Genomic DNA, 144,179 nt, shown 5'->3' on the forward strand with positions numbered 1-144,179 from the left:
ACCTCTGTGTCGGCACTCGGCAGCCCGTCCATAATTGTATATACCACCTAACCGTGGTTTTTTTTTCTTTCTTTATACATACATACTAGTTACGAGTATACTATCTCTTTATCAACCAGTCTATATATTAGCAGCAGACACAGTACAGTGCGGTAGTTCACGGCTGTGGCTACCTCTGTGTCGGCACTCGGCAGCCCGTCCATAATTGTATATACCACCTAACCGTGGTTTTTTTTTCTTTCTTTATACATACATACTAGTTACGAGTATACTATCTCTTTATCAACCAGTCTATATATTAGCAGCAGACACAGTACAGTGCGGTAGTTCACGGCTGTGGCTACCTCTGTGTCGGCACTCGGCAGCCCGTCCATAATTGTATATACCACCTAACCGTGGTTTTTTTTTCTTTCTTTATACATACATACTAGTTACGAGTATACTATCTCTTTATCAACCAGTCTATATATTAGCAGCAGACACAGTACAGTGCGGTAGTTCACGGCTGTGGCTACCTCTGTGTCGGCACTCGGCAGCCCGTCCATAATTGTATATACCACCTAACCGTGTTTTTTTTTTCTTTCTTTATACATACATACTAGTTACGAGTATACTATCTCTTTATCAACCAGTCTATATATTAGCAGCAGACACAGTACAGTGCGGTAGTTCACGGCTGTGGCTACCTCTGTGTCGGCACTCGGCAGCCCGTCCATAATTGTATATACCACCTAACCGTGTTTTTTTTTTCTTTCTTTATACATACATACTAGTTACGAGTATACTATCTCTTTATCAACCAGTCTATATTAGCAGCAGACACAGTACAGTGCGGTAGTTCACGGCTGTGGCTACCTCTGTGTCGGCACTCGGCAGCCCGTCCATAATTGTATATACCACCTAACTGTGGTTTTTTTTTCTTTCTTTATACATACATACTAGTTACGAGTATACTATCTCTTTATCAACCAGTCTATATTAGCAGCAGACACAGTACAGTGCGGTAGTTCACGGCTGTGGCTACCTCTGTGTCGGCACTCGGCAGCCCGTCCATAATTGTATATACCACCTAACCGTGGTTTTTTTTTCTTTCTTTATACATACATACTAGTTACGAGTATACTATCTCTTTATCAACCAGTCTATATTAGCAGCAGACACAGTACAGTGCGGTAGTTCACGGCTGTGGCTACCTCTGTGTCGGCACTCGGCAGCCCGTCCATAATTGTATATACCACCTAACCGTGGTTTTTTTTTCTTTCTTTATACATACATACTAGTTACGAGTATACTATCTCTTTATCAACCAGTCTATATATTAGCAGCAGACACAGTACAGTGCGGTAGTTCACGGCTGTGGCTACCTCTGTGTCGGCACTCGGCAGCCCGTCCATAATTGTATATACCACCTAACCGTGGTTTTTTTTTCTTTCTTTATACATACATACTAGTTACGAGTATACTATCTCTTTATCAACCAGTCTATATATTAGCAGCAGACACAGTACAGTGCGGTAGTTCACGGCTGTGGCTACCTCTGTGTCGGCACTCGGCAGCCCGTCCATAATTGTATATACCACCTAACCGTGTTTTTTTTTTCTTTCTTTATACATACATACTAGTTACGAGTATACTATCTCTTTATCAACCAGTCTATATATTAGCAGCAGACACAGTACAGTGCGGTAGTTCACGGCTGTGGCTACCTCTGTGTCGGCACTCGGCAGCCCGTCCATAATTGTATATACCACCTAACCGTGTTTTTTTCTTTCTTTATACATACATACTAGTTACGAGTATACTATCTCTTTATCAACCAGTCTATATTAGCAGCAGACACAGTACAGTGCGGTAGTTCACGGCTGTGGCTACCTCTGTGTCGGCACTCGGCAGCCCGTCCATAATTGTATATACCACCTAACTGTGGTTTTTTTTTCTTTCTTTATACATGCATACTAGTTACGAGTATACTATCTCTTTATCAACCAGTCTATATTAGCAGCAGACACAGTACAGTGCGGTAGTTCACGGCTGTGGCTACCTCTGTGTCGGCACTCGGCAGCCCGTCCATAATTGTATATACCACCTAACCGTGGTTTTTTTTTCTTTCTTTATACATACATACTAGTTACGAGTATACTATCTCTTTATCAACCAGTCTATATATTAGCAGCAGACACAGTACAGTGCGGTAGTTCACGGCTGTGGCTACCTCTGTGTCGGCACTCGGCAGCCCGTCCATAATTGTATATACCACCTAACCATGGTTTTTTTTTCTTTCTTTATACATACATACTAGTTACGAGTATACTATCTCTTTATCAACCAGTCTATATATTAGCAGCAGACACAGTACAGTGCGGTAGTTCACGGCTGTGGCTACCTCTGTGTCGGCACTCGGCAGCCCGTCCATAATTGTATATACCACCTAACCGTGGTTTTTTTTTCTTTCTTTATACATACATACTAGTTACGAGTATACTATCTCTTTATCAACCAGTCTATATATTAGCAGCAGACACAGTACAGTGCGGTAGTTCACGGCTGTGGCTACCTCTGTGTCGGCACTCGGCAGCCCGTCCATAATTGTATATACCACCTAACCGTGGTTTTTTTTTCTTTCTTTATACATACATACTAGTTACGAGTATACTATCTCTTTATCAACCAGTCTATATATTAGCAGCAGACACAGTACAGTGCGGTAGTTCACGGCTGTGGCTACCTCTGTGTCGGCACTCGGCAGCCCGTCCATAATTGTATATACCACCTAACCGTGTTTTTTTTTTCTTTCTTTATACATACATACTAGTTACGAGTATACTATCTCTTTATCAACCAGTCTATATATTAGCAGCAGACACAGTACAGTGCGGTAGTTCACGGCTGTGGCTACCTCTGTGTCGGCACTCGGCAGCCCGTCCATAATTGTATATACCACCTAACCGTGGTTTTTTTTTCTTTCTTTATACATACATACTAGTTACGAGTATACTATCTCTTTATCAACCAGTCTATATATTAGCAGCAGACACAGTACAGTGCGGTAGTTCACGGCTGTGGCTACCTCTGTGTCGGCACTCGGCAGCCCGTCCATAATTGTATATACCACCTAACCGTGGTTTTTTTTTCTTTCTTTATACATACATACTAGTTACGAGTATACTATCTCTTTATCAACCAGTCTATATATTAGCAGCAGACACAGTACAGTGCGGTAGTTCACGGCTGTGGCTACCTCTGTGTCGGCACTCGGCAGCCCGTCCATAATTGTATATACCACCTAACCGTGGTTTTTTTTTCTTTCTTTATACATACATACTAGTTACGAGTATACTATCTCTTTATCAACCAGTCTATATATTAGCAGCAGACACAGTACAGTGCGGTAGTTCACGGCTGTGGCTACCTCTGTGTCGGCACTCGGCAGCCCTTCCATAATTGTATACTAGTATCCAATCCATCCATCTCCATTGTTTACCTGAGGTGCCTTTTAGTTGTGCCTATTAAAATATGGAGAACAAAAATGTTGAGGTTCCAAAATTAGGGAAAGATCAAGATCCACTTCCACCTCGTGCTGAAGCTGCTGCCACTAGTCATGGCCGAGACGATGAAATGCCAGCAACGTCGTCTGCCAAGGCCGATGCCCAATGGCATAGTACAGAGCATGTCAAAACCAAAACACCAAATATCAGTAAAAAAAGGACTCCAAAACCTAAAATAAAATTGTCGGAGGAGAAGCGTAAACTTGCCAATATGCCATTTACCACACGGAGTGGCAAGGAACGGCTGAGGCCCTGGCCTATGTTCATGGCTAGTGGTTCAGCTTCACATGAGGATGGAAGCACTCAGCCTCTCGCTAGAAAACTGAAAAGACTCAAGCTGGCAAAAGCACCGCAAAGAACTGTGCGTTCTTTGAAATCCCAAATCCACAAGGAGAGTCCAATTGTGTCGGTTGCGATGCCTGACCTTCCCAACACTGGACGTGAAGAGCATGCGCCTTCCACCATTTGCACGCCCCCTGCAAGTGCTGGAAGGAGCACCCGCAGTCCAGTTCCTGATAGTCAGATTGAAGATGTCAGTGTTGAAGTACACCAGGATGAGGAGGATATGGGTGTTGCTGGCGCTGGGGAGGAAATTGACCAGGAGGATTCTGATGGTGAGGTGGTTTGTTTAAGTCAGGCACCCGGGGAGACACCTGTTGTCCGTGGGAGGAATATGGCCGTTGACATGCCTGGTGAAAATACCAAAAAAATCAGCTCTTCGGTGTGGAGGTATTTCACCAGAAATGCGGACAACAGGTGTCAAGCCGTGTGTTCCCTTTGTCAAGCTGTAATAAGTAGGGGTAAGGACGTTAACCACCTCGGAACATCCTCCCTTATACGTCACCTGCAGCGCATTCATAATAAGTCAGTGACAAGTTCAAAAACTTTGGGTGACAGCGGAAGCAGTCCACTGACCAGTAAATCCCTTCCTCTTGTAACCAAGCTCACGCAAACCACCCCACCAACTCCCTCAGTGTCAATTTCCTCCTTCCCCAGGAATGCCAATAGTCCTGCAGGCCATGTCACTGGCAATTCTGACGAGTCCTCTCCTGCCTGGGATTCCTCCGATGCATCCTTGCGTGTAACGCCTACTGCTGCTGGCGCTGCTGTTGTTGCCGCTGGGAGTCGATGGTCATCCCAGAGGGGAAGTCGTAAGCCCACTTGTACTACTTCCAGTAAGCAATTGACTGTTCAACAGTCCTTTGCGAGGAAGATGAAATATCACAGCAGTCATCCTACTGCAAAGCGGATAACTGAGTCCTTGACAACTATGTTGGTGTTAGACGTGCGTCCGGTATCCACCGTTAGTTCACAGGGAACTAGACAATTTATTGAGGCAGTGTGCCCCCGTTACCAAATACCATCTAGGTTCCACTTCTCTAGGCAGGCGATACCGAGAATGTACACGGACGTCAGAAAAAGACTCACCAGTGTCCTAAAAAATGCAGTTGTACCCAATGTCCACTTAACCACGGACATGTGGACAAGTGGAGCAGGGCAGGGTCAGGACTATATGACTGTGACAGCCCACTGGGTAGATGTATGGACTCCCGCCGCAAGAACAGCAGCGGCGGCACCAGTAGCAGCATCTCGCAAACGCCAACTCTTTCCTAGGCAGGCTACGCTTTGTATCACTGCTTTCCAGAATACGCACACAGCTGAAAACCTCTTACGGCAACTGAGGAAGATCATCGCGGAATGGCTTACCCCAATTGGACTCTCCTGTGGATTTGTGGCATCGGACAACGCCAGCAATATTGTGTGTGCATTAAATATGGGCAAATTCCAGCACGTCCCATGTTTTGCACATACCTTGAATTTGGTGGTGCAGAATTTTTTAAAAAACGACAGGGGCGTGCAAGAGATGCTGTCGGTGGCCAGAAGAATTGCGGGACACTTTCGGCGTACAGGCACCACGTACAGAAGACTGGAGCACCACCAAAAACTACTGAACCTGCCCTGCCATCATCTGAAGCAAGAAGTGGTAACGAGGTGGAATTCAACCCTCTATATGCTTCAGAGGTTGGAGGAGCAGCAAAAGGCCATTCAAGCCTATACAATTGAGCACGATATAGTAGGTGGAATGCACCTGTCTCAAGTGCAGTGGAGAATGATTTCAACGTTGTGCAAGGTTCTGATGCCCTTTGAACTTGCCACACGTGAAGTCAGTTCAGACACTGCCAGCCTGAGTCAGGTCATTCCCCTCATCAGGCTTTTGCAGAAGAAGCTGGAGGCATTGAAGAAGGAGCTAAAAGGGAGCGATTCCGCTAGGCATGTGGGACTTGTGGATGCAGCCCTTAATTCGCTTAACAAGGATTCACGGGTGGTCAATCTGTTGAAATCAGAGCACTACATTTTGGCCACCGTGCTCGATCCTAGATTTAAAGCCTACCTTGGATCTCTCTTTCCGGCAGACACAGGTCTGCTGGGGTTGAAAGACCTGCTGGTGACAAAATTGTCAAGTCAAGCGGAACGCGACCTGTCAACATCTCCTCCTTCACATTCTCCCGCAACTGGGGGTGCGAGGAAAAGGCTCAGAATTCCGAGACCACCCGCTGGCGGTGATGCAGGGCAGTCTGGAGCGACTGCTGATGCTGACATCTGGTCCGGACTGAAGGACCTGACAACGATTACGGACATGTCGTCTACTGTCACTGCATATGATTCTCTCAACATTGATAGAATGGTGGAGGATTATATGAGTGACCGCATCCAAGTAGGCACGTCACACAGTCCGTACTTATACTGGCAGGAAAAAGAGGCAATTTGGAGGCCCTTGCACAAACTGGCTTTATTCTACCTAAGTTGCCCTCCCACAAGTGTGTACTCCGAAAGAGTGTTTAGTGCCGCCGCTCACCTTGTCAGCAATCGGCGTACGAGGTTACATCCAGAAAATGTGGAGAAGATGATGTTCATTAAAATGAATTATAATCAATTCCTCCGCGGAGACATTGACCAGCAGCAATTGCCTCCACAAAGTACACAGGGAGCTGAGATGGTGGATTCCAGTGGGGACGAATTGATAATCTGTGAGGAGGGGGATGTACACGGTGATATATCGGAGGGTGAAGATGAGGTGGACATCTTGCCTCTGTAGAGCCAGTTTGTGCAAGGAGAGATTAATTGCTTCTTTTTTGGGGGGGGTCCAAACCAACCCGTCATATCAGTCACAGTCGTGTGGCAGACCCTGTCACTGAAATGATGGGTTGGTTAAAGTGTGCATGTCCTGTTTTGTTTATACAACATAAGGGTGGGTGGGAGGGCCCAAGGACAATTCCATCTTGCACCTCTTTTTTCTTTTCTTTTTCTTTGCATCATGTGCTGATTGGGGAGGGTTTTTTGGAAGGGACATCCTGCGTGACACTGCAGTGCCACTCCTAGATGGGCCCGGTGTTTGTGTCGGCCACTAGGGTCGCTAATCTTACTCACACAGTCAGCTACCTCATTGCGCCTCTTTTTTTCTTTGCGTCATGTGCTGTTTGGGGAGGGTTTTTTGGAAGGGACATCCTGCGTGACACTGCAGTGCCACTCCTAGATGGGCCCGGTGTTTGTGTCGGCCACTAGGGTCGCTAATCTTACTCACACAGCTACCTCATTGCGCCTCTTTTTTTCTTTGCGTCATGTGCTGTTTGGGGAGGGTTTTTTGGAAGGGACATCCTGCGTGACACTGCAGTGCCACTCCTAGATGGGCCCGGTGTTTGTGTCGGTCACTAGGGTCGCTTAGCTTACTCACACAGCGACCTCGGTGCAAATTTTAGGACTAAAAATAATATTGTGAGGTGTGAGGTATTCAGAATAGACTGAAAATGAGTGTAAATTATGGTTTTTGAGGTTAATAATACTTTGGGATCAAAATGACCCCCAAATTCTATGATTTAAGCTGTTTTTTAGTGTTTTTTGAAAAAAACACCCGAATCCAAAACACACCCGAATCCGACAAAAAAAATTCGGTGAGGTTTTGCCAAAACGCGTTCGAACCCAAAACACGGCCGCGGAACCGAACCCAAAACCAAAACACAAAACCCGAAAAATTTCAGGCGCTCATCTCTAGTGTGTGTGTGTGTGTGTGTGTGTGTGTGTGTGTGGCAATTGGGAGGCTCCTGTCACTCGCTGATCTGCATGCACACAGCATCTATTCAAAGGAGACAGAGGGACTGGGTACATGCCATCAGCTCACAGAGTGCTGTACATACTCCCTCAGTGACGAAAAACCTGTGTGAGGCCCAGGATCGCAGCACTGCCGCAAGGCCACACCTCCTTTTATATAGACCACCCACCCCTTTTCGGGTTGCCCAGCTCCATGATTTTGCAATGTTGGGAAGTATGCAAATGTATCAGAGCAATAGTAATAAACGGAAATGTCAGTAAAAGCTATAGCTACACTTAGGGACCCATTTATCATGGATTGCATATTGAATGCAATCTGTCCGGGATCACATTGCAATATGCGACCCTATTGGGATAATGTATCACTCGGCAGCCGCAGGGACAGGGTCTCTGAAAGCAGCCCGTCCCTGCGATGTGTTCTGCGGGCTACACTGGGCTACCACAATCAAAAGAGTGCGGTAGCTGCGGGGAACAATGGCCCTCATTCCAAGTTGATCACTCGCTGCCGAGTTTCACATCACAGCGATCAGGTCAAAAAACGACATTTATGCACATGCGCATGGTACGCAGCACGCATGCGCGTAAGTACTTTCACACAGAACTTTGCAGTTTTACACAAGCTCCAGCGACGCTTTTCAGTCGCTCGAGTGTTCGTTGTTTGATTGACAGGAAGTGGGTGTTTCTGGGCGGCAAGTCAGTGTTTTTAGGGAGTGTACTAAAATCTCAGGCGTGCCTGACAAAAACGCAGGAGTGGCTGGAGAAACGCAGGAGTGGCTGGCCGAACGCAGGGTGTGTTTGTGACGTCAAACCAGGAACTAAACAGACTAAGGTGATCGCAATCTAGGAGTAGGTCTGGGGCTACTCAGAAACTGCAGGAAAAGATTTTCGAGCAATTCTGCTAATCTTTCGTTCGCACTTCTGCTAAGCTAAGATACACTCCCAGAGGGCGGCGGCCTAGCGTGTGCAAAGCTGCTAAAAGCATTGCAACTCGGAATGAGGGCCTATATCGGGAATGCTTCACATTACTTTGCATTACCAATATTGATACATCAGGCAGCATCGTATCCCCTATAGAAATCTATGGGGATGAAGCTGCAGGCAGAAATGGAGGGATCGCAGCAGGTATCAGAGATACAGTACCTGCTGCAATCCCTCCTTTATACATTCCAGGGATACTTAATATTTGAGGCTAACCCCCTAAATGCAGATATGGTGAAAATTTTTCACTTACATTTACGAGGCAAAAATCACTGTTTGTGCTGGAATTTAGCATCATACACTTGCTGGGACTCGAGCTTGTCCCTGTGAAGAACTGGAGGATGGGTGATAGCTTATGCTATGACTCTACTTCTAGCTTTGTCGTTGGTGCTTGTGCTGTTCATGCGCGGTCGTCGTGCTGTACATTCATCAGTGGGGTCCAATGGAGAGGGATCTTAGGGATCCTTCTACAGCAAACTCCATGATATAGTAACATCATCAGAAACCTATGGGGTCTGCTTTGCAATCAGAACTCGAGGGACTGCGTTGAAAATTGGAAATATCTGCTTTGTTCGTCCTGTTTAAATCCTGGACCTCTTTAATACTGGTATTTGCAGGTATCCCCTGACAAATTGATAATTTTAGGGGCTATCCAGCAAATTTTAAGATTTTAAACCTACCGGTAAATCTTTTTCTCCTAGTCCGTAGAGGATGCTGGGGACTCCGTAAGGACCATGGGGTGTAGACGGGCTCCGCAGGAGACATGGGCACTCTAAAAGACTTTAGATGGGTCTGCACTGGCTCCTCCCTCTATGCCCCTCCTCCAGACCTCAGTTAGAGAACTGTGCCCAGAGGAGACTGACAGTACGAGGAAAGGATTTTTGTTAATCTAAGGGCAAGCTTCATACCAGCCCACACCATCCATACCGTATAACCTGGAATATAGTTAACAGTATGAACAAAACAGCATCAGCCAAAGACTGATCTCAACTGAAACATAACCCTTATGTAAGCAATAACTATGTACAAGTCTTGCAGAAATATGTCCGCACTGGGACGGGCGCCCAGCATCCTCTACGGACTAGGAGAAAAAGATTTACCGGTAGGTTTAAAATCTTATTTACTCTTACGTCCTAGAGGATGCTGGGGACTCCGTAAGGACCATGGTGATTATACCAAAGCTCCAGACCGGGCGGGAGAGTGCGGATGACTCTGCAGCACCGATTGAGCAAACATGAGGTCCTCCTCAGCCAGGGTATCAAACTTGTAGAATTTTGCAAAAGTGTTTGAACCCGACCCAAGTAGCTGCTCGGCAAAGCTGTAAAGCCGAGACGCCTCGGGCAGCCGCCCAAGAAGAGCCCACCTTCCTAGTGGAATGGGCCTTTACAGAATTTGGTAACGGCAATCCTGCCGTAGAATGAGCCTGCTGAATCGTGTTACAGATCCAGCGAGCAATAGCCTGCTTCGAAGCAGGAGCGCCAACTTTGTTGGCTGCATACAGGACAAACAGGGCTTCTGTTTTCCTAACCCGAGCCGTCCTGGCTACATAAATTTTTAAGGCCCTGACTACATCCAGGGACTTGGAGTCCTCCAAGTCACCCGTAGCCACAGGCACCACAATAGGTTGGTTCATATGAAATTAAGAAACCACCTTAGGCAAAAATTGAGGACGAGTCCTCAACTCTGCTCTATCCACATGGAAAATCAAATAGGGGCTCTTGTGAGACAAGGCCGCCAATTCAGACACCCGCCTTGCAGATGCCAAGGCCAATAACATGACCACCTTCCAAGTGAGAAATTTTAATTCAACCGTTTGAAGAGGTTCAAACCAGTGAGATTTTAGGAACCGTAACACCACGTTAAGGTCCCATGGTGCCACTGGGGGCACAAAAGGAGGCTGGATGTGCAGCACTCCCTTTACAAAAGTCTGGACTTCTGGGAGAGAAGCCAATTCCTTCTAAAAGAAAATAGATAGGGCCGAAATCTGTACCTTAATGGAGCCTAACTTCAGGCCCATATCCACTCCTGTCTGTAGAAAGTGGAGAAAATGGCCCAGATGGAAATCTTCCGTAGGAGCATTCTTGGCTTCACACCAAGATACATACTTCCTCCAGATACCGTGATTATGTTTCGCCGTCACCTCCTTCCTAGTCTTTATCAGAGTAGGGATGACTTCCTCCGGAATACCTTTCCCAGCTAGGATTCGGCGTTCAACCGCCATGCCGTCAAACGTAACCGCGGTAAGTCTTGGAACACGCAGGGCCCCTGCTGCAACAGGTCCTCCCTGAGAGGAAGAGGCCACGGATCTTCTGTGAGCATTTCCTGAAGATCTGAATACCAGGCCCTTTGAGGTCAATCTGGAACAATGAGTATTGTCTGCACTCTATTTCGTCTTATGATTCTCAATATTTTTGAGATGAGAGAAAGAGGAGGGAACTCATAAACCGACTGAAACACCCATGGTGTCACCAGGGCGTCTACCGCTACTGCCTGAGTGTCCCTTGACCTGGCACAATACCTCCGAAGCTTCTTGTTGAGGCGTGACGCCATCATGTCTATTTGAGGAAGTCCCCAATGACTTGTTATCTCTGCAAAAACTTCTTGATGAAGTCCCCACTCTCCTGGATGGAGATCGTGTCTGCTGAGGAAGTCTGCTTCCCAGTTGTCCACTCCCGGAATGAAGACTGCTGACAGAACGCTTACGTGATTTTCCGCCCAGCGAAGAATCCTGGTGGCTTCCGCCATTGCCACTCTGCTCCTTGTCCCGCCTTGGCGGTTTACATGAGCCACGGCTGTGACGTTGTCTGATTGAATCAGAACCGGTAGGTCGCGAAGAAGATTCTCCGCTTGTCATAGGCCGTTGTATATAGCACTCAATTCTAGTACGTTGATGTGTAGACAAGCCTCCTGGCTTGACCATAGTCCCTGAAAATTTCTTCCTTGTGTGACTGCTACCCATCCTGGGAGGCTCGCGTCCGTGGTCACCAGAACCCAGTCTTGAATGCCGAACCTGCGACCCTCTAGAAGGTGAGCACTCTGCAGCCACCACAGGAGAGACACCCTGGCCCTGGGGGACAGGCTTTTCTTCTGATAAATTTGTAGATGGAACCCGGACCATTAGTCCAGAAGGTCCCACTGAAATGTCCTCGCATGGAACCTGCCGAAGGGGATGGCCTCGTAGGTTGCCACCATTTTCCCCAGAACTCGAGTGCATTGATGAACTGACACTCTTTTTGGTTTTAGCAGGTCTCTGACCATGTTCTGGAGTTCCTGGGCTTTTTCCATTGGGAGAAAAACCCTCTTCTGTTCCGTGTCCAGAATCATGCCTAAGAATGATAGCCGAGTCGTTGGAATCAATTGTGACTTTGGTAGATTTAGAATCCAACCGTGCTGCTGCAGCACTATCAGGGAGAGCGACACGCTTTTCAGCAATTGATCTCTCGATCTCGCTTTTATCAGGAGATCGTCCAAGTACGGGATAATTGTGACTCCCTGCCTGCGCAGGAGCACCATCATTTCCGCCATCAACTTGGTGAAAATCCTCGGGGCCGTGGAAAGCCCAAACGGCAACGTCTGAAACTGGTAATGACAGTCCTGTACAGCGAATCTCAGGTACGCCTGATGAGGAGGAAATATGGGGACATGAAGGTATGCATCCTTTATGTCTAGTGACACCATAAAATCCCCCCCTTCAAGGCTGGAGATCACTGCCCGGAGTGATTCCATCTCGGTTTCGGGACCACAAACAGGGTTGAATAGTACCCTTTCCCCTGTTGGACTAGGGAACCTTGGTAATCACTTGCTGTTGATACAGCTTTTGAATTGCAGCTAAAACTATTTCCCTCTCTGGGGGAGAAGCTGGCAAAGCCGACTTGAAAAATCGTCAAGGAGGCACTTCTTCGAATTCCAGTTTGTAGCCTTGGGATACAATTTCCATCGCCCAAGGATCCACATCTGACAGAACCCAGACCTGGCTGAAGAGTCGAAGACGTGCCCCCACCGGTGCGGACTCCCTCAAGGAGCCCCAGCGTCATGCGGTGGATTTAGTAGAAGCCGGGGAGGACTTCTGCTCCTGGGAACTAGCCGTAGCAGGCATTCTTTTCCATCTACCCTTACCTCTGACAAGGAAGGAAGAGCCCCGACCTCTTCTGGACTTATGCGACCGAAAGGACTGCATCTGATATTGTGGAGTTTTCTTTTGCTGTGGGGGAACATAAGGCAAAAAAGTAGATTTACCAGCGGTAGCTGTGGAAACCAGGTCCGCGAGACCTTCCCCAAATAAAACCTCACCCTTGTAAGGCAAAACCTCCATATGCCTCTTTGAGTCGGCATCACCCGTCCATTGGCGGGTCCACAGGGCTCGCCTAGCAGAAATCGCCATGGCGTTGGCTCTCGAACCCAGCAGCCCAACGTCTCTCTGAGCGTCTCTCATATATAAGACTGCGTCTCTAATGTGAGCTAAGGTCAATAAAATGGTATCCCTAGCTAGGGTATCAATGTCAGCTGACAAGGTATCTGTCCAAGCCGCAACATCGCTACAAACCCAAGCTGATGCTATTGTCGGTCTGAGTAAAGCACCCGTATGTGTATAATTAGATTTTAAGGTAGTTTCCTGTCAGCGATCAGCAGGATCCTTGAGGGCTGCTGTGTCCGGAGACAGTAGCGCCACCTTCTTGGACAAGCGCGTTAAAGCCTTGTCCACCCTGGGTGAGGATTCCCACCGTACCCTGTCCTGCGCAGGGAAAGGATACGCCATAAGAATCCTCTTGGGAATCTGCAGTTTCTTGTCTGGAGTTTCCCAAGCTTTTTCAAATAACTCGTTCAGCTCATGAGATGGGGGAAAAGTTACCTCAGGTTTCTTTTCCTTAAACATGTGCACCCTCGTGTCAGGGACAGAGGGGTCATCTGTGATATGCAAAACATCTTTTATTGCAATAATCATATAATGAATACTTTTGGCCACCCTTGGGTGCAACCTCGCATCATCGTAGTCGACACTGGAGTCAGAATCCGTGTCGGTATCAGTGTCTGCTATTTGGGATAGGGGACGTTTTTGAGACCCTGAAGGGCCCTGTGACGCAGTCAAAGCCATGGATTGACTCCCTGCTTTTTCCCTGGACTCTGCTTTGTCCATTCTTTTATGTAATAAAGTCACATTTGCATTTAAAACATTCCACATGTCCAACCAATCAGGTGTCGGCGTTGCCGACGGAGACACCACAATCATCTGCTCCACCTCCTCCTTAGATGAGCCTTCCGCTTCAGACATGCCGACACACGCGTACCGACACCCCCACACACACAGGGATATATTTATATGGAGACAGTCCCCCAATAAGGCCTTTTGGAGAGACAGAGAGAGAGAGTTTGCCAGCACACACCCAGCGCCAACTGACACTGGAAACAAAATTCCCAGATAAACAGCGCTTTTATATAATTATATGTATATATACACTCACTGCGCCTTACAAGTGCCCCCCCCCACCTCTTTTTTGCCCTGTGTCACCGTGTTCAGCAGGGGAGAGTCCGGGGAGCCAGCTTCTCTGCAGTGTGCTGTGGAGAAAATGGCGCTGGTTAGTGCTGTGGGATCAAGCTCCGACCCCTCAGCGGCGGGCTTCGGTCCCGCTCAATTTTTCAATACTGGCGGGGGATTATAATATATACTGCCTCCGCAGCCTATATATGCCTGTTAGCCAGTCCTAGAGGTTTATTATTGCTGCCCAGGGCGCCCCCCCTGCGCCCTGCACCCACCAGTGCCTGCAGTGTGTGTTGTGTGTGGGAGCAATGGCGCACAGCGTTAACGCTGCGCGCTACCTCAGAGAAGATCTGAAGTCTTCTGCCGCCTTTGAAGTCTTCTTTCTTCTTATACTCACCCGGCTTCTATCTTCCGGCTCTGTGAGGAGGACGGCGGCGCGGCTCCGGGACGAACTGCGAGGGTGAGACCTGCGTTCTGACTCCCTCTGGAGCTTATGGTGTCCAGTAGCCTAAGAAGCAGAGCCTATCATTTAAGTAGGTCTGCTTCTCTCCCCTCAGTCCCACGATGCAGGGAGCCTGTTGCCAGCAGTGCTCCCTGAAAATAAAAAAACCTAACAAAAGTCTTTTTCAGAGAAGTTCAGGAGAGCTCCCCTGCAGTGCATCCAGTCGCCTCTGTGCACAGGATCTAACTGAGGTCTGGAGGAGGGGCATAGAGGGAGGAGCAAGTGCACACCCATCTAAAGTCTTTTAGAGTGCCCATGACTCCTGCGAAGCCCGTCTATACCCCATGGTCCTTACGGAGTCCCCAGCATCCTCTAGGACGTAAGAGAAATTTGTAATAAATATGTCTCTACAGAAAGGTTTATATTTTATCTAGTGTTACTGTACATCACCCAATACAGAAATTTTCATTTTGCTTTACAATTGCATCAGCAGTTTGAAAGACATTATACTCACAGTTGTAACTTTCTGCCAGGGCTAGAGAAATATTAGTTGTAGCTGTGGACGCTGAAGTTGTAGCAGAAGTTACAGTAGCAGTTGCAGAAGCTGCAACAATAGCCACAGTTGCAGTAGTATTTGGGGTAACTGTTGTTGTAGGAGCTGTGGCAACAGCAGATGACGGCGTGGTACTTCCTGTTACCTTAGCAGTAGCTGATGGTGCCATGGTTATAGTGGGAGCTGCAGTAGTCATTGATACAGCCGTGGTATTGACACCAGTAGGGTTAGCTGGTGCAATAGCAGTAGTACTGGGAGTTGTGGTGGTACTGGGAGTTGTGGTAGAGGGTACAGTAGTAGTAGGTTGCGCTGTAGTAGATGATCCTTCAGTAGTAGTTGCTGCAGTAGTTTTAGTAACTATAGTAGTGGTATTTACCATTGAAGTTGATCCGGTAATAGTGGGAGCTGCAGAGGTAGTGGATCCATTAGAAATGAGAACTGCAGTAGTAGTAGGTGCTGCCGTAGTGGTGAGAGACACAGTAGTAATTGGTGCCTTATTAGTGGAAGCTGCAGTACCAGTAGATGCTGTAAAAGTAGTGAGAGCTGAAGTAGGAGCTAACACATTAGTAGTGGAAGCTGCCATACTAGTGATTGCAGCCGTAGCCGATGCAGCTGGAGAAGAAGCTGTAAATGATGGAGCCATAGATGTGGTTCCTGAAGCAGTAGTGACAGCTACAGAGGGAATTGTCACTGTAAGAGCTGCATTAGCAGTTGGTTGAGAAGTGTCCATTCCTATGGAAGTAGAGGATCCTGCACTAGTGGCTGCTGCACTAGTAGTGGGAACTGAAGTAACAGTGGGGGATGTTGATGAGGAGGATGTAGTAGTAGTAGTGGATGCTGTAGATGTGGAGGATGTAGTAGTAGTGGATGCTGTAGATGTGGAGGATGTAGTAGTAGTGGGTGCTGTAGATGTGGAGGATGTAGTAGTAGTAGGTGCTGTAGATGTGGAGGATGCAGTAGTAGTGGGTGCTGTAGATGTGAAGGATGCAGTAGTAGTGGATGCTGTAGATGTGGAGGATGCAGTAGTAGTGAGTGCTGTAGATGTGGAGGATGAAGTAGTAGTAGGTGCTGTAGATGTGGAGGATGCAGTAGTAGTGGGTGCTGTAGATGTGAAGGATGCAGTAGTAGTGGGTGCTGTATATGTGGAGGATGCAGTAGTAGTGGGTGCTGTAGATGTGGAGGATGCAGTAGTAGTGGGTTCTGTAGATGTGGAGGATGCAGTAGTAGTGGGTGCTGTAGATGTGGAGTATGCAGTAGGAGTGGGTGCTGTAGATGTGGAGGACGCAGTATTAGTGGATGCTGTAGATGTGGAGGATGCAGTAGTAGTGGGTGCTGTAGATGTGGAGAATGCAGTAGTAGTGGGTGCTGTAGATGTGGAGGATGCAGTAGTAGTGGATGCTGTAGATGTGGAGGATGTATTAGTAGTGGGTGCTGTAGATGTGGAGGATGTAGTAGTAGTGGGTACTGTAGATGTGGAGTATGCAGTAGTAGTAGGTGCTGTAGATGTGGAGGATGCAGTAGTAGTGGGTGCTGTAGATGTGGAGGATGCAGTAGTAGTGGGTACTGTAGATGTGGAGGATGCAGTAGCAGTAGGTGCTGTAGATGTGGAGGATGTATTAGTAGTGGGTGCTGTAGATGTGGAGGATGTAGCAGTAGTGGGTACTGTAGATGTGGAGTATGCAGTAGTAGTGGGTGTTGTAGATGTAGAGGATGCAGTAGTAGTGGGTGCTGTAGATGTGGAGGATGCAGTAGTAGTGGGTGCTGTAGATGTGGAGGATGCAGTAGTAGTGGATGCTGTAGATGTGGAGGATGCAGTAGTAGTGGGTGCTGTAGATGTGGAGGAAGTATTAGTAGTGGGTGCTGTAGATGTGGAGGATGTAGCAGTAGTGGGTACTGTAGATGTGGAGTATGCAGTAGTAGTAGGTGCTGTAGATGTGGAGGATGCAGTAGTAGTGGGTGCTGTAGATGTGGAGGATGCAGTAGTAGTGGGTACTGTAGATGTGGAGGATGCAGTAGCAGTAGGTGCTGTAGATGTAGAGGATGCAGTAGTGGTGGGTGCTGTAGAATTGGAGGATGTAGTAGTAGTGGGTTCTGTAGATGTGGAAGATGCAGTAGTAGTGGGTGCTGTAGATGTGGATGATGCAGTAGTAGTTGGTGCTGTAGATGTGGAGAATGTTGTAGTAGTTGGTGTGGTTGTAGTGACAGTTGTAGTAGTAGTGGGTGCTGTAGATGTGGAGGATGCAGTAGTAGTGGGTGCTGTAGATGTGGATGATGCAGTAGTAGTTGGTGCTGTAGATGTGGAGGATGTATTAGTAGTGGGTGCTGTAGATGTGGAGGATGCAGTAGTAGTGAGTGCTGTAGATGTGGAGGATGCAGTAGTAGTGGGTACTGTAGATGTGGAGGTTGCAGTAGCAGTAGGTGCTGTAGATGTAGAGGATGCAGTAGTAGTGGGTGTTGTAGATGTGGAGGATGTACTAGTAGTGGGTGCTGTAGAATTGGAGGATGTAGTAGTAGGGGGTTCTGTAGATGTGGAAGACGCAGTAGTAGTGGGTGCTGTAGATGTGGAGAATGTTGTAGTAGTTGGTGTGGTTGTAGTGACAGTTGTAGTAGTAGTGGGTGCTGTAGATGTGGAGGATGCAGTAGTAGTGGGTGTTGTAGATGTGGAGGATGCAGTAGCAGTAGGAGCTATAGATGTGGAGGATGTACTAGTAGTGGGTGCTGTAGAATTGGAGGATGTAGTAGTAGTGGGTTCTGTAGATGTGGAAGATGTAATAGTAGTGGTTGCTGTAGATGTGATGGATGCAGTAGGTGCTATAGATGTGGAGGATGTACTAGTAGTGGGTGCTGTAGAATTGGAGGATGTAGTAGTAGTAGTGGGTTCTGTAGATGTGGAAGATGCAGTAGTAGTGGGTGCTGTAGATGTGGAGAATGCAGTAGTAGTGGGTGCTGTAGATGTGGAGAATGCAGTAGTAGTGGGTGCTGTAGATGTGGAGGATGCAGTAGCAGTAGGTGCTATAGATGTGGAGGATGTACTAGTAGTGGGTGCTGTAGAATTGGAGGATGTAGTAGTAGTGGGTTCTGTAGATGTGGAAGATGCAGTAGTAGTGGGTGCTGTAGATGTGGAGAATGCAGTAGTAGTGGGTGCTGTAGATGTGGAGAATGCAGTAGTAGTGGGTGCTGTAGATGTGGAGGATGAAGTAGTAATTGGTAGAGTAGTAGTGACAGTTGCACTAGCTGTAGGTGCTGTAGATGTGGAGGATGTAGTAGTAGTGGGTGCTGTAGATGTGGAGGATGCAGTAGTAGTGGGTGCTGTAGATGTGGAGGATGCAGTAGTAGTGGGTGCTGTAGATGTGGAGGATGCAGTAGTAGTGGGTGCTGTAGATGTGGAGGATGTAGTAGTAGTGGGTGCTGTAGATGTGGAGGATGTAGTAGTAGTGGGTGCTGTAGATGTGGAGGATGAAGTAGTAATTGGAAGAGTAGTAGTGACAGTTGCACTAGCTGTAGGTGCTGTAGATGTGGAGGATGCAGTAGTAGTGGGTGCTGTAGATGTGGAGGATGTAGTAGTAGTGGGTGCTGTGGATGTGGAGGATGCAGTAGTAGTGGGTGCTGTAGATGTGGAGGATGTAGTAGTAGTGGGTGCTGTAGATGTAGAGGATGCAGTAGTAGTGGGTGCTGTAGATGTGGAGGATGTAGTAGTAGTGGGTGCTGTAGATGTGGAGGAGTAAGTAGTAATTGGTAGAGTAGTAGTGACAGTTGCACTAGCTGTAGGTGCTGTAGATGTGGAGGATGCAGTAGTAGTGGGTGCTGTATATGTGGAGAATGCAGTAATAGTGGGTGCTGTAGATGTGGAGGATGCAGTAGCAGTAGGTGCTATAGATGTGGAGGATGTACTAGTAGTGGGTGCTGTAGAATTAGAGGATGTAGTAGTAGTGGGTTCTGTAGATGTGGAAGATGCAGTAGTAGTGGGTGCTGTAGATGTGGAGAATGCAGTAGTAGTGGGTGCTGTAGATGTGGAGAATGCAGTAGTAGTGGGTGCTGTAGATGTGGAGGATGAAGTAGTAATTGGTAGAGTAGTAGTGACAGTTGCACTAGCTGTAGGTGCTGTAGATGAGGAGGATGTAGTAGTAGTAGTGGGTGTTGTAGATGTGGAGGATGCAGTAGTAGTGGGTGCTGTAGATGTGGAGAATGCAGTAGTAGTGGGTGCTGTAGATGTGGAGGATGAAGTAGTAATTGGTAGAGTAGTAGTGACAGTTGCACTAGCTGTAGGTGCTGTAGATGTGGAGGATGCAGTAGTAGTGGGTGCTGTAGATGTGGAGGATGTAGTAGTAGTTGGTGCTGTAGATGTGGAGGATGCAGTAGTAGTGGATGCTGTAGATGTGGAGGATGCAGTAGTAGTGGGTGCTGTAGATGTGGAGGATGCAGTAGTAGTGGGTGCTGTAGATGTGGAGGATGTAGTAGTAGTGGGTGCTGTAGATGTGGAGGATGTAGTAGTAGTGGGTGCTGTAGATGTGGAGGATGAAGTAGTAATTGGTAGAGTAGTAGTGACAGTTGCACTAGCTGTAGGTGCTGTAGATGTGGAGGATGCAGTAGTAGTGGGTGCTGTAGATGTGGAGGATGTAGTAGTAGTGGGTGCTGTAGATGTGGAGGATGCAGTAGTAGTGGGTGCTGTAGATGTGGAGGATGTAGTAGTAGTGGGTGCTGTAGATGTAGAGGATGCAGTAGTAGTGGGTGCTGTAGATGTGGAGGATGTAGTAGTAGTGGGTGCTGTAGATGTGGAGGAGTAAGTAGTAATTGGTAGAGTAGTAGTGACAGTTGCACTAGCTGTAGGTGCTGTAGATGTGGAGGATGCAGTAGTAGTGGGTGCTGTAGATGTGGATGCTGCAGTAGTGGTGAGAGATACAGTAGTAATTGGTGTCATAGTAGCGTTAGCTGCAGTACCAGTAGATGCTGTAAAAATAGTGAGAGCTGAAGTAGGAGCTAACACATTAGTAGTGGAAGCTGCCATACTAGTGATTGCAGCCGTAGCTGATGCAGCTGGAGTGGAAGCTGTAAATGATGGAGCCATAGATGTGGTACCTGAAGCAGTAGTGACAGCTACAGAGGGAATTGTCACTGTAAGAGCTGCATTAGCAGTTGGTTGAGAAGTGTCCGTTCCTATGGAAGTAGGGGATACACCAGTAGTGGCTGTTGCACTAGTAGTAGGAGCTGAAGTAAAAGTGGAGGCTGTTGATGTGGAGGATGTAGTAGTAGTGGGAGCTGTAGATGTAGAGGATGTAGAAGCAGTGGGTGCTGTAGATGTGGAGGATGCAGTAGTAGTGGGTGCTGTAGATGTGAAGGATGCAGTAGTAGTGGGTGCTGTAGATGGGGAGGATGCAGTAGTAGTGGGTGCTGTAGATGTGGAGGATGTAGTAGTAGTGGTTGCTGTAGATGTGGAGGATACAGTAGTAGTGGGTTCTGTAGATGTGGTGGATGCAGAAGTAATTTGTAGAGTACTAGTGATAGTTGCACTGGCTGTAGGTGCTGTAGATGTAGAGGATGAAGTAGCAGTGGGTGCTGTAGATGTGGAGGATGTAGTAGTAGTTGGTGCTGTAGATATAGAGAATGCAATAGTAGTGGGTGCTGTAGATGTGGAGGATGCAGTAGTAGTTGGTGCTGTAGATATAGAGAATGCAATAGTAGTGGGTGCTGTAGATGTGGAGGATGCAGTAGTAGTGGGTGCTGTAGATGTGGAGGATGCAGTATTAGTGGGTGCTGTAGATGTGGAGGATGCAGAAGTAGTGGATGCTGTAGATGTGGAGGATGCAGTAGTAGTGGGTGCTGTAGATGTAGAGGATGGAATAGTAGTGGGTGCTGTAGATGTGGAGGATGTAGTAGTAGTTGCTGTAGATGTGGAGGATGCAGTGGTTGCTGAAGATGTGGAGGATGCAGTATTAGTGGGTGTTGTAGATGAGGAGGATGCAGTAGTAGTAGGTGCTGTAGATGTGGAGGATGCAGTAGTAGTGGGTGCTGTAGATGTAGAGGATGTAGTGGTAGTAGTGGGTGCTGTAGATGTGGAGGATGCAGAAGTAGTGGATGCTGTAGATGTAGAAGATGCAATAATAGTGGATGCTGTAGATGTGAATGATGTAGTAGTAGGTACTGTAGATGTGAAGGATTCAGTAGTAGTGAGTGCTGTTGATGTGGAGAATGTAGTAGCAGTGGGTGCTCTTGATGTGGAGGATGTAGTAGTAGTTATTGCTGAAGATGTGAAGGATGCAGTAATAGTGGGTGTTGTAGATGTGGAGGATGTAGTAGTAGGAGTAGGTGCTGTAAATGTGGAGGATGTAGAAGTACTGGGTTCTGTAGGTGTGGAGGATTTAGGAGTAGTGGGTGCTGTAGATGTGGAGAATGCAGTAGTAGTGGGTGCTGTAGAGGTGGAGGATGCAGTAGTAGTGGGTGCTGTAGATGTGGAGGATGCAGTAGTAGTGGGTACTGTAGATGTTAAAGAAGCAGTAGTAGTGGGTGATGTAGGTGTGGAGGCTTCAGTAGTAGTGGGTGCTGTAGATGTGGAGGATGCATAAGTAGTTGGTGCTGTAGATGTGAAAGATGCAGCAGTATTGGTTGCTGTAGATGTGGAGGATGCAGCAGTAGTGGGTGCTGTAGATGTGGAGGATGTAGTAGTAGTAGGTGCTGTAGATGTGGAGGATGCAGTAGTTGTGGGTGCTGTAGATGTAGAGGATGCAGTATTAGTGGGTGCTGTAGATGTGGAGGATGCAGAAGTAGTGGATGCTGTAGACGTAGAAGATGCAATAATAGTGGGTGCTGTAGATGTGAATGATGTAGTAGTAGGTACTGTAGATGTGAAGGATTCAGTAGTAGTGAGTGCTGTTGATGTGGAGAATGTAGTAGCAGTGGGTGCTCTTGATGTGGAGGATGTAGTAGTAGTTATTGCTGAAGATGTGAAGGATGCAGTAATAGTGGGTGTTGTAGATGTGGAGGATGTAGTAGTAGGAGTAGGTGCTGTAAATGTGGAGGATGTAGAAGTACTGGGTTCTGTAGATGTGGAGGATTTAGGAGTAGTGGGTGCTGTAGATGTGGAGAATGCAGTAGTAGTGGGTGCTGTAGAGGTGGAGGATGCAGTAGTAGTGGGTGCTGTAGATGTGGAGGATGCAGTAGTAGTGGGTACTGTAGATGTTAAAGAAGCAGTAGTAGTGGGTGATGTAGGTGTGGAGGCTTCAGTAGTAGTGGGTGCTGTAGATGTGGAGGATGCATAAGTAGTTGGTGCTGTAGATGTGAAAGATGCAGCAGTATTGGTTGCTGTAGATGTGGAGGATGCAGTAGTAGTGGGTGCTGTAGATGTGGAGGATGTAGTAGTAGTAGGTGCTGTAGATGTGGAGGATGCAGTAGTTGTGGGTGCTGTAGATGTAGAGGATGCAGTATTAGTGGGTGCTGTAGATGTGGAGGATGCAGAAGTAGTGGATGCTGTAGATGTGGAGGATGCAGTAGTAGTGGGTGCTGTAGATGTGGAGGATGCAGTAGTAGTGGGTGCTGTAGATGTGGAGGATGTAGTAGTAGTGGGTGCTGTAGATGTGGAGGACGTAGTAGTAGTTATTGCTGTAGATGTGAAGGATGCAGTAGTAGTGGGTGTTGTAGATGTGGAGTATGCAGTAGTAGTAGTAGTAGGTGCTGTAAATGTGGAGGATGTTGAAGTACTGGGTTCTGTAGATGTGGAGGATTTAGGAGTAGTGGGTGCTGTAGATGTGGAGAATGCAGTAGTAGTGGGTGCTGTAGAGGTGGAGGATGCAGTAGTAGTGGGTGCTGTAGATGTGGAGGATGCAATAGTAGTGGATGCTGTAGATGTGGAGGATGCAGTAGTAGTGGGTGCTGTAGATGTGGAGGATGTAGTAGTAGTGGGTGCTGTAGATGTGGAGGACGTAGTAGTAGTTATTGCTGTAGATGTGAAGGATGCAGTAGTAGTGGGTGTTGTAGATGTGGAGTATGCAGTAGTAGTAGTAGTAGGTGCTGTAAATGTGGAGGATGTTGAAGTACTGGGTTCTGTAGATGTGGAGGATTTAGGAGTAGTGGGTGCTGTAGATGTGGAGAATGCAGTAGTAGTGGGTGCTGTAGAGGTGGAGGATGCAGTAGTAGTGGGTGCTGTAGATGTGGAGGATGCAGTAGTAGTGGGTACTGTAGATGTAAAAGAAGCAGTAGTAGTGGGTGATGTAGGTGTGGAGGCTTTAGTAGTTGTGGGTGCAGTAGATGCAGAAGTAGTCGATGCTGTAGATGTGGAGGATGCAGTAGTAGTGGGTGCTGTAGATGTGGAGGATGCAGTAGTAGTGGATGCTGTAGATGTGGAGGATGTAGTAGTAGTGGGTGCTGTAGATGTAGAGGATGCAGTATTAGTGGGTGCTGTAGATGTGGAGGATGCAGTAGTAGTGGATGCTGTAGATGTGGAGGATACAGTAGTAGTGGGTGCTGTAGATGTGGAGGATCCAATAGTAGTGGGTGCTGTAGATGTGGAGGATGCAGTAGTAGTGGTTGCTGTAGGTGTGGAGGATACAGTAGTAGTGAATACTGTAGATGTGGAGGATCCAATAGTAGTGGGTGCTGTAGATGTGGAGGATGCAGTAGTAGTAGGTGCTGTAGATGTTGAGTATGCAGTAGTAGTAGGTGCTGTAGATGTGGAGGATGCAGTAGTAGTGGGTGCTGTAGATGTGGAGGATGCAGTATTAGTCAGTACTGTAGATGTGGAGGATGCAGAAGTAGTGGATGCTGTAGATGTGGAGGATGCAGTAGTAGTGGGTGCTATAGATGTGGATGATGCAGTGGTAGTGGGTGCTGTAGATGTGGAGGATGCAGTAGTAGTGGGTGCTGTAGATGTGGAGGATGCAGTAGTAATTGGTAGCGTACTAATGAAAATTGCAACAGCTGTAGGTGCTGTAGATGTGGAGGATGCAGTATTAGTGGGTGCTGTAGATGTGGAGGATGTAGTAGTAGTAGGTGCTGTAGATGTGGAGGATGCAGTAGTAGTGGGTGCTGTAGATGTGGTGGATGTAGTAGTAGTGGATGCTGTAGATGTAGAGGATGCAGTAGTAGCGGGCGCTGTAGTTGTGGAGGATACAGTAGTAGTGGGTGCTGTAGATGTGGTGGATGTAGTAGTAGTGGGTGCTGTAGATGTGGAGGATGCAGTAGTAGTGGGTGTTGTAGATGTAGAGAATGCAGTAGTAGTGGGTGCTGTAGATGTGGAGGATACAGCAGTAGTGGTTGCTGAAGATGTGAAGGATGCAGTAGTAGTGGGTGTTGTAGATGTGGAGGATGTAGTAGTAGTAGGTGCTGTAGATGTGGAGGATGTAGAAGTACTGGTTTCTGTAGATGTGGAGAATGTAGTAGTAGTGGGTGCTGTAGATGTGGAGGATGTAGTAGTAGTGGGTGCTGTAGATGTGGAGGATGTAGTAGTAGTGGGTGCTGTAGATGTGGAGGATGCAGTAGTAGTGGGTACTGTAGATGTAAAAGAAGCAGTAGTAGTGGGTGATGTAGGTGTGGAGGCTTTAGTAGTTGTGGGTGCAGTAGATGCAGAAGTAGTCGATGCTGTAGATGTGGAGGATGCAGTAGTAGTGGGTGCTGTAGATGTGGAGGATGCAGTAGTAGTGGATGCTGTAGATGTGGAGGATGTAGTAGTAGTGGGTGCTGTAGATGTAGAGGATGCAGTATTAGTGGGTGCTGTAGATGTGGAGGATGCAGTAGTAGTGGATGCTGTAGATGTGGAGGATACAGTAGTAGTGGGTGCTGTAGATGTGGAGGATCCAATAGTAGTGGGTGCTGTAGATGTGGAGGATGCAGTAGTAGTGGTTGCTGTAGGTGTGGAGGATACAGTAGTAGTGAATACTGTAGATGTGGAGGATCCAATAGTAGTGGGTGCTGTAGATGTGGAGGATGCAGTAGTAGTAGGTGCTGTAGATGTGGAGTATGCAGTAGTAGTAGGTGCTGTAGATGTGGAGGATGCAGTAGTAGTGGGTGCTGTAGATGTGGAGGATGCAGTATTAGACAGTACTGTAGATGTGGAGGATGCAGAAGTAGTGGATGCTGTAGATGTGGAGGATGCAGTAGTAGTGGGTGCTATAGATGTGGATGATGCAGTGGTAGTGGGTGCTGTAGATGTGGAGGATGCAGTAGTAGTGGGTGCTGTAGATGTGGAGGATGCAGTAGTAATTGGTAGCGTACTAATGAAAATTGCAACAGCTGTAGGTGCTGTAGATGTGGAGGATGCAGTAGTAGTGGGTGCTGTAGATGTGGAGGATGCAGTAGTAGTGGGTGCTGTAGATGTGGAGGATGTAGTAGTAGTAGGTGCTGTAGATGTGGAGGATGCAGTAGTAGTGGGTGCTGTAGATGTGGTGGATGTAGTAGTAGTGGATGCTGTAGATGTAGAGGATGCAGTAGTAGTGGGTGCTGTAGATGTGGAGGATGCAGTAGTAGTGGGTGCTGTAGATGTGGTGGATGTAGTAGTAGTGGATGCTGTAGATGTGGAGGATGCAGTAGTAGTGGGTGCTGTAGATGTGGAGGATGTAGTAGTAGTGGGTGCTGTAGATGTGGAGGATGCAGTAGTAGTGGGTGCTGTAGATGTGGAGGATGTAGTAGTAGTGGGTGCTGTAGATGTGGAGGATGCAGTAGTAGTGGGCGCTGTAGTTGTGGAGGATACAGTAGTAGTGGGTGCTGTAGATGTGGTGGATGTAGTAGTAGTGGGTGCTGTAGATGTGGAGGATGCAGTAGTAGTGGGTGCTGTAGATGTGGTGGATGTAGTAGTAGTGGGTGCTGTAGATGTGGAGGATGCAGTAGTAGTGGGTGCTGTAGATGTGGAGGATGTAGTAGTAGTGGGTGCTGTAGTTGTGGAGGATACAGTAGTAGTGGATGCTGTAGATGTGGAGGATGTAGTAGTAGTGGGTGCTGTAGATGTGGAGGATACAGTAGTAGTGGGTGCTGTAGATGTGGTGGATGTAGTAGTAGTGGGTGCTGTAGATGTGGAGGATGCAGTAGTAGTGGGTGCTGTAGATGTGGAGGATGTAGTAGTAGTGGGTGTTGTAGATGTAGAGAATGCAGTAGTAGTGGGTGCTGTAGATGTGGAGGATACAGCAGTAGTGGTTGCTGAAGATGTGAAGGATGCAGTAGTAGTGGGTGCTGTAGATGTGGAGAATGTAGTAGTAGTGGGTGCTGTAGATGTGGAGGATGTAGTAGTAGTGGGTTCTGTAGATGTGGAGAATGCAGTAGTAGTGGGTGCTGTAGATGTGGAGGATGCAGTAGTAATTGGTAGAGTAGTAGTGACAGTTGCACTAGCTGTAGGTGTTGTAGATGTGGAGGATGCAGTAGTAGTGGGTTCTGTAGATGTGAAGGATGTAGTAGTAGTGGGTACTGTAGATGTGGAGGATGCAGTAGTAGTGGGTGCTGTAGATGTGGAGGATGCAGTAGTAGTAGGTGCTGTTGATGTGGAGGATGCAGTATTAGTAGGTGCTGTAGATGTGGAGGATGCAGTATTAGTGGATGCTGTAGATGTGGAGGATGCAGTAGTAGTGGGTGCTGTAGATGTGGAGGATGCAGTAGTAGTGGGAGCTTCAGTAGAACTCAGAGCTGCTGTAGTTGTAGTGGGAGCTGTGGTAGTAGTGGGAGCTGTAGTAGTTGTCTGAATAGCAGTAGTAGTGGGGGCTATAGTTGTTGTGATTACTGCAGTAGTAGTGGGAGCTGCAGTAGTTCTCTGAGCTGCTGTAGTAGTAGGTGTTGTGGTAGTAGTGAGAGCCGTAATTATGGATGCTGCAGTAGTAATGGGAGCTGCAGTAGTACTCTGAGCTGCTGTAGTAGTAGGTGCTACAGTACTAGTGGGAGAGGTGGTAGTAGTTGTGGTAGCTGCAGCAGTTGTGGGAGGTGCAGAAGTAGTTGGTGCAATAGTTGTGGTTGCTGTGGTAGTAGTGGAAGCTATAGTTGTGATTGCTGCTGCTGCTGCAGTAGTAGTAGTAGTTGTAGCTACAGTATTAATCACAGCTGCTGTAGTAGTAGGTTCTGCAGTAGTAGTGGAAGCTGTGGTGGTGGTAGTAGTGGGAGCTATAGTTGTGGTTGCTGCAGTAGTTGTGGGAGCTGCAGTAGTACTCTGAGCTGCTGTAGTAGTAGTAGGTGCTGCAGAAGTAGTGGGAGCTGTGGTAGTAAGTGGTGGTGTAGTAGTCTGAGCTGAAGAAGTAGTGGAAGCTATAGTTGTGGTTGCTGCAGTAGTTGTGGGAGCTGTAGTAGTTGTCGGAACTGCAGTAGTAGTGGGAGCTATAGTTGTTGTGATTGCTGCAGAAGTAGTGGGAGCTATAGTTGTGGTTGCTGCAGGAGTTGTGGTAGCTGCAGTAGTTGTGGGAGGTGCAGTAGTAGTTGGTGCAATAGTTGTAGATGCTGCAGTAGTAGTGGGAGCTATAGTTGTTGTAATTGCTGCAGTAGTATTAGTAGTAGCTACAGTAGTACTCAGAGCTGCAGTAGTAGTGGAAGCTGTGGTAGTAGTGGGAGCTATAGATGTTGTGATTGCTGCAGTAGTAGTGGGAGCTGCAGTAGTACTCTGAGCTGCAGTAGTAGGAGTAGTAGTTGCTTCAGCAGTAGAGGGAGAGGTGGTAGTAGTGGGAGCTGTAGTAGTTGTCTGAGCTGCAGAAGTAGTGGGAGCTTTAGTTGTGGTTGCTGCAGTAGTAGTGGGAGCTATAGTTGTGATTACTGCAGTACTAGTGGGAGCTGCAGCAGTACTCTGAGCTGCTATAGTAATGGGAGCTGTGGTAGTAGTGGGAGCTGTAGTAGTTGTCTGAGCTGCAGCAGTAGTGGGAGCTATAGTTGTGGTTGTTACAGTAGTAGTGGGAGCTGCTGTAGTATTAGGAGCTATATTAGCAGTTGGAGCAATAGTTGTGGTTGTTCCAGTAGTAGTTGGAGCTGCAGTAGTAGTGGGAGTTGTTGTAGTAGTGGGTGCTGCAGTAGTTGTCTGAGCTGCAGAAATAGTGGGAGCTATAGTTGAGGTTGCTACAGTAGTAGTGGGAGCTGCTGTTGTAGTGGAAGCTATAGTAGTAATTGGTGCAATAGCTGTGGTTGTTCCAGTAGTAGTGGGAACTGCAGTAGTAGTGGGTGCTACAGTAGTAGTGGGAGTTGTTGTAGTAGTGGGTGCTGCAGTAGTTGTCTGAGCTGCAGAAATAGTGGGAGCTATAGTTGAGGTTGCTACAGTAGTAGTGGGAGCTGCTGTTGTAGTGGAAGCTATAGTAGTAATTGGTGCAACAGCTGTGGTTGTTCCAGTAGTAGTGGGAACTGCAGTAGTAGTGGGTGCTACAGTAGTAGTGGGAGCTGTTGTATTGGTGGGTGCTGCAGTAGTAGTGGTAGCTGCAGAAGTAGTTGATGCAAAAGTTGTGGTTGTTCCTGTAGTAGTTGGAGCTATAGTTGTTGTTGTTGTTGCTGCAGTAGTAGTGGGAGCTGTTGAAGTAGTGGGTGCAGCAGTAGTAGTGAGAGCTGTGGTAGTAGAGGGAGCTGTAGTAGTTGTCTGAGCTGCAGAAGTAGTGGAAGCTAAAGTTGTGATTGCTGCAGTAGTAGTGGGAGCTGCAGTAGTTGAGGGAGCTGCAGTAGTAGTTAGTGCAATAGTTGTAGTTGTTCCAGTAGTAGTGGGAGCTGCAGTAGTAGTGGTAGCTGTTGTAGTAGTGGGTGCTGCAGTAGTAGTGGGAGCTGCAGTAGTTGTCTGAGCTGCAGAAATAGTTGGAGCTGTTGTAGTAGTGGAAGCTGTAGTAGTAATTGGTGCAATAGTTGTGGTTGTTCCAGTAGTAGTTGGAGCTGCAGTAGTAGTGGGTGCTGCAGTAGTAGTGGAAGCTGTTGTAGTTGTGGGTGCTGCAGTAGTAGTGGGAGCTGTGGTAGTAGAGGGAGCTGCAGTAGTTGTCTGATCTGCAGAAGTAGTGGAAGCTATAGTTGTGATTGCTGCAGTAGTAGTGGGAGCTGCAGTAGTTGAGGGAGCTGCAGTAGTAGTTGGTGCAATAGTTGTAGTTGTTCCAGTAGTAGTGGGAGCTGCAGCAGTAGTGGGACCTGTTGTAGTAGTGGGAGCTGTTGTAGTAGTGGGTGCTGCAGTAGTAGTGGGAGCTACAGTATTTGTCTGAGCTGCAGAAGTAGTGGGAACTGTTGTAGTAGTGGGAGCTGCAGTGGTTGTCTGAGCTGCAGAAGTAGTGGAAGCTATAGTTGTGGTTGCTACAGTAGTAGTGGGAGCTGCTGTAGTAGTGGAAGCTATAGTAGTAGTAGGTGCAATAGTTGTGGTTGTTCCAGTAGTAGTTGGAGCAACAGTAGTAGTGGGAGCTGCAGTAGTAGTGGGTGCTGCAGTAGTAGTGGGAGCTGTTGTAGTAGTGGGTGCTGCAGTGGTAGTTGATGCAAAAGTTGTGGTTGTTCCAGTAGTAGTTGGAGCTATAGTTGTTATTGCTGCAGTAGTAGTGGGAGCTGTTGTAGTAGTGGGTGCTACACTTGTAGTGGGAGCTGTAGTAGTTGTCTGAGCTGCAGAAGTAGTGGAAGCTGTAGTTGTGATTGCTGCAGTAGTATTGGGAACTGCAGTAGTTGAGGGAGCTGCAGTAGTAGTGGGAGCTGTTGTAGTAGTGGGTGCTGCAGTAGTAGTGGGAGCTGCAGTAGTAGTTGGTGCAATAGTTGTAGTTGTTCCAGTAGTAGTGGGAGCTGTTGTAGTAGTGGGAGCTGTTGTAGTAGTGGGTGCTGCAGTAGTAGTGGGAGCTGCAGTAGTTGTCTGAGCTGCAGAAGTAGTGGTAGCTGCATTAGTTGTCTGAGCTGCAGAAGTAGAGAAAGCTATAGTTGTGATTGCTACAGTAGTAGTGGGAGCTGCTGTAGTAGTGGAAGCTATAGTAGTAGTTGGTGCAATAGTTGTGGTTGTTCCTGTAGTAGTTGGAGCTGCAGTAGTAGTGGGTGCTGCAGTAGTAGTGGGAGCTGTTATAGTAGTGGGTGCTGCAGAAGTAGTGGGATCTGCAGTAGTAGTTGATGCAAAGGTTGTGGTTGTTCCAGTAGTAGTTGGAGCTATAGTTGTTGTTATTGCTGCAGTAGTAGTGGGAGCTGTTGTAGTAGTGGGTTCTGCAGTAGTATTGGGAGCTGCAGTAGTAGTGGGAGCTGTAGTAGTTGCCTGAGCTGCAGAAGTAGTGGAAGCTATAGTTGTGATTGCTGCAGTAGTAGTGGGAACTGCAGTAGTTGAGGGAGCGGCAGTAGTAGTTGGTGCAATAGTTGTAGTTGTTCCAGTAGTAGTGGGAGCTGCAGTAGTAGTGGCAGCTGTTGTAGTATTGGGAGCTGTTGTAGTAGTGGGTGCTGCAGTAGTAGTGGGAGCTGCAGTAGTTGTCTGAGCTGCAGAAGTAGTGGGAGCTGTTGTAGTAGTGGAAGCTGCAGTAGTTGTCTGAGCTGCAAAAGTAGTGGAAGCTATAGTTGTGGTTGCTACAGTAGTAGTGGGAGCTGCTGTAGTAGTGGAAGCTATAGTAGTAGTTGGTGCAATAGTTGTGGTTGTTCCAGTAGTAGTGGGAACTGCAGTAGTAGTGGGTGCTACAGTAGTAGTGGGAGCTGTTGTAGTAGTGGGTGCTGCAGTAGTAGTGGTAGCTGCAGTAGTAGTTGATGCAAAAGTTGTGGTTGTTCCAGTAGTAGTTGGAGCTATAGTTGTTGTTGTTGTTGTTGCTGCAGTAGTAGTGGGAGCTGTTGTAGTAGTGGGTGCAGCAGTAGTAGTGAGAGCTGTGCTAGTAGAGGGAGCTGTAGTAGTTGTCTGAGCTGCAGAAGTAGTGGAAGCTAAAGTTGTGATTGCTGCAGTAGTAGTGGGAGCTGCAGTAGTTGAGGGAGCTGCAGTAGTAGTTAGTGCAATAGTTGTAGTTGTTCCAGTAGTAGTGGGAGCTGCAGTAGTAGTGGTAGCTGTTGTAGTAGTGGGTGCTGCAGTAGTAGTGGGAGCTGCAGTAGTTGTCTTAGCTGCAAAAATAGTGGGAGCTGTTGTAGTAGTGGAAGCTGTAGTAGTAGTTGGTGCTATAGTTGTGGTTGTTCCAGTAGTAGTTGGAGCTGCAGTAGTAGTGGGAACTGCAGTAGTAGTGGGTGCTGCAGTAGTAGTGGGAGCTGTTGTAGTAGTGGGTGCTGCAGTAGTAGTGGGAGCTGTGGTAGTAGAGGGAGCTGTAGTAGTTGTCTGAGCTGCAGAAGTAGTGGAAGCTATAGTTGTGATTGCTGCAGTAGTTGAGGGAGCTGCAGTATTAGTTTTTGCAATAGTTGTAGTTGTTCCAGTAGTAGTGAGAGCTGCAGTAGTTGTGGTAGCTGTTGTAGTAGTTGGTGCTGCAGTAGTAGTGGGAGCTGCAGTAGTTGTCTGAGCTGCAGAAGTAGTGGGAGCTGTAGTAGTTGTCTGAGCTGCAGAAGTAGTGGAAGCTAAAGTTGTGATTGCTGCAGTAGTAGTGGGAGCTGCAGAAGTTGAGGGAGCTGCAGTAGTAGTTGGTGCAATAGTTGTAGTGGGAGCTGTTGTAGTAGTGGGAGCTGCAGTAGTAGTGGGTGCTGCAGTAGTAGTGGGAGCTGCAGTAGTTGTCTGAGCTGCAAAAGTAGTGGGAGCTGTTGTAGTAGTGGGTGCTGCAATAGTAGAGGGAGCTGCAGTAGTTGTCTGAGCTGCCGAAGTAGTGGAATCTATAGTTGTGGTTGCTACAGTAGTAGTGGGAGCTGCTGTTGTAGTGGAAGCTATAGTAGTAGTTGTTGCAATAGTTGTCGTTGTTCCAGTAGTAGTTGGAGCTGCAGTAGTAGTGGGTGCTGTAGTAGTAGTGGGAGCTGCAGTAGTTGTCTGAGCTGCAGTAGTAGTGGGAGCTGTTGTAGTAGTGGGTGCTGCAGTAGTAGTGGGAGCTGCAGCATTTGTCTGAGCTGCAGACGTAGTGGAATCTATAGTTGTGGTAGCGACAGTAGTAGTGGGAGCTGCTGTAGTAGTGGAAGCTATAGTAGAAGTTGTTGCAATAGTTGTTGTTGTTCCAGTAGTAGTTGGAGCTGCAGTAGTAGTGGGTGCTGTAGTAGTAGTAGGAGCTGTTGTTGTAATGGGTGCTGCAGTAGTAGCGGGAGCTGCAGTGGTAGTTGATGCAAAAGTTGTGGTTGTTCCAGTAGTAGTTGGAGCTATAGTTGTTATTGCTGCAGTAGTAGTGGGAGCTGTTGTAGTAGTGGGTGCTACAGTAGTAGTGGGAGCTGTAGTAGTTGTCTGAGCTGCAGAAGTAGTGGAAGGAATAGTTGTGATTGCTGCAGTAGTAGTGGGAACTGCAGTAGTTGAGGGAGCCGCATTAGTAGTTGGTGCAATAGTTGTAATTGTTCCAGTAGTAGTGGGAGCTGCAGTAGTAGTGGGAGCTGTTGTAGTAGTGGGTGCTGCAGTAGTAGTGGGAGCTTCAGTAGTTGTCTGAGCTGCAGAAGTAGTGGGAGCTGTTGTAGTATTGGGTGCTGCAGTAGTAGCGGGAGCTGCATTAGTTGTCTGAGCTGCAGAAGTATTGGAAGCTATAGTTATGGTTGCTACAGTAGTAGTGGGAGCTGCTGTAGTAGTGGAAGCTATAGTAGTAGTTGGTGCAATAGTTGTGGTTGTTCCAGTAGTAGTGGGTGCTGCAGTAGTAGTGGGAGCTGTTGTAGTAGTGGGTGCTGCAGTAGTAGTGGTAGCTGCAGTAGTAGTTGATGCAAAAGTTGTGGTTGTTCCAGTAGTAGATGGAGCTATAGTTGTTGTTGTTGTTATTGCTGCAGTAGTAGTGGGAGCTGTTGCAGTAGTGGGTGCAGCAGTAATAGTGGGAGCTGTGGTAGTAGAGGGAGCTGTAGTTGTTCCAGTAGTAGTTGGAGCTATAGTTGTTGTTGTTATTGCTGCAGTAGTAGTGGGAGCTGTTGTAGTAGTGGGTGCAGTAGTAGTAGTGGGAGCTGTTGTAGTAGTGGGAGCTGCAGTAGTTGTCTGAGCTGCAGAAGTAGTGGAAGCTAAAGTTGTGATTGCTGCAGTAGTAGTGGGAGCTGCAGTGGTTGAGGGAGCTGCAGTAGTAGTTAGTGCAATAGTTGTAGTTGTTCCAGTAGTAGTGGGAGCTGTTGTAGTAGTGGGTGCTGCTGTAGTAGTGGGTGCTGCAGTAGTTGTCTGAGCTGCAGAAGTAGTGGGAGCTGTTGTAGTAGTGGGTGCTGCAGTAGTAGTGGGAGGTGCAGTAGTTGTCTGAGCTGCAGAAGTAGTGGGAGCTGTTGTAGTAGTGGGTGCTGCAGTAGTAGTGGGAGGTGCAGTAGTTGTCTGAGCAGCAGAAGTAGTGGGAGCTGTTGTAGTAGTGGGTGCTGCAGTAGTAGTGGGAGGTGCAGTAGTTGTCTGAGCAGCAGAAGTAGTGGGAGCTGTTGTAGTAGTGGGAGCTGTTGTAGTAGTGGGAACTGCAGTAGTAGTGGGTGCTGCTGTAGTAGTGGGAGCTGTTGTATTAGCGGGTGCTGCAGTAGTAGTTGATGCAAAAGTTGTAGTTGTTCCAGTAGTAGTTGGAGCTATAGTTGTTGTTGTTATTGCTGCAGTAGTAGTGGGAGATGTTGTAGTAGTGGGTGCTGCAGTAGTAGTGGGAGCTGTGGTAGTAGTGGGAGCTGTAGTAGTTGTCTGAGCTGCAGAAGTAGTGAAAGCTAGAGTTGTGATTGCTGCAGTAGTAGTGGGTGCTGCAGTAGTTGAGGGAGCTGCAGTAATAGTTGGTGCAATAGTTGTAGTTGTTCCAGTAGTAGTGGGAGCTGCAGTAGTAGTGGTAGCTGCAGTAGTTGTTTGAGCTGCAGAAGTAGTGGGAGCTGTAGTAGTTGTCTGAGCTGCAGAAGTAGTGGGAGCTGCAGTAGTAGTGGTAGCTGTTGTAGTAGTGGGAGCTGCAGTAGTTGTCTGAGCTGCAGAAGTAGTGGGAGCTGTAGTAGTTGTCTGAGCTGCAGAAGTAGTGGAAGCTATAGTTGTGGTTGCTACAGTAGTAGTGGGAGCTGCTGTAGTAGTGGAAGCTATAGTAGTATTTGTTGCAATAGTTGTTGTTGTTGTTCCAGTAGTAGTTGGAGCTGCAGTAGTAGTGGGAGCTGTAGTAGTAGTTGGAGCTGCAGTAGTAGTGGGAGCTGTAGTAGTAGTAGGAGCTGTTGTTGTAATGGGTGCTGCAGTAGTAGTGGGAGCTGTAGTAGTAGTTGGAGCTGCAGTAGTAGTGGGAGCTGTAGTAGTAGTAGGAGCTGTTGTTGTAATGGGTGCTGCAGTAGTAGTGGGAGCTGCAGTAGTAGTTGGAGCTGCAGTAGTAGTGGGAGCTGTAGTAGTAGTTGGAGCTGCAGTAGTAGTGGGAGCTGTAGTAGTAGTAGGAGCTGTTGTTGTAATGGGTGCTGCAGTAGTAGTGGGAGCTGCAGTAGTAGTGGGAGCTGTTGTAGTAATGGGAGCTGTAGTAGTAGTTGGAGCTGCAGTAGTAGTGGGAGCTGTAGTAGTAGTGGGAGCTGCAGTAGTAGGTGGAGCTGTAGTAGTAGTAGGAGCTGTTGTTGTAATGGGTGCTGCAGTAGTAGTGGGAGCTGCAGTAGTAGTTGGTGCAATAGTTGTGGTAGCTGCAGTAGTAGTGGGAGCTATAATTGTTGTGGTTGCAGCAGTAGTAGAGGGAGCTGCAGTAGTAATCTGAGTTGCAGTTGTAGTGGGAGCTACAGTTGTGATTGCTGCAGTAGTGGTCAGAGCTGCAGTAGTACTCTGAGCTGCTGTAGTAGTAGGTGCTGCAGTAGTAGTGGGACCTGTGTTAGTAGTGGGAGCTGTAGTGGTTGCTGCAGTAGTTGTGGGAGCTGCAGTAGTAATTTGAACTGCAGTAGTAGTCTGAGCTGCAGTTGTAGTGGTTACTGATGTAGTTGAGGGAGCTGCTGTGGTTGAGGGAGCTACAGTAGTAGCAGGCGGAGCTGCAGTACTAGTGAGTGGTGCAGTAGTTGCGGTAGCAGCAGTCGTAGTGGGTGGTGCAGTAGTTGTGGGATCTGTAGTGGCAATTGTTATGGATGCTGCTGTAATACATAATGCAGAACTATGAGAAAGTTGACAATGAAAAATATCACATCAGTACCATTTTCATAACTGTAATGATTTGAAAATATTTTCAAAATAATGACATCATCCTACAAGGCTATATCTATCTCTATGCCAGCGATATATTTCCCACCAGGCACAAGAGGCACATGCCTAGGGAGGACACCTTCTGGGGCTTTAGGGGGTAGGGGGTGGCTCAGCATGCTTATTTGTATGAGAGCCCTGCTAGGCCAATGGCAAGATGAGGTAAGGTGGTTTTTTTTTTTTTGTTTACTTTGTAAATGGTGAGTGAGGAAGAGTCAATGGTCAATAAATTGTGTTGGTGGAGGGAAAGTGAGGTTAGTGCAGTTTTGGCAGTCGGGAGGCCCAAATATGAAGGGAGCAGTGACATGATGGGGGACGGCCGATAATGTTGTGCCTGGGAGCAGCCTGACCCCTAAATTCACCCCTGCTCGCTGCCTCTACCACGTCTAATCATAAATCTCTGGTACAAGGTCTCAGAGCTTTGTGTAATTATCATTATTATGAACTTAAACATTTCTTTTGTAGATTATTTAAGAATAATATGTTCAATTCAGCTGTTTCACAGAGGTCTAGCGAGTTTTATTATTTACGGATTATCGGCAATTGTGGTGTGCTTTGCAATTACATGACGCATCTGAGATTCGATCGCATAATCCCGAATCCCAGCCAGTGTGCATGCAGAGGCAGGGAGATGTGATCACATCTCAGTAATGCAAATGCCTCTCCATGATTGACAGGCAGAGGTGTTTGTGGGGCGGTTGGGGGCAGCAATGCGGTATTGCGGGGGAGTGGCGCTAAAAATGTATGTCCCGGTACATGCTGTATTCAGGGCGGCCATGTGACATCACACTCAGTGACAGTAGCCAGGTGCTGCACTAGGGGTCTATTCATGAAGCAGTGAAAAGTGTGGAGAAGTGAGCCAATGGAGAAGTTTCCCATGGAAACCAATCAGCATTGAAGTAACATTAATAATTTGCATACTATACAATTGTGCGGCGCAGCTGATTGGTTGCCATAGGCAACTTCTCCACAGGCTCACTTCTCCACTCTTTTCACTGCTTCATGAATAGACCCCTAGTGAAGGAGCCAGCAGTACTGCTGGACAAGTCTCTGGTGGCAGCACAGTGTCTCCGGGAATGCTTAGCATGCCGCCAGAGTGATGAAATGGGGTCAGTAATGAGGCCATGTCCCTTTCCTGTCGCGCTTGGGCCCTTTTCAGCACACCTGGTGTCACTGATCCCAGCGATACCCCTGCTGTATTTACTGCACCATACACCACCCACAACCAAATAATACCTTAGGCAACCTAGCATCACCCATAGGACCTAATGGGCACTGAGAGGCTCACTTTTTTATTTAGACCAACACGGGGTCCAATTTATTATGTTGCCTATGACTCCAGGGTGGCCTTTATTTTGCCTCTGCAGTTCTAGAGCAATGGTCCCCCAATGCAGTCCAGGTTTTAAGGATATCCATGTAGATTGGTCTCCAAGTCTGTTTTGTAATTTAGGGGGAGATGTACTAAGCAGTGATAAAAGTGGAGAAGTAAGCCAGTGGAGAAGTTGCCCATGGCAACCAATCAGCTGCTCTGTATACTTTGATAATGTGCAAATTATAAATGTTATGTCAATCCTGATTGGTTGCCATGGGCAAATTCTCCACTGGCTCACTTCTCCACTTTTATCACTGCTTAGTACATCTCCCCCATAATCTCCTCTGCCAACTCAATTTCTGAGAAATAATTTGCTACTATATTTCCACCACGAGACCATTTAGGTCTGTAATAATATTTTGAATGCTATATGTTATATAATCACATCAAATGCTATGGGCGGGATGTATTAACATACATCGCCGCACCTCGCCGGTTACCGCAGCGATGTTGATCACGTATGTACTAACATATGCGATCAACATCGCGATGCGGTGACGGAGGCCCCCCGCGATACCTGTTAGGTGGTCTGCGGGGAGTCTCCGTCACCTCCATGGGGTCCCCACACAGGCTAGATGCCGGGAAGCAGCAGCAGGCTGCCCCCGGCGCCTCCTCCTCCCCCCTGCAGCCGGAAGGACGCCCGGCTGCGTTGCTAGTGGGAGGAGGAGATTACCTTCCAGGTCCGGGGCATCATGGAGGAAGGTAAGCTGGGGGGGAGGTGGGTCGGCGTCTGCGGCGGTGTCGACGGTGTTGGCGGGTTGCGGCGGTCGGCGAAAAGAAGCCCATAGGATTCTATAGGGTATCGCCATCCAAAGATGGCGATACCCTGGACGCCGAAAACGCGGCGGTAGGGTGTTAGCAAATATGAAAATGTGGTAAAACACCCGTTTTCGGGGGTTTTACCGCATTTTTGCTTTAGTACATCCCGCCCATAGGATGATAAATCTTTTGAACTGGTTGTACATGTATGGGATGACTAATCATGAATATCTCTCTAATAGTCTGTACAACCCATTTTTTAGAGGAATAATATTAAAAGTTACATTTAAATAATGATCATATAACCACATTTGAATAAACAGTGTCCCACAAAGGAATCTTTACAGCAATTGGCTCTGGACAATCACTTTTTTGACCATTTAGGGGTCTATTCATGAAGCAGTGAAAAGTGTGGAGAAGTGGGCCAGTGAAGAAGTTGCCCATGGCAACCAATCAGCTTTGAAGTAACATTTATAATTTGCATACTATACAATTGTATGGAGCAGCTTATTGGTTGCCATGGGCAACTTCTCCACTCTTTTCACTGCTTCATGAATAGACCGCTAAGTATTCCTTTCCACGGTGCCCCTCCGGGATGCAGTCAGTTTACCTCCAATCAAAATCCCGACGTTCAAAATCCCGACACCAATTGACCGATAGTCAAAATCCCGACATGGACAAAATACCGACATTTAAAATACCGCCAAGGTCAAAATACCGACATGTAAAATGCCGACAGGTCAAAATACCGACATGAGTTTTTCATGATTTTTTTTCATTGAAACCGACTTGTTCATATTTTACCATCCCAGTGGACCTGGAGGGGGAATATAATAGTGTGCCGAGCGCAGCGAGGCACCGTGCCCGAAGCATGGCGAGCGCAGCAAGCCATGCGAGGGGACGCGGTACACTTTATATGGTGTCCATGTTGACTTATGTCGACATACACACAAAAAACAACAAAAATGCATGTCGGTATTTTGACCTATCGGCATTTACATGTCGGTATTTTGACCTTGTCGGTATTTTAAATGTCGGTATTTTGTCCATGTCGTGATTTTGACCTTGTCAGCATTTTGACCATCGGTCAATTGGTGTCGGGATTTTGAACGTCGGGATTTTGATTGGAGGTATTTCATACCGATCCCGCCCCTCCAGCCTTGTATTCAAAGAGTAGAAACTGTACGCTTAAACTATTGGTTGGAGCGCTATTTAAGTTTAGTAACGAGTGATAAAAAGGATATCACTCGTTGTTAAATCTGCCCCCTTAGTCCTTTCACTGCAAAATATTCTCATATTTTTCATGAAATACTAATGTATTTTGCATAGTATAGAATTTAGAGCAGCTGTCATATTAATTGCCCTGCCTGGTTTAGCTCCTTTGAGGTCAGTGTGAAGTACTGTAAATGTGCTTTGTCACTATACTATGACTAATTAAATCTTATATAGGAAAAAATGTTCCAAAATACAATGTCTTATATTTTGAGGCTTTAACATGCAATTTTAAGAGATTGGGGTCTATTCATGAAGCAGTGAAAAGTGTGGAGAAGTGAGCCAGTGGAGAAGTTGCCCATGGCAACCAATCGGCATTGAAGTAACATTTATAATTTGCATACTATAAAATCATACAGAGCAGCTGATTGGTTGCCATGGGCAACTTCTCCAATAGCTCACTTGTCCAACAGTTCACGCCTTGACAAAGAGGTTACGGACCCCGAAAAAAACGTTGGCCCTATGTGACCACTTTTTGTATATGCTTGATTTAATACACATTTGACGACTGTTTTAAGCCGGAGTGCCGCTGCTTCATTTACTTTATCCTTATTCTGCTCTGCTGCGGAGGGCACCCGGATACTAGCTGAAATTGGGAGTGCCGGGCAAACCTGCTTTTTATATATATTGTTATATATATTTTATAATTACAAATGGCTCGGATCCCGGCTTGGATCGCAAAGTTAGGGGGGCGGGGGGGTTCGGGGGGGTTCGGTTCCCAGGAACTGAACCCGCTCATCTCTAGTTAAACCCTTCTATAACATTGAGCAATACATCCAATCTTGCCTGGATGCTAATGGTGAACAGTTTCAACATTTGCCATGACTTCCTTATGTTTCTCATAGACCAAGACATGTACGTGTCAAATTTCACTAAGGTACGCGATTGCGCCAGCCGTCGCCGGGACTCAGGTAGTTAGGGGATGACAATGGGAGATAATGATTTATGTAGTATATAAGGCAAAATTGCAGTGACAGATATTTAGTGTGAGATTGCAGTGGTGTTGGGTGTGCGTTGCCAGCTGCTGCGGTCAGCCGCAGGTTGTATTCCCACTCTATGGGTGTCTGTACACCCATGAGTGGGTATATAGAGCCTGTGGGTCTGCATTCTGTGTGTTGGCATTTCTAGCGTTCAGGATTCTGGCGTCGGCATGCTGACCGCCAGGAGCCCGGAGTGCCAGTAAGATAACCGCATCCCCATGCAGTGTGTATATGTGTGTGTTTTTATATGTGTATCAAAAATTGTTTCACCTATGTACACAAGGAGACTCTATCTAAACTTTATATGGCTGTTATTGTATTGTATCAATTTTAGGAAATGATTCAGCTGAAATGTCTGTATGTGTATGTTATGTTGACCACCTCATAGAGAATACTTATTCTGCCAACTACAAGGTTAAAATTATGTTTAACAGCCCTGAGTAGGTCATGTCAAAGTCGAAAAATATCGTAATGCATATGCCTTGTACTAACCCCATGCACATGCCCGCTGCTCGTGCACTCACTCCGCCGTGCGTGCACATAACCGCAATTTGCGTAGGATCGCTCCGGCAATCATGCGCATGATATGGGTATTTACGGCGGGGTTTGTGAGCGCGTAGCGGGTTATTAGAACATTACATATTTAACCCAAATAGTGCATTTTGTACCCATAGTTCCCTTTTACCATGTCAGCGAGTATTAATAGTTTAAACAGTCCCTGGACGGAGGGATTCGCCTTTGCATGATAGGAAGGGTCAGATAAAGGTTGGAAGGTGATGTCTATATTTTGAGGGTAACATTCCGGTATTGGTTAGAGAAAGATCGCATGTTCCAGCGTATAGTTATGTGCAAAAGTAGAATATGAACATTAACTGTATTTACTGTATTTTATGTATGCGGCGGGAATCCAGAGGATACCACCCACAAGAGCAGTTGGGGAAAGACATCGCCCACCTATTCAAATCCACCTATAGCCTCTTCTGTAATGTAAAGACACATTCCTGTGTCCAATGGACAATGAGATTACAGTGACCATTGTATTGTGTATGCATGTTGTGTATAAAAAGACCATTGTTGCCTGGCCGGTCAGAAGACTTTAAACGCTATCTGTATGACCAGCTGAGGACCGAGCCGGGTTGTGCTTGCGAATATTCTCACATATGTACATTCTCTGTAGCCATTATTCTGTTTAGATTTACTTGTTAGCCTGTAGTGTATGATTTGTATTGTTTTACCTTTTGGAATCAATCCACTGTGGCCTTAGAACCCGGTGGTTTCAACTACAAATCGGTGTGGTGTCTTCACTTTCCTGCAAGGGGGTTTAAAGTGTATTTATCCGTATAAGGTGTATAGGTATTGATAAGGTGTACGCACTGCGGGTACTTTATACCGTCAGTGCTATTTAAGGTTTAAGGTATAACATCTTTGCAGTACTTTGCTGTTAAGGGTTTAAAGTGTGATCATATTATTACATTGTATCATTAACAAGGTTTAAAGGTTATAAATTGTGTGTGCAATCGCTGTGTGTTCTCTGTACACTCAGCGCGGCGTGTGTACGCCAAGTGCGTACCACGTGCAGGACTCTGTACGCAAATAGCATACAAAGTGCGTAGCACGTGCATTCAATCTAGCAGCCATAGCGGCTCCACGGTAAAAGTGTATTTAAAGGTATAGCTTTGCAGGCTAAGTTAATATCAATATTATCAATTGGGAGCTCGTCCGGTTCCTTCTCATACCCGCAGCCTAGCAGAGTTTTCGCAGACTTTATCAGCAAAGGGCGGAAGGGTATCCCCTGTAAACCTTCTCTTGGTCGGGGGATACAATCAGTGCTGATTAGATAAGCGTCTGCCCTGCATGGTTTGAAGGGATGCTGGAGGGATCCGCAAGGTAAGAACGCAAAAGCTATTTTTTTTAAAAAATATCTGCAAATTTTTGTTTGGCGCCAAATGCGCACGCAACACACACATACATCTGTATTTTGTACTTTACATATCTGCTCACACTATTACCATAATTACTGATTACTAGATTTATTTTGACCTGTACTGGAAAATTTGTTGCTATTTAGTTAACATATAGAGTTAATAGTTAAGGAAGTAAGTGTAAGACGCACACGCAGCCTGGCCTAGTTGTACAGGTTTATACAGTAGAAACTGTGTGTGTGTTAAGTAAGTGATTATAGTTATATATCGCTTACATTTATAGAAGTGTGGGATTTGTAGTACTGCGGACGTACGGCCTTTGTACACGTGTCTCGGACAACGTTCGGGACTGCGTACGCAACGTAAAGGCCTACACACGTGGCGTGTTTACGCAACGTGCGTACAGGTACGCTCACTAAATACAAATCACACAATAGCATTGTTTCAGTTTAGACGATACGGTAGCCACGCGATAATAGCACAAATTGATCAGTTTCCAATATTTAGTTTAAATATCTTTCTTACTGTATCACCTCTGGAATTATTCTGTTTTATCTGAATGAAAGTAAATTTTCTGTACAGAAAAAAACCAAAGTGTATATGAGTGAACGAGCGTGAGTGTGCAAACAATAAAGGTTTTGTGGACCCAGGGAATTCGGGATCCCGTAGGAGACCACACCAGGTGAGTGGACACTTGGTGGCGTGAGAGTGGCTTTCTCACGTTAACATTGATTAAGGTATAAAGGAGCAATTAGTATATCAGCAGACCAAGAGGTCAGCAAAGTCAGAAAACCGCTGACAAAGTCATGCAAATCTCTGAATACTGCGGCCTAAAAGGTCCGCGAGGTTTTGTGTAGAGAGCGCAGCCCCGGGGGTTGGCGTAGTACCCATATAGGCCCGTTCAGATACGCTCCGGCTGAGGTTTCGCAGCCTGAAAAACGATTCCATTGGTCATACGGTGGATAAGTAACAGTTACCTATACGCTGTGCGATTGTACCGCGCGTTCGTGAGTGCAATACTTAGCCCACCGCGAAACCCTTTTACGAGTTGTGCGTAAAATCGCGGGCTCATTGGCGCTAAGTGTAGTACACGCAACGTGATTTGTGTAACAATTTTTTTGTTTTAAGGGAGTTTCGCTGGTCACTCAGGAAATCTCCAACGACCAATATTTACTGGGAAGGGTAAGTCACTCCCACACACTCTCAGTAAATAGAGGTTACACAGGGCCCTAGGTTGGGTACGACCGGTGCTGACGACAGTGCTTAGGTGTATTGGCCAACGTAGGCGTGAGTGGGTGAGAGCGCTCTGAGAACTTTCACCGTTGCCTTACCACTGAGTATTTTGGTTTTTTGTAGGAATTAGCTGAGAAGGCAATACCTGCAAAAGATGGGGGCCAGTTGCTCAAGTAAGGGACGATCAACCAGGGTTCAGGTTGATATTCCGCGGCCCAAGGGATCGGCGAGGTACATAATGTGTGAGAAATATGGCTCACACACAGAGGTTTTATGCAATGAATGGGAACGTATGACTGCGGAAGACAGGGAACCATTCCCTAAGGTAGGCAGTTTTAATCCAGAGGTGTTGCAGAATTTAAGGCTTAGGATATGTCTGATAAAATCCAGAAAAGAAAGGATCAGACATGCAAACTGTTTACACTTATGGCAACAAGAGAGTGATATGCAGAGGGGATTAGCTCAAACAGCTGGTTCCAACCCTAGCAGGAAACTGATTGCAACTGCACCACCACCACCGTATATTACAGGGGAGAAAGTGGCTACAGAGAATGGCATACTAATATATGATAAGAGTGAACTTGTTAAATGTATTAATGCTAACCCGTGCAAGTTGTATCCCATCTTAAACTTCCCTCAGGACTGCGACCAAGAAGATGAGCCCAGCACAATATCGGCACTCTCTCTAGCAGCCACCATACAAGACACGCAAGTGGGCACGGCCCAACCAGTAAGAATAGCAGCAAAGGCCCCTAGCGGAGGGACAGGTGAGGTCGTGTCCACAGGTAAGTATGGTACAGTACATTATGCAGAGACAATTGCACCTCACATTGTAGAAGCAACCCAGAACGATGTAATTGAACTAAATCCTGTCAGGGTGATCACAGTCCCCAATGGGAAGACTGACGCTCAGGGAATCACTCCCGTCAGGAACATTGCTATGCATTGTCCCTGGTCCCGGACAGAATTGAGGACAATTATGTCTGAATTTCCCGATCCCAGGAAGGATCTAGCCGCATGTCAGAGGTTTATTAGGGAACTAGGTAACGCCACTGAACCCACAAACAAAGATTGGCGGACAGTGCTACGGGCATGTTTGCCCTCTAATATTGACCCTGTGAAATTCATTGCTGACTGTAAATTAGATGCAGAAGTACCTCTCACTGATGAATACACTCAGGAGAATGTACGACAGATCAATCTGCAATTAGGAGTATATTTCCCAACTGTTGTCAAGTGGAATAAAATCTTCTCCATTAGACAAAAAGAAGGTGAAACGGCTTCTGAATATTTCCATCGAGCACTGCAGGAAATGGCTAGATACACTGGGGTCGAGGATATTAAGTAAAATGTACATCATAGAGAGGTAGCTGTGTCCGTATTAATGGACGGTTTGAAAGAAGCGTTGAGAACAAGGGTACAAACCACTCAACCTAACTGGAGAGGTATCTCGGTGGCTGCATTAAGAGAGTCCGCTATTGAGCACGATCGGAACATCATTAAGCACAGGGAGTCACAGGGGGATAAGCTGATGACCGTAAGTATCAAAGCCCTGACAACGAAGCCACATCAGCCTAAACCCCAGACACCTGATGATAAGTCGTATGTAGTGAAATGTTATAAGTGTCAGAGAGAAGGACATTACGCATGGAATTGTAATTCTAACAGCAATGTATATCGACCCCCTAGACCAGAACATGACTCACAGCAAAACACACGTAATTGGGATCAGGGACCGCATAGGAGGAATTACGAGCCACGTGCAGGGGAAACAAGGAGGTACCCACCTAGGAGGGACTGGCAGACCTCTGGAAATTCTCAGCTACCCCCCTCACATATCGTAGCTGCCAGCGCGCTGCGGGAGGGTCACAACATACAATAGGGGTTAGGCCACACCTGTAGTTTGCAGCCAGTGAAGTTGATTGCTAGCCTTGGAAATGAACCCGAGGTTACAGTTGATGTAGCTGGTAGATCACTACCTTTCCTTGTGGATACAGGGGCGGCCAGGTCAGTGTTAAATTCAACGGTAGGTATGAAAACAATGGGTAAAACAATTTCAGCAATTGGGGTAACAGGAGTAGTGCAACACTACCCTTTAAGTAAACCAGCGGAGATTACGATAGGGCCTTTGCAGACCAAGCACTCCTTTTTGCTAGCTGCATCGGCTCCGACTAATCTACTTGGGAGAGATTTATTGTATAAGATGGGGTGTGTCATATATTGTACTCCTGAGGGTGTCTTCTTAGATATACCCGAGAATCACGTTCAGGAAGTGCAGGATATGTTAGACACCCCACAAAGGTTAATGTCACACTCTGCTGTTATAGACAGGTGTCCATCCAAGGTAGAGGAAATGATCTCCCAGATACCGGAATCCCTCTGGACCAAAGATGGACAAGACACTGGATTGATGGCAAATGTAGCTCCTGTAGTTGTGCAAGTAAAAGATGGTAGGATAGCTCCAAAAATCCCACAGTATCCTCTGAAGCCAGAGGTGGAATTAGGAGTGTACCCAGTCATAGAGCGCTTGCTACAACAGGGCATCCTAGTTAGGACGTCCAGCACTGCCAATAGTCCCATCTTCCATGTGAAAAAGAGTGGGGGGAGGGGTTACGGGCTAGTGCAGGATCTAAGGGGGATAAACAAAATAGTTGAGAGCCAATTCCCTGTAGTGACAAATCCAGCTGTCATCCTCATGCAAATTCCCCCTACTGCAAAATATTTCACTGTCATTGACCTCTGTTCTGCTTTCTTTTCGGTCCCTCTGCACCCAGACAGCCAATATTTGTTTGCATTTACATACAGGGCAGTACAGTACACCTGGACTCGCTTACCCCAAGGTTTCATTGACAGCCCAAGTATTTTCTCCCAGGCTTTGCATGACTGTTTACAATCCTTTCAACCTGAGTCGGATCAGTATTAATACAGTATGTAGATGACTTACTGCTGTGTTCTGACTCACTCGAATCGTCCTTGAAAGACACGAAACAGCTTCTGTTTCACCTTTCTAATACGGGACACAAGGTTTCAAAGGATAAGTTACAGTTGTGCCAGACCAAAGTGAAATATTTGGGACATTGCTTAACACAAGGACTGAGACACCTCACCGCTGATAGAATACAGGCGATTCGCGACATGACTCTGCCACAAACCCAGCAGCAGATCCGCACATTCCCTGGAATGTGTGGGTATTGCCGAAACTGGATCCCAGGGTTCTCCATACTGGCTTTACCTTTGCAAGAGATGGTCTCTTCAAACAAACCAGATCGGATTTCGCACACAGATGAGTCCAAACTGGCATTTGAGAGACTCAAGCAGTACCTATCACAGGCACCTGCATTAGGTATGCCAGATTATGGGAAACCCTTTGAGTTGTACGGTACGGAAAGTGCTGGGTGTGCGGCAGGTGTCCTAACACATGGTGATGCCAGCAGGCCGGTAGCTTACTACAGTGCACAGCTAGACACCGTAGCACGGTCTCTCCCCACATGCTTGCGAAGTGTTGCAGCGATAGCTTTGCTAGTGAGTAAAAGTAAAAATGTAGTATTGGGACACAACCTGACCATCCATACACCTCATGCAGTGTCAGCATTACGGAATTCTGCCCAAACCAGACATGTCTCATCAGCACGGTTTACAAGGTGGGAATTAGCACTAATGGCCCCTGTAAACATCACCATAAGGAGATGCAGCGCACTAAATCCTGCAACGTATCTCCTAGGTGTGCCTGGACAGGCACAAAGGGTGGAGGATGAGAGTGATGGTGACGGAGGATTTAGTATAGACACTGACACACATGATTGTATGGAATATCTGAACCAAACTTTCACTGCAAGACCCGCTATTAGTAACAACCCACTGGAAGGCGTAGATTTTACTTTTTACACTGACGGTAGTTGCCACAGACAGACGGACTTGGGAGACTTGTGTACTGGATACGCAGTCGTAGATGACAGAGGTATTATAGAAGCTGAACCCCTGGGCCCACCGCACTCAGCACAAGTTGCTGAGCTGGTCGCCCTAACCAGAGCGTGTGAATTGGCTAAGGGTAAGTCAGCCAATATATATACAGATTCTAGGTATGCCTTTGGAGTAGTGCATGATTTCGGGGCCCTATGGCGCCTCAGAAATTTCATGACGGCAGCTGGCACACCCGTGGCGCATGCAACCCACATAAAAAGACTTCTAACAGCGATAGAGGAACCTGACAGAGTGGCTGTTATCAAGTGCAAAGCCCACACTTACAGCCAAGACCCAGTGTCACTTGGTAACAGCCAGGCAGACGAAGCTGCTAAATCAGCAGCCAGCACCCCCATACATCTTGATAAAGGTCGACATGACCGAAACGCGTTGATTGAATATACATCTGGGAGTGTGAGTAGCTATTCCTTTTTTTATCTTGGATATTTTTATATTTTGACTCTTTTTTATTGGTTATCAGTCTCATTTTTGGGGCTAAAACATCCCTTCTTTTTATTTTTTGTATTCTTGTACACTCCGCGGCGGAGTTTGTGGAAAATTCTATGTAGCCGAATAAAACCAATTTTTTAAGAAAAATCGTGGTGTGGACGTGAAAATTTGGGATATATGATATAAAGATACCTTTACGGGAACATCACCTCACTTATACACGTGAGTCAGGGTACGCCTTTCATGAAGACCCATACATATCTGTAAAGACACCTTTTAATCCTTCTTTGTCACGGGTGCTGGCTTTATTCACACCGGGAGGAAAGTTTGATGGAAAGATACCTTTATAGGATTCACTCTATATCACACAGTGTGAGTTGGGGTACGCTCTATTTCACGACCATTATATCTCTGTAAAGATATTTTGTACCACATGCCACTTCCTGCAAATTGGGGAAACAGGTCCATTTAAAGATACCTTTATAGGACTTATTTCGCACTTTCAAGTGTAAGTTGGGGTACGTCATTCCTTGAAGAAATATCTAGTGTGTTTGTAATACTACCCCCAACCGCAAGTTCAAACAAAACGTGGTTGTTTTACATACTACATATTGTTTTTCCTTTTCCTGTTTTTTCCACATGAAATCGTGGGTGTATGAGATCAACTTAACGATCTCTGGCTGTGAAGACGAACTAAAGATACCTTTATAGGAGTCTTATCACATCTACAAGTGTGAGTTTCGGTACGCCATATATGAAAACCTATAGATCGTAAAAGAAACCTTTATGTGTCCTGTACACCACTCTCCTTTGTGAGTTTTGGGGTACGCACCGTATTCTAACAGTCATTTCATCTATATTCATCTTAAGAAATTTTTGGGATTGAAACAAATTTTTATGTGGAATACTACACATTGGTTCTTATGTTCTTTATTTTCATATTCCTTGTTGTGACATCTATATTGAACATCATCGGTCTGGAGAACCTGAAAATCAAATACCTGATTCTACAGTCTTAAAACAGGGACGTACATATTTTATATTTTATTTTATTTTGATTTTCTTTTGTTCTCTTCTGTTACATGCTCTTGCGCTACATGCACTAGGGAGGTTTATGTTTCTTGTTTCAATTGTGTATGCGGAATGTGGTGACATTCATTTTAAACCTTCAAGTGCTAAAGCAGCATTGCGCCATCCAGGTACACTATCCTCTCTTTTTTTCTGTTATCTAGCACCCCCATACAGACAGACATCACACAACTGATGGTATTCAATACCGTCAACACACAAAAATTAAGTGAAATGCAAAATGTGTGTTCTCCACAGGAAAAGGCAGTCTGGAGGTCAAAAGGATATGGCCAGGAGTCCTCGGGACTCTGGACAGATGGACAGGGTAAGCCAGTAGCCCCCAGAGCATATCTTCCAAGCTTAGCTGAGGCGGCACATGGTCTGACTCATCTGGGCAAAGAGGGTATGTGTAAGCTGGTGAGAGCCTACTGGTGTGCGCCAGGATTCTCTTCTCATGCGGATAAGAGAGCAATGACATGTCCTATCTGCTTGAGGAAGAATATTGGAAAGTCAATACCAACAGAACCATCCCATATCCCGCCAACAGATGGCCCTTTTCAGGTAATACAAATTGATTTCATACAGTTTCCACCCTGCAGAAATTTAAAGTATGTGTTAGTTTGTATTGACGTGTTTTCAAATTGGGTAGAAGCGTTCCCCGCTGCCACAAATTCCGCTACGTTTACTGCAAAGAAAACTGTGCAGGAATTTGTGTGCAGATATGGTATCCCTAGGATAATTGAAAGCGATAGAGGTACCCATTTTACAGGTGAAGTCTTTCAGGTAATGTGCAAACTGATGGGAATTAATAGTAAGCTGCATACTCCGTACCGCCCACAGGCGAGTGCGAAAGTGGAACGAGTAAACAGCACTATTAAGAACAAGCTGAGCAAAGTGATGGCTGAAACTGGATTGTTATGGCCAGAAGCCTTGCCACTTGTATTGTACAGCATCAGAACCACTCCCAGGTCCCCCCTTAACCTATCACCCTTTGAGATTATTTTTGGTCGACAACCCCATGTAATGATTGACCCCCAGGATGATTTGAAATGCAATAATGAAGTGACTGTAAAATATTTGGTTAAGATGAGCAAGCAGTTGAGGAATCAAAACAGCAATCTAAAGCTGGTGATTCCTGACCTACCAAACAGTAATTGTCATGACATTGAACCTGGGGATTATGTAATGATTCGAAATTTTCTACGCTCAGGTTGCCTTATTGACCGGTGGGAAGGACCGTACCAAGTCTTACTGACCAGCACGACAGCATTAAAGGTTGCCGAGAGAGAGACTTGGGTCCACTCGTCCCACTGTAAGAAGGTCGCTGACCCAGAGAAAGCCCGTGACAAAGAGCAGAGTGTGGAGGAAATCGTATTACTGGAGTGCCTGTCCCGGGAAGGTTGAGAGGCAGGACTGTTGTCACGGCACCTGAGCACAGAGAACTACAAGACCAGAGGCGGTTGTCGCACAAAATTTTTCTCTTTCCTTTTTATTATTTTCTCCATCTCCCATCACCCTCCTTTCCCCCCCTTCCTTGCTCCTTTTCTCTCCCCTTAGCAAGATGGACTTACCCCAAGAGACTGCATTCCGGGTTTTCCTGTTGACCCTGTTGTTGACCAGAGCAGTCTATTTCGGTGAGAGTACCAGAGAGGTCGAGAAAGGATCTGGAATGGGTTCTGATGGCAAGGACGGATTTGTAGAATTCCAAGAGCAACACACCCACCGAGCAAAGGCGAGTATCAGAAAACGATCTAGTAGTCAAGAAACTAGGAGGCACTGTGAAGGGTTATTGGCTGAGGAAAATTGTATTTGTAGAAACTGTGAAAACATAGTTGAGGACGGGTGCATCCAGAAATGTCAGTCCAGCCTTAATATCAACATGGACCGTCATCCATTGAGTGACTATCACTCATTAGTAGGTAAGGTTTTAAACCAAACAGAATGCTGGGTGTGCTCACAAGTACCTCAAGGTCAGAGCAAGTCAGGACTAGTACCGTATCCTTTAACAATAGATGAGGTACTTGAATTAAGGGGTGGGAGACCGGTGGACAAGAAATTTAATATTTCTAGGCCCCCTAGTTTGAAGCTCCACCAATATCATGTGGATAGATCCTTAGTATGTTTCAACATTTCCAATCCCCGAAAGCCGGGAAATTGGGAAGTGACATGGAATAACCAAACCATGGCATTTTCACACAGAGCCGACAGAATGCCCGTAGACACTGAACTTATACGCCAAATAGCCGACGGTGGGAGGTATTTTCGGTACAGCTATACTCTAGGAAGTAGGACCATGCGGGTTGGAGAAGTATCACCAGGATACTGTGCGCATATCATACAGCCTGATACGTGTACTGAACAGATGAGAGAGTTAGGAATAGGATTTTTAACTTGGAAGGTTTGCAATATGGTAATGTCATATTCTGTCCCATATGTTCTCCCCGATGATGCATATTTCATATGCGGGAGGAAGGCGTATAAGTGGCTTGCCCCAAACTCAGAGGGATTGTGTTACATTGGAAGAGTGTTGCCAGAAGTTATGACCATTACCCATGATAAGATGAAAGACGTTCACCGCAATGCTCAAGCTCCTTACACTCACACTCACTATGAACACATCATTAAGAGACACCTTATAGATAGGACAGAGCACGCAGCCTCTGATTTGATCCACGAATCCACCGGGATTCAATTCCTACTCGGGTTAGATATCACCCGTACCGCCAGAGGAATTATAAATTATACTGTAGGTATATTCATGCGCTAGCGAACCTGATAGATAATATCACCGAGATGTATGATGACACCTTCAGGTATACAGGGAGAGAGTTGCAAGCTTACAAAACGGAACTGATCCAGCACAGGATGGTTCTCAATTATATCACAGCGGTGACAGGCGGGTACTGTGTCACCCTAGCAACTCAGTATGGTGTAAAGTGCTGCACGTACATTGCAAACAGCACTGATGACCCATCCGAGGTCATCGATCAAAAGATGGGGAGTTCCGAAGGAGACACAACCTTACCCTTACTGCTGTGAGTAATGAACTGACCGGCTGGGTCTCATGGTTGAACCCACGAAATTGGTTCTCAGGTTTAGGAGAATGGGCTCAAAATGTTATCGTGAGTGTAGGAAAGTTTCTCCTTTGTATCCTGGGAGTTGTCATAATGATTGGTTTGATATTTAGATGTGTTCAAATTTTAACGTGGCGCAAGTGCGGTACCAAAGTGATGAGTTTGAGGAGCGGGGGTATTGTTACACAAACTGATTTAATTTATGACCCATCAATCGAGACAATGTTGTGATAAGACGTGATTCCACGGTCCGTTTCTTTCACCCGTTTCTCCTTTGTTTTCCCCTTAAGCAAAAATACATCCATTCGGAAGAAGACTTTGATGGACATCCTAAAGACTTTGATGGACATTCTAAAGACTTTGATGGACAATCTAGAGACTTTGATGGACACTTTAAAGACTTTGATTAACACCCACAGCAAAGATACACCCATCCGGACAAGACTTCAACCAACACCCAAGAACAATTGCACAAATGTTTTGTGAATGTATTTGTGATACGTGTCTTATCTTCATCTCTACAACCTTCAGGTAGTGACACACATAGTCGACAGGTGATATATACACACATATTAGCATTCACATGTGTTCCCCCTCCATGTATCATCAACTAAATGTGCACACCATTTGTTGGAACAAGAAGCCAAAAAGAGCTCGGTAGTGTTTGTTGGCCCACTTACAGACCCTTAATACGGGATAAGAAGGATTTAATGTATACTTCGCAATACCTCGAAGCTTATCTAGAACATGTACGGCACGATGATACATGCCCCTCAGACATGGATTTCATACATACATGCTTTTACTATCCCACTAGGTCATACATTTCCCGCCTACTCCTCTCCTCCTACCATCCAATTATTTTATAGATATTGTATTATATATTTTTCTGTTTAATGTTTAGATAGTGGCAGTTATTGTTGACTGCCAAAGGGTGGACTGTCAAAATCGAAAAATATCGTAATGCATATGCCTTGTACTAACCCCATGCACATGCCCGCTGCTCGTGCACTCACTCCGCCGTGCGTGCACATATCCGCAATTTGCGTAGGATCGCTCCGGCGATCATGCGCATGATATGGGTATTTACGGCGGGGTTTGTGAGCACGTAGCGGGTTATTAGAACATTACATATTTAACCCAAATAGTGCATTTTGTACCCATAGTTCCCTTTTACCATGTCAGCGAGTATTAATAGTTTAAACAGTTCCTGGATGGAGGGATTCGCCTTTGCATGATAGGAAGGGTCAGATAAAGGTTGGAAGGTGATGTCTAGTATCCAGCTGTAGGGTATTTTGAGGGTAACATTCCGGTGTTAGTTAGAGAAAGATCGCTTGTTCCTGCGTATAGTTATGTTCAAAAGTAGAATATGAACATTAACTGTATTTACTGTATTTTATGTATGCGGCGGGAATCCAGAGGATACCACCTACAAGAGCAGTTGGGGAAAGACATCGCCCACCTATTCAAATCCACCTATAGCCTCTTCTGTAATGTAAAGACACATTCCTGTGTCCAATGGACAATGAGATTACAGTGACCTTTGTATTGTGTATGCATGTTGTGTATAAAAAGACCATTGTTGCCTGGCCGGTCAGAAGACTCTAAACGCTATCTGTATGACCAGCGGAGGACCGAGCCGGGTTGCGCTTGCGAATATTCTCACGTATGTACATTCTCTGTAGCCATTATTCTGTTTAGATTTACTTGTTAGCCTGTAGTGTATGATTTGTATTGTTTTACCTTTTGGAATCAATCCACTGTGGCCTTAGAACCCGGTGGTTTCAACTACAAATCGGTGTGGTGTCTTCACTTTCCTGCAAGGGGGTTTAAAGTGTATTTATCCGTATAAGGTGTATAGGTATTGATAAGGTGTACGCACTGCGGGTACTTTATACCGTCAGTGCTACTTAAGGTTTAAGGTATAACATTGTTGCAGTACTTTGCTGTTAAGGGTTTAAAGTGTGATCATATTATTACATTGTATCATTAACAAGGTTTAAAGGTTATAAATTGTGTGTGCGATCGCTGTGTGTTCTCTGTACACTCAGCGCGGCGTGTGTACGCCAAGTGCGTACCACGTGCAGGACTCTGTACGCAAATAGCGTACAAAGTGCGTAGCACATGCATTCAGTCTAGCGGCCATAGCGGCTCCACGGTAAAAGTGTATTTAGAGGTATAGCTTTGCGGTCTAAGGTAATATCAACATTATCAGTCAATACAGCATCAATTTAAATATTTTGGTTTAAATTAAAAAAAAAACAGGTACTGTATAGCAAGATTGCATTTGGTTATCTAAGATTTAGTTGAATGATTCAGTCGAATCAGTTTGATGAAATACATTAGATTCTGTGCAAAGATAAAATGTATAAGGAACACCTAATTATGCCAACTAGAAATAACTTCTGAAAATAAATACTGTATCTATCTGCAGACAAAAACAGCCGACACAATGAGACTGGAGACCGACATTGGTTATATATATGTTTCTCCTTAACCACTTAACTGACGATTCCCCCCCCCCCCCCCAAATAAAGAAAAAAAACGCTCAAAATTGTCAGTTTTTTTATGAGTGAATTAGGTGAAGAACATGAAATTAACCCTATCCGAAGTGATTTTAGTGGGGGAAAAAAAATAATATATATATATATATATATAATTATTTTCTTTTTTATTAAATAGTTTTTTTCAAACATAGAAACATTGATTTCCCTTCCCTGCCTCTGCTAACACTGTTTATCTGACTGGTCGCATCCTGTGCGACCAGGTCAGATAAAGCAGTTGCAGGCATGGTCGCATCTGATGCGACCATGCAAGGGAAGTGGTTAAGGGGAAGATGTACCAAGCCTTTAAGAGTGATAAAGTGGAGATAGATAAAGTATCAGCAAACGGGTGGTATTCATGTGACCGCCGGTCAGCTGACCGACAGTCACATGACCTCCTCCACCAGCCCGACGGGTCACTGTCCCGATGGTCGGCATGCCGACCAACAGGGACTATTTCCACTCGTGGGTGTCCACGACTCCCATAGAGTGGGAATAGAACCCGTGGCGACCGCAGGGGCTTGCTGCACTCGCCCCTCCCCGCCGGGATCCCGGCGTCGGTATGCTGCCGGGATCCCGGCGTCGGTAAGCTGACCGGCGGTTAGGACACCGCCGGTCAGCCGTACTACACCCCCAGCAAACCAGTCCTGTCATTTTTAACTGGTTTTAACAGACTGTAACAAGGTAGTCTGGAGCTGAGTGGCTGGTACTGTACTTTGGGGGAGATGTATCAATGCTTGTAAAGAGAGAAAGTGGAGAGAGATAAAATACCTACCAATCAGCTCTGGACTGTCATTTTTTTTTTTCAAACAGTCTAACAGTTAGGAGCTGATTGGTTGGTGGTACTTTTTCTTTTTGATAAATCTCCCCCTTTATCTCTCTTCACTTTATCACTCTACAAGGCTTAGTGCATTTCCATAACACTGCACTGCTAGATGTCTTGGGATAAGGTGTCTGTCTGCAGATGGAGAATGGCTTGTTAAATCAAATTACTAATTTGATGCTTGTGCATCCCTCATGAGCCAATTAGCTAGTCTGGCCAATATTGCCAATGCAGTCATGTGCTCCAAGTGTATTACTGAGGAGCCACAGCATTCTGTGAATACCAGAGCCCTCTGCAGTAGCTGTGTTTCATAGTACTGGCTACCATTCTCATCATCAGCGTGCAATGCATATGTACCAACCCTCAGACAGGCAGCTGATATGTCTACTGACAGGGTTAGATGCACTCTATGAGGTCAAATGAAGTTAGCAAACTTTTGTGTCTTGAAATAAAAATAAATAAATTGCTTGTAGTAGAGAGCAAGGCAGAGACACTATTGTAAAGATCAAAATAATCAGAGTTGAGGTAACATTTATAAAATGCATTCTATAAAATGATATGTAGCAACTTCTCCACACTTTTCACTGCTTCATGAATAGACCCCTTCATGAATATAACTTAAAGTCACTTAAATGAGATGTAGAGATCTCTGTCTTTTCTGCAAAGTAATCAGGCTGCTTTACTGGAAAGTATGTGGACAGACAGAGCAAAATAGTAATACAGTAATTTATGCTCAGATTTTATTTTATTGTATTTATAAATAATTAAAATATATGTTCCTCTATGTAACTGAGAAATGAGTTATTTTCATTTTTTTTTAAAGACAAAATGTAATGTCTAACCCTAGAAACAGGTTTTATGTAAAAACCCTTCTAATGTCCCAATATGCCATTTCCATACATGCATCTACCTATGGAGCAGATGCATTAACCCTGGAGAAGTGATAAAGCAGTGATAAGTGGAAGGTGATAACGCACCAGCCAATCAGTTCCTAACTGTCATTTTTCAAACCCGTAATGATTGGCTGGTGCGTTATCTTTTACCACTTATCACTTCTTTATCACTTATCCAGGCTTAATACATCTGCCCCATAGTGTTTGTGATACCTTTTTGCAGTTATTATTTGCTATTTATACATTTTGCATTAATGTACATATATTAGCATTAATTCATCCACTGTAGATGGATACTGTAGGTACCACATTTTCCACAGTAGAACCACTCCTAAAGGGTCTTACCTGTCCCCGGAAGCATGGCCAACATTAGCAGAAACCAAATCAACGGAGTGAACTGTAAGCTCCCCATTCTTTGTGTTCCATAAAAGTCAGTCAGTCCCATAAAAAGAACCAAGGGGAGCATTAACAAACCAAATGCTTAACGAATAAATTTGTCAGGGTTTTATCTTAATGTGACCTAGGTAAGAAGGGACAACCCATAGATGACACCGCTCCGCTGTGACAAAAGGATATTCTTAAACATTTCATCTTATTCTGCTGAAACAATTAGCTGAGATAGTCCTGGTACACGGTCAGTAATCTCTGACACACAATGTAAATATGAAGCTGACAGTAATTGGCTGAATGACTAGTGACTGCAGGAACTTTGGATGTAGCCATGAATGGGAGATGGCTTTGGGTGTTGTGCTTAAGTCAGAGAATAGAATAATATGTGTAAAGGTCCCTGCCTGTCCTATATGCATCTGTCTATCAACAACACATATTTATTAACATGAAAAAGTATAAATGTGTCCTTATTCTGAATTCTGACCAACTATGATTTTGTTGTACTACAAATTGTGTTTGTTATGGAGTGATTATTCAAGAACACTTTATAGCTGTTATAAACAGTACATGGTAGGTTTTGTGCAATGTATCAAAATCCTTCTAAAGAAAGAAATGAAAATAAGAACATTACACTTTATTGCCCAGAAATACAGTAGGAACTCCAGCAGAACAGTAGACCAGCCAATTGTGCAAGGATCTATGGGAATATTTACAGTACTAAAGGTTGGTTGTAAATCATTCTAAATCGACATTGTGTTTCAGGGGCTAAAATACACATTTACTATCAGATCATTTGTGTTATTAATTTTTTTTAGTAAATGTGCACGATAACCACTGAAATACAACATCAATTTAGAGCAATTTAAAATAGATTAAAATCAACTTTTTGTAAAGTTACTGTACACAACAGACTTGATGGCCATTAACACAGAATTATTGAAACCCTTTGGTGTAATAAAATGTAATAGTATGTGTATTAAGGGCTTAATGAAGCCCACTGGGCCAGGATTTACTCTGGCTCCAGTATAAGTCCAGTATAATTCCATTTAGTTACCAACCTAGTCTGATTTATTTTAAATAAACAACTACAAATGCTATTCCTGCTAGAATAAATAAATACATTATATATATATATATATATATATATATATATATATATATATGTAAGAAGAGGAGAACACAAGCGCCAAAATGTGTTATTTCAAAATTATATAAAAGGTGAACACGGATAAGGTGAGGTGGTAGGTTTGACTTGATCACTTATCTGATTTATATATGCAATGATCTGTCATCCATCATTTGGATTCAGTACATGGAAATAGAAACAAAGCAAAACATAGTGTGTACCATTCATAAAACATATCACATAAACACTGTCTGGATCAGAGCGGCATAATTAGGGATTTAGCAATTTCCCATTAATGAATATTTCTAAGCCACATCAGTGTAAAATTTAAAAACATAAATTTAATACAATAATATAAAAATGGCTGAATGACACACGTACAAGAAATAAAATCATATAAAGCTTATCTGTCCATAAATTGGATATCTGCAAAGCGTCCCGACGCGTTTCGTCCGTCAGTAGTTGGACTTCATCATGGGGATAACAACAGTGAGTCAGGAGGTCCTATTTATACCAAAGGAGAGTGGTTCCTAATGTCCATTAGTTATGACCTCACTTCCTGTGCTCTTATAGATGTCATCTTGATTCCTCGGCGGGCTCTTCATACAGCACCAGGAGTCATGTACAGCCAATTCCAGATCTTACCCGGGTACAGCCGCTCTCCGTCTCTGATCTGTACTACCAGAACTACTGTACTAGCATGTCATTTTCTAATAACAGGAAGTCACAACTTTTTGTAAAGTTACTGTACACAACAGACTTGATGGCCATTAACACAGAATTATTGAAACCCTTTGGTGTAATAAAATGTAATAGTATGTGTATTAAGGGCGTAATGAAGCCCACTGGGCCAGGATTTACTCTGGCTCCAGTATAAGTCCAGTATAATTCCATTTAGTTACCAACCTAGTCTGATTTATTTTAAATAAACAACTACAAATGCTATTCCTGCTAGAATAAATAAATACATTATATATATATATATATATATATATATATATAAATCCAAATGTGGTCGCACTCACACAACTGAGTATAACATCGACTGGGGTGGCTCCCAAGAGGTCCAGAGTGTTAGTCCAGACGTCAACGTATAGAAAGACAGCATAAAGGGGCACTCACCAGAGTTTTGCACGTAAAAAGCATTGAATATTTTATTTATACTTATCAAGGTAATTTCACAAGGAGAGTTCTTTCAACGTTTCGATCCATCAGGATCATCATCAGGAAAATACAGCATAGGCAGCATGTACAAAAAGTTGCATCCGTTCATGTACACCAGTATCTAATGGTCAATGCCTAACGGGCCTCCTGGGGGTACTTTAGGAGGCCCGTTAGGCATTGACCATTAGATACTGGTGTACATGAACGGATGCAACTTTTTGTACATGCTGCCTATGCTGTATTTTCCTGATGATGATCCTGATGGATCGAAACGTTGAAAGAACTCTCCTTGTGAAATTACCTTGATAAGTATAAATAAAATATTCAATGCTTTTTACGTGCAAAACTCTGGTGAGTGCCCCTTTATGCTGTCTTTCTATATATATATATATATATATATATATATATATATATTTATTTTTTCCATAATTTATTGTTGTGAAGGTTAATGTTGTACTAACTTTTCTGGAGCCCTGATAAGGAAATCACTTTTAGGTACAGTGTAGGGTTAAAACAAAAAAAGCAAAATTGCTACAAAAAGAAACAATCATTTATAAAGAAAAAATATACTGTAATTTTACAAACTATATAGAAATGTCTGTTTCATTCTTTAAAACTTAAATTTTTTTCCTAATATTTACTTTAGCTTAATTTAGTTTCTTAACAAGTTTCATCAATGCCCTATTTTTCAGTGTTGCTGTTGTGTATTTTTCACCTTTTTATTTTTTGTTCTTTAATCATTTTGTTTTCACCGCCCTGCAGATCCAGACATCTTCCGTTGGGCTTTTATGCATATTTACAAAATGTGTTTGCTCAAGACTCATTTTAATTTAGTTTTCACGGATACATTTACAAATTCTTTTTAATCTGTTGCTGCTCCATTAAACATAATCTTGGAAAAAAAGTTGGTAGGAAATATTTTCTAATGACATATGTTCAGTCTGGAGTGTGGAAGTTCATCTTTGTTTTTCATTTTCTGTCTATTGATGAATTTATTCTCCCATTCCCACATACAGTAGAAACAGAGGTGCTTTCTGTTCACAATGACTAAGCACCGTATAGAACTGTAATAACCTTATACTGTATATATAGAAAAGGGCTTGTCAGTCAGAATATAGGCTTATACATCATCAGGTATGTCATTTTTATATATATATTATCTTTTGTTAAGCATGGGAGACAATCACTATGAGGCATAAACCAGGAATTCTTCTATATGTTTTTTTATCTTTATTTATAAATTGATAGTTATCAAATAACTTGATTCACCTATCAAAAGAATACATATTTAGAATCATACATCAGAACGATACTGGTTCAACCCAACTCCAATTACATTAGCTGTAATTTAAAGAAAATAATGTAGATGTATAATAGGTAATTTAATTAAAAAATATTCTATGAAGAATATTTTTACAGAAAGTAAATTTTAGCAGTTTTATAGTATCCACATTTATCCACCTCTTTTTTCTTGGGAATAAAATTTCATGACATAGAGCGGAATGTACTAAAATGAAAATGTGTCCAAAACTCCAGAATGTTTTGGCCACATTTCCCATGTCTGCCAAGGTCTGGGAAGTGATACTTCTCCGGCAAGGTCCACAGGTTATCCACAGGATAACATTGGGATATGGTGAAGCGACAGCCGATTTGCACCAATCGGTCAAAGCTTTCTGGCCTCCCAGCATGCAATGGGTTCATCCATATATCCCCGCCTCCTGGATCAGGCAAATCAGTTTTTAGTTTGGTGCGGCAGGAGCCGAACCATGGTCAGAGGGCTGCTGGTTTTTAGCAGCCCTAAGCTTTCTTACTTTATTTTTATAGTCTTACTATTTTTCTGAGCACTCTTTCTAAACAGCGTCTTATACGTACGTTAGAAAGAGTCGCTCCAACAACTTTCCGCCAGGTCATGACAACACTTACCCAAGGGTACAGTGCTGTTTCGGCGGGTGTCTGTGTCAGATATACTAGCAGGTCCAGCAGGCGCTACCAGACTGTGGCCGGAGTACGGGGAGAAGGTAAGGCATCGGTTCCGCTTAGAAGACGAATACGGACACAGCCGCACTGTTTTGGAAGGAGCCTACCAAACAGTCGCTGACGCAGCTGCCTCCTCGGGTGCACCAGCACTAGGCCTTAGGGATCATAGGCTCCAGGAATAGAATGAGGCCACGATCCCTAGGGTTGATGTCAGCAGTGGGGAGTCAGATGCTCTCCTGGTCACCCCTCCCCCCGCTACCTGACCAGTTGCCTCCGAGTCTCTCGCCATGAACTGTTTCCCGCTTCCATCTCAGATGCTGTACATGAAGGGGACCCAGTCGCAGCATAGGCGGCAGTGTGATGGGTGCGTCTGTGTTCACTTAGCGTCTGTGTTCACTATAGGTTCATGGAGCAGCGGTGTACACTAGTAGCGTCTGGATCCACCCAGCGCTCGCTAACGTATTGATCAGTCCTAGAAGCAAGGTGAGTATCCCATTATCCCACGCTACTGAGTACGGGTAATACAGCAATACGTCTCTATCTACCTTTTTGAGTATGAATAGTTAGATAAGTGCCTATTGCATATGAGTCTGTATACATTTACTGTGTTTCTTTGGCAATGCATCTGAATACGGTAGATCTGTTTAGACATGATTCAGTAATATGTTCTCCTACATACTTGAAATGTAGTTGTAGTTGATGATGTGCTCATATTGCTTATTATACTAATGTATAACATGTGACTGACTGCTAGTGTGATTGCTGACTTTACTATATTCTGTCAGTTTTGTTTTATTCCGATCCTCAATGCTGGTACATGGGTAGGGTCGGATTTTATGTCACTTTAAAAAGCTTAAAGTGATTACAGTCACAAATTGTGTAGTACACTGTGGAAGTGTTGATTATTTATTATGTCTAAGAGCGGCAAAGGAGATTAAGATACACTCACAGCAACACCATCACTCAAATCATGTTTGTCTTGCAAAGCTGAGTTATCCTCTCAGGATTTGGGGGGTTATTCCGAGTTGATCGCTCTCTAGCTACTTTTTGCAGTCGTGCAAATGCATAGTCGCCGTTCACGGAGGAGTGTATTTTCGCTTTGCAAGTGTACGATCGCATGTGCAGCGGAGCGGTACAAAAACATTTTGTGCAAAACAAGACCAGCCCTGACGTTACTTATCCTGTGCGATGATCCTAGAGATGGAGGTCCCGGAATTGATGTCAGATACCTGCCCTGGAAACGCCTGGTCACTCCTGCATTTTTCTAAACACTCCCAGAAAATGGTCAGTTGACACCCTTAAACGCCCTCTTCCTGTCAATCTCCTTGCGATTGGCTGTGCGAATGGATTCGTCGCTAGAAGCATTGCACAGCACCGATGCTCTTTGTACCCGTACGATGCACGTGCACATTGCGATGCATACGCATGCGCAGTTTTGCCTTTTTTTACTTTATCGCTGTGCTGCAAAAATTGGCTGCAAGCGAACAACTCGGAATGACCCCCTTGGTTCAGGATGGTTTCTGTGCAAATTCTTTTAGCTTTCACCAGGGGTTCTTGAAAAATACAAGACAGATTCAGGTGCAGGTTGATCCACCTTGGGCTATGTTTGCACAGACTTTATCCAGTATAGCTGAAAGGATAATTCCTCCAGGGTGGGGGGCCAACTTCTTCAGTTTGCACCGATCTGGCAGCAGTCTACAACAGATGCCTGGGTGCAGGAAGCGGTATCTCTACGTTATGCTTTTGCCTTCAAGAAGCACCCTCCTCAGAGTTTTTTTGTACCAGCCCGTCTCGGGTAGAGACGAAGGCCAGGGCTTTGCGAGAGGCAGTTCAGAAATTGCTTCAGTCAGAAGTAATCATTCCAGTTCCTAATGCACAATGAGGACAGGAGTTTTACTCCAACCTGTTTTTAGTTCAGAAGCCAAATGGGTCATTTCGGCCCATTCTCAATCTCAAAGTGCTGAACAAATACAGCACAAATACATCACTGTGGACTTACCGTTATCAATGGTAAGTTCTTACCATAATGTATATTTTCTGGAGCTTGGACCAGGTAGGCAACACCATCTGTAGATGCGGTTGCCTAATAGAATATGATAGATAATTCAGGCACTGATATTAAGTAATCTGTAGTATAAAACTGCTTATGGATTAACCACAACTTCAATTAGAAGTCACAGAACTTCCCTGAAAAAAAAAAAATTAAGACATAGAAAATGAAGGTCTGTCCATCCAAAGCAGACATTTATAAATCATTTATTACAATCACATACATATAATTACACACAATACTCTCAGCGGGTGTCAATAATAAAATTCTAAAAGACCTATTAAAAGTACATCTATCTAATTAGCCACTATTGAGTCAATATGTAGCCTTATTTGATTAGTTGGTAATCATGTAAGTTTATGGTTCCTATTTGTCAGTAAAACGGTAGAACTTTAATTTGCAACAATGTACAGTACTGTATTCTTTGGCAGGACACAAGTAAAAGCTGCTGAAAAGTATTCGCATCCATCCTACATATAATTGCACACAATATACTTGGTTGGTGTCAATAATAAAATTCTTAGGGGTATATTTACTAAGGTGCAAGTTTTTTAGAAGTGGAGATGTTGCTCATAGCAACCAATCAGATTCTAGCTATTATTTTCTAGAAGCATCTAGATCAGGGGTTCTCAAACTCGGTCCTCAGGACCCCACACGGTTCACGTTTTCCATGTCACCTGGCAGGTGCACTGTGTATCACCAACTGTCACATTTTAAAAATCTACAGGAGACCTGCAAAACATGAACTGTGTGGGGTCCTGAGGACCGAGTTTGAGAACCTGTGATCTAGATAAATGTTAAGTGAAATCTGATTGGTTGCTATGGGCAATATCTCCACTTCTAAAAACCTCACATCTTAGTAAATATATCCATCAGAGACCTGTTAAAAGTCTATTCATCTAAATATCCACTATCGAGTCAATATGTACCCTTATTCACTTTGTAATCATGCAGAATTTTAATTTACAACAATGTCTTCATTGGCAGGACAGTGGCTCATTCTTCTGAGGAAGCCGCTGAGAGATGCACAAGGTGGAGAAACGCATTAAGAGGAGAGTCACTCAGATCAAGTGAATAAGCACTGTTCCAATAAAGCCATTTTCAGCAGGATAAACCATGACCAAGAACTGGTGGCATACCACATATGAGCATTGGTGTCTTAATCTATCGGAGAGCTGAAGTTGAGAACAGTGGAGTGGATAGCGTGGCCATACTGTAATTACTTGCTGACAAATATTGCAACTATTTTGTGTCAGTCAATGTGAACTGCTTGATTACCGTTGTGATTCTGCTTTTACACCCAAATAGCGGGTTGCAGCCGGGAGCCTGACATTGGTGCTACCCGGCTGTGTCCCACATCAGCCCCCTTTCACACTGCACTCACCAACCCAGCATATTGCCGGGTTGGTGATGTTGCCGGTGACGCGATGGGGACGGCGCTTGGAGATCACGATCTCGAAGCGCCGCCCGCACATAGACTGTAAACAGGAAGCCAGGTCGCATCAACCCGGCTACCGTTTACACTGCACAGTTTGCCGGGTTGAACACATGTTCAACCCCGCAAACTTCCCAAGTTGGAATACCGGGTCACTCCACCTGGACTATTCCAACTCAACCCTTTTACACCAAGCAGCAACACGGGTTATGCACGTTCATGTGCAATAACCCGCGTTATATGCTGGCGGTGTAAAAGGGGTATTATACAAATGAAATTAACAAATGAACTACTTAATATATGACTTGTTTGCTTGCTACATTGACTTGCTATATTACTGATACGAAAAGCACTGCTAGTGGGAGGATGAATACTCTGCAGCAGCTTTTACTTGTATCCTGCCAAAGAATACAGTACTGTAAATTGTTGCAAATTAAAGTTCTACAGTTTTACTGACAAATAGGAACCGTAAACTTACATGATTACCAACTAATCAAATAAGGCTTCATATTGACTCAATAGTGGCTAATTAGATAGATGGACTTTTAGAAGAATTTTATTATTGACACCCACTGAGAGCATTGTGTGTAATTATATGTATGTTATTGTAATCAATGTTTTTATAAATGTATGCTTTGGATGGACACAACTTCATTTTCTCGATCTTTATTGCCTAATAGAAGCCATTGGGCTTCTTATTGTATTCTTCCAAAGAGGGATCCCATTAGATCCCTCCCATTGTCCCCTATGGTGTGTGGATCATCTACCACAGGGATGGGGAACCTTCGGTCCTCCAGCTGTTGTTGAACTACACATACCAGCATGCCTTGCTACAGTTTTGCTATTTGGCCATGCTAAAACTGTTGCAAGGCATGCTGGGATGTGTAGTTCAACAGCATCTGGAGGGCCGAAGGTACCCCATCCCTGATCTACCACATGCACAGAAGGACTCCAAGGTCATGAACCCCAAAGTGCAAATTAATCAACGCAAAGGTCAGTTCTATTCAGAAGAGCTCTCCTTTGAGATTTTAGCTGCAATTCTAGGTACATACAGTACCTGCATAATTAACTAAAGTATGTACTTTATAAGTTTCAGAATGTATCACATCCAAAATGTGATGTGTACGTAGTACATCCTGCCCTCCAGAGCCGGCCCTAACCAATATGATGCCCTAGGCAAGATTTTGTCTGGTGCCTCCTTGCACAGACGCTAGTTCCTCCTCTGACCCTGCACCCCTTTCCCAGCAATAGTACACCTTATACACATAATGCCACACATTAGTAAGGCATTTCATATGCAGATAGAGCCGCAGTCACACACAGAATATAGGCATGCTGCATATCATTTTAATCAGCAGAAGCTGCTTGTGCCCCTAGGCATTCCAAATGCCCTAGGCATTTGCTTAGCTTGCCTATGCCTAGGGCCGGCTCTGCTGCCCTCAGAGTGAATTTAAAGTCAGTTCAGCCTCTTTTCACACCCATCTTATTCCTTTCCCATTTAACAAAAATTTGAAATGTCAGCCAACCATTAGTAACAGGAGTCCCAACTCTCTACTCCTCAGCAGCTCACAGACATTGCACTATCACTGTAGAAACCACAAGTACAAACGGCTTTTATGTAGCCAATAAATCAGATCAAAGAGAAAATAATTAAAGGCTTGCAACACACCTTTGGCATCCTCACCTGTTACAGCTGCCAATGCTGTAATTCATTCCAGGCTTTGTGTATGTATTAAAAATAAAAAGACTGAAAACAAAGTGATAAAATAAAATTCATACACTTACATTAATAAACAAAAACTACACAACTTTCCAAGAATACTAAGGATGAAACTATATAATTATAACATGGTGTGGTAACAACTGAGATATATAATGGCTATAAACGTCTTCGGAGATACGTGCAAGCATAGTAGACTCTTCATTGTTCACACACCAATGTCAGGAGGGACAACGTGGAGATTACTCCACAGACAGGAGCCAAATGCAAGATTCCTAGGGCGGGGGGGGTTCTTTGTATTCTTGTATAGGTATAGGTACAAGCAGGGGTGTAGCAAGGGTGGCTCCGGTGGAGCTATAGCTCAAAAGTTAAATGGCGCATCACTGCCTGACCCCACCCCCCTCTCTGCCCGCTATACCGCAGCCCACTGTGCAGGCAGCTGCAGAGCAGGAGGAGGAGAAGCAGAGGGTTTACTGACTTGGACAACAGGGCAGGCCAGAGGTGGCAGCAGGAGACACTGACAGCCAGCACAAGCCAGAGCTCTGCCGCCCTATTATATGTCTCACCGTGTGCTTGTAGCTGTGAAGCAGGGGTACTTCTGTCCTGCTACACCACTCTTTGCCCCCGCTGCTGCAGCACCTCTCTCTGCCGCGGCTGCTACAGAACCTCTCTCTACATTGATGCTGGAGCACCGCTCTCTGCCCCAGCTGCTGCTTCAGCACCTCTCACTGCATTAAAAGCTGCAGAGTAACATATACAAGCGGCTTTATCGTGGCATAACATGTATAAGTTGCACTACTGTGGTGTAACATGTTTAAGTAGCTCTGCTGTAGTGTAACGTGTATGAGGGGCTCTTCTGTGTGGTGTAATGTGAATAATGGACATCTACTGTACAGTGTAATGTAAATAACGGACAGCACTGTGCGCTGTAATCTGAATCGGTACTATTCTGTTGCCATGCCCTTTACCCATGAAGCCATGCCACTATATTTTTGTTGCGGGCACTGTCCCTATTTTAAGCATGGTGGGCGCCCAAAGGAAACGGAGCTCCAAAAGGTCTAGAACGAGCCCTGTCACCAATTTAGGATTTTTATTTTATTTTAGATTTAACATGCACCCAATTCAGTACAGGGGAGGGGGCGCCAAACATACCCTTCCGGGCACCATGCAACCTAGCTACACCTCTGGGTACAAGGGTATGTAGTATGGTATGGAGTATGTGATGAGATGCATTGTAAGGAAGAGATGTTTGATTAAGGGGACTATTTACTAAGCCTTGGATGGAGATAATGTGGACGGAGATAAAGTGCCAGCTAATGAGCACCTAACCAGGGACGTAACAACTTGTGTGCCAGCGGTGCCCATTCAGGGGGCCCACAGTCTGCAACATTGTAATGAGTCAGACTGACTCATTACAAGCCGCCGAACGGAGCGAGCATTCAAAGGGGAGATGTTATTTTCCGGCAGTGTGCCTGCTCCTGCCCCCACACGCCGGCTCCCGCCTCCTGACCCCCCACTGCCTGGCTCTCGCCCTTACACTCAGGGTGCCCAGCTTTATGACCCCGGGTGAATGGATCCCGCAGCCCCTCTCCGTGTGCCCTTCTCCCGCCTCCCTAGACGCCGGTTCCCGCACGCAGAGGCAGGCTGCCCGGCTCCTGCTTTATGACCGCGGGTGCACGGATCCCGCAGCCCCTCTCCGTGTGCCCTTCTCCCGCCTCCCTAGACGCCGGTTCACGCACGCAGAGACAGGCTGCCCGGCTCCTGCTTTATGACCACGGGTGCACGGATCCCGCAGCCCCTCTCCTGCCTCCTGACACGCCGGCTCCCGCACACAGAGGCAAGCTGCCTGGCTCCTGCTTTGTGATGCCTCAGGTGCACGGATCCTGCACCCACACTCCGGCTCCCGCCTTCTGACACACTGGCTCCTGCACACAAAGGCAGGTCCAGCAGCATGAGGAGCAACTGGTGAGAACAGAGGGGACTGACAGGGAAGAGTGCCGGGGCGTGGCTGTGTGTGTGTGTGTGTGTGTGTGTGTGTGTGTGTGTGTGTGTGTGTATATATATATATATACATAGAAGTTCAGAATGGTAACCATTCGGAATAAGCACGGCACTCCAGGACTTCAATGATAGTTATATTTGTAAGCACTTGATCCAAGCATATAATACATCACCAGCGTAGTAAAGCACTTATCAATGAGACGATGCTGCATTTCGGGCTTCCTCAGGTACATGCAAGTGCTATATATATATGTATATATGTGACTGTGTGCACTGTGCATATATGTGGTTGTGTGTGTATATATATGTATATATATGGCTGTGTGCATATATGTGGTTATGTGTGCAGGGGGCACTATTGTCTCTTTCGCCTCTGGGCATCTGGTATGTACTTACACCCCTGGCCTGTCGTAATGTGTAAAAGGAGTACTATGTCTGCCGTAATGTGTAAAAAGGGACTCTGCCTGCCGTAATGTGTAAAAGGAGTACTCTGCCTGATGTAATGTGTAAAAGGAGTACTCTGCCTGCCATAATGTTTAAAAAAGGGACTCTGCCTGCCATAATGTGTAAAAAAGGGACTCTGCCTGCCATAATGTGTAAAAGGGGACTCTGCCTGCCTTAATGTTTAAAAAAGGGACTCTGCCTGCCATAATGTGTAAAAGGGGACTCTGCCTGCCATAATGTGTAAAAAGGGGGCTCTACCTGGTGTAATGTGTAAAAGGGGCTCCACCTGGTGTAGTGGCGCTACTGTGCAGCGTAATTTGAATAATGGAGACTAGTGTGCAGCGTAATATGAATTGGTATTATTTTGTGTACACACCCCTTCCCCATGAAGCTACACCCCTATATTTTTGAACCGCGCCTACGGCGCACACTAGCCCAGTTTTCTGTAAGGGGGCGCCAATGCTGTTTCCTGCACACAGCGCTAAAATGTCTAGTTACGGCACTGCACCTAACTGCCATGTCACAGACTGGGTTTGAAAAAGTACAGTTAGGAGCTGATTGGCTGGTACTTTCTCTCCATCCAAGGCTTAGTAAATAGAACCCTAAGAGCTTTGTAAGAGAGAGAGAGAGAGAGAGAGACAGAAAGAGAGCGAAAGAAAGAAAGAGAAGGTTGAATTTACTGCTGAGGGACATGCATAGCCAGTGGAAAGACTAGCAGAGGGGGGAGAAAGGTGTGAGTCAGGAAGGGCAGAGATGAGTAGATTGCAGTAATCTAGGTGAGCAATAATGAGGGTGTGGTTGAAAGTTTTAGTTACTGAGGAAGGGCCTGATTCTGGTAATATTGCCGAGGTGGAAACAGTAAGATTGCTGAGATTCTAAAAGTTGCAGAGTTAAGGGTAACACTCAACAAAGTACTTGGTTATCAGAGGAGAGGAATAAGTTATCAACAGAGAGGGAGAGGATGGGAGTGGAGGGGTCCTTAGCTGGAGTAAATAAGTACATTTTTGTGATATTTAAGATATTTATTTTCTGAAAGCATTGTGCTATCCTGGAGGACACCTGCTAAAAGTGTAGAAAAAAATATCTAAGTTTTTCTAATGTTATATTCAGAAAAATGTGAAACAATAAAAGAGACTAGTTTTCTCCTTTTCCTAATCAGAAAGCAGTCACAGGATTCAATAATAAGCTGAGATAGCAATTTTCCTAATTAAATTTAAACATTTACAACAGGGAAGTGAATCTAAGATCCATGGTTTGATTTTTATGTTGATTTTTTTTGAGAAATATACCTGAATTTTTTTCACTGGATAAAAATTGAAACACTCCCATAGTACTCCACTCTGGGGGCAGAGTTTAGGGTTTGCGTCATGATGTCACAACATAACCACATCATTTCACGAAACTGCGCCCCCCCGAGCAGAGTACTATGAGTGGTAGGAGGGGGAGCAGGATAGCAGTGCTGGCAGGTATCACTACTACACCCCTGGCATCGAGTATTACCCCTAGCAATGAGCATTACCCACCCCTGGGAACGAGCATGACACACAGAGCCAGACCATGAATCCCCTGGCAATGAGCATTGCACACCCTTGGCAACGAGCATGACACCAAGAGCATGAAACCTCTGGCAACCAGCATGACACCTGTAAACGTCAGTTTACGTACAGGACTAAAAGCAACACTCTAACAAGACATTCAATACACTTTAAATGGAGCCGCTGCGGCCGCTGTAATTAATCTTAAGCCTACGTACTTTTTACACCATTAGCGTACAAAGCCCCGTACCGTGTACGTACTTTGCGTACAAACGCCGCGCTGGCCGTACACAGTACACGCAGTTCGTACACACCCAAAGACACTCCGTGAGCACTTAGCAGCTATACGTGTGACTGAGATACACTTATAACCTTAGCAGGGAAAGGAGACACGACACCAGATTGTATTTAAAATGCCGGGTTCCGACACACCAACATATAATTACTGAAAGGGGGTTACAATAACAATACAATACAATAGAATAATGGCTACAATCAATGGTACATACGTTTTGGTCCTCAGTCATCAAGGTAGATGACCTTCAGAGTCTGTGTCTGACCGGGCATGCAGCTGGCTCTTTTATACAATAGTCCAAAACGTAACACAATGGATACTGTAATCTCTTTGTCCATTGGACACAGGGATGGTCATTTACAGTACAGGAGAGGTCATAGGTTGGTTTGAATAGGTGGGCGATGTCTGTTCCAGGTGCACTTGCAGATGGTCTCCTCTGGGTTCCAGCCGCATACCAAATGTAATATTTATTAGTGATGAGCGGGTTCGGTTCCTCGGAAACCGAACCCCCCTGAACTTCACCCACTTTACACGGGTCCGAGGCATACTCGGATTCTCCCGTATGGCTCGGTTAACCCGAGCACGCCCGAACGTCATCATCCCGCTGTCGGATTCTCGCGAGATTCGGATTCTATATAAGCAGACGCGCATCGCCGCCATTTTCACTCGTGCATTGGAAATGTTAGGGAGAGGACGTGGCTGGCGTCCTCTCCGTTATTCATTGTATTTGTGCTTGCTTTGTATTTTATTATAGGAGGAGTACAGTGCAGAGTTTTGCTGATCAGTGACCACCAGTTTTATCCGTTCTCTGCCTGAAAAAAAACGCTCCTTATCCGTTATCTGTGCTCAGTGTACTGCATATATCTGTGCTCACACTGCTTAAATGTGGGGACTGGGGAGCAGCAGTATTATATAGGAGGAGTACAGTGCAGAGTTTTGCTGACAGTGACCACAAGTATACGTTGTCTGCCTGAAAAACACTCCATATCTGTGCTGCATTGTAGTATATAGTAGGAGTACAGTGCATAATTTTGCTGACCACCAGTATATAATATATAGCATTACGGTACAGTAGGCCACTGCTGTACCTACCTCTGTGTCGTCAAGTATACTATCCATCCATACCTGTGGTGCATTTCAGTTTTGCACAGTTTGCTGACCACCAGTATATAATATATAGCATTACGGTACAGTAGGCCACTGCTGTACCTACCTCTGTGTCGTCAAGTATACTATCCATCCATACCTGTGGTGCATTTCAGTTTTGCACAGTTTGCTGACCACCAGTATATAATATATAGCATTACGGTACAGTAGGCCACTGCTGTACCTAACTCTGTGTCGTCAAGTATACTATCCATCCATACCTGTGGTGCATTTCAGTTTAGCACAGTTTGCTGACCACCAGTATATAATATATAGCATTACGGTACAGTAGGCCACTGCTGTACCTACCTCTGTGTCGTCAAGTATACTATCCATCCATACCTGTGGTGCATTTCAGTTTAGCACAGTTTGCTGACCACCAGTATATAATATATAGCATTACGGTACAGTAGGCCACTGCTGTACCTACCTCTGTGTCGTCAAGTATACTATCCATCCATACCTGTGGTGCATTTCAGTTTTGCGCAGTATATATAGTAGTAGGCCATTGCTATTGATACTGGCATATAATTCCACACATTAAAAAATGGAGAACAATAATGTGGAGGTTAACATAGGGAAAGATCAAGATCCACTTCCACCTCGTGCTGAAGCTGCTGCCACTAGTCATGGCCGAGACGATGAAATGCCATCAACGTCGTCTGCCAAGGCCGATGCCCAATGTCATAGTAGAGAGCATGTAAAATCCAAAAAACAAAAGTTAATTAAAATGACCCAAAAATCAAAATTGAAAGCGTCTGATGAGATGCGTAAACTTGCCAATATGCCATTTACGACACGAAGTGGCAAGGAACGGCTGAGGCCCTGGCCTATGTTCATGGCTAGTGGTTCAGATTCACAGGAGGATGGAAGCACTCATCCTCTTGCAAGAAAACTGCAGTGCAACTCCTAGATGGGCCAGGTGTTTGTGTCGGCCACTTGTGTCGCTTAGCTTAGTCACACAGCGACCTTGGTGCGCCTCTTTTTTTCTTTGCAACATGTGCTGTTTGGGGACAATTTTTTTGAAGTGCCATCCTGCCTGACACTGCAGTGCCACTCCTAGATGGGCCAGGTGTTTGTGTCGGCCACTTGTGTCGCTTAGCTTAGTCACACAGCGACCTTGGTGCGCCTCTTTTTTTCTTTGCATCATATGCTGTTTGGGGAAAAATTTTTTGAAGTGCCATCCTGCCTGATACTGCAGTGTCACTCCTAGATGGGCCAGGTGTTTGTGTTGGCCACTTGTGTCGCTTAGCTTAGTCACACAGCGACCTTGGTGCGCCTCTTTTTTTCTTTGCATCTTGTGCTGTTATGGACAATTTTTTTGAAGTGCCATCCTGCCTGACACTGCAGTGCCACTCCTAGATGGTCCAGGTGTTTGTGTCGGCCACTTGTGTTGCTTAGCTTAGTCACACAGCGACCTTGGGGCACCTCTTTTTTTCATTGCATCATGTTCTGTTTGGGGACAATTTTTTTGAAGTGCCATCCTGACTGACACTGCAGTGCCACTCCTAGATGGGCCAGGTGTTTGTGTCGGCCACTTGTGTCGCTTAGCTTAGTCACACAGCGACCTTGGTGCGCCTCTTTTTTCTTTGCATCATGTGCTGTTTGGGGACTATTTTTTTGAAGTGCCATCCTGCCTGACACTGTAGTGCCACTCCTAGATGGGCCTGGTGTTTGTGTCGGCCACTTGTGTCGCTTAGCTTAGTCACCCAGCGACCTTGGTGCGCCTCTTTTTTTCTTTGCATCATGTGCTGTTTGGGGACAATTTTTTTGAAGTGCCATCCTGCCTGACACTGCAGTGCCACTACTAGATGGGCCAGGTGTTTGTGTCGGCCACTTGTGTCACTTAGCTTAGTCACACAGCGACCTTGGTGCGCCTCTTTTTTTCTTTGCACCATGTGCTGTTTGGGGACAATTTTTTTGAAGTGCCATCCTGCCTGACACTGCAGTGCCACTCCTAGATGGGCCAGGTGTTTGTGTCGGCCACTTGTGTCGCTTAGCTTAGTCACACAGCGACCTTGGTGCGCCTCTTTTTTTCTTTGCATCATGTGCTGTTTGGGGACAATTTTTTTGAAGTGCCATCCTGCCTGACACTGCAGTGCCACTCCTAGATGGGCCAGGTGTTTGTGTCGGCCACTTGGGTCGTTTAGCTTAGCCATCCAGCGACCTCGCTGCAAATTTTAAGACTAAAAATAATATTGTGAGGTGTTCAGAATAGACTGAAAATGAGTGTAAATTATGGTTATTGAGGTTAATAATACTATGGGATCAAAATGACCCCCAAATTCTATGATTTAAGCTGTTTTTGAGGGTTTTTTGTAAAAAAACACCTGAATCCAAAACACACCCGAATCCGTCAATTTTCAGGGAGGTTTTGCCAAAACGCGTCCGAATCCAAAACACGGCCGCGGAACCGAATCCAAAACCAAAACACAAAACCCGAAAAATGTCCGGTGCACATTACTAATATTTATATTCTGCTCCTGCACATTACTATTCGCAGGAATGTGCAATCTTTTGCAAACCAAAACCGGAATATTGCCCTTAATATACCCTACAGCTGGATACCAAACACCACCTTATAACCTAGTTCTGTCCCCTCCTATCCTGTAAAGGTGAATCCCTTTGTTCTGATACCATTTAAACTGTTGTAACTTGCTGGTGTGGTGCAGGGAGACTTTGTGTACATTGTGCACTATTTGGATTAAATATGTAAAGTGTTTTTATGGCTTTTCCATGCGATCACAAACTGTACCGTAATTACCCATACCACGCGCTAATACGCAGTACCTCGGGAGCGACCATACGCAATTGCGAATATGTGCACGCACCGCAGAACAAGTACGCGCACGGAGGCCATCTGTGTGTAGTTTGTACGTGATGTGTGTACTGCAATATTTACTTCGACAGTCCACCCTTTGGCAGTCACCAATAACTGCCACTAACTAATCAATAAACAGAAACATATCTATACATTATATACAGGAGCTTGGATGATCGGGGAAGAGTTGTAGGTAAGAAATGTATGACCTAGTGGGATAGTAAAAAGCATGTATGTATGAATCAATGTCTGAGGGGCATGTATCATCGTGCCGTATATGTTCTAAATAAGCTTCGAGGTATTACGAAGTATACATTAAATCCTTCTTATCCCTTATTAAGGGTCTGTAAATGGGCCTACAAACACTACCGAGCTCTTTTTGGCTTCTTGTTTCAACAAATGGGGTGCACATTTAGTTGATGATACATGGAGGGGGAACATACGTGAGTGCTAGCATATGTGGCTATCACCTGTCGACTCTGTGTGCCATTAACTGGAGGTTGCAGAGATGCAGATAAGACATATATAAAAATACATTCACATAAAAATTTTGGGTAGGGCTCACGTCTTTTCCGGTTGGATGTATCTGGGCAGAGGGGGAGACAAAAAAAAACTAGTGAAAGAAACAGGCCATGAAATTCATTTGCAATCCTTATCATAACGCTGTCTCTATGGATGGATCATAAATTAAATCTGCTGCTGTAACAGCGCCCTCGCTCCTTAGACTCATCAAATTTGTGCCGTGCTTGCGCCGCGTTAGAATTTGAACACACCTAAATATCAAACCAAGAATTATGATGACTCCCAGGATACAAAGGAGAAACTTCCCCCCACTCATAATGACATTTTGAGCCCACTCTCCTAAACCTGAGAACCATTTGCGTGGGTTCAACCATGAGACCCAGCCGGTCAGTTCATTACCCACAGTCGCTAAGGTAAGGTTGTGCTTCCTCCTAAATTCCCTCTTCAAATGCAAGATCTCATCCATCTTCTGATCGATGATCTCCGTGGGGTCGTCAGTGCTGTTCGTAATATACGTACAGCACTTCACACCATATTGAGTTGCCAGAGTAACACAGTACCCACCTGTTACGGCTGTAACATAATTAAGGACCATCCTGTGCTGGATCAGTTCCTTCTTGTAGGCTTGTAACTCCCTTCCCGTATACCTGAAGGTGTCATCATAAGTCTCAGTGATATTATCTATCAAGTTCACTAGCGCATTGATATACCTATAATTTATAGTTCCTCTGGCAGTACGGGTGATGTCTAATGCAAGAAGGAACTGAATCCTGGTGGATTCATGGATCAAATCAGAGGCTGCGTGCTCCGCCCTATCTATGAGGTGTATCTTGATGATGTGTTCATAGTGAGTATGAGTATAAGGAGCCTGAGCACTGCGGTGAACATCTTTCATTTTATCATGGGATATGGTCATGACCTCCGGTAGTACTCTCCCAATATAACACAATCCCTCAGAGCTCGGGGCAAGCCACTTGTACGCTTTCCTCCCACATATGAAATAGGCATCATCTGGGAGAACATAGGGGACAAAATGTAACATCACCATATTGCAAACTTTCCAAGTAAAAAACCTATCCCTAGTTCTCCCATTTGCTCAGTACAAGTATCGGGCTGTATGATATGGGCACAATACCCTAATGATACTTTCCCAACCCACATGATCTTGCTTCCACGTGTATAACTATACCGAAATTACCTCCCACTGTTGGCTATTTGGCGTACAAGTTCAGAGTCTATGGGTATCCTATCAGCTCTGTGTGAAAAGGTCATTGTCTGGTTATTCCACGTCACTTCCCAATTTCCTGGTTTTCGGTAATTGGAAATATTAAAACACAATAAGGACCTGTCTACATGATACTGGTGGTGCTTCAAGCTAGTGGGCCTAGAGATATTGCATTTCTTGTCCACCGGTCTACCACCCCATAATTCGAGTACCTCATCTATTGCTAAAGGGTATGGTATTAATCCTGACTTACTCTGACCTTGAGGTACCTGTAAGCACACCCAGCATTCTGTCTGGTTTAAGACCTTACCCACTAGTGAGTGGTAATCACTCAATGGATGGCGGGCCATGTCGATATTAAGGTTGGACTGACATCTCTGGATGCACCCATCTTCGACTATATTCTCACAATTCCTACAAATACAATATTCATCAGACAATAACCCTTCACAGTGCCTCAGAGCTCTATGACTACCAGAGCGCTTACTGATACCAGCCTTTACGAGTGATGTGCTGCTCCTGAGATCCTACAAATTTGTACTTGCCATCAGAACCCATTCCAGGTCCCCGCTCGACCACTCTGGGACCCTCACCAAAGCAAATTGTCCTGATCAAAAACAGAAATACTAGTAGAACCCGAAACGCAGTCTCTTGTGATAGATCCATTTCGTTAGAGGAAAAAAGGAAAATAAGAAGAAGAAAAAGGAAGGAAAATGCAGGGGGGGCGGGTGAAAAAAAGAAAATGGTGCGACAACCGTCCTAGATCTTGTTGCTCTCCATGCTCAGATGCCTTTCAACAGTCCTGCCTCTCAACTTTCCCGGAACAAACACTCCAGTGATATGAGGTTCTCCACACCCTGCTCTTTGTCACGAGTTCTCTCCGGGTCAGCGACCTTCTTGCAGTGGGACGAGTGGACCCAAGTCTCTCTTTCTGCGACATTTAGTGCTGTTGTGCTAATTAACAAGACTTGGTATGGTCCTTCCCACCTGTCTATGAGGCAACCTGAGCGTAAGAAATTTCGAATCATCACATAATCCCCAGGCTCAATGTCATGACAATTACTGTTCGGTAGGTCAGGAATCACCAGCTTTAGATTTCTTTGTTGATTTCTCAGCTGCTGGCTCATCCCAACCAAATATTTCGCAGTAATTTCATTATTACATTTCAAATCATCCTGGGGGTCTATCATTACATGAGGTTTTCGACCAAAAAGAATTTCAAAGGGTGATAAGTTAAGTGCAGTATGATGGAGCTGCTCCTTTAAAAAATTGATAACAATAAAACGGAATGACAGGAGCACTTAAATGTATAAGATAAAAATAATAAAAATAATAAATAATTGCAAACACCTGTGGAAAAAGAAATGGTTAATGAGCAATGTTTACAGCACTTTCGTGCTGGTGTGAAAAGTCCTGTGCGGGAGTCCCTTTATAGATGCCGGCGCTGCGGTCCGTACTGCGGCTGCAGTGGGAAAGTCTATCTAACTAACTTTCCCTAGTGCTGCCTACCTTTAGTCACGTCCAGACTGTGTTTCTTTCTTGTGGATCGCGTCCTGCCGGCTGGTCCCGATGCTGGTACACGCGCTCCCGTCTTCACACCCGTTTGGCGCAGGCGGGATGACGTCAGGGCTTCACTCGTTAATTCTTTTCCAACGCGTTTCGGACTTGCTGGTCCTTAATCCTGGCTGATGGAGACACTTCCCAATAGGTTCTCTTTATATAGCTTTATTACTTAATTGGCTTGATTGGAGAAGGCTCGTTAAGTTAAAAACAACTGAATAAAATTAGCGGATTCTTTTCTCTTACTCATTAGACACAGGTGTTTGCAAATTAAAATAAAGGTGAATATGTAAAATAGATAATCTGTTATAAGGAATATATTTTTAATGAAACAATTATAAAAAGGAATTTAGATCAAAATCTATATTGAGACCGGTGGGTTCCAGAGTCTGTAAAATAAAAGTCCATTTTGCTTCTGCTCTTTTGAGTTTGTCCACTATGTCTCCTCCTCTCCAATTAGGTGTAATTCGTTGTATCCCCAAAAATTATAGATGTGTGGGATCTTTTTTGTGTTTGTCTGCAAAGTGTTTTGACACACTATGAGTTTGCAGTCCTTTTTTAATATTATGGATGTGCTCTACTAAATGGATTTTGAGCTTTCTTTTAGTTTGACCAACGTATTGTAGGCCACAAGGGCACTGCAGGAGATAAATTACTCCCTCTGTTTCACAAGTTACTCTGTCTTTTACTTTGTAGGTTTTATTCGTTACATTGCAGGTGAACACTGTTTCAGATTTAGTTGATAGTTTTTTCACTGTCCTGCATGGTAAACATTTTAAGCATGAGAAAAAGCCTTTAATTTCTTCTCTTTGTCCGTTCTCTTTGGGAATAAAGCTTTTTACTAATTCCTGTTTAATTGAGATTGCTTTTTTGTAAATGATGCGTGGTTTCTCTTGTATCATGGGTGCTAGTTCCTTGTCCAGTGATAAAATATGCCAATGTCTGTTTAATATTTTTTCAAATGCTAGATGTTGGCTGTTGAACTGGGTAATAAATGATAATTGAAAGTCTTTTTGTGCTCTTTGTTTGTATTTCAAAGTCTAATTTCTGTCTATATTGGCAATCCGATCAAGTTGTTTCTTTAGTACTTCCTCTTTGTATCCACTTTGAAGAAATTTCTTTTTCATCTGTGTTGATTGTTCCTTAAAGGTTTCTAACTGCTAACAGTTTCTTTTTAATCGTCGAAATTGCCCACCTGGGATGTTCTTTATCCAATTGGTGTGATGATTACTACATGTGGAGATGGTATTGTTGCCACTAACGTTCTTTGTATAAGTTCTTGTCTGGATAGTGTCATTTTGTATGAAAATCTCCAAGTCGAGATATATGACCATGGTGTCACTGGTGACTGATGAAAACTCCAATTTGTAAGAGTTGTTATTAATATATTGTAAAAAATTGTGAAGTTCTTGTTGTGGACCATTCCAGATGAAAAACAAGTCATCTATGTATCTCTTCCAGGTTTGTATATACTGTAAATAGGGGTTATTGTTCCAGATATGGTCTTCTTCCCATTTTGACACATATAAATTCGCATACCCCGGTGCGAAAGAACTACCCATTGCGGTCCCCTCTATCTGGTTATAGTAAATCCCATTGTCCCAAAAAAAAAATTGTGATGTAAAATAAAGTTGATGCAGGTCACCAAAAAATTAACTTGTGCATTAGGTAGCGATGTCTCTGTGGAAAGGAAGAATCTTATTGCTTCACACCCCTTTGTGTGGGGAATACATGTATACAAAGATCTGACATCACTTGTGCAAAGTATGAAATGTTTTTCCCATTGAATTTCTTTCAGTATCTGTAATATGTGCATTGTATCTCGGAGATAACTCTTTTGGGATTGCGCTACCTCTTGTAAAAAAGAATCTACATATCTGGATAAATTTGCAGACAGTGGGGGAAATTTACTAAGCTCCCGATTTTGACCGAGATGCCGTTTTTTCATCAAAGTGTCATCTCGGTAATTTACTAAGCACTAATCACGGCAGTGATGAGGGCATTCGTAATTTTTTGCAAGTTCAGGTAAAAAATTACGAATGAATACACCATCGGTCAAAACGCGGCTGTTTAAGTATGAATCTCGGTCATTTACTAAGAAGTGCAAAGCAAAAAAAGAACAAACACTGCCGTGAAAAATTACAACTCGTAAAAAAGTGCTAAAAAAAACAGACCTTTTTTTTTTTCCCGTGATTAGATAGGCATGCAGGGATCCATGAGATCCGTGCATGTATATCAATGGGAAGGGGTGGGAAAGTGCTTATTTTGTCAAAAAAAATTGCGTGGGGTCCCCCCTCCTAAGCATAACCAGCCTCGGGCTCTTTGAGCCGATCCTGGTTGCAAAAATATGGGGGGAAAAATGACAGGGGTTCCCCCATATTTAAGCAACCAGCATCGGGCTCTGCGCCTGGTTCTGGTCCCAAAAATACGGGGGACAAAAAGAGTAGGGGTCCCCCGTATTTTTAAAACCAGCACCGGGCTCCACTAGCTGGACAGATAATGCCACAGCCGGGGGTCACTTTTATATAGTGCCCTGCGGCCGTGGCATAAAAAATCCAACTAGTCACTCCTGGCCGGGGTACCCTGGGGGAGTGGGGACCCCTTCAATCAAGGGGTCCCCCCCCCCCCAGCCACCCAAGGGCCAGGGGTGAAGCCCGAGGCTGTCCCCCCCCATCCAATGGGCTGCGGATGGGGAGGCTGATAGCCTTTGTTGTAAAAGAAAAGATATTGTTTTTAGTAGCAGTACTACAAGGCCCAGCAAGCCTCCCCCGCATGCTGGTACTTGGAGAACCACAAGTACCAGCATGCGGCGGAAAAACTGGCCTGCTGGTACCTGTAGTACTACTACTAAAAAAATACCCAAAAAAAGACAAGACACACACACCGTGAAAGTATAATTTTATTACATACATACACACATACATACATACTTACCTTAAGTTCCCACGCAGGTCGGTCCTCTTCTCCAGTAGAATCCAAGGGGTACCTGTTGAAGAAATTATACTCACGAGATCCAGGGGTCCAGGCTCCTCGGGAAATCCAGGGGTAATCCACGTACTTGCATAAAATAAGAAAACGGAAAGCCGAGCCACGAACTGAAAGGGGCCCCATGTTTTCACATGGGACTCCTTTCCACGAATGCCAGAAACCCACTCTGACTGATGTCTAAGTGGGTTTCTTCAGCCAATCAGGGAGTGCCACGTTGTAGCACTCTCCTGATCGGCTGTGTGCTCCTGTACTGACTGACAGGCAGCACACGGCAGTGTTACAATGTAGCACCTATGCGCTACATTGTAACCAATGATGGGAACTTTCTGCTCAGCGGTGACGTCACTTTAGGTCAACCGCAGGGCAGAAAGTTCCCATCATTGGTTACAATGTAGCGCATAGGCGCTACATTGTAACACTGCCGTGTGCTGCCTGTCAGTGAGGACAAGAGCACACAGCTGATCAGGAGAGTGCTACAACGTGGCGCTCCCTGATTGGCTGAAGAAACCCACTTAGACAGAAGTCAGAGTGGGTTTCTGGCATTCGTGGAAAGGAGTCCCATGTGAAAACTTGGGGCCCCTTTCAGTTCGTGGCTCGGCTTTCCGTTTTCTTATTTTATGCAAGTACGTGGATTACCCCTGGATTTCCCGAGGAGCCTGGACCCCTGGATCTCGTGAGTATAATTTCTTCAACAGGTACCCCTTGGATTCTACTGGAGAAGAGGACCGACCTGCGTGGGAACTTAAGGTAAGTATGTATGTATGTGTGTATGTATGTAATAAAATTATACTTTCACGGTGTGTGTGTCTTGTCTTTTTTTGGGTATTTTTTTAGTAGTAGTACTACAGGTACCAGCGGGCCAGTTTTTCCGTCGCATGCTGGTACTTGTGGTTCTCCAAGTACCAGCATGCGGGGGAGGCTTGCTGGGACTTGTAGTACTGCTACTAAAAACAATATCTTTTCTTTTACAACAAAGGCTATCAGCCTCCCCATCCGCAGCCCATTGGATGGGGGGGGACAGCCTCGGGCTTCACCCCTGGCCCTTGGGTGGCTGGGGGGGGGACCCCTTGATTGAAGGGGTCCCCACTCCCCCAGGGTACCCCGGCCAGGGGTGACTAGTTGGATTTTTGATGCCACGGCCGCAGGGCACTATATAAAAGTGACCCCCGGCTGTGGCATTATCTGTCCAGCTAGTGGAGCCCGGTGCTGGTTTTAAAAATACGGGGGACCCTACTCTTTTTGTCCCCCGTATTTTTGGGACCAGGACCAGGCGCAGAGCCCGATGCTGGTTGCTTAAATATGGGGGAACCCCTGTCATTTTTTTCCCCATATTTTTGCAACCAGGATCGGCTCAAAGAGCCCGAGGCTGGTTATGCTTAGAAGGGGGGACCCCACGCAATTTTTTTAATGATTTTACAGTGTTTAATTTAAAAAAAAAAAAAAAACCCCAGCACGGATCACACAGATCCGGCCGAGATTGATTGTAAAAAAAGTCGGCAGTGTTTTGCTAATCACTGCCGTAAAAATAGGTAAAAAACCACGAATGACATCGACATCGGAACAAAAGAAAAACCCGAATACGACAGCTTAGTAAATCCATCGTAATCAATTCAAAAAGTTGCAATTTTACACTGTCGATGTCATTCGTGATTGAACTTGGACATGATTCTGGAAAATACGAATCTTAGTAAATGTACCCCAGTGAGTTGATACCTGATACAATTGGACGACCCGGAGGATGTTTTTGGTCTTTATGTATTTTAGGTAATTGGTAGAAAGTGGGTACAAGCGGATGATTTATATATATAAAATCATATTCCTTTTTTGTCAATATGCCAATCTCCAAACCTTCGTCCAGTATTTCCTTTAATTCATTCTGATATTGCACTGTTGGGTTTCCTTTTAATACTGCATATGTAGCACTGTCCTTTAGGAGGTCCATGATTACCTTGGAGTGGTTCTGATGCTGTACAACACTAGTGGCAAAGCTTCTGGCCACAACAATCCAGTTTCAGCCATCACTTTGCTCAGCTTGTTCTTAATAGTGCTGTTCACTCTCTCTACCTTTGCACTTGCCTGTGGCCGGTACGGAGTATGCAGCTCGCTATTAATTCCCATCAGTTTGCACATGACCTGAAAGACTTCACCTGTAAAATGGGTACCCCTGTCACTTTCAATCATTCTAGGGATACCATATCTACACACAAATTCTTGCACAATTTTCTTTGCAGTGAACGTAGCAGTATTTGTGGCAGCAGGGAACGCTTCTGCCCAGTTGGAAAATACATCAATACAAACTAACACATATTTCAAATTCCTACAGGGTGGTAACTGTATGAAATCGATTTGTATCACCTGAAAAGGTCCGTCTGTAGGAGGGATATGGGATGGCTCTGTTGGTATTGTCTTTCCAATATTCTTCCTCAAGCAAGTAAAACATGTCATTGCTCTCTTACCTGCATGAGAAGAGAATCCTGGCTCACACTAGTAGGCTCTTACAAACTTGCACATACCCTCTTTTGCCCAGATGAGTCAGACCGTGTGCCGCCTCAGCTAGACTTGGAAGATATGCTCTGGGGGCCACCGGCTTACCGTGTCCACCTGTCCAAAGTCCTGAGGACTCCTGGCCATATCCCTTTGCATTTCAATTAGCTGTTGTGTGTTGACCATGTTAAATGTCATCAGTGGTGTGATGTTCGTCTGTATGGGGGTGCTTGCTGCTGATTTAGCAGCTTCGTCAGCCCGGCTGTTACCAAGTGAAATTGGGTCTTGGTTGTAAGTGTGTGCTTTGCACTTGATAACAGCCACTCTGTCTGGTTCCTGTATTGCTGTCGAAAGCCTTTTGATGTGGGATGCATGCGCTACAGGTGTGCCAGCTGCCGTCATGAAATTTCTGAGGCGCCATAGGTCCCCAAAATCACGCACCACTCCAAAGGCGTACCTAGAATCTGTGTATATATTAGCTGACTTGCCCTTGGCCAATTCACATGCTCTGGTTAGGGCGACCAACTCAGCAACTTGTGCTGAGTGCGGTGGGCCAAGGGGTTCAGCTTCTATGATACCTTCGTCATCTACAACTACATATCCAGTGCACAAGTCTCCCAATTCTGTCTGTCTGTGGCAACTACCGTCAGTGTAGAAGGTAAAGTCTACTCCTTCCAGTGGGTTGTCACTGATTTCAGGTCTCTCTGTAAAAGTTTGATTCAGGTATTCCATACAATCATGCGTATCAGTGTCTGTACTAAATCCTCCTTCACCATCATTCTCATCGTCCACCCTTTGTGCCTGTCCAGGCACACCTGGCAAGTAAGTTGCAGGATTTAGTGAGCTGCATCTCTTAATGGTGATGTTTACTGGGGCCATCAGTGATAATTCCCACTTTGTAAACTGAGCAGATGAGACATGTCTGGTTTGGGCGGAGTTTAGTAAGGCTGATACTGCATGAAGTGTATGAATGGTCAGGTCGTGTCCTAACACTATGTCCTCGCTTTTACTTACCAGCAAAGCTATCGCTACAACACTTCGCAAGCAAGTGGGGAGGGACCGTGCTACAGTGTCCAGCTGTGCACTGTAGTAAGCTACCGGTCTGCTGGCATCACCATGTCTCTGAGTTAAGACACCTGCCACGCAACCAGCACTTTCAGTACCGTACAATTCAAAGGGCTTCTCATAATCTGGCATACCTAATGCAGGTGCCTGTGATAGACACTGTTTGCCAGTTTGGACTCATCTGTATGAGAGATCCGTTCCGGTTTGTTCGAAGAGACCATTTCTTGCAAAGGTAAAGCCAGTATAGAGAACCCTGGAATCCAGTTTCGACAGTACCCACACATTCCAAGGAACGTGCGGATCTGTTGCTGAGTTTGGGGCAGAGTCATGTCGCGAATCGCCTGTATTCTATCAGCGGTGAGGTGTCTAAGTCCTTGAGTCAAGCAATGTCCCAAATATTTTACCCTGGTCTGGCACAAATGCAACTTATCCTTTGAAACCTTGTGTCCTGTATGGGAAAGATGAAACAGAAGCTGTTTTGTGTCTTTCAAGGATGATTCAAGTTAGTCAGAACACAACAATAAGTCATCAACATACTGTATTAGTACTGATCCACACTCAGGTTGAAAGGATTGTAAACAGTCATGCAAGGCCTGGGAGAATATACTCGGGCTGTCAATGAAACCTTGGGGAAGTCGAGTCCAGGTGTACTGTACTCCCCTGTATGTAAAAGCAAAAAGGTATTGGATGTCAGGGTGAAAAGGGACAGAAAGAAAGCAGAACAGAGGTCAATGACATTGAAGAATTTTGCAGTAGAGGGAATTTGCATGAGGATGGCAGCTGGATTGGGCACTACGGGGAATTGGCTCTCAACTATCTTGTTTATTCCCCTTAGATCCTGCACTAGCCTGTAACCCCTCCCCCCACTCTTTTTCACAGGGAAGATGGGACTATTGGCAGTGCTGGACGTCCTGACTAGGATGCCCTGCTGTAACAGCCGCTCTATGACAGGGTACACTCCTAGCTCTACCTCTGGCTTCAGAGGATATTGAGGGATTTTTGGAGGTAACCTACCATCTTTTACTTGTACTGCTACTGGAGCTACATTCGCCATCAATCCAGTGTCCTGTCCATCTTTGGTACAAAGGGAACCCAGTATTTGCGAGATCATTTCCTCTACCTTTGATGGACACTTGTCTATAACAGTAGAATGCAACATTAGCCTTTGAGGGGTGTCTAGTATATCTTGTACTTCTTGAGCATGATTCTCAGGTATATCTAAAGACACCCTCAGGAGTACAGTATATGACACACCGCATTTTACACAATAGATCTCTGCCGAGTAGATTAGTCGGAGCCGATGCAGCCAGCAGAAAAGAATGCTTGGTTGGCAAGGGCCCTATCGTAATCTCTGCAGGTCTACTCAAAGGGTATTGTTGCACCGTTCCTGTTACTCCCATTGCCGAAATCATTTTTTCCATGGCCTTTACACCTGATGTGGAATTCAACACTGACCTGGCCGCCCCTGTATCTACAAGGAAAGGTAATGGTACACCAGCTACATCAACCGTGACCTCAGGTTCACTACCAAGGCTAGCAATCAACTTCACTGGCTGCAGACTACAGGTGTGGCCCAACCCCTATTGTGTAGTGGGACTATCCCACAGCGCATTGGCAGCTATGATATGTGAGGGGGTAGCTGAGAATTTTCGGAGGTCTGCCAATTTCTCCTTGGTGGGTACCTCCTTGTTTCCCCTGCATGTGGCTCGTAATTTCTCCTATGTGGTCCCTGATCCCAATTATGTAAATTGTAGTGTGGTTCATATCCTGGTCTAAGGGGTCGGTATACATTATGTGTCCCTTTAAAGTTAGAATTTTTATTGAGGTTGATCAGAAGTCATAACATTAACAAGAACAAACTTGTGCAGGGTAAGGATATTGAACAAGAAAACAAACATTTTACATACCAGATCAGAACAATAGAGACATTTCCATGAAATTATAGGCCAACAGGCATTAACATGCACCCTGCAAAACGCTAGCCGCGTATCTGACCATTCTCGTTTTATTTTACCGATATAGTATAAAATTTATACCAAATCTTGGTGTAATCTTGTGAGGAGTAAAAGTGGGAAAGAAAAAGAAAAGGAAGGAGGAGAAGAAGCTAGAGAATGTATCATAATAAAAGGGAAATATTGGGGATGTTACAAATAGGGAGATAAGAAAATAGGAACAGTTCTCTGTATTATGTGTCCCTTTAGTCCTACATTCCCTTGAGTAATGTCCTTCCTTCTGACAATTATAGCATACTACTACACGTGACTTACCATCAGGGGTCTGGGGTTTTGGCTGATGTGGTTTTGTTGTAAGAGCATGTATACTTACTGTCATCAGTTTATTCCCCTGAGACTCCCTGTGCTTACTGACATTCCGGTCGTGCTCAATAGCGGACTCTCTCAATGCAGCCACCGAGATACCTCTCCAGTTAGGTAGAGAGGTTTGCACCCTTGTTCTCAGTACCTCCTTTAATCCGTCCATTAATACAGAAACAGCTACCTCCCTATGGTGTGCATTATCTTTAATGTCCTCGATCCCAGTGTATCTAGCTATTTCCTGCAGTGCTCGATGGAAATATTCAGATGCCATTTCACCTTCCTTTTGTCTGATGGAGAAGATTTTATTCCATTTGACAACTGTAGGGAAATATACTCCTAAATGCAGATTGATTTGCCATACATTCTCCTGATTGTATTCATCAGTGAGAGGTACCTCTGCGTCTAACTTACAATCTGTTATGAATTTTGTGGTGTCAATATTTGAGGGTAAACACACCCGTAGCACTGTTCGCCAATCTTTATTTGTGGGCGTTACCTAACTCTTTAACAAACTTCTGGCATCCGACTAGATCTTTTCTGGGATCGGAAAATTCTGACATAATTGACCTTAACTCTGCTCGGGACCAAGGACAATGCATGGCAATGTTCCTGATGGGAGTTACTCCCTGAGCGTCAGTCTTCCCATTGGGGACTGCAATCACCCTGACAGGATTTAATTCAATTACGTCATTCTGGTTTTACTCTATAATGTGAGGAGCTATTGTTTCTGCATAGTGTATGGTGCCGTACTTACCTGTGGACACGACTTCACTTATCCCTCCGCTAGGGGGCCTTGCTACAACTCTTGGTGGTTGGGCCGTGCCCACCTGGGTGTCCTGTATGGTGACTGCTAGAGAGAGTGCCGATATCGTGCTGGGCTCATCTTCCTGCTCACAGTCCTGGGGAAATTTTAAAATGGGATACAACTGGCAAGGGTTAGTGTTAGTACATTTATCAATCACTTTCCTATCCTGTACCAATGCACCATTGCTTGTAGCCACTTTCTCCCCATCAATATATGGTGGTGGTGGTGTGGTCGCCATTGTTTTCCCGCTAGATTTGGAACCTGCTGCGCAAGCTAATTCCCTTTGCACATCCCCCTCTTGCTGCCATAGATTTAAGCAATCTGTATGTCTAATCCTTTCTTTTCTGGATTTTATCAGACATATTCTTATCCTTAAATTCTGTAATACCTCTGGCTTAAAGCTGCCCACCCTAGGGAATGATACCCTATCTTTGTCAGTCATACGTACCCATTCAAACAAAAGTCTTCAGCGTGTGGACCATATTTTCCACACATAATAAACCTCGCTGACCCCTTGGGCCGCGGCTCTTTAACCTGAACCCTGGCTACCATATGTCCACCGCTTGTGCAATTGGATCCCATCGCGGACTTTTTCCTTTTTCAAAATCCCCAATGCACGACACGAATAGACGGTGAAAGTTCTTAGAGCGCTTTCACCCACTACTTCTCCACTGAGTACCACGACTCACTCCAATAGTGAACACCGCGTACCCAGTGAGGTCCCTAATTGGTTTCTATTTACTGGAAGTGTTAGGAGTGACTTACCTTTTCCAGCAAATATCCACCACTGGAGATTTTCCTGAGAGAGACCAGCGAAAACTCCCTATGCACTTATACACAAATCACGCTTGCGTATGCTCTACACGGCGCTAATGATACCGCGATTTTACGCAAAAGCTCGTAAAAGGGGTATCAAGTTGCGCTACGTATCGCACCCACAAACATGCTGTCCAATCGCACGGCGTATAGGTACTTGTTACCTAGCTGCCGTACGACCACGAGTCGATGTACAAACTGCGACCCTCAGCCGGAGCGTAACAAAAAAACCCCCTTTTTACTTCAATACTACACAATGCACAATTCCCTATAACGCTCCTTTGCAAATCTCTTCACTATTTGCGTATTTCAATCTATACTAACGTGAGTCAGCCGCCTCACGCCGCCAAGCCTCAACTTACTTGGTGTACCAAACGACGGGATCCCGAATTCCACGTGGTTCAACCCACTCACTCCTGTTTTCACTCACTCAAATACGCTTTGTTTTTCTGTACAGAAAATTTTCACTTGTTCTGGTCGGCAGCTTTTCCCCCTGAGGCAATACAGTTTTAACAAAAGTTTTCTACTAATCTGCTCTTGAAACCGGATAGTTATGTGCTATTGTAGCATGGCTACTGTCCCACCTTTTAACTGAACGAAACTATCGTGTAATTTGTACTTAGCGTCCGCACTCTTACGCACTTTGCGTAAACATGCTACCATGCGTGTCTTTTACACAGCGTGCGCGGTCTTGTACTTTGTCCGAGCCACGTGTATAAAACCATGCGTCCGCAATAAAACAAATCCCACAACCTCTATAAATGTGAGCAATGATAACTATAATCGCTCACAAGCACAACCGCTTGTTATGTGTAACCTTTAACAACTGGGCCAGACTTGCTTGTTGTGCTTTATATTTACTTCCTTATATACTTTTATTTCAAATTTAAGTATATAGCAACAAATTTATCTGATTTCACACAGATCTAAACAAATCTAGCAATCTAAATCTTGCGGCAACAATGTGAGAGGGTATGCAAAGTATCGTGCCCTTTGTGCATGCTTTTGGCGCCCAAAAAAAATCACAGATTTTTAAATAGCTTTTTTCCTGTTTCACGGGTACTATCAGCACATCTGCAGACCAGACAGAGCAGATGCAATCTAACAGTACACAAATAGGATTTTCAGAACATCCACCGACCAGGAAAAGGTTACATAGGATAACTTTCCACCCTTTGCTGATAGATTAAGTCTGCTATGACCTTTTAGGCTGTGAGCATGTGAAAACCGGATCGAGCCCCCAATTGTAAACGTCAGTTTACGTACAGGACTAAAAGCAACACTTTAAAAAGACATTCAATACACTTTAAATGGAGCCGCTGCGGCCACAGTAATTAATCTTTAGCATACGTACTTTTTACACCATTAACGTACAAAGCCCCGTACCATGTACGTACTTTGTGTACAAACACCGCGCTGGCCGTACACAGTACACACAGTGTGTACACACACAAAGACACTCTGTGAGCACTTAGCAGCTACACGTGTGACTGAGATACACTTATAACCTTAGCAGGGAAAGGAGACACGACACCAGATTGTATTTAAAATGCAGTATTCCAACACACCAACATATAATTACTGAAAGGGGGTTACAATAACAATACAATACAATACAATAGAATAATGGCTACAATCAATGGTACATACGTTTTGGTTTCGCCTGCGCTTCCCAGTCTGGTCCTCAGTCATCAAGGTAGATGACCTTCAGAGTCTGTGTCTGACTGGGCATGCAGCTGGCTCTTTTATACTATAGTCCAAAACCTAACACAATGGATACTGTAATCTCTTTGTCCATTGGACACAGGGATGGTCATTTACAGTACAGGAGAGGTCATAGGTTGGTTTGAATAGGTGGGCGATGTCTGTTCCAGGTGTACTTGCAGGTGGTCTCCTCTGGGTTCCCGCTGCATACCAAATGTACAGTAAATACAGTTAATATTTATAATCTGCTCCTGCACATAACTATTCGCAGAAACGTGCGATCTTCTGCAAACCAACACCGGAATATTGCCCTTAATATACCCTACAGCTGGATACCAAACACCACTTTATAACCTAGTTCTGTCCCCTCCTATCCTGTAAAGGTGAATCCCTTTGTTCTGATACCATTTAAACTGTTGTAATTTGCTGGTGTGGTGCAGGGAGACTATGTGTACATTGTGCACTATTTAGATTAAATATGTAATGTGTTTTTATGGCTTTTCCATGCGATCACAAACTCTACCGTAATTACCCATACCACACGCTAATACGCAGGACCGCGGGAGCGACCATACGCAAATTGCGAATATGAGCACTCACGGCAGAACAAGTACGCGCACGGAGGCCATCTGTGTTTAGTTTCTACGTGATGTGTGTACTGCAATATTTTTCGAATTCGACACACCCAGAACACGAAACCCCTGGCAATGAGCAGGTCATTTAAAAGTAATTAGGAGCTTTAATGTAGGGCATAATGTATCATGGGCATTGTGGTGTGTGGCATAATATGGTGCTCGGGGCATAAAATGGTGAAAAGGGCATTACTGTGTGGGGCTTAATATGGTGGAATGTTTTTTTACTCTTGTGGTGGCCGAGGTCTGTTTGTGTAAAAACTCTTTTCCAGCAAGGCCACACCCATTTCAGTGAGGCCACACCCATTTTAGCAAGAGCACGTCCCCTCGGTGGGAGCGCGTGTTCAGCGGGTGTGTGCTAAATAGGTTTTATTATGTCTATGATGGGGCGCATTTTGGAATGTCTATGGGGGGGCAGGGGGCACATATGTTTACTGCTCGCACTGGAAGCCAAATTGTCTAGAAACAGTCCTGTGTATGTGAGTAAAATAAGATATTGTAAGAGACCGAAGACGGGATTCAAGGAGACTTTTGAAGAGAACTGAAAACATGGGATATTTTGTTTGGTTTGGGGTAATATCCAATAGTAAGAAATAGAGAAATGTAATTATTATCTTTAAGTATGTTTTTCCTTTTTGTCTTAATAAATTTATCTAAGTTTTAACATAATATCTCTTATTAGACATTTCAATGCAGCCTATATACAGAGGTGTAGCAAGGTGTCATGGTGCCAGGAGCAAGGTATGTTTCGGCGCCCCCCCTTCCCTGTACTGAATTGGGGGCATGGCTACCTGGGCCGGTACTAGACCTTGTGGCACTCAGACCGAAAGTTTCCTTTGGCACCCCCCCCCCCCCCCACACACACACACACACACACGCACGAAGGTGAAACATAGGGGGTAATTCCAAGTTGATCGCAGCAGGAATTTTGTTGGCAGTTGGGCAAAACCATGGGGGTCATTCCGAGTTGTTCGCTCTGTAAATTTTTTCGCATCGCAGCGATTTTCCGCTTAGTGCGTATGCGCAATGTCCGCAGTGCGACTGCGCCAAGTAAATTTGCTATGCAGTTAGGTATTTTACTCACGGCTTTTTCTTCGTTCAGGCGATCGGAGTGTGATTGACAGGAAGTGGGTGTTTCTGGGCGGAAACAGGCCGTTTTATGGGCGTGTGGGAAAAAACGCTACCGTTTCTGGGAAAAACGCGGGAGTGGCTGGAGAAACGGAGGAGTGTCTGGGCGAACGCTGGGTGTATTTGTGACGTCAAACCAGGAACGACAAGCACTGAACTGATCGCAGATGCCGAGTAAGTCTGGAGCTACTCAGAAACTGCATAGAGGTGTGTAGTCGCAATTTTGAGAATCTTTTGTTCGCAATTTTAATATGCTAAGATTCACTCCCAGTAGGCGGCGGCTTAGCGTGTGCAAAGCTGCTAAAAGCAGCTTGCGTGCGAACAACTCGGAATGACCCCCCATGTGCACTGCAGGGGAGGCAGATTTAACATGTGCAGAGAGAGAGATTTGGGTGGGGTGTGTTCAAACTGAAATCTAAATTGCAGTGTAAAAATAAAGCAGCCGATATTTACCCTGCACAGAAACAAAATAACCCACCCAAATCTAACTCTCTCTGCAAATGTTATATCTGCCCCCCCTGCAGTGCACATGGGCCCTCATTCCGAGTTGTTCGCTCGCAAGCTGCTTTTAGCAGCTTTGCACACGCTAAGCCGCCGCCTACTGGGAGTGAATCTTAGCTTATCAAAATTGCGAACGAAAGATTAGCAAAATTGCGAATAGACACTTCTTAGCAGTTTCTGAGTAGCTCCACACTTACTCGGCATCTGCGATCAGTTCAGTGCTTGTCGTTCCTGGTTTGACGTCACAAACACACCCAGCGTTCGCCCAGACACTCCTCCGTTTCTCCAGCCACTCCCGCGTTTTTCCCAGAAACGGTAGCGTTTTTTCGCACACACCCATAAAACGGCCAGTTTCCGCCCTGAAACACCCACTTCCTGTCAATCACATTACGATCACCAGAACGAAGAAAAAACCTCGAAATGCCGTGAGTAAAATACCTAACTGCATAGCAAATTTACTTGGCGCAGTCGCACTGCGGGCATTGCGCATGCGCATTAGCGACTAATCGCTCCGTTGTGAGAAAAAAACAACGAGCGAACAACTCGGAATAACCCCCATGGTTTTGCCCAACTGCTAAAAAAATTTCCTGCTGCGATCAACGTGGAAGTACCCCCATAGTGCGCGCCGAAGGCGCGCAGCAAAAAAAAGGAGCATGGCTTCATAGGGAAGGGGCATCGCCACAGTTATGCCGCCTGTAGTTATGGACCCAGTAGTTGTGCCCCCTGTAGCTGTGCCCAGAATAGTTGTGCCCCCTGTAGTTGTGCCACCTGTAGCTGTGCCAGCGGTAGATTTGCCCCCTGTAGTTGTGCCCTCAGTAGAGTTGCCACCTGTAGTTGTGCCCCCAGTGGCTGTGCCTCCTGTAGATGTGCCCCTGTAGCTGTGCCCCTGTAGTTGTGCCCTCAGTAGTTGTGCCCGGAGTAGTTGTGCCCCCAGTAGTTGTGCCCCCTGTAGCTGTGCAGCGGTAGATTTGCCCCCTGTTGTTGTGCCCCCAGTAGAGTTGCCACCTGTAGTTGTGCCCCCAGTAGCTGTGACCCATGTAGATTTGCCACAGTAGTTGTGCCCCTGTAGCTGTGCCCACAGTAGTTGTGCCCTCAGTAGTTGTGCCCCCAGTAGCTGTGCCCCCTGTAGATTTGCCCCAGTAGTTGTGCCCCTGTTGCTGAGCCCCCTGTAGATTTGCCTCCAGTAGTTGTGCCCCCTGTAGTTGTGCCCTCAGTAGTTGTGCCCCCTGTAGCTGTGCCCCCTGTAGATTTGCCCCAGTAGTTGTGCCCTCTGTAGTTGTGCCCCCTGTAGCTGTGCCCCCTGTAGATTTTCCCCCTGTAGATTTGCCCCCAGTAGTTGTGCCCCCTGTAGATTTGCCCACAGTAGAAGTGCCCCCTGTATATTTGCCCCCAGTCGTTGTGCCCCCTGTATATTTTCCCAAAGTAGTTGTGCCCCCTGTATATTTGCCCCCAGTAGTTGTGCCCCCTGTAGTTGTGCCCTCAGTAGTTGTGCCCCCTGTAGATTTGCCCCCAGTAGTTGTGCCCTCTGTAGTTGTGCCCCCTGTAGCTGTGCCCCTTGTAGATTTGCCCCCAGTAGTTGTGCCCCCTGTAGATTTGCCCACAGTAGTAGTGCCCCCTATATATTTGCCCCCAGTAGTTGTGCCCCCTGTAGATTTGCCCACAGTAGTAGTGCCCCCTGTATATTTGCCCCCAGTAGTTGTGCCCCCTGTAGATTTGCCCACAGTAGTAGTGCCCCCTGTATATTTGCCCCCAGTAGTTGTGCCCCCTGTATATTTGCCCACAGTAGTTGTTCCCCCTGTATATTTGCCCCCTGTAGTTGTGCCTCCTGGTTGCGCCGCTTACACACACAAAGAAAAACAACAAACAAAACAATACTCACCTGCCCCGCTCCTGCTTGACATTGCTGCTGCTTCGTCTCCGCAGTCCTGTCCCGTCTGGCTGCAGGGCGTCTCCACCAGTCGGGCGTCAGCCGCCTGTGCATCACAAAGCACGAAGCAGGGGAGGGAGGTAGAGAGCTGATGCTGCTCCGGCTCACAGCTGTCAGTGACTGACAGCTGCAAGCTCCGTGCGGCCAGACGGAGATCCCGGTGGAGTCGAGCTGCGGCGCCCCTGTACTGTCTTGGGCGCCTGGAGCTCGAGCTCCACCGAAACCGCCCTCCCTACGCCCCTGCCTATATATAACTGATATTCTTAAACAAAATGTTGCAATCATCTTGGATGTGGCAGGTAAATATTTGACATTCTTTTGGTTAGTTAACATCATGCTGACATATGTCTCACACATCGCTAATTAGATATACATATTTAATCTTGTTTTAATTATATTTGTTGTCCATTAAGAAGTGAACAAACCAGTTTATTATAGGAGAGGTACACTGTGGAAATGGAGGGGAGCGATGAAGAAATAATTCTGTCATGTTGCAAAGCGTGTCATCATCTTATGTTTGAGATGGAATGTAGACGTGGAAGACAAAAAAACAGAATATTTCATTGTGCTCTGAATATTTTCTTCAATGTGATATATTTCTACTTTAGTCATAAAACCTTTATTCAATGAAATCGTCCCAGTGCAGGTGGGGCAGATGTAACATGTGCAGAGAGAGTTAGATTTGGGTGGGGTGTGTTCAAACTGAAATCTAAATTGCTGTGTAGAAAATAGAAATTAAGCAGCCAGTATTTACTATGTACAGAAACAATATAACTTACCCAAATCTAACTCTCTCTGCACATGTTACATCTGCCTCACCTGCAGTGCAACATGGTTTTGCCCAATGTATTACTGTTATGGTTTGCTAACAAATCTGAATAAGCACCTGAATACAGTATTTATATTTAACACTATAGATGGTCTATCGTATAGGCTGTATCAAACATAATTAACTAATATAAATAAAATAACTGATAAGGAAAAGGTTAAACATCCCATAATGAATGAATGATTCACAAACTTAATAGAGCCAGTAGGAGACAGAACTGTACTTTCTAAGCACACATTCTCCCACCTCATGGTAAGGCTCCTGACTCTTCTTCCTGGCAGCTACTCTCTGATATAGGGGGTCATTCCGAGTTGTTCGCACGCAAGCTGTTTTTAGCAGCTTTGCACACGCTAAGCCTACGCCTACTGGGAGTGAATCTTTGCTTCTTAAAATTGCGAACGAAAGATTCGCAATATTGCGATAATTCATCTCTGTGCAGTTTCTGAGTAACTCGAAACTTACTCTGCCAGTGCGATCAGTTCAGTGCTTGTCGTTCCTGGTTTGACGTCACAAACACACCCAGCGTTCGCCCAGACACTCCTCCGTTTCTCCGGCCACTCCTGCGTTTTTTCCGGAAACGGTAGCGTTTTTTCCCACACGCCCATAAAACGGCCTGTTTCCGCCCAGTAACACCCATTTCCTGTCAATCACATTACGATCGCCAGAACGATGAAAAAGCCGTGAGTAAAAATCCTAACTGCATAGCAAATTTACTTGGCGCAGTCGCAGTGCGGACATTGCGCATGCGCATTAAGCGGAAAATCGCTGCGATGCGAAGATTTTTACTGAGCGAACAACTCGGAATGACCCCCATAGTGCACTGATTGTGGACGCAGATCCACACATACTGCAAACGTGCTGGTAGAAGAAGCTGCTACCACTGGGCATGTGCAGCAGCTCTGCACTTGTCCCTTAATACACTATTGCTATTGTTGTCATAATCTAAACTGCTAGCCAAGAGGAGGGGGTTTCTGGGCAACCAGAAGCCCCCCCCCCCTCCCCTCTGTACGTTTGCCTATTGGTTAATAGTTATAATGTTGACATTCATCATGTCAATATGAGAATATCGACATAGTCATAATGCCGACATTGTCGACATTGACCATGCTGACATTAATCATGTATGTAATGATGAAATATCTACATGTTAGAATGTCAACATATTGTCCCTGGTGGCTCAGCTGTGACTTATCCTAATGGCTGAGGTGGAATCTTTGGGGTCCAGGTAGTCATGTGATTGTCACTTCCAGCTCCGACCTCCAATAGGTAAGTATATTTCCCTTATCCCATGGGTCTGCAACCTGCGGCTCTCCAGCTGCTGTGGAACTACACATCCCAGCATGTCATGCCACAGTTTTATATTAAAGGCAAAACTGAGGCAGGGCATGCTGGGATGCGTAGTTCCACAGCAGCTGGAGAGCCGCAGGTTGTTCTCTATCCCAGGGATAGGGAACCTTCGGCCCTCCAGCAGTTGTTGAACTACACATCCCAGCATGCTCCGCAACAATATTAGCATGGCTAAATAGCAAAACTGTAGCGAGGCATGCTGGTATGTGTAGTTCAGCAACAGCTGTAGGGCCGAAGGTTCTACTGCCCTATCCCTAACCCTTATACCTTCCCCTAACCCTCCCTCTGGTGATTCCCAACCTAGGACCTCAAGGCACACTGAGGGGTACATTTACTGAGATTCCTCTTTGACCCGTTTGCCTGAGATTGCCGGGTGTGTTTTTTAAAATAAAATACAGGAATTTATTATGATCCCATGCTTGAGTGTAGCACTCCTGAACATGAAGTCTGCACAGATCTGTGAGATCTGAGCATTGCTTCTCTGTGTAAATGTCATCAAATGGTTAAAAAGTTGCAAGTCCCTGCAAGTTGCAAGTCCCTGCAAGTGTCCAATAATGTATGGTACCACTAGTTGGAGCCATATATGCATGGTTTCCTTAGTTGTGTTATCTGCTGCTGGGGATACTCCTTCTCTTTTGATCTTATCTATAAATAAAGTGCTGTTGTGCATATATCTGCTGAGTCTTAATGGGGTTTATTAAAAGTAAACTCAGTAAACTTGACTAGTATAAATTTCTGTGGTCTGTCCTACTGTGTGCGTTTCACCCGCTGTGCTGCTAGGCTTCTTCATAGATGAAGTGATCTATTAGATCAGTGGTTCCCAAACTTTTTTGAATCACGGCGCCCTAGACTATTAGAATTTTTTTCACTGCACCCCTAGGCCAAAAGTGACTTATTAAGACATTTTGAAAGCAATATTAAAGTAAGTAAATTGTGTTTACTGTATATGTCATACTTAGGTTTAATTGTGTGGTGAGGGACAGGATTCGCTTCTGTTTGTCCACATATTTTATGATTGACAGCCACCAGCACAGGTTTTGCCTATTACTTTGACCATAAATAATTGTAGACCACCAACCCAGAGCACCCCTGCAAGAGTCCTGATGTACCCCAGGGTTCCATGGCACACAGTTTGAGAACCACTCTATAAGATCAGTTTTAACACTGTTATTCTGAAACCACATGTTGATGCATTATTATACCCAGTTACACTGCCTCGGAGGTCAGGTACACATCAGAGCTATGGGGGTAATTCAGACCTGATCGTAGATGTGCCAGAAAATGCACATCTATGATCAAATGCTTTGACATGCGGGGGGGACGCCCAGCACAGGGCAAGTCTGCCCCCACCCCACAGACATGCGAAAGCATTACATGGCAACGATTCTTTCGCATGTTTCGAGTAGCCCTCCGCCTAAGCAGCCTAGCTGCAAAGGCAGACGGCCACCCGCCATGTTAAGGGTCACAACGGCTGCGTGTGGCGTCAAGCAGCCGCCGCCACCCGCCGCAACAACAGCCCAAACACGCCTCCGTTGTCTGGACCACACCCCTTAAATGGAGCGTTGTCATCCACAAAATGCGCCATCATCACCCAATACCCGCCCCCCCTCCACATTTAAACTGCGCTTTCTGAAGAGAACGCAGTTTAGGACCTTACACATGCGCGTACCAGCGCACCCACAGGCACAGATGTGCTAAAATAGCTTCATATCGATCGTTGCACATCAGCAACAGGGTCTGAATTAGGCCCTATATGTTCTCAACCAATGTGCGACGGGACTCTGCATCATGCCACGCATACACACACACTTGCAGGGGACAACAATGTGAAATAGTCCCAAAATCATACTGTATCTCTCTGTTTTCCCCCAAGAAAAAGAAAAAAAAATTGGTCACACCCTCAAACCATCAACTCAGAAATTGGGAACTATCATCTGTTGCTCTACATAGCAGAGCAGCAGTGACCGTGTGGCTCTGCAACGAAAGCGTGTGGCAATGAACAGCTATTTGACAGCCTAGCACTTCAAAGCAGCGACATGCCCCAGGGTGGTTGTCCACACCCTAAATTGTAATGTGACCATGTACCATGTTCCGCAGGAAAGTTGGGAGGTATTCCAAAGCATCACCCTAATCTAATTTGCCGCAATATAAAAATTCTCAGAAAATGTAAGATTCCAAATTCCAAAAATGTCTACCTAATACAGTAGAATAAAATAATTTTATATTGATGCAACAATATGTTGCATTGTAGGATATATATATATATATATATATATATATATATATATATTGTCGAAGTCAAAAATATTACATACACACCACATACAAACACCAAACAGAGTGGCCTCTGTGCGTGCGCGTAGTCGCCGTGCGTACGCATACACGCACGCTACGTACACTGGTTCACGAGCCTTGCGTATTGGTGCGTGGTATGAGTATATACGGTATCATACGCATTCGCACAGAAAAGCCACAAAGACATATTCAATATTCTATTTATATAGTTCATAATTAATACATAGTCTCCGCACACTTTTCCAGCAACTTACATATACTCAAAGGATAGAACAACAGAGTTATTCAGGGTTACAGGATGTGAGGGGATGGAGCAAGGTTAGGACTTAATGTTTGGTATCCAGATGTGCAGTATTTTGAAAGCCACATTCCGGTCGCTATTTGCAGTTTATCCCATGTTTCTGCGCATAGATATGCGCAGAATTGTAATAATCACAAACTATTGTAAATACAGTACTCTTGATATTTGGCGGGAACCCAGTGGCGAACACCTGCAAGTACACCTGGACCAAGCATCGCCCATTCATTTAAACCAACCTATGACCCCTCATGTACTGTAATTGACCTGCCCTTTGACCTATGAAAGAAGAGCTTACATTTCCCATTGTACTGTATTTGGACACATTGTATAAAGAGAGTCCTCCTGACCAGGCTCAGGCTATTCTCTGAAGACTGACTGAGGCCTGGATCCGGGAGCGCTCGAGAACAAACGTATGTACTATTGGTTGTAGCTCTTCTCTGTAATATTGTTGTATCTTTACTTGTATCTTTTGAGTATGCATTGTACCACAACATAACATTTAAACTACTGGTGTCGCATTCCATTCTTGTTCGGAGATAAGGTATATTCAGCCACACGTGTCGCTGCATTGTGCGCATAGCGTGTCAGCGTGTATACGCAACGTGCATACATATCTTAGCGGTTACTTGCTTATGTTTAACGGCAGCAGCGGCCCGAACCACAGTGTGATAAGGTATTGCTTTTCCTTGTAAATTAATCGAACTTTACTATATATATATATATATATATATATATATATATATAGAGAGAGAGAGAGAGCGAGATGGGCGGCACTCCACAGGTTTTTTTTGGAACCCGTGGAGTGCCGCCCGTCTCGCTCTCTCTGCATATGCTCCGTTTGGATCGTGGGAAGGCACCCAGGTATTTAAAGTAACACATTTGGAGTGCCGGTCACACTGGAACTATATATATATATATATATATATCTATCTGAAAGTAGAGGAAGAAACAGCAGAGCGCCTATAGTGTAGTATCCCTTAGGTTAGTTTTTGTCACACGCAAGAATAATATTGCGTACCGGATTATGGCTTGACTCAATGCCTATCGGTCCCCGTGGTCTTCTAGTCCATACCTCCGTTGGAATCTAGATAGAGTTTAGGAGACAGGGAATCGCTATATAGCGTAGTAATTATTCAACAGTTTGTGTCAGTATTTTACGTCTCACATAAAGTTACATGCGTACCAGATTAAACAATGGTTTTAGGCGTATCAGTGTAAACACTTAAGTCCTTGTCCTCATCAGGAAGGGGCTCTCCTCCTAACCGCAGGTATCTACCTCACAGGTACATCCGCCATGAGTACCTGTGAGGTAGATACCTGCGGTTAGGAGGAGAGCCCCTTCCTGCTGCTGCCCCAACACTGACCCCGGTGAGAAGGGCCCCGGCCACCTTCCTCCGCTTCAGGAAAGCAGGTATCCAGATGACCGCCACCCTCTGAAGACCCTAGAAGACCACGGGGACCGATAGGCATTGAGTCAAGCCGTAATCCGGTACGCAATATTATTCTTGCGTGTGACAAAAACTAACCTAAGGGATACTACACTATAGGCGCTCTGCTGTTTCTTCCTCTACTTTCAGATTCTCTCTTTGGGCTACGTATACCTGGTGGCACTATTTGAAGAACTGAGCTGCCACCCGTTAAAACGGGGTACAGTGTGGACTATTTTGCAATCTAACTGAACATAAGTAGAATAATACCTGAACACTGGACTGGTCATTAGACTAAAGAAAGTCAATTTGTGACTTCAGACTATACTTTATCAGTAAGGAATGTTGCTGTATATTTTGGATAAGCGCACTAACCAACCCTTTTCTTTCAAAATATATATATATATATATATATATATATATAGAAGAATAGCCCGGCACTCCCGTGTACCTCAGTATATTAATTGCTGCGGTGCCCTCCTGGTGGCGAAGACCACTATATGGATTAGTAGAAAGAAGGCGGCACTCAGTCAGACTCTTAATGAAGACTTTGGGTCATTTATTTAGACCATGCTGGCCGACATGTTTCGGGGTGAACCCCCGTCCTCAGGGCCAAATACAGCAAGTGAACAGAACATGTGCATAGACATACATAAATACTAACACCCATTAAACATTAACATACTCACCTGTTCGTCGGCGCCACCGCCAGCCGCACCGCTCCGTTCGCTTCCGCATCATGGGGTGATGACGCATGGCGTCGCTAAGCGATGACGTGCCGGAGGCCCCAGGCGAACAGGGGAGTAACCATAGCAACCGCCAAGGGCGTCCCAAAGGCGCCGCTGCAGCAATCATCCTATGGGCAAAAAACAAAACCACAGTGAAACATTAAAACGTTAAAAGATGCATTGAAAGTGGAAACAAAAATAATGTAACACTTCTGGTTAAGGTATAACAAAATGAGAAATAAAGCACACGAAGTGCAAAAACAGTAGCCTAGTATAGATAGTATGCCGGCAGACTACCTCATTATAAATAATACATTTAAAGAAAACATTGGAGACTCATGTTTTCATTTAACCCCCTGGGCGCTAACGTACCCAGAGAGAAAATCCAACGCGTCTCCTTCTGCAATAAACGTCTGCCCCTATCGCCACCTCTAAGGGTAGTGGGGACATGATCGATGAGGATGGCACGTATACTGGCTACCCCATGCTTGGCCTGCAAACAGTGTCGAGCAAAAGGCTGATCACTACAGCCTTTTTCAAATGCCTTTTTGATGGCACTGCGGTGCAGTGCCATCCTCTCTCTAAATTGCCGTATGGTCTTGCCCACATAGGCAAGACCACACGGACAAGTCAAAACATAGACAACATGTGTGGAGGTACATGTAAGTCTGTGTCGTATCTTCAACTTTTTACCTGAATGCGGATGGTTAAAGGTCATGCCTGAAACTAAGGTATTGCATGTTGCACAACCCAGACACCTGTAACAGCCATCTTTGGCTCTCAAAAAATGCTTGGATTGTTTCTTCGTGTTATACGAAATGTCTAACTTCATAATTTTGTCACCAATATTGCTGCTACGAGTGAAGCTCGGCAAGAGCCTTGTGCCTGCTAGATCCGATAAAGCCTTATCAGTTTGGATAATCGGCCAAAGTTGTTTGGCCTTTTTGATGACCCTGGCTGAGGCTGTGGTATATTTACTTACCCAAGGTAAGCTATCACCTTCACTAGTCTTAACTTTAGGTATCAATGTCTGGGCCCGAGATAATTTGAGTACTTTACTTTTAGCTAGTTCCAATTGGCCCAAAGGGTAACCTCGCTGTATGAACTTTTCTAACATGCAATTAAGTGCAATCTCAGTCTCCTCCGGGTCAGAGGTAATCCGCCTGACTCTTAGGAACTGTGAGTAGGGGAGTCCCCTGCGGAGGGATAAGGGGTGAAAACTATGATAATTTAGCAAGCTGTTTCTGTCAGTGGGTTTAATATACATTGAAGTGGTAAGCTTACCCTCCATGCACTTAATAGTAACATCCAGGAAGTTAATGTGATCTAAATTAATCTCATATGTAAAGTTAACTGGATGATCACTAGCATTGAACTGCTCTAAAATTACCTCAAGCAGTTCACGGGGCCCCTGCCAAAGGATCAAGAGGTCATCAATATAGCGCCTGTAGTACCACATGTTAGTGGTCACTGCTGGGTCCATGTAGAACATTTGTTTTTCTACTACATACATAAATGCGTTGGCGTACGATGGGGCCACCGCCGACCCCATCGCACAACCTGCAACTTGGAGATAAAAGGTACCGTTGTACAGAAAGTAGTTTCTATGCAAAACTCTATTCAATAACTGCAAGTACAGTCTGAGGTCTGGGCCTACATATTGGTCATTATCTTCCAACAAAAGTCTGACAGCCTCCACACCTGCATCATGCCCCTTCCTGCTGCTGCCCCAACACTGACCCCGGTGAGAAGGGCCCCGGCCACCTTCCTCCGCTTCAGGAAAGCAGGTATCCAGATGACCGCCACCCTCTGAAGACCCTAGAAGACCACGGGGACCGATAGGCATTGAGTCAAGCCGTAATCCGGTACGCAATATTATTCTTGCGTGTGACAAAAACTAACCTAAGGGATACTACACTATAGGCGCTCTGCTGTTTCTTCCTCTACTTTCAGATTCTCTCTTTGGGCTACGTATACCTGGTGGCACTATTTGAAGAACTGAGCTGCCACCCGTTAAAACGGGGTACAGTGTGGACTATTTTGCAATCTAACTGAACATAAGTAGAATAATACCTGAACACTGGACTGGTCATTAGACTAAAGAAAGTCAATTTGTGACTTCAGACTATACTTTATCAGTAAGGAATGTTGCTGTATATTTTGGATAAGCGCACTAACCAACCCTTTTCTTTCAAAATATATATATATATATATATATATATATATATATACACTGTATAAGCTGTATATGTATATTTAACCAGTGCTGCCCGTGAGAACTTTACCATTTTTTCTCTCTGCCTTGCAGGACCTGACACTTTATTGGGCTTTTATGAATATTTACACACACATAACGTTACAATTGGCTTAGCTTGTTAGCAGTGCACTGTACTTTTTATTCTAATTTACTCTCACAGGATATGTTAATAAGTACTTATTTAAGTTGTTGTTGCCACTTTGATGATCATTTTGGACAGAAGTTGGCTGGAGATACTGTAATTACATTTGTGCCAGTCTGTGGTGTGGATAGTTATCTTTCTCTTTTATTTGCTTTTATTTGCTATCATATGAAATAGTTTCCTCCATTCCCCGTAGATGCAGTAGTTCTGTTCTAAATGACTATATAATAAATGTTTGCAGCACTAGATATACAGTGCATCTGGAAAGTATTCACAGCGCTTCACTTTTTCCACATTTTGTTTTGTCACAGCCTTATTCCAAAATGGAATAATTTTTTTTTTTTCTCTCAGAATTCTACACACCATGGTTCAGGTATGGTTACAGATAATTTTTTAGTGTGCTGGGGGGATACCAGGGGGAGAAAAAGCACCCCCCCTCTCTGTCTGCTGTTTGTCTGTGACCCCTCCCCCTTTCTAGCACCTGATATAATTATCTCCAGGAATGATAGAGCAATTGCCACTGTTTATCTGCATGTGTGAGAAAGGCATTGAATGGGAGCAGTATTTGGAAGGCATGCTGTTCCTTGTAGTGCTAATGGGAGATCCCGGGGGTGGCTTCTGGGTAAGTTAGCTCTCTGTCTGGAAGTGTTTTAGTATGAGCCTTTATCATGAGGCTTACTGTAGACAAATAACATGGCCCTATGTGGGCACTGCTGTTATGTAGTGTTAGGATTGCTGATATCGGAGAAGCCTTGGTACGGCTCAGCAGCTAAACATGTCTTTGCAAACACGTGTGACCAATTCTCAGGTATGGTTACAGGTACTTTTTTATTGTGCTGTGGGGATACCAGGGGGGAAAAAGCACCCCCCCTCTCTGTCTGCTGTTTGTCTGTGACCCCCTTCCCCTTTCTGGCACCTGATATAGGGGGTCATTCCAAGTTGTTCGCTAGCTGCTTTCGGTCGCAGCGTGGCGATTAGTTAAAAAAGCGGCATTTCTGCGCATGCATATGGTGTGCAGTGCGCACGCACGATGTACTTTCACACAAAACTATGCAGTTTCACACAAGGTCTAGCAACGCTTTTCAGTTGCACTGCTGATCGGTGAGTGATTGACAGGAAAGGGGCGTTTCTGGGTGGCAATTGACCGTTTTCCAGGAGTGTGCTGAAAAACGCAGGCGTGTCAGGTAAAAACGCAGGCGTGCCTGGGAAAACGGGGCAGTGGCTGGCCGAACGCAGGGCGTGTTTGTGACATCACAACAGGAACTAAACAGACTGAAGTGATCACAAGGTAGGAGTAGGTCTGCAGCTACTCAGAAACTGCATGAAAAAATGTCAGCACTGTTCTGCTAACCTTTCGTTCGCTATTCTGCTAAGCTAAGATACACTCTCAGAGGGAGGCGGCTTAGCGTTTGCACTGCTGCTAAAAGCAGCTAGCGAGCGATCAACTCGGAAAGAGGGCCTTAATCTCCAGGAATGATAGAGCAACTGCCACTGTTTGTCTGCCTGTATGGTAGAGTGGCCAGACGGAAGCCAGTCCTTAGTAAAAAGCACATGGCAGCCTGCCTGGAATTTGTGCACCTGAAGGACTCTCAGACCATGAGAAACAAAACTCTCTGGTCTGATGAGACAAAGATTGAACTCTTTGACATGAATGCCAGGCATCATGTTTGGAGGAAACCAGGCACCGCTCATCACCAGTCCAATACCTTCCCTACAGTGAAGCATGGTGGTGGCAGCATCATGCTGTGGGGATTTTTTTCAGCAGCAGGAACTGGGAGACTAGTCAGGATAGAGGGAAAGATGAATGCAGCAATGTACAGAGACATCCTGGATGAAAACTTGCTCCAGAGCACTCTTGACCTCAGACTGGGGCGACGGTTCATCTTTCAGCAGGACAATGACCCTAAGCACACAGCCAAGATATTTAAGGAGTGGCTTCAGGACAACTCTGTGAATGTCCTTGAGTGGCCCAGTCAGAGCCCAGACTTGAGGCTGATTGAACATCTCTGGAGAGATCTGAAAATGGCTGTGCACCGACGCTTCCCATCCAACCTGATGGAGCTTGAGAGGTGCTGCAAAGAGGAATGGGCGAAACTGCCCAAAGAGAAGTGTGTCAAGCATGTGGCATCATATTCAAAAAGACTTGAGGCTGTAATTGCTGCCAAAGGTGCATCGACAAAGTATTGAGCAAAGGCTGTGAATACTTATGTACATGTGATTTCTTAGTTTTTTATTGTTAATACATTTGCAAAAATCTCAAAAAATCTTTTTTCAAGTTGTCATTATGGGGTACTGTGTGTAGAATTTTGAGGGGGAAAAAATGAATTTATTCCATTTTGGAATAAGGCTGTGACATAACAAATGTGGAAAAAGTGAAGCGCTGTGAATACTTTCCGGATGCACTGTAAGTCTAATAAAATCACATACCGTATGTAAAAAAAGTCTTGCGCTTTCAGTCAGTATATAGGCTTGTACATCATAAGCTCTTGAAAACAATCACTACGAGGCAGGAAACTGTTATTATTCTATATGTTGTTTTTGGTATAAATCAGTGGTTAGCATGTATGTCAAATAAATATATATTGTTATTCTTACATCAGGAGTTCAACACACACCCTATTACAGGAGCTGTAGAACAGATAAAAAATATTCACATATCTTGGCTACTTCAATATACTGTATACCATTTTCTACAAAGAATTAGAGATGAGCGGGTTCGGTTTCTCGGAAACCGAACCCCCCCGAACTTCACCCATTTTACACGGGTCCGAGGCAGGTTCGAACCTTCCCGCCTTGCTCGGCTAACCCGAACGCGCCCGAACGTCATCATCCCGCTGTCGGATTCTCGCGAGATTCGGATTCTATATAAGCAGCTGCGCGTCGCCGCCATTTTCACTCGTGCATTGGAGATGATAGGGAGAGGACGTGGCTGGCGTCCTCTCCGTTTATTGTTGAACTTGATTGCTTTATTGCTTAATTGTGGGGAGGACAGGGGAGCAGCTGTTAGGAGGAGTAAAGTGCAGAGATTTGCTGATAAGTGACCACCAGTTTTATCCGTTCTCTGCCTGAAAAAAACGCTCCATACCATATCTGTGCTCAGTGTGCTGCATAATATATCTGTGCTCACACTGCTTAATTGTGGGGACTGGGGAGCAGCTGTATTATATAGCAGGAGTACAGTGCAGAGTTTTGCTGACAGTGACCACCAGTATACGTTGTCTGCCTGAAAAACACTCCATATCTGTGCTCAGTGTGCTGCTTTATTGTGGGGACTGGGGACCACCAGTATAATTAATATTATATAGGAGGAGTACAGTGCAGAGTTTTGCTGACCAGTCACCACCAGTATACTATATATAGCAGTACGGTACGGTACGGAAGGCCACTGCTGTACCTACCTCTGTGTCGTCATTCATTAAGTATACTATCCATCTACATTCTATACCTGTGGTGCATTTTAGTTTTGCAGTTTGCTGACACAGTGACCACCAGTATACTATATATAGCAGTACGGAAGGCCACTGCTGTACCTACCTCTGTGTCGCCATTCATTAAGTATACTATCCATCTACATTCTATACATGTGGTGCATTTTAGTTTTGCAGTTTGCTGACACAGTGACCACCAGTATACTATATATAGCAGTACAGTAGGCCACTGCTGTACCTACCTCTGTGTCATCATTCATTAAGTATACTTCCATCTACATTCTATACCTGTGGTGCATTTTAGTTTTGCAGTTTGCTGACACAGTGACAACCAGTATACTATATATAGCAGTACAGTAGGCCACTGCTGTACCTACCTCTGTGTCGTCATTCATTAAGTATACTATCCATCTACATTCTATACCTGAGGTGCATTTTAGTTTTGCAGTTTGCTGACTCAGTGACCACCAGTACACTATATATAGCAGTACGGTAGGCCACTGCTGTACCTACCTCTGTGTCGTCATTCATTAAGTATACTATCCATCTACATTCTAGAGATGAGCGGGTTCGGTTCCTCGGAATCCGAACCCCCCCTAACTTCAGCCTTTTTACACGGGTCCGAGGCAGACTCGGATCTTCCCGCCTTGCTCGGCTAACCCGAGCGCGCCCGAACGTCATCATCCCTCTGTCGGATTCTCGCGAGGCTCGTATGCTATCGCGAGACTCGGATTCTATATAAGGAGCCGCGCGTCGCCGCCATTTTCACACGTGCATTGAGATTGATAGGGAGAGGACGTGGCTGGCGTCCTCTCCGTTAGAATAGATAGAGACACTTGAGTTGATTACTTAGTAATTTTGGGGAGCATTAGGAGTACTCAGAGTGCAGAGTTTTGCTGATAGTTACTAGTGACTGACCACCACCAGTTTTATTTATTATTTAATATAATCCGCTCTCTGCCTGAAAAAAAACGATACACAGTCACATACCATATCTGTGCTCAGCCTCAGTGTGCTGCATGATAATATCATCTATATGTATATCTGACTGTGCTGAGTGCTCACTGCTCACACAGCTGAATTGTGGGGGAGACTGGGGTGCAGTTATAGCAGGAGTACAGTGCACACTTTTGCTGCCAGTGTGACTGACCAGTGACCACCAGTATATTGTCTGCCTGAAAAAGTTAAACACTCCTGTGGTGTTTTTTTTTTTTATTCTATAAACGCATTCTGCTGACAGTGTCCAGCAGGTCCGTCATTCATTATATTATATAAATATTTACCTGCAGTAGTGTTATATTTTTTTTGTTCATCTCTATCATCTTTATCATCTCTATATTAGCAGACGCAGTACGGTAGTCCACGGCTGTGGCTACCTCTGTGTCGTCAGTGCTCGTCCATAATTGTATACCTACCTGTGGTGGGGGTTTTTTTCTCTATCTTCTTCATACTAGTAGTTTAGGAGTCTGCTGACAGTGTCCAGCAGGTCCGTCATTATATTATATATACCTGCAGTAGTGATATATATATATATTTTATATCATTATCATCTCTATACTAGCAGACGCAGTACGGTAGTCCACGGCTGTAGCTACCTCTGTGTCGTCAGTGCTCGTCCATAATTGTATACCTACCTGTGGTGGTTTTTTTTTTCTATCTTCTTCATACTAGTAGTTTAGGAGTCTGCTGACAGTGTCCAGCAGGTCCGTCATTATATTATATATACCTGCAGTAGTGATATATATATATATTTTTTTATATCATTATCATCTCTATACTAGCAGACGCAGTACGGTAGTCCACGGCTGTAGCTACCTCTGTGTCGTCAGTGCTCGTCCATAATTGTATACCTACCTGTGGTGGGGGTTTTTTTTCTATCTTCTTCATACTAGTAGTTTAGGAGTCTGCTGACAGTGTCCAGCAGGTCCGTCATTATATTATATATACCTGCAGTAGTGATATATATATATTTTTTATATCATTATCATCTCTATACTAGCAGACGCAGTACGGTAGTCCACGGCTGTAGCTACCTCTGTGTCGTCAGTGCTCGTCCATAATTGTATACCTACCTGTGGTGGGTTTTTTTTTTCTATCTTCTTCATACTAGTAGTTTAGGAGTCTGCTGACAGTGTCCAGCAGGTCCGTCATTATATTATATATACCTGCAGTAGTGATATATATATATTTTTTATATCATTATCATCTCTATACTAGCAGACGCAGTACGGTAGTCCACGGCTGTAGCTACCTCTGTGTCGTCAGTCACTCGTCATCCATAAGTATACTAGTATCCATCCATCTCCATTGTTTACCTGAGGTGCCTTTTAGTTGTGCCTATTAAAATATGGAGAACAAAAATGTTGAGGTTCCAAAAATAGGGAAACATCAAGATCCACTTCCACCTCGTGCTGAAGCTGCTGCCACTTGTCATGGCCGAGACGATGAAATTCCATCAACGTCGTCTGCCAAGGCCGATGCCCAATGTCATAGTACAGAGCATGTAAAATCCAAAACACAAAATATCAGTAAAAAAAGGACTCAAAAATCTAAAATAAAATCGTCGGAGGAGAAGCGTAAACTTGCCAATATGCCATTTACCACACGGAGTGGCAAGGAACGGCTGAGCCCTGGCCTATGGGGGGTAATTCCAAGTTGATCGCAGCAGGATTTTTGATAGCAATTGGGCAAAACCATGTGCACTGCAGGGGAGGCAGATATAACATGTGCAGAAAGAGTTAGATTTGGGTGGGTTATTTTGTTTCTGTGCAGGGTAAATACTGGCTGCTTTATTTTTACACTGCAATTTAGATTGCAGATTGAACTCACCACACCCAAATCTATCTCTCTCTGCACATGTTATATCTGCCTCCCCTGCAGTGCACATGGTTTTGCCCAATTGCTAACAAAAATCCTGCTGCGATCAACTTGGAATTACCCCCTATGTTCATGGCTAGTGGTTCAGCTTCACATGAGGATGGAAGCACTCAGCCTCTCGCTAGAAAAATGAAAAGACTTAAGCTGGCAAAAGCACAGCAAAGAACTGTGCGTTCTTCGAAATCACAAATCCACAAGGAGAGTCCAATTGTGTCGGTTGCGATGCCTGACCTTCCCAACACTGGACGTGAAGAGCATGCGCCTTCCACCATTTGCACGCCCCCTGCAAGTGCTGGAAGGAGCACCCGCAGTCCAGTTCCTGATAGTCAGATTGAAGATGTCAGTGTTGAAGTACACCAGGATGAGGAGGATATGGGTGTTGCTGGCGCTGGGGAGGAAATTGACAAGGAGGATTCTGATGGTGAGGTGGTTTGTTTAAGTCAGGCACCCGGGGAGACACCTGTTGTCCGTGGGAGGAATATGGCCATTGACATGCCTGGTGAAAATACCAAAAAAATCAGCTCTTCGGTGTGGAAGTATTTCAACAGAAATGCGGACAACATTTGTCAAGCCGTGTGTTGCCTTTGTCAAGCTGTAATAAGAAGGGGTAAGGACGTTAACCACCTCGGAACATCCTCCCTTATATGTCACCTGCAGCGCATTCATCATAAGTCAGTGACAAGTTCAAAAACTTTGGGTGACAGCGGAAGCAGTCCACTGACCACTAAATCCCTTCCTCTTGTAACCAAGCTCACGCAAACCACCCCACCAACTCCCTCAGTGTCAATTTCCTCCTTCCCCAGGATTGCCAATAGTCCTGCAGGCCATGTCACTGGCAAGTCTGACGAGTCCTCTCCTGCCTGGGATTCCTCCGATGCATCCTTGCGTGTAACGCCTACTGCTGCTGGCGCTGCTGTTGTTGCTGCTGGGAGTCGATGGTCATCCCAGAGGGGAAGTCGTAAGACGACTTTTACTACTTCCACCAAGCAATTGACTGTCCAACAGTCCTTTGCGAGGAAGATGAAATATCACAGCAGTCATCCTGCTGCAAAGCGGATAACTGAGGCCTTGGCATCCTGGGCGGTGAGAAACGTGGTTCCGGTATCCATCATTACTGCAGAGCCAACTATAGACTTGATTGAGGTACTGTGTCCCCGGTACCAAATACCATCTAGGTTCCATTTCTCTAGGCAGGCGATACCGAAAATGTACACAGACCTCAGAAAAAGACTCACCAGTGTCCTAAAAAATGCAGTTGTACCCAATGTCCACTTAACCACGGACATGTGGACAAGTGGAGCAGGGCAGACTCAGGACTATATGACTGTGACAGCCCACTGGGTAGATGTATTGACTCCCGCCGCAAGAACAGCAGCGGCGGCACCAGTAGCAGCATCTCGCAAACGCCAACTCTTTCCTAGGCATGCTACGCTTTGTATCACCGCTTTCCAGAATACGCACACAGCTGAAAACCTCTTACGGCAACTGAGGAAGATCATCGCAGAATGGCTTACCCCAATTGGACTCTCCTGTGGATTTGTGGCATCGGACAATGCCAGCAATATTGTGTTTGCATTAAATATGGGCAAATTCCAGCACGTCCCATGTTTTGCACATACCTTGAATTTGGTGGTGCAGAATTATTTAAAAAACGACAGGGGCGTGCAAGAGATGCTGTCGGTGGCCAGAAGAATTGCGGGACACTTTCGGCGTACAGGCACCACGTACAGAAGACTGGAGCAACACCAAAAACGCCTGAACCTGCCCTGCCATCATCTGAAGCAAGAAGTGGTAACGAGGTGGAATTCAACCCTCTATATGCTTCAGAGGTTGGAGGAGCAGCAAAAGGCCATTCAAGCCTATACAACTGACCACGATATAGGAGGTGGAATGCACCTGTCTCAAGCGCAGTGGAGAATGATTTCAACGTTGTGCAAGGTTCTGCAACCTTTTGAACTTGCCACACGTGAAGGCAGTTCAGACACTGCCAGCCTGAGTCAGGTCATTCCCCTCATCAGGCTTTTGCAGAAGAAGCTGGAGACATTGAAGGAGGAGCTAACACTGAGCGATTCCGCTAGGCATGTGGGACTTGTGGATGGAGCCCTTAATTCGCTTAACAAGGATTCACGGGTGGTCAATCTGTTGAAATCAGAGCACGACATTTTGGCCACCGTGCTCGATCCTAGATTTAAAACCTACCTTGGATCTCTCTTTCCGGCAGACACAAGTCTGCAGGGGTTCAAAGAACTGCTGGTGAGAAAATTGTCAAGTCAAGCGGAACGCGACCTGTCAACATCTCCTCCTTCACATTCTCCCGCAACTGGGGGTGCGAAGAAAAGGCTCAGAATTCCGAGCCCACCCGCTGGCGGTGATGCAGGGCAGTCTGGAGCGACTGCTGATGCTGACATCTGGTCCGGACTGAAGGACCTGCCAACGATTACGGACATGTCGTCTACTGTCACTGCATATGATTCTCTCACCATTGAAAGAATGGTGGAGGATTATATGAGTGACCGCATCCAAGTAGGCACGTCAGACAGTCCGTACGTATACTGGCAGGAAAAAGAGGCAATTTGGAGGCCCTTGCACAAACTGGCTTTATTCTACCTAAGTTGCCCTCCCGCAAGTGTGTACTCCGAAAGAGTGTTTAGTGCCGCCGCTCACCTTGTCAGCAATCGGCGTACGAGGTTACTTCCAGAAAATGTGGAGAAGATGATGTTCATTAAAATGAATTATAATCAATTCCTCCATGGAGACATTCACCAGCAGCAACTGCCTCCACAAAGTACACAGGGAGCTGTGATGGTGGATTCCAGTGAGGACGAATTGATAATCTGTGAGGAGGGGGATGTACACGGTGATGAATCGGAGGATGATGATGAGGTGGACATCTTGCCTCTGTAGAGCCAGTTTGTGCAAGGAGAGATTAATTGCTTCTTTTTTGGTGGGGGTCCAAACCAACCCGTCATTTCAGTCACAGTCGTGTGGCAGACCCTGTCACTGAAATGATGGGTTGGTTAAAGTGTGCATGTCCTGTTTATACAACATAAGGGTGGGTGGGAGGGCCCAAGGACAATTCCATCTTGCACCTCTTTTTTCTTTCATTTTTCTTTGCGTCATGTGCTGTTTGGGGAGTGTTTTTTGGAAGGGCCATCCTGCGTGACACTGCAGTGCCACTCCTAGATGGGCCAGGTGTTTGTGTCGGCCACTAGGGTCGCTTATCTTAGTCACACAGCTACCTCATTGCGCCTCTTTTTTTTCTTCTTTGCGTCATGTGCTGTTTGGGGAGTATTTTTTGGAAGGGCCATATTGCGTGACACTGCAGTGCCACTCCTAGATGGGCCAGGTGTTTGTGTCGGCCACTAGGGTCACTTATCTTAGTCACACAGCTACCTCATTGCGCCTCTTTTTTTTCTTCTTTGCGTCATGTGCTGTTTGGGGAGTATTTTTATGGAAGGGCCATCCTGCGTGACACTGCAGTGCCACTCCTAGATGGGCCAGGTGTTTGTGTCGGCCACTAGGGTCACTTATCTTAGTCACACAGCTACCTCATTGCGCCTCTTTTTTTTTCTTCTTTGCGTCATGTGCTGTTTGGGGAGTATTTTTTGGAAGGGCTATCCGGCCTGACACTGCAGTGCCACTCCTAGATGGGCCAGGTGTTTGTGTCGGCCACTAGGGTCGCTTAGCTTACTCACACAGCTACCTCATTGCGCCTCTTTTTTTCTTTGCGTCATGTGCTGTTTGGGGAGTGTTTTTGGAAGGGCCATCCTGCGTGACACTGCAGTGCCACTCCTAGATGGGCCAGGTGTTTGTGTCGGCCACTAGGGTCACTTATCTTAGTCACACAATTACCTCATTGCGCCTCTTTTTTTTCATCTTTGCGTCATGTGCTGTTTGGGGAGTATTTTTTGGAAGGGCCATCCGGCCTGACACTGCAGTGCCACTCCTAGATGGGCCAGGTGTTTGTGTCGGCCACTAGGGTCGCTTAGCTTACTCACACAGCTACCTCATTGCGCCTCTTTTTTTCTTTGCGTCATGTGCTGTTTGGGGAGTGTTTTTTGGAAGGGCCATCCTGCGTGACACTGCAGTGCCACTCCTAGATGGGCCAGGTGTTTGTGTCGGCCACTTGGGTCGCTGAGCTTAGTCATCCAGCGACCTCGGTGCAAATTTTAGGACTAAAAATAATATTGTGAGGTGTGAGGTGTTCAGAATAGACTGAAAATGAGTGGAAATTATGGTTATTGAGGTTAATAATACTTTGGGATCAAAATGACCCCCAAATTCTATGATTTAAGCTGTTTTTTAGGGTTTTTTGAAAAAAACACCCGAATCCGACAAAAAAAAATTCGGTGAGGTTTTGCCAAAACGCGTTCGAACCCAAAAGACGGCCACGGAACCGAACCCAAAACCAAAACACAAAACCCGAAAAATTTCCGGTGCACATCTCTACATTCTATACCTGTGGTGCATTTTAGTTTTGCAGTTTGCTGACACAGTGACCACCAGTATACTATATATAGCAGTACGGTAGGCCACTGCTGTACCTACCTCTGTGTCGTCATTCATTAAGTATACTATCCATCTACATTCTATACCTGTGGTTCATTTTAGTTTTGCAGTTTGCTGACACAGTGACCACCAGTATACTATATATAGCAGTACGGTAGGCCACTGCTGTACCTACCTCTGTGTCGTCATTCATTAAGTATACTATCCATCTACATTCTATACCTGTGGTGCATTTTAGTTTTGCAGTTTGCTGACTCAGTGACCACCAGTATACTATATATAGCAGTACGGAAGGCCACTGCTGTACCTACCTCTGTGTTGTCATTCATTAAGTATACTATCCATCTACATTCTATACCTGTGGTGTTAGGCGCCGGGTTCCGCTCGTCGGTGCGGCCCGGCGCCTAGCAACCAGGGACGCCGTGCGCGTACAGCCGCCGGCTCCCTGGCAACGCTAGACGCCGGGCGCACGGAGCCGCTCAGACCCTAGCAACGGGGACGCCACGTTCGGGCCGCGTTCCCCATTGCTGGGTCTTTTCTAATTGTATAATGGTGTGCTGGCCGTGCAGCATGCAAGCTGCACGGCATTACTTGTGATTACCCAGTCTGGCTCCTGATTGGGGAGCTCACAGTTATAAGCACCCTTTGGACTTCTCACAGACGCCGGTGATAGCTTCCTGTTTGCCTGTGTTGGTTACAGAGAGTTTCCAGTCCTGCTCAATCCGGTTGTTCCTGTCCTCAGTGATCCTGTACTCGGAAATTGTCATCTGTTCCTGGAGTCTGACCGAGCACCTTTAACATCCTGTGGTGTTCGTGAGTCGCGGCGTAGCCGTGTGTTGCGGCTTGACCGCTTACTGTTTATTATTTTGTATCTTTGTGTTCTGGAGCTTTTGCGGAGGATTCCGCTCCCCCTGATCCACTCTGGTATCCAGCGGTGCTGGATAGGAGTTACGGATCAGTGGATCTTTGGTTGTCCTTTTCCCTGGCGGCTAGTCCGCACATACTTTTTGGTTTAGTTAGTTAGCTTGTAACCCCTGGCCTGGTTGCTTAGTCAGAGGGCCCCTTGTTATCACCCTGTCTCGGATTTCCCTTTGTCTCCCATTAAGACCTGAGGGGGCATCGGGGTTGGGCAGACATAATCCGCCCTTCGAACGCGGCTGCCATGGGCTCAAGCAACCATAGTCTCGCAGGGGATTTCTGATAACACGGGCGAGACAACGGAGTTAGGGCGCCAGGGGTTACTAGGCTCTCCTGCTCCCACAACCAGTATATCTTTCCAGTACTCAGACCTCTGCCATAAGATCTCTTCTGGTCTGGAGTACGGGAATCATAACATGTGGTGCATTTTAGTTTTGCAGTTTGCTGACACAGTGACCACCAGTATACTATATATAGCAGTACGGAAGGCCACTGCTGTACCTACCTCTGTGTCGCCATTCATTAAGTATACTATCCATCTACATTCTATACCTGTGGTGCATTTTAGTTTTGCAGTTTGCTGACACAGTGACCACCAGTATACTATATATAGCAGTACGGTAGGCCACTGCTGTACCTACCTCTGTGTCATCATTCATTAAGTATACTATCCATCTACATTCTATACCTGTGGTGCATTTTAGTTTTGCAGTTTGCTGACTCAGTGACCACCAGTATACTATATATAGCAGTACGGTAGGCCACTGCTGTACCTACCTCTGTGTCGTCATTCATTAAGTATACTATCCATCTACATTCTATACCTGTGGTGCATTTTAGTTTTGCAGTTCGCTGACACAGTGACCACCAGTATACTATATATAGCAGTACGGTACGGAAGACCACTGCTGTACCTACCTCTGTGTCGTCATTAAGTATACTATCCATCCATACCTGTGGTGCATTTCAGTTGTGCGCAGTAAATATAGTAGTAGGCCATTGCTATTGATACTGGCATATAATTCCACACATTAAAAAATGGAGAACAAAAATGTGGAGGTTAAAATAGGGAAATATCAAGATCCACTTCCACCTCGTGCTGAAGCTGCTGCCACTAGTCATGACCGAGACGATGAAATGCCATCAACATCGTCTGCCAAGGCCGATGCCCAATGTCATAGTAGAGAGCATGTAAAATCCAAAAAACAAAAGTTCAATAAAATGACCCAAAAATCAAAATTAAAAGTGTCTGAGGAGAAGCGTAAACTTGCCAATATGCCATTTACGACACGGAGTGGCAAGGAACGGCTGAGGTCCTGGCCTATGTTCATGGCTAGTGGTTCAGCTTCACATGAGGATGGAAGCACTCATCCTCTCGCTAGAAAAATGAAAAGACTTAAGCTGGCAAAAGCACAGCAAATAACTGTGCGTTCTTCTAAATCACAAATCCCCAAGGAGAGTCCAATTGTGTCGGTTGCGATGCCTGACCTTCCCAACACTAGACGGGAAGAGCTTGCGCCTTCCACCATTTGCACGCCCCCTGCAAGTGCTGGAAGGAGCACCCGCAGTCCAATTCCTGATAGTCAAATTGAAGATGTCACTGTTAAAGTACACCAGAATGAGGATATGGGTGTTGCTGGCGCTGGGGAGGAAATTGACAACGAGGATTCTGATGGTGAGGTGGTTTGTTTAAGTCAGGCACCCGGGGAGACACCTGTTGTCCGTGGGACGAATATGGCCATTGACATGCCTGGTCAAAATACAAAAAAAAATCATCTCTTCGGTATGGAATTATTTCAACACAAATGAGGACAACAGGTGTCAAGCCGGTCTCCTAGATGGGCCAGGTGTTTGTGTCAGCCACTTGGGTCGCTTAGCTTAGCCATCCAGCGACCTCGGTGCAAAATTTAGGACTAAAAACAATATTGTGAGGTGTGAGGTGTTCAGAATAGACTGAAAATGAGTGGAAATTATGGTTATTGAGGTTAATAATACCATGGGATCAAAATGACCCCCAAATTCTATGATTTAAGCTGTTTTTGAGGGTTTTTTGTAAAAAAAAACCGAATCCAAAACACACCCGAATCCGACAAAAAAATTTCAGGGAGGTTTTGCCAAAACGCGTCCGAATCCAAAACACGGCCGCGGAACCGAATCCAAAACCAAAACACAAAACCCGAAAAATGTCCGGTGCACATCACTAATTGATACTGGCATATAATTCCACACATTAAAAAATGGAGAACAAAATTGTGGAGGTTAAAATAGGGAAAGATCAAGATCCACTTCCACCTCATGCTGAAGCTGCTGCCACTAGTCATGGCCGAGACGATGAAATGCCATCAACGTCGTCTGCCAAGGCCGATGCCCAATGTCAAAGTAGAGAGCATGTAAAATCCAAAAAACAAAAGTTCAGTAAAATGACCCAAAAATCAAAATTGAAAGCGTCTGATGAGAAGCGTAAACTTGCCAATATGCCATTTACAACACGGAGTGGCAAGGAACGGCTTAGGCCCTGGCCTATGTTCATGGCTATTGGTTCAGATTCACATGAGGATGGAAGCACTCATCCTCTCGCTAGAAAAATGAAAAGACTTAAGCTGGCAAAAGCACAGCAAAGAACTGTGCGTTCTTCTAAATCACAAATCCCCAAGGAGAGTCCAATTGTATCGGTTGCGATACCTGACTTTCCCAACACTGGACGGGAAGAGCTTGCGCCTTCCATCATTTGCACGCCCCCTGCAAGTGCTGGAAGGAGCACCCGCAGTCCAGATCCTGATAGTCAAATTGAAGATGTCACTGTTGAAGTACACCAGGATGAGGATATGGTTGTTGCTGGCGCTGGGGAGGAAATTGACAAGGAGGATTCTGATGGTGAGGTGGTTTGTTTAAGTCAGGCACCCGGAGAGACACCTGTTGTCCGTGGGACGAATATGGCCATTGACATGCCTTGTCAAAATACAAAAAAAATCACCTCTTCGGTGTTGAATTATTTCAACACAAATGCGGACAACAGGTGTCAAGCCGTGTGTTGCCTTTGTCAAGCTGTAATAAGTAGGGGTAAGGACGTTAACCACCTAAGAACATCCTCCCTTATACGTCACCTGGACTGCATTCATCAGACGTCAGTGACAAGTTCAAAAACTTTGGATGACAGCGGAAGCAGTCCACTGACCTCTAATTCCCTTCCTCTTGTAACCAAGCTCCTGCAAACCACACCACCAACTCCCTCAGTGTCAATTTCCACCTTACACAGGAAAGCCAATAGTCCTGCAGGCCATGTCACTGGCAAGTCTGACGAGTCCTTTCCTGCCTGGGATTCCTCCGACGCATCCTTGAGTGTAACGCCTACTGCTGCTGGCGCTGCTGTTGTTGCTGCTGGGAGTCGATCGTCATCCCAGAGGGGAAGTCGGAAGACCACTTGTACTACTTCCAGTAAGCAATTGACTGTCCAACAGTCCTTTGCGAGGAAGATGAAATATCATAGCAGTCATCCTGCTGCAAAGCGGATAACTCAGGTCTTGTCAGCCTGGGTGGTGAGAAACGTGTGTCCGGTATCCACCGTTAATTCACAGGCAACTAGAGACTTGATTGAGGTACTGTGTCCCCAGTACCAAATACCATCTAGGTTCCATTTCTCTAGGCAAGCGATACCGAAAATGTACACAGACGTCAGAAAAAGAGTCACCAGTGTCCTAAAAAATGCAGTTGTACCCAATGTCCACTTAACCACGGATATGTGGACAACTGGAGCAGGGCAGACTCAGGACTATATGACTGTGACAGCCCACTGGGTAGATGTATTGACTCCCGCCGCAAGAACAGCAGCGGCGGCACCAGTAGCAGCATCTCGCAAATGCCAACTCGTTCCTAGGCAGGCTACGCTTTGTATCACCGCTTTCCAGCAGAGGCACACAGCTGACAACCTCTTACGGAAACTGAGGAACATCATCGCAGAATGGCTTACCCCAATTGGACTCTCCTGGGGATTTGTGACATCGGACAATGCCACCAATATTGTGCGTGCATTACATGTGGGCAAATTCCAGCACGTCCCATGTTTTGCACATACCTTGAATTTGGTGGTGCAGAATTATTTAAAAAACGACAGGGGCGTGCAAGAGATGCTGTCGGTGGCCCGAAGAATTGCGGGCCACTTTCGGCATTCAGCCACCGCGTGCCGAAGACTGGAGCACCACCAAACATTCCTGAACCTGCCCTGCCATCATCTGAAGCAAGAGGTGGTAACGAGGTAGAATTCAACCCTCTATATGCTTCAGAGGATGGAGGAGCAGCAAAAGGCCATTCAAGCCTATACATCTGCCCACGATATAGGCAAAGGAGGGGGAATGCACATGTCTCAAGCGCAGTGGAGAATGATTTCAACGTTGTACAAGGTTCTGCAACCCTTTGAACTTGCCACACGTGAAGTCAGTTCAGACACTGCCAGCCTGAGTCAGGTCATTCCCCTCATCAGGCTTTTGCAGAAGAAGCTGGAGACATTGAAGGAGGAGCTAAAACAGAGCGATTCCGCTAGGCATGTGGGACTTGTGGAATCAGCCCTTAATTCGCTTAACCAGGATTCACGGGTGGTCAATCTGTTGAAATCAGAGCACTACATTTTGGCCACCGTGCTCGATCCTAGATTTAAAACCTACGTTGTATCTCTCTTTCCGGCAGACACAAGTCTGCAGAGGTTCAAAGACCTGCTGGTGAGAAAATTGTCAAGTCAAGCGGAACGTGACCCGGCAACATCTCCTCCTTCACATTCTCCCGCAACTGGGGGTGCGAGGAAAAGGCTAAGAATTCCGAGCCCACCCGCTGGCGGTGATGCAGGGCAGTCTGGAGCGAGTGCTGACATCTGGTCCGGACTGAAGGACCTGCCAACGATTACTGACATGTCGTCTACTGTCACTGCATATGATTCTCTCACCATTGAAAGAATGGTGGAGGATTATATGAGTGACCGCATCCAAGTAGGCACGTCAGACAATCCGTACATATACTGGCAGGAAAAAGAGGCCATTTTGGAGGCCCGTGCACAAACTGGCTTTATTTTACCTAAGTTGTCCCCCCTCCAGTGTGTACTCCGAAAGAGTGTTTAGTGCAGCCGCTTACCTTGTCAGCAATCAGCGTACGAGGTTAGTTCCAGAAAATGTGGAGACGATGATGTTCATCAAAATGAATTATAATTAATTCCTCCATGGAGACATTCACCAGCAATTGCCTCCAGAAAGTACACAGGGACCTGAGATGGTGGATTCCAGTGGGGACGAATTAATAATCTGTGAGGAGGGGGATGTACACAGTGAAAAGGGTGAGGAATCGAACGATGAGGAGGAGGTGGACATCTTGCCTCTGTAGAGCCAGTTTGTACAAGGGGAGATTGATTGCTTCTTTTTTTGGTGGGGGCCCAAACCAACCAGTCATTTCAGTCACATTCGTGTGGCAGACCCTGTCGCTGAAATGATGGGTTTGTTAAAGTGTGCATGTCCTGTTTATACAACATAAGGGTGGGTGGGAGGGCCCATGGACAATTCCATCTTGCACCTCTTTTTTCTTTAAAAACAACAACAGCAGCGCCAGCAGCAGTAGGCATTACACTCAAGGATGCATCGTAGGAATCCCAGGCAGGAGAGGACTCGTCAGACTTGACAGTGACATGGCCTGCAGGACAGTGGCGTGCGGTGAGGTCAGTGGCTGGTGAGGCACTGCAGCCATAATGTCCGCTGAATCCTGCCGATGACCCCTACCGTCGCCGAGCCAATGCCCGCTACTGCCCCTGAGCCGATGCCCGCTGCCACAGCCAATGGCTTACAAACTCACCCACCATCAACTGACCCAGCCCTCTGCCACTAATTTGCATCACTGCATTCTCAATCACTGTCGACAATAGCCAAACACTTCCGGGAAACCATGAATTCGTAATAATATTTAGCTTTTTGCTTGTGTGTTGTGATAGTCATGCATGGATCAGTGAGATCCGTGCATGCTTATCTGTGAAAAAGGGTGTGAATGGGTTAAAATGTAAAAAGAAATGCGTGGGATCCCCCCTCCTAAGTATAACCAGCCTCGGGCTCTTTGAGCTGGTCCTGGTTGTTTAAATACTGGGAAAAAAATTGGACAGGGGTTCCCCATATTTAGACAACCAGCACCGGGCTCTTAGTCCGGTCCTGGTTCCAAAAATACGGGGGGCAAAAGACGTAGGGGTCCCCCGTATTTTTAAAACCAGCACCGGGCTCCACTAGCCAGAGAGATAATGCCACAGCCGGGGGACACTTTTATATTGGTCCCTGCGGCCGTGGCATTACCCCCCAACTAGTCACCCCTGGCCGGGGTTCCCTGGAGGAATGGGGACCGCTTCAATCAAGGGGTCCCCCCTCCAGGCACCCAAGGGCCAGGGGTGAAGCCCGAGGCTGTCCCCAGCACCCCTGGGCGGTGGGTGCCGGGCTGATAGCCATAAGTGTGTAAATAAAAAAGGATATTGTTTTTTGTTGTGGAACTACAAGGCCCAGCAAGCCTCCCCCACTTGCTGGTACTTGGAGAACCACAAGTACCAGCATGCAGGGAAATAACGGGTCCGCCGGTACCTGTAGTTCCACAACAACAAAAATACCCAAATAAAAACACAACACACACACCGTGAAAGTAAAAATTTATTAAAACACACTTACGCACTCACACATACTTACCTACATCCCACGCCGAGAATCACGTCCACTTGTCCAGTAGAATCCAATAGTGGGACCTGTAAAAATGAGAGATTACTTACCTACATCCCACGCCGATAATCACGTCCACTTGTCCAGTAGAATCCCACGCCGAGAATCACATCCACTTGTCCAGTAGAATCCAATAGTGGGACCTGTAAAAATGAGAGATTACTTACCTACATCCCACGCCGATAATCACGTCCACTTGTCCAGTAGAATCCCACGCCGAGAATCACGTCCACTTGTCCAGTAGAATCCAATAGTGGGACCTGTAAAAATGAGAGATTACTTACCTACATCCCACGCCGATAATCACGTCCACTTGTCCAGTAGAATCCAATAGGGGGACCTGTAGGGGAGAAAAAAGTAGAAAGAAAAAAAAAAAACAAGAGAGGAGAGAGAGAGAGAGAAAACAGGTGAGAAAGGGCGGGGTGTGCTAACCTCTCCGGCAGCGTTAACTGCCTTTCTTTGTGCTCCCCTGACATCTCGGTAACCTGGCTCCTCCCCGTCCCAGCGCTTTTATTCGCTTCTTGTTGTTCACATGCACCACCTCCTCACCGCCACAACCACTCAGGACTCAGCATTGCGGATGCCGCGCTGAGCCTTGGTAGTCACTGGTGACGCATGTGCTCATATCACAGCATCCGGAGAGGTAGCTGTGACGTGGAAACAGGAGCGAATAGCAGCGCCAGGACGGGGAGGAGCCAGGTTACAGAGATGTCTGGGGAGAGTAGAGAAAGGCATTTAACGCTGTGGGGGAGGTTATTACATCCCACCCAAAAAAAGGGGTGTAGTACGGGTGACCGGCGGTCTCCTGACCGCCGGTCACCTTACCGACGCTGGGATCCCGGCAGCATACCGACGCCGGGATCCCGGCGGGGAGGGGCGAGTGCAGCAAGCCCCTTGCGGGCTCGCTGCGCTCGCCACGCTGCGCTCGCCACGCTGCGGGCTCGGTGGTCGCCACGGGTTCTATTCCCACTCTATGGGTGTCGTGGACACCCACGAGTGGAAATAGTCCCTGTTGGTCGGCATGCCGACCATCGGGATAGTGAGCCGTCGGGCTCACGGAGGAGGTCATGTGACTGTCGGTCAGCCGACCGGCGGTCACATGACTACCACCCCAAAAAAAGACACCGGGAATGGGAAAGAGATGAGAAAGAGAAGTGGGAGGAAGGAGTACAGACATGAGCTACTTAAGAACAAAGACAATAAAAATACATTTACCATGGAGGGAGGGGGGGGAGAGAGAGTGTGTGAGTGTGTGAGTGTGTGAGTGAGTGAGTGAGAGAGAGAGAGAGAGAGAGAGAGAGAGAGAGAGAGAGTGTGTGATAGGGAGATACGAACCTCGGATCAGGCGTGCAGCTTCCGGACTCCAGGGTGATTCCAGGTCCTCTCTTGCCGGCGGAAGCAGCAGGTGGCTTCTGTAATCTTCAGGCCGCTGCAGGGGAGACAACTACATGGGGGAGGGAGGCGGAAGGCTCCGACCCTCCACCATGTGTGGATCAGCAGCAAGCGGCCACCACACATTCCGGCGGGGTCACGGAGGTCAACGCACCGGCGGCGCCGCGATGACAGGACAGGAGGAGAGGGAGGTGAGTGACGCTGCAGCGTGTGGGTGATTGGACCAGCGGATCCAGCCCTGGATCCGCTGTCCAATCACATCAGGCCCTGTCCCAGAGGCACTTCTACTAGTGCCGCTGTATGGTCGTTTTTTCAATGGGCTTTTGCAGCCCAGTCCTTGGCCCCGCCCCCCACTTTATGCCCATTAACACTGACAACGGGAGGCACTGCTAGCAGTGCCTCCTATACTAGGTTAATGTCACAAAATTATTAGAGTATTATAACGAAGATACATATGACACATAATATGTGTCATATGTATCTTCCTTGTATTATTTTCATCATAAATGACAGGGGAGGCACTGCCTCCCCTGCCTCCCCTGACTGCACGTCCCTGCTGCAGGACTATTGGCTTTCCTGTCTAAGTAGGAAATTGACACTGATGGAGTTGGTGGTGTGGTTTGCAGGAGCTTGGTTACAAGAGGAAGGGATTTAGTTGCCAGTGGACTGCTTCTGCTGTCACCCAAAGTTTTTGAACTTGTCAATGACTTCTGATGAATGCGCTCAAGGTGACGTATAAGGGAGGATGTTCCGAGGTGGTTAACGTCCTTACCCCTACTTATTACAGCTTGACAAAGGCAACACACGGCTTGACACCAGTTGTCCGCATTTCTGTTGAAATAATTCCACACCGAAGAGGTGATTTTTTTTGTAATTTGACCAGGCATGTTAATGGCCATATTTGTCCCACGGACAACAGGTGTCCCCCCGGGTGCTTGACTTAAACAAACCACCTAACCATCAGAATCCTCCTTGTCAATTTCCTCCTCAGCGCCAGCAACACCCATATCCTCATCCTGGTGTACTTCAACAGTGACATCTTCAATTTGACAATCAGGAACTGGACTGCGGGTGCTCCTTCCAGCAAATGGTGGAAGGCGCCACCTCTTCCCGTCCAGTGTTGGGAAGGTCAGGCATTGCAACCGACACAATTGGACTCTCCTTGGGGATTTGTGATTTAGAAGAATGCACAGTTCTTTGCTGTGCTTTTGCCAGCTTAAGTCTTTTCATTTTTCTAGCGAGAGGATGAGTGCTTCCATCCTCATGTGAATCTGAACCACTAGCCATGAACATAGGCCAGGGTCTCAGCCGTTCCTTGCCACTACGTGTCGTAAATGGCATATTGGCAAGTTTACGCTTCTCCTCAGACACTTTTAATTCAGATTTTTGGGTCATTTTACTGAACTTTTGTTTTTGGGATTTTACATGCTCTCTACTATGACATTGGGCATCGGCCTTGGCAGACGACGTTAGATTGCATTTCAACGTCTCGGCCATGACTAGTGGCAGCAGCTTCAGCACGAGGTGGAAGTGGATCTTGATCTTTCCCTATTTTACCCTCCACATTTTTGTTCTCCATTTTTTAATGTGTGGAATTATATGCCAGTAATATATCAATAGCAATGGCCTACTATACCGTACTGCTATATATTATATACTGGTGGTCAGCAAAAATAAGATTTTACTCACCGGTAAATCTATTTCTCGTAGTCCGTAGGGGATGCTGGGAACTCCGAAAGGACCATGGGGAATAGCGGGCTCCGAAGGAGGCTGGGCACTCTAGAAAGATTTATGACTACCTGGTGTGCACTGGCTCCTCCCACTATGACCCTCCTCCAAGCCTCAGTTAGGACACTGTGCCCGGACGAGCTGACATAATAAGGAAGGATTTTGAATCCCGGGTAAGACTCATACCAGCCACACCAATCACACCGTACAACTCGTGATACTATATCCAGTTTGACAGTATGAAAACAACTGAGCCTCTCAACAGATGGCTCAACAATAACCCTTTTGTTAGCAATAACTATTTACAAGTATTGCAGACAATCCGCACTTGGGATGGGCGCCCAGCATCCACTACGGACTACGAGAAATAGATTTACCGGTGAGTAAAATCTTATTTTCTCTAACGTCCTAGTGGATGCTGGGAACTCCGAAAGGACCATGGGGATTATACCAAAGCTCCCAAACGGGCGGGAGAGTGCGGATGACTCTGCAGCACCGAATGAGAGAACTCAAGGTCCTCCTCAGCCAGGGTATCAAATTTGTAGAATTTTGCAAACGTGTTTGCCCCTGACCCAGTAACAGCTCGGCAAAGTTGTAAAGCCGAGACCCCTCGGGCAGCCGCCCAAGATGAGCCCACCTTCCCTGTGGAATGGGCTTTCACTGATTTAGGATGCGGCAGTCCAGACGCAGAATGCGCCTGCTGAATCGTGTCACAGATCCAGCGAGCGATAGTCTGCTTAGAAGCAGGAGCACCCAGCCTGTTGGGTGCATACAGGATAAATAGCGAGTCAATTTTCCTGACTCTAGCCGTCCTGGAAACATAATTTTTCAAGGCCCTGACTACGTCCAGTAACTTGGAATCCTCCAAGTCCCTAGTAGCCGCAGGCACCACAATAGGTTGGTTCAAGTGAAACGCTGATACCACCTTAGGGAGAAACTGGGGACGAGTCCTCAATTCTGCCCTATCCATATGGAAAATCAGATAAGGACTTTTATATGACAAAGTCGCCAATTCTGATACACGCTTGGCCGAAGCCAATGCCAATAACATGACCACTACCCGCGTGAGATATTTTAGATCCACGGTTTTTAGTGGTTCAAACCAATGTGATTTTAAGAACCTCAACACCACGTTGAGATCCCAAGGTGCCACTGGAGGCACAACCGGGGGCTGAATATGCAGCACTCCTTTTACAATGTCTGAACTTCAGGTACTGAAGCTAATTCTTTCTGGAAGAAAATCGACAGAGCCGAGATCTGTATCTTAATGGAGCCTAATTTTAGGCCCATAGACACTCCTGCTTGTAGGAAATGCAGAAATCGACCTAGTTGAAATTCCTCTGTTGGGGCCTTTTTTGGCCTCACACCAAGCAACATATTTCCGCCATATGCGGTGATAATGTTTTGCAGTTACATCTTTCCTGGCTTGAATCAGCGTAGGAATGACTTCCTCCGGAATGCCCTTTTCCTTTAGGATCCGGCGTTCAACCGCCATGCCATCAAAACGTAGCCGCGGTAAGTCTTGGAACAGACAGGGCCCCTGCTGCAGCAGGTCCTGTCTGAGCGGCAGAGGCCATGGGTCCTCTGATATAATTTCTTGAAGTTCTGGGTACCAGGCTCTTCTTGGCCAATCTGGAACCACGAGTATCGTTCTTACTCCTCGCCTTCTTATTATTCTCAGTACCTTTGGTATGAGAGGCAGAGGGGGAACACATAAACCGACTGGTACACCCACAGTGTTACAATAGCGTCCACAGCTATCGCCTGAAGGTCCCTTGACCTGGCGCAATATCTTTTATAGCTTTTTGTTGAGGCGGGACGCCTTCATGTCCACCTGTGGCCTTTCCCAATGGTGTACAATCCTTTGGAAGACTCCTGGATGAAGTCCCCACTCTCTCGGGTGGAAGTCGTGTCTGCTGAGAAGATCTGCTTCCCAGTTGTCCACTCCGGGAATGAACACTGCTGACAGTGCTAACACATGATTTTCCGCCCATCGGAGCATCCTTGTGGCTTCTGCCATCGCCATCCTGCTTCTTGTGCCGCCCTGTTGGTTTACATGGGCGACTGCCGTGATGTTGTCTGATTGGATCAGGACCGGCTGGTTTTGAAGCAGAGGCCTTGCCTGACTCAGGGCATTGTAAATGGCCCTCAGGTCCAGAATATTTATGTAGGGAAGTCACCTGACTTGACCAAAGTCCCTGGAAGTTTCTTCCCTGTGTGACTGCCCCCCAGCCTCAAAGGCTGGCATCCATGGTCACTAGGACCTAGTCCTGTATGTCGAACCTGCGGCCCTCTTGAAGATGGGCACTCTGCAGCCACTACAGTAGAGATACCCTGGTCCTTGGAGACAGGGTTATCAGCCGATGCATCTGAAGATGTGATCCGGACCACTTGTCTAACAGGTCCCCCTGAAAAGTTCTTGCATGGAACCTGCCGAATGGGATTGCTTCGTAGGAAGCTATCATTTTTCCCAGGACTCGCGTGCAATGATGCACCGATAACTGTTTTGGCTTCAGGAGGTCTCTGACTAGAGATGACAGCTCCTTGGCTTTCTCCTCCGGGAGAAACACTTATTTCTGGTCTGTGTCCAGAACCATCCCCAGAAACAGTAGACGTGTCGTAGGAACCAGCTGTGACTTTGGACTGTTTAGAATCCAACCGTGCTGTTGTAGCACTTTCCAAAATAGTGCTACCCCCGACTAGCAACTGCTCCTTGGACCTCGCCCTTATAAGGAGATTGTCCAAGTACGGGATAATTAAAAACTCCCCTTTTTCGAAGGAGTATCATCATTCCGGCCATTACCTTGATAACACCCTCGGTGCCATGTACAGTCCAAACGGCAGAGTCTGGACTTGGTAATGGTAATCCTGTACCACAAATCTGAGGTACTCCTGGCGAGGATAGTAAATGGGGACATGCAGGTAAGCATCCTTGATGTCCCGGGATACCATGTAATCCCCCTCGTCCAGGTTTGCAATAACCGCCCTGAGCGATTCCATCTTGAACTTGAATTTTTTTATGTATGTGTTCAAGGATTTTTAATATAAAAAAGGGTCACACCGAACCATGCGGTTTCGGTACCCCAAACCGTGTGGAATAGTAACCCCGTCCTTGTTGAAGTAGGGGCACCTTAAGTATTACCTGCTGGGAATACAGCTTATTAATTGCCTCTAGCACAGCCTCCCTGCCTGAGGGAGTTGTCGGCAAGGCATATTTGAGGAAACGGCGGGGGGAAGACATCTCGAATTCCAGCTTGTACCCCTGAAATACTACTTGAATGAAACAGGGATCCACCTGTGAGCGAGGCCACTGATCGCTGAAATTTTTGAGACGGCCCCCCACCGTACCTGGCTACACCTGTGGAGCCCCCGCGTCATGCTGTGGACTCAGAGGAAGCGAGAGAAGAATTATGATTCTGGGAACAGGCTGACTGGTGCAGCTTTTTCCCTCTTCCCTTGTCTCTGTACAGAAAGGAAGTGCCTTTGACCCGCTTGCTTTTCTGAAGCCGAAAGGACTGTACCTGATAATACAGTGCTTTCTTAGTCTGTGAGGAAACTGAGGTAAAAATATTTCTTCCCAGCTGTTGCTGCGGACACGAGGTCCCAGAGACCATCCCCAAATAATTCCTCACCCTTATAAGGCAGAATCTCTTTGCGCCTTTTAAAGTCCGCATCACCTGTCCAGTGACAGGTCTCTAATACCCTCCTGATAGAATGGACATTACATTCATTTTGGATGCCAGCCGGCAAAATATCCCTCTGTGCATCCCTCATATATAAGACGACGTCTTTAATATGTTCTCATGTTAGCAAACTAGTATGTTTGACAGGGTCACCGACCACGCTGCAGCAGCACGCTCTGCAGGTTTCAGTCTAGTACCTGAGTGTGTAAATACAGACTTCAGGATAGCCTCCTGCTTTTTATCAACAGGTACCTTCAAAGTGGCCGTTCCTAAAACGGCAGTGCCACTTATTTTGACAACCGTGTGAGCGCCTTATCCACCCTAGGGGATATCTCCCAGCGTAACTTATCCTCTGGCGGGAAAAGGTACGCCATCAGTAACGTTTTAGAAATTACCAGTTTCTTATCAGGGGGAACCCACGCTTTTCACACACTTCATTCATTCATCTGATGGGGGAACAAAACACTGCCTGCTTTTTCTCCCCAAACATAAAAACCCATTTTTAGAGGTTAATGTCAGAAATGTGTAACACATTTTTTATTGCCGGGATCAAGTCACGGATGTTCCTAGTGGATTGTGTATATGTCTCAACCTTGTCGACACTGGAGTCAGACTCCGTGTCGACATCTGTGTCTGCCATCTGAATGAGCGGGCGTTTTTGAGCCCCTGATGGCCTTTGAGACGCCTGGGCAGGCGCGGGCTGAGAAGCCGGCTGTCCCACAGCTGTTACGTCATCCACCCTTTTATGTAAGGAGTTGACACTGTCGGTTAATACCTTCCACCTAACCATCCACTCTGGTGTCGGCCCCACAGGGGGCGACATCACATTTATCGGCATCTGCTCCGTCACTATATAAGCCTCCTCCTCAAACATGTCGACACAGCCGTACCGACACACCGCACACACACAGGGAATGCTCTGACTGAGGACAGGACCCCCAAAGCCCTTTGGGGAGACAGAGAGAGAGTATGCCAGCACACACCAGAGCGCTATATAATGTGGGGATTAACACTATAACTGAGTGAATTTTCCCCCATAGCTGCTTGTATATACAATATTGCGCCTAAATTTAGTGCCCCCCCTCTCTTTTTAACCCTTTGAGCCTGAAAACTACAGGGGAGAGCCTGGGGAGCTTTCTTCCAGCTGCACTGTGAAGAGAAAATGGCGCCAGTGTGTCTGAGGGAGATAGCTCCGCCCCTTTTCCGCGGCCTATTCTCACGCTTTTTTCTGGATTCTGGCAGGGGTATTTTCCACATATATAGCCTCTGGGGCTATATATTGTGGTATTTTTGCCAGCCAAGGTGTTATAATTGCTTCTCAGGGCGCCCCCCCCCCAGCGCCCTGCACCCTCAGTGACCAGAGTGTGAAGTGTGTGTGAGGAGTAATGGCGCACAGCTGCAGTGCTGTGCGCTACCTTGGTGAAGACTGATGTCTTCTGCCGCCGATTTTCCGGACCTCTTCTTGCTTCTGGCTCTGTAAGGGGGACGGCGGCGCGGCTCCGGGACCGAACACCAAGGACTGGGATCCCTCTGGAGCTAATGGTGTCCAGTAGCCTAAGAAGCCCAATCCGGCTGCAAGCAAGCGAGTTCGCTTCTTCTCCCCTTAGTCCCTCGCTGCAGTGAGCCTGTTGCCAGCAGGTCTCACTGAAAATAAAAAACCTAATTTCTATCTTTCTTTCTAAAGGCTCAGGAGAGCCCCTAGTGTGCATCCAACCTCGGCCGGGCACAAGATCTAACTGAGGCTTGGAGGAGGGTCATAGTGGGAGGAGCCAGTGCACACCAGGTAGTCATAAATCTTTCTAGAGTGCCCAGTCTCCTTCGGAGCCCGCTATTCCCCATGGTCCTTTCGGAGTTCCCAGCATCCACTAGGATGTTAGAGAAATTATGCACTGTCCTCCTACTATATATACAGCGCACAACAACTAAAATGCACCACAGGTATGGATGGATAGTATACTTGACGACATAGAGGTAGGTAGAGCAGTGGACTACTGTACGGTACTGCTATATATTATATACTGGTGGTCAGCAAAATTATGCACTGTCCTCCTACTATATAAACTGCGCAAAACTTAAAAGCACCACAGGTATGGATGGATAGTATACTTGACGACACAGAGGTAGGTAGAGCAGTGGACTACTCTACCGTACTGCTATATATTATATACTGGTGGTCAGCAAAATTATGCACTGTCCTCCTACTATATATACTGCACACAACAACTAAAATGCACCACAGGTATGGATGGATAGTATACTTGACGACACAGAGGTAGGTAGAGCAGTGGACTACTGTACCGTACTGCTATATATTATATACTGGTGGTCAGCAAAATTATGCACTGTCCTCCTACTATATATACTGCGCAAAACTTAAAAGCACCACAGGTATGGATGGATAGTATACTTGACGACACAGAGGTAGGTAGAGCAGTGGCCTACTGTACCGTACTGCTATATATTATATACTGGTGGTCAGCAAAATGATGCACTGTCCTCCTACTATATATACTGTGCACAACAACTAAAATGCACCACAGGTATGGATGGATAGTATACTTGACGACGCAAAAGTAGGTAGAGCAGTGGACTTCTATACCGTACTGGTATATATTATATACTGGTGGTCAGCAAAATTATGCACTGTCCTCCTACTATATATACTGCGCACAACAACTAAAATGCACCACAGGTATGGATGGATAGTATACTTGACGACACAGAGGTAGGTAGAGCAGTGGACTACTGTATCGTACTGCTATATATTATATACTGGTGGTCAGCAAAATTATGCACTGTCCTCCTACTATATATACTGCGCACAACAACTAAAATGCACCACAGGTATGGATGGATAGTATACTTGACGACACAGAGGTAGGTAGAGCAGTGGACTACTATACCGTACTGGTATAAATTATATACTGGTGGTCAGCAAAATTATGCACTGTCCTCCTACTATATATACTGCGCACAACAACTAAAATGCACCACAGGTATGGATGGATAGTATACTTGACGACACAGAGGTAGGTAGAGCAGTGGACTACTGTACTGTGCTGCTATATATTATATACTGGTGGTCAGCAAAATTATGCACTGTCCTCCTACTATATACAGGTATACTGTGCAAAACTTAAATGCACCACAGGTATGGATGGATAGTATACTTGACGAAACAGAGGTACGTAGAGCAGTGGACTACTGTACCGTACTGCTATATATTATATACTGGTGGTCAGCAAAATTATGCACTGTCCTCCTACTATATATACTGTGCACAACAACTAAAATTCACCACAGGTATAGATGTATAGTATACTAGACGACACAGAGTTAGGTAGAGCAGTGGACTACTGTACCGTACTGCTATATATTATATACTGGTGGTCAGCAAAATTATGCACTGTCCTCCTACTATATATGCTGCGCACAACAACTAAGATGCACCACAGTTATGGATGGATAGTATACTTGACGACACAGAGGTAGGTATAGCAGTGGACTACTGTACCGTACTGCTATATATTATGTACTGGTGGTCAGCAAAATTATGCACTGTCCTCCTACTATATATACTGCGCACAACAACTAAAATGCACCACAGGTATGGATGGATAGTACACTTGACGACACAGAGGTAGGTAGAGCAGTGGACTACTGTACTGTACTGATATAATACTGGTGGTCACTGGTCAGCAAATTCTGCACTGTCCTCCTCTTATATACTACAATGCAGCACAGATATGGAGCGTTTTTCAGGCAGAGATGGTAGATATTTGCAAGCACACTGAGCACAGATATTTGCAGCACACTGAGCACAGATATTTGCAGCACACTGAACACAACTGAGAGAACGCTGCACACGTCCTCTCCCTATCATCTCCAATGCACGAGTGAAAATGGCGGTGACGCGCGGCTCCTTATATAGAATACGAATCTCGCGAGAATCCGACAGCGGGATGATGACTTTCGGGCGTGCTCGGGTTTACCGAGCAAGGCGGGCAGATTCTAGTCCGCCTCGGAACCGTGTAAATTGGGTGAAGTTCGGGGGGGTTCGGATTCCGAGGAACCGAACCCGCTCATCACTAGTGTTTATATGTGTGTCTGTAAATGTGTTTATGTGTTTTATGTGTTTGTGTATGTTTGTATGTACAGTTTGTATGTGTTTGTGTGTATACTGTATGTAGGTGTGTTTGTATACTGTATATGTATGTGTGCATGTGATATTCTTGTCTTCTATGCTGCGCCTAGGCACACCATAGTTTATTAGCATAAGCCTTTCGTCTATTTTACTCAGGTGCACTTCAATAAGAGAGAACAATACAGTAGGGGATTAAGTCATTACAGCAGGGGATTAAGTCCGACTGCCCTGGCTCAGTTAATCCTATTAAAGGCCAAGATAAAGATGGCTGTGTCTGTACATATGTGTTCTAAGTAGTAATGTGCACCGGACATTTTTCGGGTTTTGTGTTTTGGTTTTGGATTCGTTTCCGTGGCCGTGTTTTGGATTCGGATGCGTTTTGGCAAAACATCCCTGGAAAATGTTTGTCGGATTCGGGTGTTTTTTTTACAAAAAACCCTCAAAAACAGCTTAAATCATAGAATTTGGGGGTCATTTTGATCCCATAGTATTATTAACCTCAATAACCACAATGTCCACTCATTTCCAGTCTATTCTGAACACCTCACACATCACAATATTATTTTTAGTCCTAAAATTTGCACCGAGGTCGCTGGATAACTGAGCTAAGCGACCAAAGTGGCCGACACAAACACCTGGCCCATCTAGGAGTGGCACTGCAGTGTCAGACAGGATGGCAGATTTAAAAAATAGTCCCCAAACAGCACATGATGCAAAGAAAAAAAGAGGTGCACCAAGGTCGCTGGATGGCTAAGCTAAGCGACCCAAGTGGCCGACACAAACACCTGGCCAATCTAGGAGTGGCACTGCAGTGTCAGACAGGATGGACGATTTAAAAAATAGTCACCAAACAGCACATGATGCAAAGAAAAAAAGAGGTGCACCAAGGTCGCTGGATGGCTAAGCTTAGCGACCCAAGTGGCCGACACAAACACCTGGCCCATCTAGGAGTGGCACTGCAGTGTCAGAAGGGATGGACGATTAAAAAAATAGTCCCCAAATAGCACATGATGCAAAGAAAAAAAGAGGCCACCAAGGTCGCTGGATGGCTAAGCTAAGCGACCCAAGTGGCCGACACAAACACCTGGCCCATCTAGGAGTGGCACTGCAGTGTCAGGCAGGATGGCCGATTTAAAAAATAGTCCCCAAACAGCACATGATGCAAAGAAAAAAAGAGGCGCAATGAGGTCGCTGTGTGACTAAGCTAAGCGACACAAGTGGCCGACACAAACACCTGGCCCATCTAGGAGTGGCACTGCAGTGTCAGACAGGATGGCACTTTTAAAAAATAGTCCCCAAACAGCACATGATGCAAAGAAAAAAAGAGGTGCACCAAGGTCGCTGTGTGACTAAGCTAATCGACACAAGTGGTCGACACAAACACCTGGCCCATCTAGTAGTGGCCCTGCAGTGTCAGACAGGATGGCACTTCAAAAAATAGTTGCCAAACAGCACATGATGCAAAGAAAAAAAGAGGTGCACCAAGGTCGCTGTGTGACTAAGCTAAGCGACACAAGTGGCCAACACAAACACCTGGCCCATCTAGGAGTGGCACTGCAGTTTTCTAGCGAGAGGATCAGTGCTTCCATCCTCATGTGAAGCTGAACCACTAGCCATGAACATAGGCCAGTGCCTCAGCCGTTCCTTGCCACTCCGTGACGTAAATGGCATATTGGCAAGTTTACGCTTCTCATCAGACGCTTTTAATTTTGATTTTTGGGTCATTTTACTGAACTTTTGTTTTTGGGATTTTACATGCTCTCTACTATGACATTGGGCATCGGCCTTGGCAGACGACGTTGATGGCATTTCATCGTCTCGGCCATGACTAGTGGCAGCAGCTTCAGCACGAGGTGGAAGTGGATCTTGATCTTTCCCTATTTTACCCTCCACATTTTTGTTCTCCATTTTTTAATGTGTGGAATTATATGCCAGTAATATATCAATAGAAATGGCCTACTACTATATATACTGCGCACAAAAACTTAAATGCACCACAGGTATGGATGGATAGTATACTTGACGACACAGAGGTAGGTAGAGCAGTGGCCTACTGTACCGTACTGCTATATATTATATACTGGTGGTCAGCAAAATTATGCACTGTCCTACTACTATATATATATACTGCACTCAAAAACTTAAATGCACCACAGGTATGGGTGGATCAGGGACGTGCAGTCAGGGGAGGCAGGGGAGGCAGTGCCTCCCCTGTCATAATGCTTCAAATAATACAAAGAAGATACTTATAACTAGAGATGAGCGGGTTCGGTTCCTCGGAATCCGAACCCCCCGAACTTCAGCCTTTTTACACGGGTCCGAGGCAGACTCGGATCTTCCCGCCTTGCTCGGCTAACCCGAGCGCGCCCGAACGTCATCATCCCGCTGTCGGATTCTCACGAGGCTCGTATTCTATCGCGAGACTCGGATTCTATATAAGGAGCCGCGCGTCGCCGCCATTTTCACACTTGCATTGAGATTGATAGGGAGAGGACATGGCTGGCGTCCTCTCCGTTTATAGTTACTGTTAGTAGTTAGTTGATCTGATTGCTGCTTAGCTTATTGTGGGGAGGATTGGGGAGAGCTGTTAGGAGGAGTACAGTCAGTGCAGAGTTTTGCTAGTTTTTTTTAATCCGTTCTCTGCCTGAAAAAAACGCTCCATACCATATCTGTGCTCAGCCTCAGTGTTCTGCATGATATATCTATGTATATCTGACTGTGCTGAGTGCTCACTGCTCACACAGCTGAATTGTGGGGGAGACTGGGGTGCAGTTATAGCAGGAGTACAGTGCACACTTTTGCTGCCAGTGTGACTGACCAGTGACCACCAGTATATTGTCTGCCTGAAAAAGTTAAACACTCCTGTGGTGTTTTTTTTTTATTCTATAAACGCATTCTGCTGACAGTGTCCAGCAGGTCCGTCATTCATTATATTATATAAATATTTACCTGCAGTAGTGTTATATTTTTTTTGTTCATCTCTATCATCTTTATCATCTCTATATTAGCAGACGCAGTACGGTAGTCCACGGCTGTGGCTACCTCTGTGTCGTCAGTGCTCGTCCATAATTGTATACCTACCTGTGGTGGGGTTTTTTTTTCTATCTTCTTCATACTAGTAGTTTAGGAGTCTGCTGACAGTGTCCAGCAGGTCCGTCATTATATTATATATATACCTGCAGTAGTGATATATATATATTTTTTTATATCATTATCATCTCTATACTAGCAGACGCAGTACGGTAGTCCACGGCTGTAGCTACCTCTGTGTCGTCAGTGCTCGTCCATAATTGTATACCTACCTGTGGTGGGGTTTTTTTTTCTATCTTCTTCATACTAGTAGTTTAGGAGTCTGCTGAGAGTGTCCAGCAGGTCCGTCATTATATTATATATACCTGCAGTAGTGATATATATATTTTTTTATATCATTATCATCTCTATACTAGCAGACGCAGTACGGTAGTCCACGGCTGTAGCTACCTCTGTGTCGTCAGTGCTCGTCCATAATTGTATACCTACCTGTGGTGGGGTTTTTTTTTCTATCTTCTTCATACTAGTAGTTTAGGAGTCTGCTGACAGTGTCCAGCAGGTCCGTCATTATATTATATATACCTGCAGTAGTGATATATATATATATATATTTTATATCATTATCATCTCTATACTAGCAGACACAGTACGGTAGTCCACGGCTGTAGCTACCTCTGTGTCGTCAGTGCTCGTCCATAATTGTATACCTACCTGTGGTGGGTTTTTTTTTCTATCTTCTTCATACTAGTAGTTTAGGAGTCTGCTGACAGTGTCCAGCAGGTCCGTCATTATATTATATATACCTGCAGTAGTGATATATATATATTTTTTATATCATTATCATCTCTATACTAGCAGACGCAGTACGGTAGTCCACGGCTGTAGCTACCTCTGTGTCGTCAGTGCTCGTCCATAATTGTATACCTACCTGTGGTGGGGTTTTTTTTCTATCTTCTTCATACTAGTAGTTTAGGAGTCTGCTGACAGTGTCCAGCAGGTCCGTCATTATATTATATATACCTGCAGTAGTGATATATATATATTTTTTATATCATTATCATCTCTATACTAGCAGACGCAGTACGGTAGTCCACGGCTGTAGCTACCTCTGTGTCGTCAGTCACTCGTCATCCATAAGTATACTAGTATCCATCCATCTCCATTGTTTACCTGAGGTGCCTTTTAGTTGTGCCTATTAAAATATGGAGAACAAAAATGTTGAGGTTCCAAAAATAGGGAAAGATCAAGATCCACTTCCACCTCGTGCTGAAGCTGCTGCCACTAGTCATGGCCGAGACGATGAAATTCCATCAACGTTGTCTGCCAAGGCCGATGCCCGATGTCATAGTACAGAGCATGTAAAATCCAAAACACAAAATATCAGTAAAAAAAGGACTCAAAAATCTAAAATAAAATCGTCGGAGGAGAAGCGTAAACTTGCCAATATGCCATTTACCACACGGAGTGGCAAGGAACGGCTGAGGCCCTGGCCTATGTTCATGGCTAGTGGTTCAGCTTCACATGAGGATGGAAGCACTCAGCCTCTCGCTAGAAAAATGAAATGACTTAAGCTGGCAAAAGCACAGCAAAGAACTGTGCGTTCTTCGAAATCACAAATCCACAAGGAGAGTCCAATTGTGTCGGTTGCGATGCCTGACCTTCCCAACACTGGACGTGAAGAGCATGCGCCTTCCACCATTTGCACGCCCCCTGCAAGTGCTGGAAGGAGCACCCGCAGTCCAGTTCCTGATAGTCAGATTGAAGATGTCAGTGTTGAAGTACACCAGGATGAGGAGGATATGGGTGTTGCTGGCGCTGGGGAGGAAATTGACAAGGAGGATTCTGATGGTGAGGTGGTTTGTTTAAGTCAGGCACCCGGGGAGACACCTGTTGTCCGTGGGAGGAATATGGCCATTGACATGCCTGGTGAAAATACCAAAAAAATCAGCTCTTCGGTGTGGAAGTATTTCAACAGAAATGCGGACAACATTTGTCAAGCCGTGTGTTGCCTTTGTCAAGCTGTAATAAGTAGGGGTAAGGACGTTAACCACCTCGGAACATCCTCCCTTATACGTCACCTGCAGCGCATTCATCATAAGTCAGTGACAAGTTCAAAAACTTTGGGCGACATCGGAAGCAGTCCACTGACCAGTAAATCCCTTCCTCTTGTAACCAAGCTCACGCAAACCACCCCACCAACTCCCTCAGTGTCAATTTCCTCCTTCCCCAGGAATGCCAATAGTCCTGCAGGCCATGTCACTGGCAATTCTGACGAGTCCTCTCCTGCCTGGGATTCCTCCGATGCATCCTTGCGTGTAACGCCTACTGCTGCTGGCGCTGCTGTTGTTGCTGCTGGGAGTCGATGGTCATCCCAGAGGGGAAGTCGTAAGACGACTTTTACTACTTCCACCAAGCAATTGACTGTCCAACAGTCCTTTGCGAGGAAGATGAAATATCACAGCAGTCATCCTGCTGCAAAGCGGATAACTGAGGCCTTGGCATCCTGGGCGGTGAGAAACGTGGTTCCGGTATCCATCATTACTGCAGAGCCAACTATAGACTTGATTGAGGTACTGTGTCCCCGGTACCAAATACCATCTAGGTTCCATTTCTCTAGGCAGGCGATACCGAAAATGTACACAGACCTCAGAAAAAGACTCACCAGTGTCCTAAAAAATGCAGTTGTACCCAATGTCCACTTAACCACGGACATGTGGACAAGTGGAGCAGGGCAGACTCAGGACTATATGACTGTGACAGCCCACTGGGTAGATGTATTGACTCCCGTCGCAAGAACAGCAGCGGCGGCACCAGTAGCAGCATCTCGCAAACGCCAACTCTTTCGTAGGCAGGCTACGCTTTGTATCACCGCTTTCCAGAATACGCACACAGCTAAAAACCTCTTACGGCAACTGAGGAAGATCATCAAAGAATGGCTTACCCCAATTGGACTCTCCTGTGGATTTGTGGCATCGGACAACGCCAGCAATATTGTGTGTGCATTAAATATGGGCAAATTCCAGCACGTCCCATGTTTTGCACATACCTTGAATTTGGTGGTGCAGAATTATTTAAAAAACGAGAGGGGCGTGCAAGAGATGCTGTTGGTGGCCATAAGAATTGCGGGACACTTTCGGCGTACAGGCACCACGTACAGAAGACTGGAGCAACACCAAAAACGCCTGAACCTGCCCTGCCATCATCTGAAGCAAGAAGTGGTAACGAGGTGGAATTCAACCCTCTATATGCTTCAGAGGTTGGAGGAGCAGCAAAAGGCCATTCAAGCCTATACAACTGAGCACGATATAGGACGTGGAATGCACCTGTCTCAAGCGCAGTGGAGAATGATTTCAACGTTGTGCAAGGTTCTGCAACCTTTTGAACTTGCCACACGTGAAGTCAGTTCAGACACTGCCAGCCTGAGTCAGGTCATTCCCCTCATCAGGCTTTTGCAGAAGAAGCTGGAGACATTGAAGGAGGAGCTAACACAGAGCGATTCCGCTAGGCATGTGGGACTTGTGGATGGAGCCCTTAATTCGCTTAACAAGGATTCACGGGTGGTCAATCTGTTGAAATCAGAGCACTACATTTTGGCCACCGTGCTCGATCCTAGATTTAAAACCTACCTTGGATCTCTCTTTCCGGCAGACACAAGTCTGCAGGGGTTCAAAGAACTGCTGGTGAGAAAATTGTCAAGTCAAGCGGAACGCGACCTGTCAACATCTCCTCCTTCACATTCTCCCGCAACTGGGGGTGCGAGGAAAAGGCTCAGATTTCCGAGCCCACCCGCTGGCGGTGATGCAGGGCAGTCTGGAGCGACTGCTGATGCTGACATCTGGTCCGGACTGAAGGACCTGCCAACGATTACGGACATGTCGTCTACTGTCACTGCATATGATTCTCTCACCATTGAAAGAATGGTGGAGGATTATATGAGTGACCGCATCCAAGTAGGCACGTCAGACAGTCCGTACGTATACTGGCAGGAAAAAGAGGCAATTTGGAGGCCCTTGCACAAACTGGCTTTATTCTACCTAAGTTGCCCTCCCACAAGTGTGTACTCCGAAAGAGTGTTTAGTGCCGCCGCTCACCTTGTCAGCAATCGGCGTACGAGGTTACTTCCAGAAAATGTGGAGAAGATGATGTTCATTAAAATGAATTATAATCAATTCCTCCATGGAGACATTCACCAGCAGCAATTGCCTCCACAAAGTACACAGGGAGCTGTGATGGTGGATTCCAGTGGGGACGAATTGATAATCTGTGAGGAGGGGGATGTACACGGTGATGAATCGGAGGATGATGATGAGGTGGACATCTTGCCTCTGTAGAGCCAGTTTGTGCAAGGAGAGATTAATTGCTTCTTTTTTGGTGGGGGTCCAAACCAACCCGTCATTTCAGTCACAGTCGTGTGGCAGACCCTGTCACTGAAATGATGGGTTGGTTAAAGTGTGCATGTCCTGTTTATACAACATAAGGGTGGGTGGGAGGGCCCAAGGACAATTCCATCTTGCACCTCTTTTTTCTTTCATTTTTCTTTGCGTCATGTGCTGTTTGGGGAGTGTTTTTTGGAAGGGCCATCCTGCGTGACACTGCAGTGCCACTCCTAGATGGGCCAGGTGTTTGTGTCGGCCACTTGGGTCGCTGAGCTTAGTCACACAGCTACCTCATTGCGCCTCTTTTTTTCTTTGCGTCATGTGCTGTTTGGGGAGTGTTTTTTGGAAGGGCCATCCTGCGTGACACTGCAGTGCCACTCCTAGATGGGCCAGGTGTTTGTGTCGGCCACTAGGGTCGCTTAGCTTACTCACACAGCTACTAGAGATGAGCGCCTGAAATTTTTCGGGTTTTGTGTTTTGGTTTTGGGTTCGGTTCCGCGGCCGTGTTTTGGGTTCGAACGCGTTTTGGCAAAACCTCACCGAATTTTTTTTGTCGGATTCGGGTGTGTTTTGGATTCGGGTGTTTTTTTCAAAAAACACTAAAAAACAGCTTAAATCATAGAATTTGGGGGTCATTTTGATCCCAAAGTATTATTAACCTCAAAAACCATAATTTACACTCATTTTCAGTCTATTCTGAATACCTCACACCTCACAATATTATTTTTAGTCCTAAAATTTGCACCGAGGTCGCTGTGTGAGTAAGATAAGCGACCCTAGTGGCCGACACAAACACCGGGCCCATCTAGGAGTGGCACTGCAGTGTCACGCAGGATGTCCCTTCCAAAAAACCCTCCCCAAACAGCACATGACGCAAAGAAAAAAAGAGGCGCAATGAGGTAGCTGTGTGAGTAAGATTAGCGACCCTAGTGGCCGACACAAACACCGGGCCCATCTAGGAGTGGCACTGCAGTGTCACGCAGGATGTCCCTTCCAAAAAACCCTCCCCAAACAGCACATGACGCAAAGAAAAAAAGAGGCGCAATGAGGTAGCTGACTGTGTGAGTAAGATTAGCGACCCTAGTGGCCGACACAAACACCGGGCCCATCTAGGAGTGGCACTGCAGTGTCACGCAGGATGTCCCTTCCAAAAAACCCTCCCCAATCAGCACATGATGCAAAGAAAAAGAAAAGAAAAAAGAGGTGCAAGATGGAATTGTCCTTGGGCCCTCCCACCCACCCTTATGTTGTATAAACAAAACAGGACATGCACACTTTAACCAACCCATCATTTCAGTGACAGGGTCTGCCACACGACTGTGACTGATATGACGGGTTGGTTTGGACCCCCCCCAAAAAAGAAGCAATTAATCTCTCCTTGCACAAACTGGCTCTACAGAGGCAAGATGTCCACCTCATCTTCACCCTCCGATATATCACCGTGTACATCCCCCTCCTCACAGATTATCAATTCGTCCCCACTGGAATCCACCATCTCAGCTCCCTGTGTACTTTGTGGAGGCAATTGCTGCTGGTCAATGTCTCCGCGGAGGAATTGATTATAATTCATTTTAATGAACATCATCTTCTCCACATTTTCTGGATGTAACCTCGTACGCCGATTGCTGACAAGGTGAGCGGCGGCACTAAACACTCTTTCGGAGTACACACTTGTGGGAGGGCAACTTAGGTAGAATAAAGCCAGTTTGTGCAAGGGCCTCCAAATTGCCTCTTTTTCCTGCCAGTATAAGTACGGACTGTGTGACGTGCCTACTTGGATGCGGTCACTCATATAATCCTCCACCATTCTATCAATGTTGAGAGAATCATATGCAGTGACAGTAGACGACATGTCCGTAATCGTTGTCAGGTCCTTCAGTCCGGACCAGATGTCAGCATCAGCAGTCGCTCCAGACTGCCCTGCATCACCGCCAGCGGGTGGGCTCGGAATTCTGAGCCTTTTCCTCGCACCCCCAGTTGCGGGAGAATGTGAAGGAGGAGATGTTGACAGGTCGCGTTCCGCTTGACTTGACAATTTTGTCACCAGCAGGTCTTTCAACCCCAGCAGACCTGTGTCTGCCGGAAAGAGAGATCCAAGGTAGGCTTTAAATCTAGGATCGAGCACGGTGGCCAAAATGTAGTGCTCTGATTTCAACAGATTGACCACCCGTGAATCCTTGTTAAGCGAATTAAGGGCTGCATCCACAAGTCCCACATGCCTAGCGGAATCGCTCCCTTTTAGCTCCTTCTTCAATGCCTCCAGCTTCTTCTGCAAAAGCCTGATCAGGGGAATGACCTGACTCAGGCTGGCAGTGTCTGAACTGACTTCACGTGTGGCAAGTTCAAAGGGCATCAGAACCTTGCACAACGTTGAAATCATTCTCCACTGCACTTGAGACAGGTGCATTCCACCTACTATATCGTGCTCAATTGTATAGGCTTGAATGGCCTTTTGCTGCTCCTCCAACCTCTGAAGCATATAGAGGGTTGAATTCCACCTCGTTACCACTTCTTGCTTCAGATGATGGCAGGGCAGGTTCAGTAGTTTTTGGTGGTGCTCCAGTCTTCTGTACGTGGTGCCTGTACGCCGAAAGTGTCCCGCAATTTTTCTGGCCACCGACAGCATCTCTTGCACGCCCCTGTCGTTTTTTAAAAAATTCTGCACCACCAAATTCAAGGTATGTGCAAAACATGGGACGTGCTGGAATTTGCCCATATTTAATGCACACACAATATTGCTGGCGTTGTCCGATGCCACAAATCCACAGGAGAGTCCAATTGGGGTAAGCCATTCCGCGATGATCTTCCTCAGTTGCCGTAAGAGGTTTTCAGCTGTGTGCGTATTCTGGAAAGCGGTGATACAAAGCGTAGCCTGCCTAGGAAAGAGTTGGCGTTTGCGAGATGCTGCTACTGGTGCCGCCGCTGCTGTTCTTGCGGCGGGAGTCCATACATCTACCCAGTGGGCTGTCACAGTCATATAGTCCTGACCCTGCCCTGCTCCACTTGTCCACATGTCCGTGGTTAAGTGGACATTGGGTACAACTGCATTTTTTAGGACACTGGTGAGTCTTTTTCTGACGTCCGTGTACATTCTCGGTATCGCCTGCCTAGAGAAGTGGAACCTAGATGGTATTTGGTAACGGGGGCACACTGCCTCAATAAATTGTCTAGTTCCCTGTGATCTAACGGCGGATACCGGACGCACGTCTAACACCAACATAGTTGTCAAGGACTCAGTTATCCGCTTTGCAGTAGGATGACTGCTGTGATATTTCATCTTCCTCGCAAAGGACTGTTGAACAGTCAATTGCTTACTGGAAGTAGTACAAGTGGGCTTACGACTTCCCCTCTGGGATGACCATCGACTCCCAGCGGCAACAACAGCAGCGCCAGCAGCAGTAGGCGTTACACGCAAGGATGCATCGGAGGAATCCCAGGCAGGAGAGGACTCGTCAGAATTGCCAGTGACATGGCCTGCAGGACTATTGGCATTCCTGGGGAAGGAGGAAATTGACACTGAGGGAGTTGGTGGGGTGGTTTGCGTGAGCTTGGTTACAAGAGGAAGGGATTTACTGGTCAGTGGACTGCTTCCGCTGTCACCCAAAGTTTTTGAACTTGTCACTGACTTATTATGAATGCGCTGCAGGTGACGTATAAGGGAGGATGTTCCGAGGTGGTTAACGTCCTTACCCCTACTTATTACAGCTTGACAAAGGGAACACACGGCTTGACACCTGTTGTCCGCATTTCTGGTGAAATACCTCCACACCGAAGAGCTGATTTTTTTGGTATTTTCACCTGGCATGTCAACGGCCATATTCCTCCCACGGACAACAGGTGTCTCCCCGGGTGCCTGACTTAAACAAACCACCTCACCATCAGAATCCTCCTGGTCAATTTCCTCCCCAGCGCCAGCAACACCCATATCCTCCTCATCCTGGTGTACTTCAACACTGACATCTTCAATCTGACTATCAGGAACTGGACTGCGGGTGCTCCTTCCAGCACTTGCAGGGGGCGTGCAAATGGTGGAAGGCGCATGCTCTTCACGTCCAGTGTTGGGAAGGTCAGGCATCGCAACCGACACAATTGGACTCTCCTTGTGGATTTGGGATTTCGAAGAATGCACAGTTCTTTGCTGTGCTGCTTTTGCCAGCTTGAGTCTTTTCATTTTTCTAGCGAGAGGCTGAGTGCTTCCATCCTCATGTGAAGCTGAACCACTAGCCATGAACATAGGCCAGGGCCTCAGCCGTTCCTTGCCACTCCGTGTGGTAAATGGCATATTGGCAAGTTTACGCTTCTCCTCCGACAATTTTATTTTAGGTTTTGGAGTCCTTTTTTTACTGATATTTGGTGTTTTGGATTTGACATGCTCTGTACTATGACATTGGGCATCGGCCTTGGCAGACGACGTTGCTGGCATTTCATCGTCTCGGCCATGACTAGTGGCAGCAGCTTCAGCACGAGGTGGAAGTGGATCTTGATCTTTCCCTAATTTTGGAACCTCAACATTTTTGTTCTCCATATTTTAATAGGCACAACTAAAAGGCACCTCAGGTAAACAATGGAGATGGATGGATTGGATACTAGTATACAATTATGGACGGGCTGCCGAGTGCCGACACAGAGGTAGCCACAGCCGTGAACTACCGCACTGTACTGTGTCTGCTGCTAATATAGACTGGTTGATAAAGAGATAGTATACTCGTAACTAGTATGTATGTATAAAGAAAGAAGAAAAAACCACGGTTAGGTGGTATATAC

The 144,179-nt window shown here is 45.8% G+C and overlaps 1 protein-coding gene across 1 annotated transcript; it reads right to left on the reverse strand.

Moving 5' to 3' along the window:
* Positions 1-22,551: 22,551 nt before the first annotated feature.
* LOC134949934 (mucin-2-like) lies at positions 22,552-102,055 on the reverse strand (the record flags this gene model as incomplete). The annotated part of the gene is made up of 8 exons (XM_063938620.1): positions 100,903-102,055; positions 33,763-35,051; positions 33,067-33,669; positions 28,357-33,009; positions 28,126-28,257; positions 25,346-28,065; positions 23,015-24,400; positions 22,552-22,792 (listed from the first exon to the last, which is right to left on the reverse strand). Coding segments are annotated over exons 1-8 (12,177 nt in total), but the record flags the coding sequence as incomplete, so codon positions are not given.
* Between the last annotated feature and the right edge of the window lie 42,124 nt (positions 102,056-144,179).

This window comes from Pseudophryne corroboree, chromosome 8 (assembly GCF_028390025.1).
Source record: "Pseudophryne corroboree isolate aPseCor3 chromosome 8, aPseCor3.hap2, whole genome shotgun sequence".
In the NCBI taxonomy this organism is placed as follows: domain Eukaryota; kingdom Metazoa; phylum Chordata; class Amphibia; order Anura; family Myobatrachidae; genus Pseudophryne; species Pseudophryne corroboree.